The sequence below is a fragment of the Trichosurus vulpecula genome, chromosome 2, assembly GCF_011100635.1.
Source record: "Trichosurus vulpecula isolate mTriVul1 chromosome 2, mTriVul1.pri, whole genome shotgun sequence".
NCBI classification, from domain to species: Eukaryota; Metazoa; Chordata; class Mammalia; order Diprotodontia; family Phalangeridae; genus Trichosurus; species Trichosurus vulpecula.
Window position 1 is genome coordinate 176,107,572 of NC_050574.1, and position 144,179 is coordinate 176,251,750.

General features: G+C 44.4%; 2 protein-coding genes across 2 annotated transcripts; both read right to left on the reverse strand.

The window, feature by feature from the left end:
- Nucleotides 1–18,358: 18,358 nt before the first annotated feature.
- Nucleotides 18,359–25,091, reverse strand: SPATA19 (spermatogenesis associated 19). The gene is made up of 6 exons (XM_036742658.1): nt 25,014–25,091; nt 24,822–24,878; nt 24,363–24,452; nt 23,918–24,009; nt 18,867–18,944; nt 18,359–18,419 (listed from the first exon to the last, which is right to left on the reverse strand). The coding sequence occupies exons 1-6, from the start codon at nt 25,089–25,091 to the stop codon at nt 18,359–18,361; spliced, it is 456 nt and encodes a 151-aa protein (XP_036598553.1).
- Nucleotides 25,092–46,305: 21,214 nt separating this feature from the next.
- Nucleotides 46,306–116,521, reverse strand: IGSF9B (immunoglobulin superfamily member 9B). The gene is made up of 20 exons (XM_036746058.1): nt 116,451–116,521; nt 102,262–102,459; nt 98,402–98,548; nt 90,846–90,997; nt 88,215–88,332; nt 86,262–86,403; nt 85,669–85,814; nt 80,644–80,786; nt 80,167–80,307; nt 79,939–80,055; nt 79,441–79,591; nt 78,245–78,356; nt 74,580–74,755; nt 73,083–73,309; nt 72,183–72,267; nt 68,312–68,473; nt 67,463–67,508; nt 64,682–66,331; nt 54,485–54,606; nt 46,306–46,514 (listed from the first exon to the last, which is right to left on the reverse strand). The coding sequence occupies exons 1-20, from the start codon at nt 116,512–116,514 to the stop codon at nt 46,306–46,308; spliced, it is 4,308 nt and encodes a 1,435-aa protein (XP_036601953.1). The 5' UTR covers nt 116,515–116,521.
- Nucleotides 116,522–144,179: the final 27,658 nt, after the last annotated feature.

The window sequence follows — 144,179 nt, forward strand, 5'->3', positions numbered from 1 at the left end:
TTCGATTTCAGAAGGCACTCGGTCTTTTCTATTCCCTTCTCCATTCTAGAAATGAAGGAAGGAAACAAGGATCTGCAGTTATGCCTTCCACATGATGGGGGGTAGGGGCACAGCACCCCTACGATCCAGAAAATGCTTGTAAAATTTTTGGCCCTCACTTCATATCACAGAAGAAGTCTGAATTATTATGGTATTAAAAGATAAAATATATTGATACTATATGATACTATACACCTGAGTTTCTAAACTTTTTCTGTATTGTCTGCTGGCCTGCATGTGTCATCTGGGGCTTCCACAAAACTCCCAAAAAATTCCCATTTAATTTCTCATGCCAACCTGTGATATATCAGAACCACAATGGGGAAAGTTGCAATGTGAAATGGATAACTGTATTAAGTGCTTATTATATTCTAGAATCTGTACTTAAGAAAAAAGTGAATCACACGTAGATTTGACCTGTCTGCCCCCGACTGCTTTCTCACATCTAGGACTAGAAAGTGAATAAACATACCCTACTGCAACAATCAAGCTCACTTTTAGCCTACAGGCAATATAATGACCATCAGGTCTTGTGGTCCCGTTTTATGTCATCTTATGGAGTTTATATCAGATAGAAAGTTATTAATACTATTTCAATAGCTCAGAGCTACCAGTTAAGAAAATTTCTACCTTTCAGACAAAAATTTGGATCTCTGCCTTAATTTAAATTTTGAGTATTTCCAGCCAACCCCTGGCTTCATTATATTTGGGGCAAAATCAGGATACAAGAAAATGCTTAGGAAAAGAAGCAAAAAGAATGCTTGTTATTGGATAGGCATAGAGAGGGGAAGTTGTGGAAAGGGTAGTCCTTTGGAAACTCCCTTTTCGTCCCCCAAAGATATGAATACAACCTAATACTTTAGTGAGAGTCCTATATTCCAAGGTGCCTGCAGCAGCCCAATGGCCCCCCTCACATTTCTACCTTGTCTGCCACGGATCAGTTCTTTTTTCAGTTTCTCCTTACACCTGTTGCCATTCTTTTGTAGCTCAGCTGTTAAGTCCCAGGTGAGACTTAGGAACTTGATCTCCTTACTTCTTCCTCACAGTCTTCCTGCTTGTACCTCTTTAAAACTCACAAATGGGTCTCAAGCCCTCCTTCTGGCTTAAAGATAGGTATAGTCCAGCTAGGTCACAGGCTTGTCCCTCTGAACTATAAATCCCGGGGTGCCAATCAGTTTTCAAACCCCCTGTAATACATTCATATCACACTGTGTATTACATCTATCTGGGTTAGTGCTTCATCTCCCTACGAGACTGTAAGCTCTCTTAAAGCAGGGATTTTGTCTTATCCAAGCTTTGTATCCATCCCCACTCTTCTAGCACTTAGCACAGAGCTCTACATATAGTAAAATCTTTGTTTAATGAATGTTTGCTGTTGTGATTGATTCAGTTCAGGTCAGACTAGATAACCTCCAAGATCCTTCAGAGATTCTGCATATTTTAACTAAAGCAAATTCTCCCTATTTCCTCTAAGTGAGAAATATATCAACAGGCTATTTTATATACTTTTTTTTTCAAATCCTTATTATCTAACCCACAAGGGAAATGAGAAAGGAAGGGGAGTATTACCGCCAAGCTTCTTGCTATACAAGTATATTCTTTAAACCAAAGTGACTAATGTGTCAAGGGTCATAAAAAGGTAAGTTCTTGAGTTCTCTAGCTCTGAGACACTGGACCACAGATTCTTCTCCAGCTGCTTCCAAACCCTTCATAACAGGAAACACACAAATCAAAATGTAATTTCTTCACAAAGCTAATCCAGGGCTCAAGCTTGAAAACCGGAACACCTGGATCCCTGGATCTACCTCTGACTTGCCTGATTCTTAACTGTTCCTCTTTCTCATTTTCTGTTTTATTCTCTGGTTGCTAAAAGAATGATACTCATTGCTGGTAGTCACCCTTCCACAAGAGGGAGGAGTGCTAGAAAAAAGAATGCTAAGAATAGTTGCTTATATGCCTGGCAGGGCACAGAGGGATGGCCCCCTTCTGGGGTAGGAGGGAATTCATTTTCTCTAAAAGCTTCCTCCTCACAAAGACCTCAGTCACCTCCTCAGCACATTTCTCCCTAGTAACCACAGGAAAGAGCCCCAGCTCTCCCAAGCAGTACAATCCAGCTCTTACTCTGTAAGCACATGCCTTTGCAGGGGCACTGGTTGAGAGTTGACTAAAGATGCTAATGGGAGAAAGCTAGTGGCTTGTTTACAATGCACATGGTGAAAAATATCTGAGAAATCAACAAACAGCTTGGGGTTGACTAAGGGGGTGTTTGTGGAAGGGGTGGAGAGTCAAGTCCTGGCAACACCAGGTCAAGAGCACCATCTGTTGGTTCGAGGAAGATATATCAGTCTTCTGTTGATGCAGTACCCCTGGCTCTCTCTACATCCCAGGGAAGTCATAGGAATAGATAAGAAGCCAGGGGCCATAGGATGCTATGGGAGGGCCCTCTTCACCTGCAATTTTGGATTCCCCTAGAAAGAAATTTAGAGGGAATATTCTGCTGTTCACTTGGAAGTGTAAGGGAGTTCTCAGAGAAGATAGCATCGCCCTTAGCTCCAGGGAGAACCACCTCAAAATCGTTCCATATTGATGGAACTCTATCTTTGTTTTTAAACTTCTGGAGGTTCCAGAAATTCTCTAGAACATCCAAAACTTGAAATTCTAACCTCTTCTGTGAAGCTTTCTTTGTCTAACCAGACAAGAAGCAATGAATCTCACTTTAATTAAGCTGGAGACTCCAGCAACATATGAATTTGTTCATTGACCCATAAATGCCTTTCATTTTGATTTATATACAATACAAATATGTATGTGTTTATGTAATGCATCTTACTCATTTGCCTGTATTTCCTATGCATACTGTAGTAATTAGGGTCTCTGGCATTAAGGTATTCATCAGAATTGACTGTTTGCTGATGTGAATTCATAGAGGTTCAAAATCAGAGAATCACAAAATCTGAGAGTTAAAAGGCTTCACATAATATCTCTTCTAAATCATCTCGGTTAAGTGGTCATTTGGACTTTTTCTAGAAGAGCTATACTGAGGGGATTGGGGTCCCCACTACCTCCTGGGGAAGCCCATTCAACTTTTGGATACCTCTAATTTGGATCATAATTTAGACCTGAAAAGAAAGAAATAAGCATTTAATAAGCACCTACAATATCCCAGAGAGCCACATTAAGCACTTCACAAACATTATCTCATTTGATCCTTATAAGAACCCTGCAAAGTAAATGCTATTATTATCCCCATTTTACAGTTGGGGAAATTGAGGCAGACTTGCCCAGGGTCATATAGCTAGTAAATGTCCAGGCTAAATTTGAATTCAAGTGTCAAGGTTAAATTTGAACTCAAGGCCCAGCAGTCCATTCACTGTGCCACCTGGCTGGCTCTACCCGAAAAGGATTTGGGAGGTCATCTGATAAGATCAGAAATCTGAGCTGAAAGGGACCTCAGAGGCTATCTTAACCAACCCCCTCACTTTACAACTCAGGAGCTAAAACCAAGAGAGGTAACTGATTTGCCCCAAATTGCACAGGTAGAAGGTAGCAGAGTTGGGATTTACATCTTCTGACTTTAGATTCAGAATTCTTTCCACCAGACCACTATACCTTGCCTCTCTATTGGGAAGTATTTCTCCATATGATGCTTAAATCTGCTTCTTCTAGCTCCTACCCTACAAGTAGAATAAATCTAATCCTGCTTCTGCATAATCCTTCAAATACCTGAAAGCTGCTATCATAATCCAACCTGTCGTCTCTTCTCCAGGCTAAACATCTTCTATTCCTTCAACTGATCTTTTCTATGGCTTGATTTTAATATCATTGAAAATCCTGGCTCCCCTCCAATTTATCAATGTCTTCCCAAAATGTGTTTTCCAGAAATGAGCACAAAAATTGCCAGATATGGCTTTGCGAGGGCAGAAACAATAGGATTACAATTTTCCTTGTTTTGGGAAACAAACTTCGCAACGCAGCCTAATATTATATTGGGCTTTGGGGGGTGGGGTTTGTCTGCTGGGTCAATTCGTTTTGAGACTGTGGTCCACTAAAAACCTCAAGATCTTTTGCAGACAAACTGCCATAGATATGCCTCTTCCTTCTCAGAGTTGTAAAGTTGATTTTTTTTTTCAGCCCAAGTGTAGGACTTTGCATTTATTCCTTCGAAATTTTACCTTATTAGATTTTAATCCAACCTTCTACCCCGTTGAGATCTTTTTGAATCCTGACTGTTAGTAACCCTTCCTATCTTTGTGGCATCTGAAAATTGGACAGCATACTACAGCCAAAGCTTGGATCAATTTGATGTGTACCTGATGCCTTCTTCACTAGAATTTAAACTCATTGAGAACAGGGATTGTTTCGTTTTCATATTTGTCACCCCCATTGCCTAGCACAGTGCCTGAAACATAGTTTACACTTAATAAATACTTGTTGCTTGATGACTGACCTCTCTTCCAGGCTATCAGCTTATCAGTGACTGTTCTTGGGTACAGTAATTCAATAGCCCCAAGTTCACCTGTCTAGTCCAGATCTTCCCATCTTACCCACTTTATCTTGGGGTTCACAGACTAGATTTTTTTTCTTAAGGACCATGCCTTAAGCTCAAATCGCTCTGGATCTCATTGATTGGCCAACAATAGGTCCCAAGCCAAACCCCACTTGGGCATTGTTTGGGCCCTGATTGGTTCAGAGCTAATGTAAATAGCAGCTGTTTCTGTTTTGGCTAGAAACCCTGAGGGTCTTCCCCTCCCAGATTGCTTTTTTTTTTAAGTAGGTAAAAGAGGCCATTCTCTACCTCATTTCTCACCCGGCCTTAATCACTGAATGGGTACAATGTTGCCCCAGTCAAAGGCCAAGGTCTCCCACTGCATCCTGGGCCATCTCCAGTCTTCCTGATCTACATCTTGCCACTGGACCCAGATAGCCCCAGAGGAGAAAGTGAGTCTGGTGACTTTGCACAATCCTCCCTCACTTAAATCCAATTCACTTGCAAGTCATGACATCACCTCCCTAATGTCGTGGTCCTCTTCTAAAAAGAAGAACAAACAATAACAGCAATGACAAAGAGAACAGGACTAAGTCAAACCAAGTTAATTATAAGATCATAGATTTGTGACTGGAAACAACCTTAAAGGTCATCTAATCTCTTCATTTTTATAGATGAGGAAACAAAGATTGACAGAAATAGTTATTTTTCCAAGTTCATGCAGGTAAAAGAAAAGCAGAGATTCAAACTCAGGTCTTGTGACCTCAGTTTTAACACTCTTCACTACCTAACTCGGTCTCCCATGCTGAGGAGAATGGCTCCAAAGTCTAGGAAATCCATCACCCCCAGAAAATTCTTTATAGCCTAACCTAAAACCTCCGATGATCATTTATACTCACTTGCTTTTCTTTGAGTATTAGGGGAAACTGAGAACAACTGGCAACTTTCCTCTGTATAATCACCTCTTATAGACTTGAAAATAGTTGTTTTAGTCTCCCTTCAATCTTCTCTTTTCCACAATGAACAACCTAAATCCTTTTGTCCCATGGGTCCCTAGAGGTCTTAAAATAATTCTCCATTCTGTTGCTCTGTGCCATGTTCTCCCCTCTAAAAAAAAATGGAGGCAGTTGGGGTTAAATGATTTTCCTGGGGTCACATAGCCATCAAGTGTCAGAAGCTGGATTTGAATTTAGGTCCTCCTGACTCCAGGGTGCTCTATTTTGCCACCCAGCTACATCTTCCCACTTAAAATTAAATACTTTAATTGCTCTCCATCCTTGGGCAAGACCTGACAGACTTTAAAAGTGTTTTTCCTCCAGAGGAAGGAGGCTTGTAGCAAAAATTTTCTTTTTCTTTTTTTTTCAGATAAAGAAACCAAAGGCTGAGAAACTATGGTTCCATTAATTCTCTTGTTTTATATGTGTCTTCACTTGGATACTTCCTCAAGTCCTTTTTGCAAGCAGGCAAAATATTCAGTCAATTCAACAAACATTTATTAATAACTCACTGTGTTCCAGGCACTGCTTTAAGTGATAGAGATACAAGGAAAGGCGAAAACACTAACTCAGTCCTCAAGGAGCTCATATTCTAATGGGGAGGAGACAATACAAAAGTAACTATGTACATACAAGCTACATATACAGTGTAAATGAAAGGTAACCTCAGAGGGGAAGGTGCCGGGGGTGGAGGGAAAGGCTTTCTGCAGAAGGTAAGATGTAAGCAGAGTCTTGAGGAAAGCCAGGAGGTAGCGGTAAGGTTGAGGAGCAGAGCATTCTAGACATGGGGGGTAGATGGTAAAAAACCACTGAATAGGAAGGTGGAGTGTGGTATTTGAGAAAGAGCAAGTAGACCAGTGAAACTGGATCAAAGATTGTACGGAAGAGAGAAAAAAGACTGGAAAAGTAAGAAGGGGCCGGGCTGTAAAGGGTTTTAAAAGCCAAACAGAGGAATTCATACAGGGTCTCCCAAAAGTCTCAGTGCAGTTTTAAGCTTCAATAGCTTATAGCCCTTGACTTTGACAGTTTATAACTGTACTAAGACTTTGGGGACACATCGTATTTGATTCTGGGGATAACATTGTCACTGGAGCTTATTGAGTAGGGAAGTAACATAGTCCTGTGCTTTAGGAAAGTCACTTTGACAACTGAGTGGAGGATGGATTGGAATAGGGAAAAACTTGAGGCAGGGAAACTAATTATAAGGCTCTTGCAATAATCAAGGTATGTGGTAATAGAGGCCTCATGAGCATGATGGCTGTGTGAATGGAGAGAAGGGGATGTTGTGAAGGTAGTGTAGGGGGAAAGTAGGAACCACAATTATTTTTCAACATCTTGATAGACTAACAATGTTGAAATCCCTCAATCACCTGTTGACCTAATACTAGCAAGTCCTCAGTCCCCAAGCAAGGACATGGTAAAGCAGATGGTCTAATCTGCTATTAAACCACTTGCTATCCTTGGATAAAAGATTCTACAGTTTTGTGGGAAAGGATAGCTTTCACAATTGTAAAAGTATCTGCCCTTGAACAGTGAATATTTTCTTATTTTAATAGTAAGTCCTGCCAAATAAATTTACATTCCAAATACTCTTTCCTCCCTTGAATGATCCCCCTCTTTTTCCACTCCTCCTCACCTATGAAATGCCTTTCTTTTCTATCCTAAGTTGCCACAGAATGATACTGATTGTGTACTCTAAGCAGGCCTGAAAGATTACAAAAAAGCAAATCTGTACCCCCAGGAACCTGAATTTGGTATCAATGAAAACAGACTCCTTAGCTTGCTAATAAATCTCTTTACTTTCTATTTGACCTCCTGTCTTTGACTCAGAGTCATCAGATGCCCATGCTGATGGATATGCCTTTTCCAAGAGAATTCCTAAACAATTTGATGTCAGAGGTGGGATAACTGAGTGTTGCAACAATTCGGCTAGTAGCTGTTGTAGGGGTGAAAAACCAACACAAGCCCAACAACAAGAACACTGCAAGCCCAGGTTCTTTTAATCTGCTTTACTAAGGAAAGCAATGTTAAGGGGTTAAAAATCTTACTTTACTCCAACATACAAATATCATTCACTTAGTTCAGGGGAAAAACCAGCACCCTGAACTTCAGAGCAAACACAAGCAAATTACGAACATCAACAGACAGTTCTTGTATGATTCAAATCTCGATTCATAGTTACCAGAGTTTAACAAAGTCCGAACATCCGGGTTTACAAGCTGGAGGGCTCTTAACTACAGCTGCCCAGAGTCTCCACATCAACACACCGCCAAGAGTGAGAGCCCCAAGCAAATAGCTCTGTCCTCTCTTTTTATGCACTCTTTAGCCATCATCAAACATCATCTGAGCGACCAGAACTTAAGCTCTTACTATTGGCTCCGGTCTTAGCAACTCCCCTTAGGACCCTGGGGGCTTCACACCTACATTGGCTTAGCACCTAGTAGCTAGGAGTTTTGGGCCTACTTGGGAGGGAAGTTATAATCAGACCTCCCTTCATTAGCCCCACCTGGAGCCTCACCTTAGTTACCAATGGACTCCACCCCTTCCAGGTCCATGTCCTAACAAAAATCTAAATTAAATGGCCATGGATCCTGGAACAAATAGAAGCATTGTACATTGTGACCCAATCAAGCAGGAAACTAAAACATATCATTCACAACAAAGCAAAACATATCATTCAATGCCATTCCCAAATACTTGTTTACAATTCAAATGTCCACCCCTAGCTCAAAGCAGGTTAATCTCTTTAGCTAATACAGAGTGTCCAAATGAAGTACTTCTTGAGGGTGGGTCTTTCTCCCCGCACTGCCTTGCAAGTTTCTTCCCAATACTCAGGCAAGGGTGTGCTTTAATTAGCAATGTCCCAATGAGAACAAAAAATGTCCAAATAAGGTTCTCTTGGGGATGTCTCCTTCTCCCCACACTTCAGTTGCAGACTTCCTCTTGGCACCCAAAGTCCCAACTCAAAGAAGTCCAAACAAAGTTCTGTTGGGGGTCTGTCCTCTCCATGCTGTTCCAATTGCTGCTTCCAAGTCCTGAGGGGTGGCTGGGCAATAAAACCAACAGGGTGGGGTCCCTGGGGGTCCAAGGCACTTCCCCCACCTCAACATAAACAAATCCACCCCTCCCTCCTGAGTCCCAAACAGGCCCAGAGGGAGGCCGAAAAATGGCACACTTATCTCCTTGCTGCAAAGTTTCCATCTTGCCCTAGGGCTGAATTCCAAGCCCCTGGGTTCCTGGTCATCTAGCTCTAGCTGGTCTCTCTTGGCTTCTGCCAGAATCCAGATCTCCATGTAAGCAGTTCTCCATCTTTGCACTCACCTCACCAATGTCGTTTGGAAGGCAGCTCACCACTCTCACCTTTCCAAAGTTCTCATGCAGGCAGTCTTCTGCTCTGTCTAGGTCAATATGTCAGCAGCCATCACCTGCTTCTTCTATCTCCTCAACAGCCACTCCTGCCAAATCTACATGAAGGCCATTCTCTAATTTTTCTCTCAAGTGGGTACAAAGGCAGTTCTCTGCTCCTGTTCCAAAACTCCTCATACAATATAGTCTCAAAACATTCACCCTTTCAGCACAGTCCTCCAGAGCCAGGCTTATCAGCTCAAGCCCTTGCTCTGGCCATCCAACCCTCCCCCATGCCTGAGCTTTTTCTCCCACAGCCTTTGCTCTGGTCTGTCTCTTCCAGAGTTCTAGTACCTTGGGGAGAGAGTCTAAAAGCCTCTGATGTCACAAACATGTCACTCAAACCCATGTAAACTTTCCCTTGAGGCAAGGAGGTCATCAAGGATTCCTAATTTAATCAAGGAAACAAAGGCCAAATTCTTCAAGGGCACTTGATTGAATAAGTGCTAAGAGCCCATCTTGATTCCCAATACATTAAGACTCCCTCTGAGCTAGTAATCAGAGACCAAAATCAACTGAAGCACAAGATACAAATTTTACCTACATTAATAGCCTCCCATAGTGTTCTCTGTCCTACTCCAATTCACTGGGAGATGAGACAATAATTTTTTAATGTCCTATTTTGAACATGTTGAGTTGGAGATGCCAATTAAACATCCACTTAGAAATCTCTAAGAGGCAGAGAGAGGGTGATGCTTGACTGAATCTCAGGAGGGGGATTAGGGCTGGATATATGTAGATATAAGAATCATCTGCATAGAGATGATAATTGGACCCATGGGAATTAATATCACCAAGACAGTATAGAGGAGAGAAGAGGAGAGCCCAGAACAGCTTACTTTTTGGTGACACCCTTTGGAAGAAACCCTCTTTTAGTGAGCATGACCAGAATGAGACTGAGGAGAGGTGACTTGCCCAGTATTATCTAACTAATCAGTGTTAGAAGTGGGATCTGAACTTAGGTCTTCTTGACTTCACACTTAGCACTCTATCCACTATGCCATGTTACCTCTACCTCTTAAGCCATAATCAACTTCAGTTTTTGTAGTGTTATTCAGTGCTTTCCAAATCCAGTTTCTCCCAATTCTCTTCTTTAAAAAAAGCATTCATAATAGGTAGGCTTGAGGCTTCTGTATTATCTCCAAGACTCTTTTTTATTACAGGACATATTTTTCCCTATGCTCCTCTACACCTACATTTATACTGAAGTCAATAAGTATTAAAGATGTTTACTTGATATGGAAGATCTTATTAGGCTCTTCACAAAATTTCTCTACCTCTTCCTCCTCTACAACAAATTTTGGCATAAGCTACAATTTTCTTCATGGTACTCTTTATACAGATGCTCATCATAAGAACTACAGTATGAAATAATCAAGTCCCATGAAATAATATTCCTCATTGGCTTTAGACGTGCATTAAAACCAATTCCTTTTATTTGCCTCTTCAAGGAGAGCTGATAGGGACTAATAGGGTTAATGGGGAGCTAAGTCATCTTTCCATTTAGCTGAAATTTCCTTCTGTCTTCTGATTTCATTTATGATGAGAATTTTAAGATGGATATCACTTGATTTCTCCCATAGTATGTCTATCCATTGGTGTCTAGACAAGAAACTCACATTTAGAGTACCAACAATTAAGTTAAGGAGTACAGATGATCCAATTCTTAGCACTCTGCATTCTATTCTGCTATTCTATCACCTTCACTACAGAAACCATACTCTTCTTCCATTAATTCCATTCATTCATAAATAAAAAAATAAGTGAAAATAATAAGTCATAAATAAGAAGTATTTATTTGGTGCTTATTATGTGTCAAACACTGAGCTAAGTGAAGGGGAAAGAAATATAAAACCTCTGCTGTCAGGGAGCTGACACTCTAAATGAGAGAAACAATAAAATACAAAAGAAAGTTCAGCTTTAAGGTAGATAAAAAGGCTCAGAAGTCTTCAGGATGCTGTTGGGGAAAGGGGAAGAACATACGGCAAGGGATCCTTAGGTTGCACCAGTATGTTATGTGATAGCATCAGGGGCAAGACACAGAAGAAGTGCAAATAGTAAGACCTGAGGGACCTTATGAATCAGGATCAAAGCAGATGGGAAGACCTGGTGGTCCTACATTTCACTAGAAGAACAGAGTTGGTAAATCTCCTCTCATCCAAGCCATAAGAGCAATGAAGCAGCCCAGATGGATTCTGAGATGGCCAGGTCTGAGGGAGGGATCAAGGTGGACAAGACAAAGAGGGAAAGGCATCCCCAGTGTTGGTAGGTCTTCCTGTCCATCCCAGATGGGTTCTGGCATAGCCTTCAACAATCCAGGTTCTTCTATTGGTTGCACAATGGCTAAACAAATTTACATGAATGTAATGGAATATCATTGGGCTTTAAAAAACGGTGAATACAGAGAAGCATGGGAAGACTTTGTGACCTAACGCAAAGTGAAATAGGCAAAAATACAAAAGCAACAGATACAATGACTACCTCACTGCAAATGGAAAAAACAACAAAACAATTAAAACTGAACAATTCAAAGGTATAATGAGCAAAGTTGGTCCCTCAAAAAAGACTAGGTGGAGGACTATACTTGTGGAACATTGCATATGTCAAACTGTTTGCATTATTGGTTAGTTTTGCTGAACTGCTTTTCCCTCTTTTTTTTAATAAATTGTTGTAAGGGATAGCTCGCTGAGAGGAGGAGGATACACTGGGGAATGTAGATGATATAAGAACAAAAGATAGTGATACAATTTACTTTAAAAGCCTACTTCACTTTGCCTTAGGTCACCTAAAACTTCCCATGCTTCTCTGTATTCACATTTCTTAAAGCACAGTGATATTAATTCATGTAAATTTGTTTAGCCACTGTGCAATCAATAGAAGACCCTGGGTTGTTGAAAGCTATGCCAGAACCCATCTGGGATGGACAGGAAGACCTACCAACACTAGGGATGCCCTTCTCTCTTTGTCTTGCCCACCTTGATCCCTCCCTCAGACCTGGCCATCTCAGAATCCATCTGGGTTGCTTCCTTGCTCTTATGGCTTGGATGAGATGAGATTTACCAACTCTGTTTCTTCTGGTGAATTGTAGGACCACCAGGCCACAACAAGGCATTAGGGTAGGACTTGGGAGGGGGGGTCATAAATGATTATAAATAATTAAAACCAAAGGTTCCACCTAGTTCATCAGCAAATTGGTGATATAGGAGGATGGTAACAAAACCCAGGATTTCTATTCCTCTCCTCGAGGAAAGAATAGACAGATGATATTTTGCCCACTACTTTGCATATCATTTGTACAATGGATACCTCAAACATATTTAAACACACTCCTTACCCTCCTTTCCCTTTCTAATGCACCCCTACCAAACCTCGAAAATCTACCTGCAGGACAGCAGCTTCTAAATGCGTCCATTAAGTCCCTGAGCAGGTCATTATCGAGCTCCCCGCCCTCTCCTGTCACAGACTTCGAGACAAAGCTTTACAAAATATCTAATCCCTTCTCTCCCCACCCCAATCGCACAATAAACAGGCAAAGGAAAAAACAAATTGTGTGTGTGAAAAGGTGGGGGTGGCAGAAGCTTTGGGAAGCGATAGAAAAACCTCTAATGAATTCAAAGCCGCTTTCCACCACATTACCCCCATCCGCTCCGATCTGTCTGGCTTGGAGCAAAGTTTCCCAAACTTGTAAAGAACAACTGCTGCTTTCTCTCCCCTTTGTTTTCCCCCTCTCAGGATGGAAAATGAATTTCGAGCATCGCTCTGGAGCCTGCCAAGTAATTGGAAAACATGTTGAACAATTTGTTTGGTTGGTTGGTGGAGGCTGGATTTCTTTCTTTCTTTTTTTTCTTCCTCCCGTTTTCTGTGAAATATCAATTCCACTTTGCCCGCTTTCTGGCTGCTGGTTAATCAACTCCACGCGGAGCCCTTGGTCTTACACTCAGGTTCCTCTTACATTTCACTGAATAGAGGGGGAAGGGAATGGAGAGAGCTTGCTCAGGGATTTTCTTAAAGGCGTCATCTCTATTTTTCTTCACTGTATTTCAGTCCTGTGGCTATCTGTTCTGGGGGACCCTCTCTCCTACTGCCCCCTCCACTTTCTCAGAGTTCACCACAGAATACAAAGCGCAGCTGAAGCCCTTGGATAACTCAGAGTCCCTCAATCTCTTAAGATCCTGGGATTTAAAGCTAAGGGGGACTGAAAATCATTTATTCCAATCATCTCATTTTACAGGTGACACTGGAGCCCAAGGGCACACAGCTAATGGGGCTGGAATTAGAACTTAGATACTACGATTCCAAATCCCTGTGTTCTTTTTAGCCTTGTTTGATTTCCAAAATAATTTATTATTTCACACCCCAAAAGACCCCCTTTCACTATCCCTTTTGTCTGCCATTTGAGTTCTTCTTTCTTTAAACATTTTATTCTGTCTAGAGTATCTTATTTGATCTACCCTGAAGTCCCCTTCTCCTTTTCCTCTATTCTGTCCTTCCCGTGCCCTTCCCTGCCCCGTAACCCTGCCATTCCCAGACTGAGCCTGCATGCCCACAGTACCCAGAACGCTAGCTCTTCACGGCCCCTTCCTGCTCCCTCTTTTCTGGGAGTCAATTCCCTTCCTTCCTCCGCGAGCACTGCCACGGAGAGTTAGCAAAGGGAACTGGAACAGAAAGGAGAGCTGTTCGTTACATATTAAATAAAATATACTGTATTTCAGAGCTGTTGGAGTGATGATTTAAACATGAAGTCAAAGTCAGTAATGGTGTTGTCAGAGCTGTAATGTTAACACCGATCAATAATTCACCGACATGTTGCAACTGTGCCTCAGGCGGCAGAGTCAGCCTCCGGCAGCCATCCGAGGCTTCCCTCTCAAAGGCTTACCTAGATGCGGGCACTGGTGACTGCATTTCGAAACCTAAAGCTAGTCCTTTTCCCTAGTTCCAGAGAGTGAACGATTTCCCATCCCCTGTCCCTGGTCCTGAAGTTTGGCATTTTCAGAGACCTCTCTACAGACTCGTGATTTGGTGCTGGCAGAAGCTCTGACCTTCAGCCTGTCCTCCAGAGTTCTCCGTGAGCCCTCAGACCTGCAGGACAGCTCTCTCTAGCACCACCTACTGCTCTGGGCTCTGCCTTCCACCTGAGTCCCAAACTATCGTTCAGGACCCACCCTCCAACTCCCCCAAGCTGACTAGTTCCATCTGCCACTACTTTCCTACCCACCCCCCTCACTCCATCCCAGTATTGGACACAACTTTGGAATCCTATATTCTACTCCAATTATTCATACCTTCTAATCCTAGCCAAACAACCCACCATCAAACTCCACCCCATCTTGAGCCAGGATCTTTCTGAGATCACTCTCAAAGAAATACCAATCACCCCCCACCTCCCCTCAAATGTCACCTCCTCCATGAAGCCTTCACTTTCTGTAATGAACTTAGTCCCTCTGAGATCATAGAGCAATTTATTTTGCACCTAAATTGCTATTTAGTACACATGTAGTTTTATGTGTTAAGGGCATTTACATACTGAAGATGTCTAGGTAGTACTATAGAATGCCAGTCTTGGAGTAAGAAAGACCTGAATTCAAATCCTACTTCAGAGACTTTTATTAGTGGTGTGACCTTAGATAAGTCACCTAATCTTTCTCAGATACAGTTTCTTCATCTGTAAAATGAGCATAATAGGATTATGATGAAAATCAAATAAAATAGTCTAGAGCCTTACAAACCTTAAAACCTGGTGTAAATACTATTATTATTTTAGTTATCTGTGTATATGTCTTAATCCTTTATTACCATGTAAGGACTGGGACCTTGCTTTATATGAAAGGTGTACCACCACCCCCATTTCTACTACAATGTGTTATAGTATATAGTAGTTAATAAATGTTGGATTTATTTGGATCTATCAAATCAGGTAACTGCAGAGGTGAGACCTCAAAGCTGACCTAGGTTCAACCCTTACTCAACGTAAGAGTCCCCTCTACAAATAGTCATTCAGTCTTTGCCCCATCAATAATATTAGGGGTGTTGGTTATTATTGTTGCTACTTTTAGTGGACCTGTGATTTCATCAGTGTGGGGAGTCCTGGTGAGGGACTTCATCTACCAGTACAAATGATGCACTTCCTCTGCAACTTCCAGCTGTAGAAAATGGCCAGGGGCACTAAGAGGTTAAATGAAGTCCATGTCATATAGCAAGCATGTACCAGAGGCAGGTCTCGAATCCTGTTCTTCCTGACTCCAAGGCCATCTATCTATTCATTATGTCACAGTGCATCTCGTTATCGTTATTCTCAATGTTTCTAGTATGCCTAGATATTCAGTTTTCTTCAGCCTACCAAACAGCCTAGTTCTCATCATTCAAGTGTCTTTCATGTTCTTCACTTCCCCCATAAGGCTTCTCTGGATTGATTGGTTGGCCAGAGAAATAACTTGACAATTTTCCCTTTGTTCCCTCCAATCTCTACTGGAATTACAGTAGCTGCTCTGGCTACCCTCTCCTTCCCCATATCAATACATCTGCCCTTAACCAGCAAATGATTTAAATATCCATCTCTTGTATTTCCTTAATGTGTTTGTTCTTTCTGTATGCCCTCTGCTTTCATTTATATCAGTGAATTTTCTATCACAAGCTCCCAGAGGACTGGCTAGATGATTCTCTTTCTACAATACCCTACAAGATGCCACCTGCATTTAGGAACTTAATGTTAAGAATGAATATATATATATATATATATATATATATATAGACATAGATATACGATATTTGGCACACAAAAGCAGATTACCACACTACCACCATTTCAGTGATGTCCCTGAATGGTCCCCAAACCACGTTTTTCTTTCTCTCCCTCCCTCTCCTCTTCCTCCTCTTTCTTCTTCTTGTCTCTCTTTTTCCTCTCCTTTTGGATCTATGACCCACAAAGCCTTTATTAGTTCTTTCAGCTCCATTTAGCTACACAAATGGCTCGGTCACAGCTGACTAGTCCCAAATTTGCCAGTGATTTTCTTTTAATTCACCATGGCTCAGTCCCCTGTGTAATACAGGTAGAGGCAGCATATTTGTTCCCAAACTCTCCTCCTGGGGTTAATCATGCACAGAACAAAACTCCATTTGAGCCACTTAATGATTTCATTTCCACCCAAGGTTTGAAGTCGCTGTGGCCATATTATTGTCTCTTCCTACAATACTAGATGGCTGCATGTATTCACAAACATTCACTTGTATACAGACATGCCTTCCATCACAATAAATTCCAAAAGCAACAATCAATAGGGATCATTTAGTTGCTCAATCACAGGCCTCAAAGGCCTCTTTTCCAAATATCAGGAACAGGAAATGCTATGAATACCTCACTTCTTCCCAAAAGCCTTTCCTGAGTAACCCCAAGTAAATAGCATTTGTATACCACTTTAGAGTATTTAAAGTGCTTCACAAATTTTGTTCAGAAACCTCACAATCACTGAGAGGTAAGCACTATCATTTAGCCCATTTTATAGAAAAGAAAACTGAAGCAGAGATTAAATGACTTGCCTAGGTGCACACAACTAGTCTGAGACCAGATTTGGGCCCAGGTCTTTTTACTTCCAAGTCCAATGTCCTATCCACTGTGCTGCCTAGCTTCCTATAAATCCTGGCTTCTTCTTTCTCTTGGCCTCTCTCAGCATATACTGAGTCATTTTGTATTGTATTTTAATAGTCATTTGTTTCTATATTTCTTTGTACGTGTTCTCAATTGAGTACCTGTAAATGTGTGTGAGCTCTGGAGGACTAGACTTCAAAGTTCCTCAAAAATAGAAACCATGCCTTAGATGATCTCTTATGGCTCCCTCAATAATGCCTAGCACTGCACAGAGCTCTCTCCAAATCTGATCACCACTCCCTGTAGCATACTTGACTGACCCCCTCTCCCATTTTGACATAATCACTTCTTCTGTGGAGAAACACTACCATCTGGTGGCAACTAACAAGACAGCCTATGAAACCATTTAGCTTATCCAAGGGGGTCACAAACTTTCCTTCTTCCCTTAGATGGAGATTCTTTGAGCTGAAACAATGACAAAGATGTTTCTCTCTCCAGGCATCCTCCAAATCAAAGGGGATTGAAGGGTATTAGAAGCACAACCACAGGCACATAGGGAGGTGGTTCTTAAATAGCATGTCTCTTTATTTAGTAGTTTAGTGGGAAGATGCAGACATCACCACTGTCACAGTTATGGATTCCTCGGATGGATTTTCTTTCCCCAGGACATGCTGCACCGGTCAAATATCAAGGTCAGAGGGAGCAGGAGGACCTCAAGTGCAGGTTGTTCTATGAACCTGAAAGGACATCAACCTAGAGGCCAGAAGCAGAGAAGTAGACAGAATAGTGAGCACAGATTGAAGGAATGACCAACTCATGGGGATGGGCAGATCTCTTTACTCTTCACCCTATTGTCTCCCAAACCCCACACCGCAGTCTTGAGAGATAGTTGTAAGGGAAGTCTAGTTATATATTTGTACATGTATTATCTTCTCTATGGGAACATAAGTTCCTAGAGGGTCCAAACTATCTAATTATTCTTTATATTCTCTCCAATGGCTGGCACAGTGCTTGCACACTAAAGAGAATCACAGAAACCAAGAGCCCTAGAGTTGGAAGGTACACAAATACCATCTTATCCAATGCATGAATTCTCTCTATGAAATTAATTCTATTCCTTGACATATAGTAAAAGAGCCAGTCATACAGATACTGTTTGAAGAAATCCAGTGAGTACCATAGTAAATGCCTCAAAAATATTTATTAAATAAATGCTCTATAATAATTTTAATTTTGAGCTTATATTTTGTAAGATCCTTTAGTTTTTTCAAAGTACTGCCACACAGCTGTCCTAAACTATTTCATGTACAACTTTGTGTGAAGTTATGGGGGAGATTGAAACCAAAGCCATGAGAACTAGTTATCCCAGGTTACACACCTGGTTAGCAGCAGAGCTAAGATTAGAACCCAGGTCTCCTGACTCCTAGTCCAGGAAGCAAAGCTTCTTGATCTTGATTTTCAGTAAGTTTTTTCCCCTTAAAAGCAGGGCCTCATGATCCTTCTGACCTTTGGGCTTTTAAGCAGGTGGTGTTAGAAAAGTCTTTCTACTGTATTACAACTATAGAATCAAAGACACTTACATGAATCTTGCTTTAGAGTTCTTCCTGGAACCAGAGAAATTAATGACAAGATAAATGGAGTAGCTATGTCCTCCCTGCTCACAAGACCCATTTCTCCAGGCAAACCAAGGGCAGAGCTAGTCTAGCCCCTAGGAATGTACCACACATGCTTCTTTATTACCCACTTCTGTCCCTACTGGCTCTATCCCCCGCCCCTTTTCTCTACCCTCTCCTACCTCTTTCCATCACCCTCCAAATTGACCTGCTTTATTATTTGTCTCACCTGCTGATCCTAGCAGTCTGAGAATGAGGCTCCAACACTGGGGGCAGATTCAACCATAACTTGAGACAGGCTGAATGAGAGAGAGATGCTTTGAAATGACAACAGTCACCTGGGGCACCATGGGGCAGGAGACTCTAAGGGAATCACAATGGCCAGGTACTTGGTTTGGGTCTTCCTAGTGATCTGACTGAATGCGTACTACTACTTATACAGTACGAAGATGGGCCCAGGACATGGGTTTAAATGGGAGAATTCATGGAGTGGGAAAGGAAAATGGAGGTCAATTGTGCTGTTTTCACAGAATGTGGAGTTCACCAGGCAGCAGCCTAAGAGACTTGTATAAATCTCTTGTTTTTGACTAATTGGGCAGTGACTAAAGAGACCCAAGTCTTTTAGGCAAGAACCCCAACAGCAGAATGGATTACTTTACTCTAAAGCTTAGCATTTTGGGTTACAGTCTGAACATTCCTATCCCCAAACCAGGAAACCAGAAAAGCATTCTTGAAAGGAGTCTCACCTTCTTCTCACCTGCTCTATCCTCTCTCGCATGGCCTCATCTCTCACTTCGCTTGGGACTTGGAAGATACGTGTGTGACTGTAAAATGTCATTCAAAATTTTGGTTTTCAAGTTTTCTCCATTGCACCACTCAAGGGGAAACTGATAGAACGGGATTATAAAAATCTGTTCGCTTGGTCCCCTAAAGGTGATACCTACCTCATCGACCCCCTCTCAGAAGAATTTGGTTTTTTAAATGGACAAAATAACACATGATTACAAAGGAAACCAACTATATTGAAATAGTTACTGAAACATTCTTAATAAGTTCAAGAACCTCAGATTAAGAATCCTTGAACTATACAAATCTCAAAGCTCTTGACCAGCCAGCTTCCCTGAGAAGCCCAATATGTGCAGCTTATCAGCTTGTCAAATGACTTAGGAAAGATTGAGCAAGTTGTTCGATCACATTCTCCCATTCTCTATTATGACATAGAAACCAGAGGTCTTGTATTTCCCCAGGTTTCATAGTAGACAATTGATACAGCAAAGAGAAACTCAAGAGTCCAGGTCAAAATAAATGTTCCCCCCCAAATCAAAATAAATGTCTATATTCCTTATAATTCAAATAAAGCCTTAGAAAACCCAGGGTTGTGGAATCTGTTGAATCTAAATTTCTTGTGGCAATGGTTAGGAACAGTGACAGAGAAAATCCAGCATCACAGGTAATGCACAGCTCATTGAGATGTTATTTTCTTATAGTATCACTAGTTATTTTTTGAAGCAACAGAAGTCAATTGGTCCTATTATAATGTGCTTATTTTCCCAAGTCTCTCTCATAACCCTGCCAAGCTAATGTCTTTCCACTGGTCTACAGCAGGCTATCTACCTAACACAATCCAGGGGTGGGGATCCTGTGGCCTTGAGACCACATGTGTCCCTATAGGTCCTCAAGTGTGGCCCTTTGACTGAATCTAAACTTCACAGAAGATTAGATTCACTCAAAGGGCAGTATTTGAGGACATAGAGGGCCACATGTGGCCTCAAGGTCACAGGTTCCCCGCCCCCCCCCCCCCCGCATATGCTTTCTGCCTAACTTTGCTCAAATTGTTCCTCCAACATGGGAGGAAACCCACACTTTCTCTTCTCTGCATATCTGACTCCAGTTCATCCTTCAAGACCCAGCTTTTTCTTCACAAGCTTCTGCCATGAAACTTTCCTTAACCACCCACAAGCAAAGTTACATCTCTCTTTTGAATTAATAGTACAAATTATCTCATTTTTTCACTTATCCTAGAATGTTCTTTTGATATCTTATTATTTAATTTTTCATATGTATGACATATATTACAAGCTCCTTGAGGAAAGGGTCTTTGTCTTTTTATACATCTTTGTATTCCATATGGTATCTAGCATAGCACAGTATAAATTAATAGGTATTCAACGAATATTTTGCCAGATGAATATTAAAGTAAGTTAGTATACCCTAAATGAGTAAAAACAGTCTGATTTTTTAAAAAATTGCCATGGATAAGGAGAGATTGCCTATGGATAATTTATAGTTTATAAATATATAATTTATTTGTGTGCTTATATATTATATAATATATAGCTATATATCATGTAATATACATATTTATTACATATATTTATAATTTATAGGATCTCTGATTTAGAGCTAGGAAAAACTAAAGATCATCTACTTCCATCTCATTTCACAGATGAAGAAAGTTGAAGCTCAGAGAAGTTAAACAACTTGCCCAAGTTCTCACACATGGTCACCATCAAATGTGAAATTTGAATTTGGGTCTTCTGAATCCAAAACCGATGTACCATTCTGTAACAATCATGATTCAAACTAAGAAATGCAAAATCTTATCCTCCCTGTCTCTAATAATACCTAAAAGAAAGGTATCCATGCACAAGAAAGCTAGCCTCTCCCAGAGATGTAGTAAGCAGCCGTTTAGAGCTATAATTTAGAGATCTTGGAAAGCCTTTGACACTTCAGGAATTTGATGACTCAAAAAGCTTTGAAATGGATGCTCCCTCAATTGCTATAGCTCATGACCCCACCAACACCTTTGAATTTGGTACCACTCTTGTTCTTCCATAGATACTTCAAAGAAGATCCCCCTGAAGTGTTAGAATCTTCCTTCTAAGTCTTTATGTATCAGAAGTACCAATGTATGAACCTGGCTATTAATCTGCACTCCTACCACATAATCAACTCATTTCCTTTTGCAATCATACCCTGCTAGTCTAGTACCCCAATGCCACTTGCCCTAAATCCTAATAGGACTTCTTAGACATAGGTCATCGTTTGGAATATGCTTGAGTCTGCTTATGCCTACCATCTTTCTGTCCATTGCCCCCTGACAAACCTAAAACTCTGATTTGGGGGAGATTGTGGTGTTCTAAGATGTGGACATACAATATTACCAGGATGACATTTGGGTGAAAAAGTGGTTTGTTTTGTTTGGGGTTTTTTTTGCACTTGGGGGCCAATTTAGCTTTATTAAGCACTGCCCATTTTCCCAAATGCAGTCTAACCAGCTCTCTAGACCATTGCTCATCTGCAATGTTTGTCTTAAAGGTACCACTTTACCAGCTAAAGGGACTGGCCTTACAACTGAATGTCATAGTCTGGCCAGGGGTAGGTAATCTGTGGTCTTGAGGCCACATGTGGCCTACTACATCCTTGGGTGTGGCCTTTTGACTGATTCCAAGTTTTACGGAAAAAAAATCCTTTTATTAAAGGGATTTGTTCTCTGAAGTTTAGATTCAGTCAAAGGGTTGCACTTGAAGACCTAGTGGGCCACATATGGCCTCGAGGCCACAGGTTCCCCACCCCTGGTAGACAATAGCCATTTTTAATCCTTTTGATTTTTCTTGGATTGTTAAACTCATTTTGAAGAACCATGTTATCTCAATAAAAAGGCTCTTTAACGTTCTAGGGTTTGACATATTTCATACAATGCTATTTACCAACAGGAATATCACCATTGAAAGAGAATTTCTCTTCCATTTGGACCCTGTACGGGATGTTCTCCATGATAGTGGTGACCACCTTTGTTTAATATACATAATATAATATATCCTTATTTTATTTCTTGCTATGTCTTGATAATTAAAGTGTCAGTAAACAGGATTCCTTACCGGAGGAAATTCTTTAAAATAGTATTTTATCTACTGAGCAAAATTTTTTTTACAGTCAACAAGCAATAAAACATGACATTGTGCTCTCTGCAACATTAGGTTAAGCTTATGATTATGTAGAAAATCCATTTATGTATGGTATGCACACAAATTATGTCTACTTGGTCTTTTCCATCTATTCTTCCTGACTTCTTCAATGACATTTATCATACTCTCTTCCAAAAAGGTTACCTTCAAAATACACATAGATAATTCCCACAAAAAAAATTTTTAACAAATGAGAAAGTAGGTACATAGATCACTTGTAACTGAGGTCTTTTCTATCACTTTTTTAGATAGTAACATCATTCATTGTTTCCATTCTTTGCTAGACGTGTAACTAGGACTTTTTGTGAATGGGCCAGCACCACAAACTCTGCTCCAGTCCTTATGGAATGGGGTGGAAGGAATTGCAGCCACCGTACTATGTATGTTGTAGTTAGGGGAGTAAAGAGACCACCCTATGGGATATGCCCCATTCCAAGGGCAGAGAATATGGAATACCATATTGCCACATCTCATCCAACCCTAAGAGAAAAAGCTGTTTTGGAGCTTCCTATTTTAACTAATTACAATTGATATTGAAGTGGCATTAAGGTACTAGACAAGTAAGGTATGATTGGAAAAGGAATGTGGTAGGAGTGCAGAAGCCAGGTTCATACATTGGTACTTCTGATACATAAAGACCTAGAAGGAAGATTCTAGCACTTCAGGGAGATCTTCTTTGAAGGATCTATGGAAGAGTGGCACCAGATTCAAAGGTGGTAATGGGGGGGGGGTCATGAGCTATAGCAATTGAGGGAGCATCTCTTTCAAAGCTTTGATTCATCATATTCTTGAAGTCTCAAAGGTGTTCCAAGACTTCTAAATTACAGCTTTAGATGACTGCTTACTACATCTCTGGCTGAGGCCAGCTCTCTTGTGCATGGATACCTTTCTTTTAGGTATTATTAGAGACAGGGATGATGAGATTTTGCATTTCTTAGTTTGAATCATGATGGTTACAGAATAGTACAGTGGAAAAAGCATGGGTTTTAGAGTCAGAAGGCCTAAATTCAACTTTCACATTTGATGCTGACCATCTGTGAGGTCTTGGGCAAGTTGTTTAATTTCTCTGGTCATAGACTTTCTTTATCTGTAAAATGAGACAGAAGTAGATGTAGTTTTTTCCTCACTCTAAATCAGAGATCCTATAAATTATATAAACTATAAATATATATTTTATAAGCATGTAACAAACACATACATATATTACATAATGTATGCTTATATCTTATATAATATATAAGTATGTATATATAAATTATATATTTAGAGAGGCCTAAGAGCATAGCCTTGAGAGACACTGGCCTGTAGGCCAGAGAAATGGATGGGAATGTTTGGGGGAGGTATGGAGATTCAGTTTGAGGGTTGACAGACTTCAAGACAATATTGCAAAGGCATGGGGAAAGTAGAATGGAGAATTCTAGCCTCAGGCACTAAGAAACCTCTTTTCATCTCTGTTGCAGATGAGGGCTTTGACTTTTGCATTTTAAGAGCTTATTTTCCTTTAGCTTTTAAAGTCCAATGACTTCTGAACAATTCAGGTGCAAAAATAAGAAAAATTTGAAATTGCTTTGAAAGCATAAAAGGTGGGAGGAGGGACTTTTTCCCCATAAATCACTTGAAAGCTTAGAAAAACATAACCCCTAGAGATGGAACAAAGGTAGAAAAAATTCCAATCCAAAGGACACTTTTCTGGAAAGCAGAGAAGAAAGAGAAGGTACCTGGGAGTGAGTATAGAGTTCAGAGGGAAATATCTTTGCTGTGACCAAATGCTACCCCCTCTGCCATTACTATGGGGTTTTGTCTCCTAAAAGCAAGTGGGCATGTTTTACCTCCATCTTATGAACTGGATCCTTGTTCTTTCTTCAAGGACCTCTTGGCTCCGGTTTACTGATAAGTCGGATTTTGAGGTATGATGTTTCACCTAGAAAACCCAAATGAGAACCTCCCTGATTTCTTTTCAGAGCATGGAACAAAGTCAAGCCAATCTCCTCTCCTCATTTCCCTACAAACAGAGGCCCCATTCAGCCTCCCAAGGTCTCTGTGGATGTGCTCTAGAGAAACTACCTGTCAGTGATCCCCACCCTCTCCCTTACCAATCAGTCTTAATGAAGTCCTTGGTAAGTTTGTTCCCTGAGAATATGTGACTTAGCCACATACAACCTCATACCCTCTCTTCAGCCACCCACAGGGAAGGGAGAGGTATGATTAGTGTTTAATTCTAGCCTCTTTTCTTGGTCTGATCTTTTGCCACCCTCCAACTCTTGCCCCTGTTACCACATCTCTTGTCACGTGTACTTCTTGGCCATGAGTTGGAGGACAGTTTGACATCTTTTGTTTGATACCTTCGGAAGCCTCTTCTTCAGTCTGAAATATAAGCAGATCCTCTCTGAGGCTTCAAGAGGATCATCAGATCCCCAGACATATCTCTTTAAGGAAAGAAACAGTTCCTTAAGACATTAGTGAACTGAAAGAGGGTATAGCCAAACTCACCCCAATGTGCTTGAGAATCTTAGCTAAAGCTCTTCCATCCCTAGGAGTTTCCTAAGAAATTTGTTGGTTGGATCTCAGCTCTAGCCTTCTTAATGAGCAGAGCTCATTTGCAATTACATGTTGAAGTTGAGTCTCTTGGTGGCTCACACAGAGAAGCATAGATCCCTGACCCCACTGTAAACCCCTCCCTAGGTGCTTTCTACCTTTTTTAAATGGGGATACCCATTCAGAGAGTTTCCTAACCTTTTTCAGCCAGTGTTGCATCACTGATACTGCCTCGCTTTCCACAACTTCAATGTCCTAGAAGAGATTGGGCAAAGTTAGGTTCCACTCAACCCCCAACTGCCTATGCTCATCTTCTTTTGCCTATTTTAAAAGGCACATTCAATATCACCTACTCTCTGGGGAAATTTCACCACGAACAATCTCACTTACCGAACTGGTTTTTGGTGGGAAGCAGAATCCCACTTTTTGCCGGGCTATTATGTACACAATCCATGTTGTAATAATCATCCTTTGGCTCAGGCCAAGCCTCCTCCTTAGCTCCCTCCTTCCATAGGAGCAACCTTGGAATTCCCATAGGATAAAGGGGGCAGGGATATTGTGGCAAAACTCCAGTCTGATTGGCTAGCCACTGATGATGTGACAATGGCCACCCTTGTTCTCCTGGGTAAAAGGGAGAGGAGTGATATGCCAGGGCAAGGGATCTTACTGGCACCCTGAAGTTTTCTTGTTATTGTTTAACTTAGAGTAGGTTTCAGATAAGAATTTGGAGGAGGCTGTCAATAAGATATAACCATGTGGAATTAGGGGAGACATCATACAGGGGTGCCCAAATCTTGTTATCACAAAAAGTTTAAAAAAATGAAAGAATCAACCAATCTCCTGGGAAGAGTGCGATTTTATAAACTAAGTGATACATGAATGGAGGAGCCAATCAGGTCAAAGCTGATCTCAAGGGCCCTACTCATATCTGTACCTCTGCTTAGGGGACAAGTACAACTGATTATTCCCAAGAGATATCTTGGAACATGGAGACAAAAATATAAAATAAAGAGAATGTGGAACAATTCCTCTGAAATTATTCTGAAGTTCCTTAGGATACCTACAAAAAGGAGCATTCTGGTCTTTCTGTTTCTCTGTAATGTCCGCTTGGTGGTAAAGCAGTAAAGAGAAGGCTAAAGTGGGAATGGCTTCCAAAAAATAGTTTCTAAGGGCTCTGGACACACAATTGCTCCCTCTCTGAGCCATACTTAGAAAAGTGTAAAATGTATAGTTATCTTATAACTACCTCATTGACCTTAGAGCAGTTAGTTCCACCCATGTCTTTTGCCATCATAGGATTTGATGTTTCAAAGGACTTTAGGGTCACCTATTCTATACACCCTCATTTTGCAGATGAAGACACTGAAACCCAGAGAGGGTAATGGATTTTAAGCAAGGTCACACATGTAATAAACAGTGGAGCCCACATCTGAACTCAGGTGTGTTCATTCCTGTCCCAACACTTCGACCTCAACCATAAAAGCACAGAATAAGGGCATAATCCTGCCTGACTTGGCCCTTCTCACAGCTTGGCCTCTTGCCCATTAGAGTTAAGTAGATTTTTATTTCTTTTCATCCCCAGTGGTTCCATTTACTATTGACCATGTAAGTCATTCAGGTTTCTAGTCTGTGAAAATGAACTACTCAGTATAAGAAAATCAGGCTTCTTTTGATTTAAAGCCATCAATAAAACTTTACTCGATCACAATTTATTTTAAGATTCAACATCTGTTGACTGAAAACAGTTGCCAGGCACACTTTCTGGTGAGTGAGTTAAATTGACTGGTTTGACATTCAGGTGCCCCAGTCAGTTTTATATTTAAAATTCAGTAAGTACTTTTAGAATGGGATTCCTCCTTACACATGAGGAACAAGAATGAAAGAAATGATGTTCCATCAGCCATGATGTTTTCTTCTGTAGATCCAGAGCTCCTTCACTTTGAGAATCACTCCATATGTCTGTACTCTCCCATTAGTGCTTGCAACGCAAGCAGCTCAAAATAGGATGTACCAAGTTTCTCCTCTGCCTCCCTTCCCTACCAATCCCAACTGCTTCCAGGTCCTGGGACAGTGGCCAGTGCTTATTTTCATGGCTGATCTCATAAGACTGTTATCTATGTTTTTAGACTGTTTATCCTAAAATGAACATGGGGGAGAGGGTGTGGGAGAAGGCAATGTAACAAGAGGAGTTTCTTTGAGTTACTCTTAGTTAGACAGTTGCATAATGCCAGCTTTCATTACTCACCCACCATAAATTAAAATGCTGAACTCTGACTTGAGCCCTGAAATCCAGAATTCTAGCAAAGTAATGCACAGTGTGTAAATTAGACAGATAACCCAGTATCCTTTCAGGCTACATCTTTACACTAATCTAATAGCTCCAATTTGACTTGTCGGCAAATATCGCCATGCTGGGTGCAAGAGGCTCTAACCACATCATCCCTGAGAGTTCCTTGAGGACTGAAACTGTTAGTTTTTGTCTTCATATCCTCAATGCCCACTTCAGGGACTAGCGCATAGCAGGTGCTAAAGAAATGCCTGTTTAACCCAAATTGAATAGGAATTTTTTTCAAAGGCTTCAAACCCTCAAATCAGGGCGCATAGTTCAACTGGAACACAGAATGGGTGCTTAAATGGACAGAGGGTAAAAGAACAAGATTGCCTTTATGCATATATGAAATAGGCAACCACCTGCCTGTGATTTCAGAAGCAGGGGAAGGGCCCAGTTGTCCAAAAAATATATTAAAGGCACACACTTGCTTATATATTGCAAGAGGACAGTCTTTGTAAGAAACGAAGTGATCACTTGATACCTCATCTATAAAACAAGGTAGTAGGACTAGATAATTAATCTTTAAGGTCCTTTTCAGCTCTAATATTCCATGATTTACATTGCCTGTGGGAGAAGGAATGCTGGGATTCATTTGCTCCAAACAGAAGCAGTTCTTAAAGTGCGGTCCATAAACCATTGAGGCCCCCCCAAGACCCTTTCAGGGGGTCCATGAGGACAAAACCATTTTCATAACAGCACTAAAATGTTATTTGCCTATTAAAACAATCCTTTTTCCAACTATATATCTGTGTGAGGCCAGATTCTCTGCATGTACTTCAACCAAAACAACATATCACAACAGATTGAAAGCAAAAGCGGATATAAGAACCCAGCTGTCTTCTATTAAGCCAGATATTAAAGAGATTTACAAAAATATACAAAACAATGCCATTCTCATTATTTTTTGTTTTCAAAAATATAGTTATTTCTCATCCAAAATTATGTCCATATGTAATGGGTTTATTATTATTTTAATTTGAATTCATAAACATTTTTAAATTTTTATCCATTTTAATTTCTAATATGATAAATATTAATAAATATAATCCACATAAACAAAAGCTCTTTGGAATCCTCAATAATTTTTTAGATTGTAACAGGTCCCTTAGATCAAAACATTTGAGAACCACTGTTCTAAAGTGTGAGGAACTAATCTCAGATTGCTTTCTAAGAGTAGGTGTGATTGAAGAGAGCTCATGAAGCTGAAGGAGGACCCAGAGGTCCTGTAGCATACAAATCATAAGCCAGAGAAAGAACTGCTAAATAGAAGTATGTGTAGAATAATTTTACATATACACACCTATTTGTGTGTAGTGGTAGTCATCTCCAGGGAGGAAGAGGGAGAAGGAAAAAATGAAGAAATTTACATGATAACATTATCATATATTTTAAAGGAATAGCAAGTTGTACATAACAGATTTGCAGTTTCATGTGCAACCACTTTTTTATTATACTATATTATAGAAATGTCTGTTTTATTCCATAAATTAAAAATAAAATAAATAAATGTTAAAAAAGAGGCAGTTACGTTATGATTGCAGGGTGTAGCCATGAAACACTAGAATTGGTGTCAGAAGTCCTAGGTTCACCGCTCAATTGTTAGATGATATTGGCAAGTAACAACTTCCCTGCACCTCAGTTTGTCCATCTCTAAAATGGAGATAATAAAATCTTCTCATGCCCACTTCATAGATGTTATTGTGAAGATCAAGTAAGATAACAAATGTGAAAACAAATATTTATTGGGGAAATGTACGCAAATATAAGTTCAGGATCAGCACTAAATTCAGCAGAGAGGAGTTCCTCCATGCCTCAAAATATTTCTTCAACCAATCCTGTCCAATCACTCTCTTAAACTACCTTGCTATCTTCCCTACCTGGCTGCCCTGCTTCTCCTCGACCAGGCCAGCATTCTCCAACCCTACTTCAAGAACCCATAAAGTTCAAGTCCCTGGATTAGTTGATCCACTCAATTTTGGAACTCCCACCCTGGGGCTAAGTGATTCAGTGAGTGCAAGCTTCGCTGGTCCACTATATCTAGCTGCAACAGGCCAGACCATGCTTCATATTCAATCTGGCTGTCCACTCCTGTCATTCTGCAATCTGCCCTGTAGGTACAACACCTACCCATTTCTGTTTTCCACCTCTTCCTCTGGGCAATTTAATCAAATGAGTACTAACCATTGCTTCTAAAGGTTGTTTTCCTTCATTTTTCAAAGAAGACCAATAACATCATAAGGTGATGTCTTGACTCCTTCATGAATTGGATTTAAGTGAGGCAGAGTTGCACAAAGTCGTGAAAAGTCACTCCCTTTTCCAGTCATCTAAGCCCAGTGGCAAAACAAAAGTCAGGGTGACTGGCAATGGCCCACGATGCAGTGGATGACTTTGGCATCTTTGATGTCTCACCAAGCTCTAAGAGCTCTATAGGGCCTGCTTCAGCCACCTTCATGGCCATTGGAGCAAATTATTCTCATCTGCACATTCTGCCAGGGAAAATCTTCCTACGCTTGGGGTAGACACCCCCCTCCCCGAACTCACCACTAGGTTTGAGGCCTGTCAGTTATCCCCATCCTGGGTTAGCCCATCTGCTGACATGGTTTATAGTTTACTGGGGTGTGGCCACTTCACAAGCTACAGCTTCTTGGAGACACAGGTGAGAGTTGAGTGAGTCAGGCAGACACCAAGGTGGATGAGCAGCCCTGAAAAGGGCTCAGCAAGCCTTCACACCAGAGGTGCTAATCCTCCTTGAACGCTCATACAACCCTTTGTAAAGAGTGCATACCAACAAACTATGGATCAACTCAGCAACCCAGTGATTTTCCCAGACCAAAACCTTCTTCCCTGGCTACCATTCCTATATGTACATTGTTTCTCCCCACAAAATGTAAGGTCCTTGAGGGCGGGGACTGTCTTGCTTTTTGCATTTGTGTCCACAGAGCTTAGCACAATGCCTACCATGTAGTAATTTTTTTTTGGAGGGGGCAAGGCAGGGCAATTGGGGTTAAGTGATTTGCCCAAGGTCACAGAGCTAGTGTGTCAAATGTCTGAGGTCAGATTTGAACTCAGGTCCTCCTGACTCCAGGGCCGGTGTTCTACTCACTGTGCTACCTAGCTGTCCCCCACATAGTAATTATTTAAATGCTTTTTCTTGCCTTCATTTATTCAACATTGCCTGAAATACTTCATTTCATTTTGCTGTGGTACCGAACCAATCCCCCTTTTAAAAGACAACACTGGGGGAAGAGTAGGGTTTTTGCCAGCTTAGTTTATGTTAATGAGTTTAATTAGATGCAAAGGAAACTTTTTTTTAATGAAGGATACAAACTAACAGGAAAAAATCCAGAGCTACAGAACCAAAGAGCAACACTATTTTTTTTGAGGAAAATATTTTTTAAATGAAGAATTTTCTTTAATACTCAAGGGAACTGTGGATACCCTGTCCACCACCAATAGTGATTATAACCTTTCTATAACCTAGTAAATGATCTTCAAGACTGCTGTGGCTGCAAAAGGAATAAAAACCTGATGCCAGCTGCCAGCCAAGGGTGAGCATCTCTGAGCTTAGCTAAACTAGTCCTCTAACAAAAGAAATGCAGTCCATTCCCAGGCTGAGGCCATAGCTGAAGTCTTTCTAGCAAAGGCCCAGCCTTTGCTGCCCCTAGACAACCCCCAGATAACAAAGAACACAAAATTCTATCTTATGTATATGACAAATAAAAAAAATTTACTTTCATTCTACAGTTTGGCCAATGAAGGGAACACCCTGTACAGTGATAGGTACTTGATTTAAAAAAATTAAGGGAAAGAAAGAAAGAAGGTAAAGAATAGGAAAATGAAGGGAGAGGGAGCAAGTTCCAGGTACATTGAGTGGCATGACATAACATTCCTATCATGTTCCTTCTTCTGCTATCTGTAGTGGCAATTTAAATTTGAAGCTCTTTCCCACCCATTAATAGGCCATGTGACCTGCTTATGTCACAGTAAGCCTTACATGGTGGGAGGAGCTTCCTGACAGGAAAAGGAGGTTATATCATAGGAAATGCAGAGAGAGAAAGAGAGAGCAGTTATGGCCGCTAATGGCCGCCCTCTTGATTGTTAGAACTCAACAGGCTGAGTTAGCCGTACTGTGAGTTTGTGTTTGGGGAAGACCCCAGCAGAGGATCAAAGAGGTTTTGGGATGGCGAGGCTCCAGGTCACTGTATTGTGTGTACTGCTGTGATGGACTGGATAAGTGACTTGTGGGATGTGGTTCTCTGGTGTCTGAATAAATGGTTTACTGCTTCTACCTTCTACATGGAGAGTCTCATATACCTTGTGATACAGAACCACACAGGCTTTTTGACAATTCTCATGTACACTGTTATTATCGCCTTGCTGTTTCACTATCCTAGTTAAATACTTGTGAAGGTGCATTTTGTTTTTATAATTCTAGGTATAAATGGGGATATGAATCCTTGGGGCTTGCCTTACAGAACAAATGAAATTAGCTGAGTATAGAGAATGGGAGTTTTGATTTGGGGTGAGGGGTGAGTGGAAAGAGCAAGAGATAAGCAAATGTGAAACACAGTATGGTGCTCAGTAGTGGGAGTCTTGAGCCAGCCAACAGGGAGCATGAAAGAATCCAGTGCCCTGGGCACAGTGGACAAGGATGGGAAAAGTTCCTTTTCCTGAATTGGTCATGGGGCTCCAGGCAGGATGTACAAAGGACAGTGAAGGGTACACCTGTCAAATCAAGCCATATCACGTAAATGAAACTTGTCAATCAGTTGAGTGTTGTACTCATATCTCTTTCATATCTGCATAGGGGATAGAAGATCCAAAGAAAAACTTCTATTTTCCAATTTTGCCAAGAGCTGATCCTAAGATGTCACTAAGATTATCATCTAACTGCATTTGGGAGCTCATCTGCAGAGCAACCTGAGGCAGGGATGTAATGAAATACATTAACTTACCTTCACCTCCTATATGAAAAGTAGTCCTGATCCATACCAATCATGTGTTCTTATCATTTTTAAAAATAAAAAGTCTCCAAAGAAAGTGGATTGATATGGGGGTGGTGGGGGGCAGAGCAGGGACAGGCACTGCAGAGGTTAGTGGGTTAGATCATCTGTCAAGCCCAGGAATGAGGAAAGGGAAGCAGAGAAACTTTAGGTTAATTAAAACAGTGGTGTCAAACTCAAATAGAAATGGGGGTCTCTAGCTTAGTGGATAGAGTGCTGGGACTAGAGTCTGAAGACCTGAGTTCAAATTCGACCTCAGACACTAACTAGCTGTGTGACCCTAGGCAAGTCACTTAACCTCTGCTTGTTATAATCCACTGAAGAAGGAAATAGCAAACAAGTATCTTTGTCAAGAAAACCCCATCGGCAATATGGTCACAAAGAGTCAGAAATGACACCATAACAAATATGTTCATAAGGATCCTGTGGGCCACATAATGACTTAGTTTTGAAATGTGTAATTATCTGTGTTTTATTGTATTTTTATTTATTTTGTTAAACATTCCCCAATTACATTTTATTGGGTTTTTTTTGTTTTGTTTTGGAGGCAACTGGAGATAAATGACTTGCCTAGGGTCACGCAGCTAGTGTCTGAGCCTGAATTTGAACTCAGGTCCTCTTGACTCCAAGATCAGTGCTCTATTCACTGCGCCACCCACACTTCCTCCCTATTACATTGTAATCTGATTTGGGTGCACTTGGATGTGTTTCACACCTGGTCTGGTCTAGAGGACTGGAATCAGAAGAAGAAATTAAATGAGCTCAGAAAATCCCTTCTAGCCGCTAACAGAAATAAAGAACAGAAGCTTATTTTTTTTAGCAAATGTTTATTTATATCAAAATACAAAACATTTCTAAAGCAGAGTAATGTTACATGAGGAGCAATTCAATGCTAAACTTTTTTTTTAATCAGTTCCACAGACTACTAGCTCACCCACGGCAACACGAAAGTTGCGACTCTCCCAGAATTCCTTCACTGGGCACACCTACCACTGTTTGATTTGCTTTATGTGTCTGCATTTTTTTGTCTTTTTTTTTAATCCAGTCTATGAACATGCAGTGTTACTGGTGATGAGTTGTTTAGTACTCAGCAAGCCTGAAAATATCAGCAAGTGGAGCCTGGGATGTGTGGCCTGAGTTAAGGCAGGGCTTCGACTTCTCTCTCCCAACTTTATTTAGGGAATTCACTTGTTGGTTTTTAAATGGCAACAGTCTAAGGCCGAAGGAGTTATTGTCCTTGGCAGCCAGAGCCGGCTTTATTGCTTAGGGCCACGGAGCCAGGCGTGGCTTAGGAGCTGCCTCTAGTAATTGCCAATTAGGCTAGCTCTTCCTTAGCCCAAAGGGGCTCCACCTGGAGTGGAATTGACCCAGAGGCTAGAAAGGACAGTTGAGAACAACTATGTTTTCTCCTTCCCTAGAAATTTTTAAGAATGGGATGGGAGCTGCAGGGGTCTGGAATTGGGGGGAAGAAATGGTCAGAATGAGCCCTGAAGTTCACTCATTTCCAGGCCTGGAATTTTATGATTTGGTGATTGGGAGTGCCTTTGTTTGGAGTTTCTAGGGATAACCAGACTGGCTGTTCCCAGCCCATCTCTGTTCCCATACAGAGGGGAAGGTCAGGGGAATTACGAGGACTACACTTTCATCTTCTCCCCACTCCAACCCCCATAACTGAGGCCACTCCTTTAGGCCCACAGTAAGTCAACTAGCACCCATGGGGTAATGTGCGAGCACACACACACACACACACACACACACCCCTTTCACATTGAACCCCAGGAGCAGAACACTCCTCTCTCATTACCACCTGCTCCCTTATCCAGGAATGGCTCCCCTTGGCTGGCCCCACAGGTTCCCAAGTCCTGATCCCAGGCTGGGCACAGCTGGCATTCCCAGGCTTTTGAGAAGGGGTAACAGGAGAGCAAGGATCTCGATAGAGACAGGTTATACAGAGCGCGGAATAAGTTCATATAAGGCTTTGGTACAGCACCGAGTTCGTGTTCTGGTAGTTTGTATTTCTAAGTTTGTTTTACAGAAGAAAAAAAAAGCTTACTGAAAAAATAGTGGTTTCTTTTTTTTTTTTTCAATTTACTTTTGAGTTACATACCTGAAGTTCAAAAGTTAACCCTCTAGTTGCCATTCAGACTCACATTTTATGGTGTTCTGCTGTGTGCGGCTGTGCAATTTGTTGGTTTGTATCTTTAAATTTTAATCAACGTGCACCAGTCAGCAACCAATACCATGAAGTCAGCCACCTGTTGCAACTAATTTGACCCCCACCCCCCACCCCAAAAAAGAGAAACAACAAAAGCCCTTCCCCTTTCCCTCCCTCCCTCCCTCCTTCCCACTCCCTTACTTCCCACCCTATTCCCAGAAAAAGAAAAAAAGACAAAATACGACAAGTTAAGGAGCCAGCAGAACGAGGGTGATTCGATCCGGCTGGCCTCTTCGGAAACAGCACCATAAAGCACCCTAGCGCAGTACGTTGTAATACTAGACATTCAAGAAATGGAAACGAGGTTTAAATGGTCTTCACAAGAGAGCCATCTGGCATCAATGGATGGTGACCCCCTAAAATAATTCAAAGAAGAAGAAAAGGAAGAGCTAGAAATGAGAGAGGCAGAGACAGAGAGACCCCAAGATGAAAAAGAATATCACCCAGACTCTCCAAACTCGTTGGAAGAGGACTGGAATGGATGTGAATGGCTGCTGGGCCCGAGGTACAGAAGGTTCTAAGGGGTCTTAGGAGAAGGTGGCATTTAGGTGACCCTACTGCTTCTTCCTCTCTGACTTTGTATGTCTACAGACTGTAGGATGGGGGGGGGTGACAGGGAGATGGACATTTTTATTAAAAATGACCAAAGGGTATGGGGTAAAAGGATTATATGCTGGACAACAGAACTTTTCCCTATGGAAGAAAAGGAGTCAGCTAGGAACAAGGGTGATGTAGAACAGTGACCTTCCAAACTAGTGCCTGTAGTAGAGAAAGGGCATTTAGGACAAGAGTGTTGTTGATACAACCTCCTCGCCACCCTTTGTCCGTGGCTTCCTATGCAGAAATCAGAAGAATCAGTCCCACAGAGGTTTTCAGATTGGCCTCCCATGTTGAAAAGACTTTAATGACTGGAAATACTCTACCCTATTCCAAACCAGACACACCCAACTCCAGTAGAATTGACAGTTCCAAGAATGAAGGCCATGTCCATGGAGCAACCTCTCTGTCAGGCCCTGGGCAAGGGAGACAAGCAGGGGATGATGGAAGAGATGCCCCCCACACCCTGGCTTTGGACTATTTGGCATCTAGAGTGTTAATGATTTATAAGCAGAAAGTGTGCTTTTACAAACAGCTTTCCACAGCCTTCCCCCAACTCCTTTTCTTATTTTTTCCTAAGAGAATAACTTTGCTGAAAAGCTGCCCCGAAGAGCAATGGAGAACCCCTTCTGCTCCCAACCAAAAGGAAAACCAAAGCAAGGCAGGAGAGGGGGTACAGAAACCCACAGCTGTTCCTCTTCAGCCAGGTCCTGAGGATCCTAGACAGCAAAGACAAGTATATGATGGAGAAAACTACCCATCCTAGAAAAGCAAAGCACCAAAAAACCCTTACACTGAATAAGGGTGGGGAAATGCGGCCCTACAGAAAATGTGGCAAATCGTTTCTGAAACAGGACTGCTCAGCAAGAACAAGCCCAACCCTCTGAGTCCCTTTGTCTAGAAAGCTGGGAGACAGGAATCCTTGGGGTAGGCACCCTTCTTAATTACCCACTTTAGTCACTTTAAGTGTGAATGAGATATGGTTGGAAGGACAGAGAAATGGGATAGCTGTGCTGGGTTTCCTTTCTTTCTCTTTCTGCTACCATCTCTCACAGAGATGGCCCAAGGCCAGAGCCCTGGATGGCAGGAGCAGAGGATGATAGGGGTGAGGCTAATTACCCCTCTGAGATCTGGTTGTCTAAGACAGGGAGGGAATATCTTCCCTTGAATCATTTGTCTCTTGATTCCTCTCAAAGCTTCAAAAATGAGTTGTTGAGGATTGAGAGGAGGGGCACTGAATTAGGAATTCCTCTATCTCTGTCCACATGTGGCTTGGCTGGGATCATGATCTTCCCTAGCCCTTACAGGGGGAGATTCATCTTGTGAGCCTCCTGGTATCCTAATGATTGGATGTCTTAGGAATGGAATGGGGCCTAGGAAATGGAAAATTGCTCTCCCCAGGAGTGCAAGCAATGATGGTGAGTAGTAGAAGGAGGAAAACCATAAAATGTGGTCTGGCACTGGGAGCCCCACATTTGTTTGGGGATTTCTACATGGTGGGCTAGGTCACCTAGTCCTAAAAGCCCTGATCACCTATGAAGTGACCTGGTTCCTTTCAAAATCTTTTCCCTGGGAGCTTTCTCTGGTAATCCATGCCTGTCCTCATTTGACTGCATGGGAAAGCCAAAAACGGGCTCCAAAATTCAATGTAAGGGTCTCTCTGAGCAACCAATCTAACAAAACCCAGGAAGAGGTGCTCCAGGAATTCAAGGATTTGAAAGGCAAATTCAGTCTCTACACATACCTGTTCTTTAAAAAATTTCCAGCAAAGTTTGCAAAAAGCCCTTTCAAGGAACTGAGACATTCTGGCTCCCCTTCTTCTCAAAAAGCCCAACATAGGAATTCCTTTAGAGCACTCCATTTTGATCTGGGAATTAATATTGCCTTTTCTAGGTGATGAACAGTACCTGTTCTGTACCATCGGACTTAGTGCCAGCAATATATCAAACTGATCTCCTGGAAAGCTAAAAAAAGAAAAAGAAGACACACCACCCGAGAGATAGGTGCTGAGGTTATAAGGTATAAGATCCCTGCAGTGGAGGTCTTAAGTCCCCAGGGAAACTCCTATTCACCCAACAAAAGGTTTTCTACAAAACTGCAGGAGGAGCCTATTTTATACCATATTCTCTACATCTAACACACAATTCAGTACTCTGGCTTCTACAAAAGCCCATACACCGGGCACCCACCCAATTCCCCCATCCCAGTCACAGCCAGAGAGCTTGCTCCCCAATTCCCACCCCCCATCCCCTTCCCCCACTTCACTTAATGCCCCCAGGGCTGTGCCATTCCATTTCAAACTGCATTTTATTTTGCCACTAAAGAATAATTACAATTGGAAAAATATTATATATATATATATAATTTTATATTTATATTCATACTAGACACCAGATTCCACTGGTTCTAAGAACCTGAAGCATTGCAAAGCCAGGGTCTCTTTTCTCCTAGCACTGCTGATAGTACCACCTGAATCCATGCCCCATGGCCTCTCAGCCTCTCAGCCTCTCATTGGTTATTTAAGCAGAGATGCCATAATAGAAGACAGGTATTATTGTGGGTCACCTACTAGCTTTCTGGCTTTTGCCAGTCTTATCATCTCTAACACTCTCATGGTTGAGCTGGATACCTTCAAGATGACTAGAGGCCTGGCCAGAGTATTGTAAGGAATCACTCACAGAGCATCCCCTCCTGGCGGCTCTTTCCCATGGTGCCTTCCCCTAGTGTCATCCTTATGTGATGAACCAGGGTCACAATTCCCCCACACGTCAAAAGAAACCATATGGGAACTGAAATCAGACCTTTGGCTTCCCCTTTCTCTCATTTCTCTCCACCCTCTTTGCAAGCATCCGAGAGGTTTTTTCCTTTTGTTCAGTTTTCCTTTTGTGTATTTCTGACAGACCCGAGCAACTGGGAAAAGAAAGGGAGGGGGGATAGGAAGGAAGGGGCAAGGAAAAGGAGAGAGGTGGCATTAGGAAGTGAGCAAGGATTCCAGACTACCTGGGCTAGGTGGTTGTGTTTGAAGCATCTCAAAGCACAGGTACAAAAATAAAGCGAACTATGACTTCATATATATGTATATAGATAGATATAGAGATAAGATAAATAGTCTTTATATAGGTTTCATATATATATTATATTTATATGTATATAATATATATATGAATGCAGAGGTGGAGGACTCTGAATGCAGCTCAAAAAAAACTTTTCTCCCACTCCTCTTGTCCTGCTCTAATCTATGCCCTCCCACACTCTACCCCTCCCAAATGTAGCACTTGCCGGCAGCCTACTAGTTACTGCTGTCGCATCTTCTCATTGTGCCCTATCCCACCCACCCCGCCCTTACATAAGTTCCCCTCTCTCTTTAAAATAGAACGAATTATATATTTATATAATTTTATGTACAATCTTCATAAAAATACATTGAAGATGGAAGATTTCCTCTATAATCCTCCTGCCAAAACAAAAATTGTCTGGCTGGGAGTCAACAGGAGGGAGGGTATCTTATGCCTGACATTTCTCAGGAAAAATGGGAATGGGGAACTGGGAGCTTGGCTCCCCTTAGGGGCAGATTCAAAATCTTGCCTCCCATATCTCCATGTTTATGTTTCTCTCTCTCTCTCTCTCTCCTCTCTCTCTCTCTCTCTCTCTCTCCTCTCTCTCTATCTCACTCACACACACACACACACACACACACACACACACACACGCGCTGACTCTTCCTGAAACTGGGAAAGAAGCACATAAAGTAGACCTCAGCCAGAGATCCAGGACATCATTCTGTATCTAAAACCCCAAAGAGAAAAGGCAGCCCCTGAATGTCTACAGAGGTGGATGAAGGTTGCGTAGCCCCTGGGAAAGGGGGAGAGATTTTTTACACCGGAACCATCTCACCTCCCCACACTCAAACAGTACCTGGCTACCTAATGACAGACCTCCCCAAGTGGCTTGCATGGAGTAGGATCAATAACTATTTGTTGATTAGCAGTTCACTCACCCGGGATTGCCAGGTGGCCATAGAGAGGTTTATTTCCAGTGGAAATGAGCTCTCCCAAGTACCCTAAGACAAAAGGAAGTGAAGCCCCCAAGCCATCATCCCAGATATGAAAGTGCAGGGAAGCATTTGCCCCTTCCACTTACTTATGTAAAAACATCACCAGAAAGCATGCTTGCAACATCTCTAAGGCTGAATAATTCAAATCCCCCCTAACCCCAAACCAACCCACCTCCCCTCCCTGATTCCCCTTCCCCACCCCCATACCACCTAAGCCATGCACGAGTTCAGAACCCCTGGAGCCAAGAAGAAATAGTGGGTGGGGAAGAAGAGAGAAGGCTAGGGTGGGGGGGGTGAAGAGGTTGCCTCTTTTCTGAACCAAATCCAGGACAACCAAGAATACTAGGGGGAAGGGGAAGAGGCGTGTGCCTCAAAGACCAGGAAGCTCAACAAGTCCCACTAATAACTACTAGGGAGCATGAGGTAGACAGAAGTTGAAGAGCCAAGGAGATGGGAACTGAGCCCACACCACCCCTTCACTTCATTTCCTCTTCCTTTCCCAGCCAGATGATCCAAAGCAGGGAACTACTCCCCCCTAATGCTATTCAGAACCCTGGCTTACTGTGGGACCATACTAGAAGGCAATGCCAAACATTAAACAAAGTGGATTTCAACTCACTTCCTATTAATGGTCTGCACAGTGTTCTGTAATGCCTATGGCCCTGACTTTGCTGGCTGTGAAGCATGATAAACTGCTAATGCCATTTTTCAATATGTAGCAATTTCTCTTCCCCCTAAAGAAAGTCTTCTCATAAAACCCCTGGGAAATTAAAGGGGTACTTTTCAGTTTATACTGAAAACTACCTCCATCAGCTCCAAATGGGGTTCACTGCCATAATCTCACTCCTCCGTAATCCATCACCCATGTCATCTGAAGAGGTTACCTACATTTACTAAGATCCCTTCACAAGAATCGAAGTTGCGGTTCAGTAGCAAGGGGGTGGTTTAGCCAAGGAAAGGAATGGCCATATAGATCTGAGACAACGAGGAAGAGAGAACGTAAAAGTTGGACCTAGACTTCAGCTTTATTTCTAGATTTCTTCCTAAGCAGAAAAGCTCATAATTCTACCTCAAGACTGAGGAGGAGGCAGAATTGAGGGACATGAGGGGAAAAGAGGATCTGTCACTAGGCTGGAGTCTCAGGCTTAAGGCCACTTTCAGTCGACCCTGCCTTGCTACACGAAGGCAATGACTATCAGTGACTGTCCAGAAAGTGGAAGGTGAGGGCAGAAGCTCCAGGCTCAAGGTCAAGGAGGGGTTTCTTGGCCTAAAGCAAGATATCTGCTCCTTAAGATGAGAGAATACTGTTTATGGGATAGGAGAACCAAGCCCCAGCCCCCTTCCCCAGACTCCCCTGCCACCTCACAAATACCATGGGATGTTCCTTGGCCAACAGGACAATAAGAAAAGACTGGTTGGACATTTCTCCTTATGAAAAATGATCACAGGAAACTTATCCCACCAGTGAATAGCTGGTCATGGAAAGGGGAAAGGACAGTCTTTCAGACCAAAGCCTAAGTAGCCCCAGCGGAAATATGGATAAAGCGAGTCTGCACTCCAAAGGGAAATCTCCAAGGAGAAGCTTAATCTCATTGCAATCCAATTGAATTGGAGCTTAATCTCATAGCAATAGGTCTCAAAATAGGTAAGTAAAACCTTGCCCCAAATCCAAGCTGTCCCTCAATTTTCCTTCAACCACAATCTCATCCTTCAATCAAGTTTATTGGTTCCAAGAACCAGTTCTTATATCTTCCAGAATGATTACTCCTAACACTTTTGCATTTCCCCAGATGGTCAAAGTTCTGGGACACTAAACCCTAGTTCCTTTAAGGAGGACTGGCAGGGCATCTGAAAATGTTTGAAGTAGAATGACAGTCCCTTGTCCTCTCCATCCTCTATGCCGTCCTCTGATCCCAGCCTCTTTTCCATATCTCAAGATGTCCTCTGCCCCACGCTCCATAGCTTTCAATGTTCCAATGTATTCTTTGCAACTGAATTTTATTACCTCCCTCTGTCCCAGCTCCTAATGCCACTTAGGTTCGCCCCATCTAGGATAGGCCATTAGATACATTCTGGACCCCCTTTCCAAGGGTAAGTGGCCCTATTACCAACATGACTCCAGTTCTCAATCCAATACCATTTCCCACTTTCTACAGAAACTGAGCTGGGCCTAGGAATGCTGATGGATGGAACCCCTTACCTCCAGATGGAACTATGAGAAGCTGTCTTAAAAGGGACCTTTCTAGCTCCTTCCAACTCCCTAACCATTTCCCTTCCTGTTTCTTAGTTTCTAACTAGCTCTCCCTGGGACTCCCCCAAAGCTCCTTTACATGCAAATAGATCAAGCCATGACAAATTGCTAGCTTTTCTTCTCTTATATTTCTCTACAGATTTATTGAACAACTTATGTACAGTTCCTCTCCCACCCCTACCCATGCCACCCCACCCCAAAAAAGCTCTTCCTAAAAAGACCAGAAGGAATTTGCCCCCAACCAGGAGAACAAACCTCAGCCCCAGGTTTGAATCCTGGGAGATGTCAAGAAGCATAAATTGCTGCCTCCTGCATTCATTCCCTCCTTTGAACACATGTACCAGTACCAAAAACTCTGGAAACTCCCCAACCTAGTTCCCCTAAAAGGGAAGAGAGTTAAGTGACAGCACATAAACTAACTCCATGTCAAAGGATACCAAATTGAAAATGTCAACATTGGATGAAGGAGAGGGAAACACCCAAAACCATCCACCAGCCTTCCCATAATAAAGCTGTCCTATCTTCCCAGACCATAACTGTGGAACTATCCTCTCCTCAATGGAAGAGGGGCACTAATCCAGTTGACTTACTGGAATCAAGGCACTCCTCAGTTAAGGAAATGGTGTCTCAGTACTCAGAGTCCTACCTTTGAGGTCAATGTTCTAGCACCCATGTGGGGCGTACAGCCATGTTCCCTGGCCACAGGACCCCAAGGCCTTATGACCACAAAACCAACCTCATCTGGTAATCAGAAAATGAGGAGCAAGGCTGGGATGCCATTGGTTTTTGCCACTTCTCCTCAAATGCTATTTCCTATCCCTGAACATAAGAGGGTTCAGATCTACTCTCCTGTGCTTCCTGCTTTAGGATCCTTTGAGATCCATTTTATATTTTCCCTAGCTTTGATCTCCTTCAACAATAAAGTTGAGACAGTGGAAGTTAGGAGTATTCTAAAGAAAAAGAAAAGAGAAAGAGCAATGTTTGGAACTCAAGAAGGACTCCCCCCAAGGCGGTTTCTACCCTGCAAGGCTACAGGACAGTAGCCAAAGGTTCTGTATTCTCAGGTGGAATAGGATTGTGGATAAAGTAGAGTAGAATTCTGGATATACTGCTACTTTAATTGTTCAGGGACAAAGAAAAAGACATAAAAGAAGGTTTGGAGATAGACATGCTCATACATGGATACACACACACACACACACACACACACACACACACACACACACTCCAACTAAAAATGTCAACAAATTCTCCACTCACAACACATCACAACAGGCAAAAGCATCCTTGCCTGGCTACCCTAGTTCAGACCCTCAAAGGAAGACCCAAAGTTGCCTGCTCTCGAGGAAACTCTCCAAAGAGGGGAAAATATGCCCACTCTACAAAACTCTCTTCCCCTGGGGAAGGTGGCACAGGTTGGCCCTGTGTTTTTGACCCAGTCATGAAGATACTAAAGCACAGAAGAAACCTAACAGCTTGAACACAAAACAACATCCAACCCTGTCTGGCCTGATATGCCAAGGATAGAGGCATTTCCCAGCAGAAAGAAGAGATGAGATCAGCACCTGTGTCAGGATCGAGGGGCATAACTTGCTGGCCAGGCTTTCCTCAAAATAACATGATGAACAAATTTGTATGTGTATGTGTAAGTGTACATGCGTGTGTGTTTATGCACACATAACGCCCTGCCAAAAAAAAAGCCCATAAGCTCATATTAGAGGTCCAACATCATGAAGCATTCATTTCCTCTACCCCAAATCATACCTAAGAATACCAAAACCTTCTAAATCAAGCATTTTTCAGCTTTTAGAAAAAAATCAGGCTCCAAGATCACCTCAAGAGATCCCAAAGGAAACTAGTACTCAGCAGCTTGTCAAGTGACTGCTCACCTTCCCTCTCCCAATGATTCCCAGGCTCCACTTGACTCAGCCAGACAAAGGAGTCAAACAGAGCCTTAAGGACTCTTCAGCCCCAAGCCAGGCCTGCAGACAAGCAAGATGATGCCACACAGCAGCAGAAAATCACAGACTCCCAAAGAAGTGCCCAGGCCCAGCCCAGTGAGTCTAACTACATCCTCCAGATGCTCCCCAGGATCCTCTTCAGCCCTACAGCCCAAAGGTACCTATAGCCTCTTAGCTACAAACACCCTGGCCACTGCCTCTTCTGCAGGAGCTAGCAACAAGGCATACTAGAAATAAAGAAAATGCTGGAGTTCACACGCTTCCCAATCAGAAAGAGACCCTTTGCTAGCATGGTGCAAGAAATATGCTTCTGATATACTAGGAGCACAATAGGGTTTTGGCAGAACCACTACCAGTGCTGCAGGAGGTTTCCCTGCAGCAGACATCTTAGCAGTGTATCTAAGGATGGTGTACTCCTTGCCAACCATGAGAGAAAGAGAGAGAGAGAGAGAGAGAGAGAGAGAGAGAGAGAGAGAGAGAGAGAGAAAACATCTTCCAGAGATATTCAGCGGACTCCCAGGATCTGGAGTTCACAGGACAGACTGGGCTGAACTCCAGGGAGTACAAAACAGTTCATCCCTCAGGTTTCTCAACTTTCCCCATTCACCTAAGTTCCCTATCATTTACTCACCCTTTCCCATAGTACCTCTCCTTTGGGCCCAGTTTTTATCCCTTCCTTTCCCTGGATGGCTTTGTTGTTCAGAATCTAATTGTCTTTTCTGAAGTTTCAAAAAAAAAAGGGGCCAGGAAGTTTTGATCTCATTGATACTGGTTTTTCTGAGGCCAACGGACCAAGTTTGTGGAAGGGTAATCTAGGCTTCCTACTCCTAGAAAAGCAAGGGAGCGCAGGCAGAATGCAAGCAGGGGCTTCACCCAACCTTAACTAAGACATGATGCTATGCCTGCTCCTTAATGCATCAGTGACACTCATGTCCTGAGACCGCCCAGTACGGACACAAAAATGAAGGACACAGCATGGCACAGTGGCAGAGGTGCAACTGCCTCAAGACAGAAGACACAGGATCACCCGGTTTTCTCTCCTCTGTTTTCCCTAGGACCTCACTGCCAAAGACCAACTACCCTGACGGCCAGGGGTAGAGAGGATTTGGATGAAGCAAGATGGAAGTGTCATCCAGAATCCCAGTTGCCAAACAAAAATACAAGTGTCTCAGACAGTGGAGACCAGAAATAGCCATAGTGGGAGAGCCCTACGTTCTCCCCATACCTTTCATTCCAGGCTCATCTTGGTTAGAAATGAATTGTAGTGGCTTGAATTGCTTCAGCTGAACCCCACCCAAAGGCAAGGTTGTTCCCTGGCTCACTCGGCTGGGAAGCAGAAGCACCAGGGGCCTGTCACAATTGTGGGGGAGACAAATTCCCCTCCAATTTAAAAGCCCCAGGGCAGATGGAACTGCCCAGCTCTGGGAAGACCAGTCCAGATGGACAATATCATGCTCTAGGGCCCAGCTATTGGCAACTGTCATCTAACCAGGTAGAGTGAGACCTGGTAATTTTACTGCTCCAGAACTTGGCATCCAAGTAGGAGTCAGAGGAGAAGCTGGGAACCTAAAATGCACCAAGACAACAGCACCAAGAAGATGCCTGGTGGTCTTCCTGTGAAGGCAGGGTAACAATCTCCTTCTCTGCCAAAAGGAGAGAGAAATAATCCCACCACCACCCACCTTCACCACCATCAGGGCATCCTGTCTTGCTCTTGGCTAGCAGCTTACCATTTTGGAAGTGATACACTGTAAGCAACCCCAAGATGACTTCACGAAAACTGCCAGAAACTAACAGTCTGGACAGACAATATTTTGGCAAAAGGTAGATCAGGGAACATGTTCCTCCCTAGGGCTAGGATGGCCAGGGTCCAGTTCCAGCACAAAAGAACTAAGGGGGGTGGGGAGTCAGGTGACTCACCCCACCCCACTGAAAACCAAGAAACCTCAAGCCTTCAGGGTGTTATTCCATCAGAGCCGGAGGCTGGGGAGGAAGTTTTACCACAAGGCAGAGGAAGATCATCGGGTGCGCACTTGGAAGTGCTGCACGAGTGGAGATCAGTCAGTCTGGGGTTTTTTATCTCCCACAGAAGGGGAGAAAGAATCCTACCAGCTGGTCTGAAGTAGCACTTGGGAGGGTGCTGCCATGCTGGAAACAGGATATAAATAGAGCTGAGGCAACCTGGCACTCAGCACAGTAGACAGGCTGTTGAGCAAGGGACCCCTTCAGCCACAGGGCTCAGAGCCCTGGAATGACCAAGGAGGGAGTGAAGAATGAGATGGAGTTTGTACCCAGAGGCCTTCCTGCCTGAGCCTCAGGAGCCTTGGCTGGACTGCAGATGGAAGAAAGATGCCAGCCAGGCCCCTTGCCATAACAAATTTCCTTTACCTAGGGGCTAGGAAAAGTAGTAAGGGAGGAGGTGGGAATGATGGTTGGCAAGCACAGCAATGGTCCATACTTCCTCTTCATGAGAGAAAGTAACAAAGACGAATGGTCAATTCTGCCAGGAACATGTGGATTTCATTGAAAGGAGGAATAATCCTGAGACAGACACTGGGGCATCCCATTAACTCCAATGCTCATCCACAGATACCCAGTTGTCTGCTGTCTTTCCCCCTTCTTCTCCCTTCATACACCACAGAAAGACATGTAGTACTTAAATCTGCATGACCCACCAATCCGAACATATAAATATATACATACAGAAACACACACATTATATAGATATGTATCTGTATCTATACATATGTAAGCTTGGGGGGGGGGGAATGGGAAACCCATCCATCTTCCAGGATTTAAAAAACTGAAAAAGAAGAAGAGAGAAATAGACATTTGGCTTCCTCATCTTCCTTAACCGTCCCAAAGGTAGCTGGAGGAGGTGAGAAAAATCTATCTAGGGAGCTCTTTCCCTGCTCTCAAATTACTTCCCAGCACCCCCCACTCACAGCTTATACCTCCCTCCCTCTGCCCTGTAAGTGAGGCCAACTGGCCGAGGGATTGAGCATTTCACCCAAAGACTATTCCAGAAGGAGAAGAGGAAGGAAATGGTCCAGATTGGAGTAAAGATTTGCACAATTCCCACAACAAAAATTCAAGGCAAGCCATTTACTGATGGAAGAAGCAAATTTACCCCCATGCCATGTCAGTCAAACCCACTCTATCCACCCCCCACCCCCCATATATATTTCTTATAGATCGCTTTCTCCCCTCTGCTCCCCATCCCCCTAACCAATTTTCTTGCCCTTAGAACCTTTACAGTTGGCGCTAAGCTACAGCAAGGTGGCATGGCCTGAGTCATCATGGTCCACACTGTTGAGAATGGCTGTCTGGTCCTCAGCAAGCTGGCGATGACACAGGTCTGAGAGGCGGGCAAAGGGATCAGGACGAGAGTGTCTCTTCTTCTTTCGGAGGCAGACAGCTTCATCGGGCCACAGTACCTGAGAGTTAGGAAGTTGCTGAACCTGGGAAGCAGAACCGTCTGGGGAGAAGAGGAAAACAAAACACAAAAGCATGGTTGGTAGGGAGGTAGGAGGTAGTATCACATACTTACCCTAGACCTCTGGCATGGGAACAAAAAGGTCAAATGAGAGTTTGAGAAAGCCAGATATTGCTGTAACACAGAGTTTTTCATCCCTGACTCAAACAACCAGTAATCCTACCCCACTAATACAAGCAAGATTATACAAAAATATAGGGAACATTTTTCCCAGTTTACAGTCCCTGTGAATCCAGGTGACAAGAATATTTGAAACAATCAATTCTATACCCAGAAGGAGTATAAGCATCTTGAATCAGAAATTTCAAAGAAGCCAATTCTGGTATGACTCATATTAGCCTGAGGAACTAAGCATTTGATTTGACACATGAAATACTGATTTTTCACCCTGAATTGATGAATCATAAGCACCACACGTGGTAGAACCTAGGTTATTTAGGCAAACTCCCTGAATCTTTTCACCATGTTGCTCTATGAATCATAGAAGTATAGAATCTTAGAATTAGAAAGAATCTCAAAGATTATCTAGTGCACTTGTGACCCAGGAACCATTAATGCCTGCTGCAAAATCCCTAACAATGGTTGCTCAACCTACTAGACCATAAACTACAGGAAGGCAAGCACCAACTCTTGTCTAAACATTGTATCTAACTTAGCACCTGGCACAATGCTCTTCACTATCCGTTAAATTGTACTGAGTCCTGCTTCCATGTTAACAGCACCAGAGGCAGGGAACTCATAGCCCTATAAATCAGCTGATTTCATTTCTGGACAGCTTTAAATTGTTAGAAAGTTCTTCTTTGTTTTGAAGCCAAAATCTACATCCCTGTAACATAACCTTTGGTTCCAGGTCTACCCTCTGAGACCAAATAGATTAAGTCTTTTAAAAAAAATTAATAGTGTTTCATTTTTCCAATTACACATAAAGACAATTTTCAACATTCATTTTTTGAAAGATTTTGAGTTCCAAATTTTTCTCCTTCCCTCCCCTTCTCCCCTCCCCAAGACAGCAAGCAATCTGATATAGATTATACATGTGCAATCATGTAAAACATATTTCCAAATTAGTCATGCTATAAAAGAAGAAAGAGAACAAAAGGGGAAAAACATGAAAAAACAATAAAGGTGAAAATGGTGTGCTTCACTCTGTATTTCAGACTCCATCAATTCTTTCTCTGGATGTAGATAATATTTTCCACCATGAGTCTTATGGAATTGTCTTGGATCGTTATATTGCTGAAAAGAGCTGAGTCAATCATAGTTGATCATCACACAATGTTACTGAGTTCGAGGGTTTTTTTAAGTGTTTTATTTTCCCCCAGTTACATGTAAAAACAATCTTTAACATTAGTTTTTAAAACTTTGAGTACCAAATTCTCTACCTTCCTCCCTCCCTGTGCCCCCCTCCCCCACTGAGAAGGCAAGAAATTTGATATAGGTTATACATGTGTAGTCACACAATGTTACTGTTACTGTGTACAATGCTCACTTCACTTAGCATCAGTTCATATAAGTCTTCCCAGGTTTTTCTGAAATCCACCAAGCAGACTAAATCTAATAACTTGTCTATGACAACTCTTCAAATATCTGAATAATGAAATCATGTGTCCTCCCTCAAAAAAAGCTCTTCTTCTCCAAGCTAACTCTTCCCATTTCCTGGGATATCTATGGGATTTTAGAGAAGTAACTTCCCTTTCCTGAGCCTCATCTGTAGAATGGGTGTGACTACACTGCAGGAAACCTATGTGAAAGAGAATTAGTCACAGACTTTTCAAGACAGGTGATTCCCCTGAAGATTGCTTGGTTTATCACCCTCACACCAAAGAGTACTTTGCCTAAGCTATCCCAGAGGTCTATGTGCATGATTCTTTCAAGTTCTAATGCAGGGATTCTTAACTTTTTGTGTCATGACCCTTTGGGCAGTCTAGTAAAAAGACTATAGACACCTCAGGAAAAAATGTTTTTAGATGAATAAAATAAAATACAGGAGACTTTAGGGGAAACAAATCATACTGAAATTCAATTCAGTATGCCTACTATGTGCCAGGCACTGTGCTAAGTGCTGAGGATACTAAAAGAGGCAAAAAGACAGTTCCTGCCCTTAAGAAGTTTACAGTCTAATAGGGGAAACAACATGCAAGCAAATATATACAAAACAAACTACGTACAGGATAAATAGGAAATTTTAAAAGAAGGAAAGCTCTTGAATTAAGAGGGGTTAGGGAAGGCTTCCTATAGAAGGTGAGTTTTTAGTTAAGACCTAAAGGATGGCAGCAGAGAGGTACACAGTCATAAAAATATACTTTAAAAAAAAGCTCATGGACTCCAGGTTAAGAATCCCTGGTCTAAATAAACAGATATTGACCCACAATCTTCCTTAGTAACTCATCCTCATTTATCAAAAGTCATTGGAAAAACTAAAATGACTGGTAAATGTCGAAGGAGCATTTTTAGAGTCCCGAGAGGTATCTAGACCTGTTGGTCTAAGGCTACACTTCTGATTACTTTTGACCTCTGTCTGGCACTCTCCCAACCTTACTGGGTAAACATGGACCACAATCCAACAAAGATATTAACGGCTAGGCTAAGGAGAAGATACCATGGAACAAAGATGAGCAACCCCCCTGAAGCAGGGAAAGAGAAGTTGAATCTATCTCATAATATCCCCCCAAGGATGAAAAAGACTTGTACTAATTCCCATATTAACACTGGAAGTATAGAAATGCTAGGAAAGGAAAGTACAGGGTAACTATATTGTCAAAACAGGGCCAGTTAGTCAACAAGCATTTATAAAGCACTCTGCTAAGTGCTGGGGATACAAAGAGGAAAAAAAGACAGCCCCTATCTCAAGGAGCTCACAATCTAGTGGGGAAAACAAATAACTACATACAAACAAGCTACATACAGGATAAGCAGGAAATAATTAACAGAGAGAAGGCACTGGAATTTATAGGGATTGGGGAAGTCTTCCAGTAGAAGGTGAGATTTTGGCTGAGATTTGCAGGAAATCAGGAGGCAGAGATGAGGAGAGAGTATTCCAAGCATGGGGGACAACCAGAGAAAATGCCCAAAGCCTAGATCGAGGAGAAACCTGGAGAATTCAGATCTGAGGGAATCTAACAGCAGAATTCACAGTGACATAATATCCAGGAAAGGGTTTAAAGACAGACAGACCAGACAGAGGAAAACAGAATCACAGAATTTGAGCATTGAAAGAGACCTCATGGAGTTGTGAACCGATCTAACCATTCTGAAGAGCAATTTATAGCCTAAAAGGCTATAAAATCATGGCCACCCTTTGACCCAGCAATACCACTACTAGGTCTATATCTGAAAAAGAGTGAAAAAAGGAAAAGGAAAAGGACCTATATGTACAAAAATATTTACAGCAGATCTTTTTGTGGTGGCAAAGAATTGGAAATTGAGGGGATACCTATCAACTGGGGAATGGCTGAACCAGTTGTAATATATGATTGTGACAAAATACTTTGTGCTATGAAAATGATGAGCAAGATGCTTTCAGAAAAACCTAGAAAGTCTTATATGAACTGATGCAAAGTGAAGTGAGCAGAACCAGGAGAGTGGTGTATACAGTGATAGCAACGTTGCGCAATGATCAACTGCTGTTCTCACCAACACAATGGCCCAAGACAATTCTGAAGGACTTATGATGAAAAATGCTATCCACCTCCAGAGAAAGAACTGATGGAGTCTGAATTCAGATCAAAGCATACTTTTTTTAAAAAAAACTTTATTTTTCTTGGGTTCGGATTGTTTTAGGGAGTTTTTTGTCTGTGTTTTCTTTTACAACATGATTAATATGGAAATGTGTCTTACATGACTGTACATGTATAACCTATTTCAAATTGTTTACCTTCTCAAGGAGGAAAGAAAAGGGAGAGAGAGAATTCGGAACTCAAAATCTTAAAAACCAAATTTTAAAAATTGTTTTTACTTGTAATTAGTAAAAATAAAATATTTATTTTTTTTAATTTATTTATTTAACATATTTGGTTTTCAGCATTGATTTTCACAACAGTTTGAATTACAAATTTTCTCCCCATTTCCATCCTTCCCCCCACTCCAAGATGGCATATATTCTGGTTGCCCTGTTCCCCAGTCAGCCCTCCCCTCTATCGCCCCCCTACCCTCTCATCCCCTCTTCCCTTCCTTTCTTGTAGGGCAAGATAAATTTCTACGCCCCATTGCCTGTGTATCTTATTTTTTAGTTGCATGCAAAAACTTTTTTTTTTGTTTTTGAACATCTGTTTTTAAAACTTTGAGTTCCAAATTCTCTCCCCTCTTCCCTTCCCACCCACCCTCCCCAAGAAGTCGAGCAATTCAACCTAGGCCACACATGTATCATTATGTATAACCCTTCCCCAATACTCATGCTGTGAAAGGCTAACTACATTTTGCTCCCTCCCAACCCATCCCGCTTTATTGAATTTTCTCCCTTGACCCTGTCCCCCTTCCAAAGTGTTTGTTTTGATTACCTCCACCCCCATCTGCCCTCCCCTCCATCATCCCCCCCTTTTATTTTTTTTTATCTTCCTCCCTTTTCTTTCCTGTGGGGTAAGACACCCAACTGAGTATGTATGGTATTCCCTCCTCAGGCCAAATCCGATGAGAGCAAGGTTCATTCATTCCCCCCTCACCTGCCCTCTCCCCTCCTCCCACAGAACTGCTTCCTCTTGCCACCTTTATGCGAGATAATCCACCCCATTCTATCTCTCCCTATCTCCCTCTCTCATCCCTTAATTTCATTTTATTTCTTTTAGATATCTTCCCTTCATCTTCAACTCACCCTGTGTCTGCTCTCTCTCTTTTACATATATATATATATATATATATATATATACACACACACACATATATAAAAACACACACATATATATACATACATACACATACATACATATACACATAGATATATACATACATACACATTCACTTATATATATACATAAACATATATATATATATGCATATTCCCTTCAACTACCCTAATACTGAGGTCTCATGAATCATACACATCATCTTTCCATGTAGGAATGTAAACAAAACAGTTCAACTTTAGTAAGTCCCTTGCAATTTCCGTTTCTTGATTACCTTTTCATGCTTCTCTTGATTCTTGTGTTGGAAAGTCAAATTTTCTATTCAGTTCTGGTCTTTTCACTGAGAAAGCTTGAAAGTCCTCTATTTTATTGAAAATCCATATTTTGCCTTGGAACATGATACTCAGTTTTGCTGGGTAGGTGATTCTAGGTTTTAATCCTAGCTCCATTGACCTCCGGAATATCGCATTCCAAGCCCTTCGATCTCTTAATGTAGAAGCTGCCAGATCTTGGGTTATTCTGATTGGGTTTCCACAATACTCAAATTGTTTCTTTCTGGCTGCTTGCAGTATTTTCTCCTTGATCTGGGAGCTGTGGAATTTGGCGACAATATTCCTAGGAAATTTCTTTTTGGGATCTATTTAAGGAGGCGATCGATGGATTCTTTCAATTTCTATTTTGCCCTGTGGCTCTAGAATATCAGGGCAGTTCTCCTTGATAATTTCTTGAAAGATGGTATCTAGGCTCTTTTTTTGATCATGGCTTTCAGGTAGTCCAATAATTTTTAAATGATCTCTCCTGGATCTATTTTCCAGGTCAGTGGTTTTTCCAAGGAGATATTTCACATTGTCTTCCATTTTTTCATTCCTTTGGTTCTGTTTTATAATATCCTGATTTCTCATCAAGTCACTAGCTTCCACTTGCTCCAATCTAATTTTTAAAGTAGTATTTTCTTCAGTGGTCTTTTGGACCTCCTTTTCCATTTGGCTAATTCTGCCTTTCAAGGCATTCTTCTCCTCATTGGCTTTTTGGAGCTCTTTTGCCATTTGAGTTAGTCTGTTTTTTAAGGTGTTGTTTTCTTCAGTGTATTTTTCAGTATTTTTTTGGGTCTCCTTTAGCAAGTCATTGACTTGTTTTTCATGGTTTTCTCGCATCCTTCTCATTTCTCTTCCCAATTTTTCCTCTACTTCTCTAACTTGCTTTTCCAAATCCTTTTTGAGTTCTTCTATGGCCTGGGGCCAGTTCATGTTTTTCTTGGAGGCTTTTGTTGTAGGATCTATGACTTTGTTGTCTTCTTTAGGCTGTATGTTTTGGTCTTTTTTGTCACCAAAGAAAGAATCCAAAGTCTGAGACTGAATCTGGGTGTGCTTTCACTGCCTGGCCATATTCCCAACCAACTAACTTGACCCTTGAGTTTTTCAGTGGGGTATGACTGCTTGTAGACTAACGAGTTCTATGTTCCACGTTTGGGGGGGAGGTGCCAGCTCTGCCACACCAGCACTGCTCCTTCCCCAACCCCCAACCCGGACTGGGCTTAGATCTTCGGCAGGCTGTGCACTCCTGCTCTGATCCGCCACTTAATTCCTCCCACCAGGTGGTCCTGGAGCCGGAAGTAACAACAGCTGTAGCTGGCCCACCTCCGCTGCCCCCGGGGCTGGAAGCCGAACCTCGAACTCTTTCCACTCCCGCAGCTTTTCCCACTAACCTTCTCCGCAGTCTTTGGTGTTTGTGGGTCGAGGGGTCTGGTACCTGCCGCAGCTCACATATTCAGGGCGCTAGGGGCCCCATCCACCCGACTCCAAGTTTGGTTGTTCCTTGCCGCTCAGGCTGGGCTCTGCTCCACTCCGTTCCCAGCTCCCAGCTCCCAGCTCCCAGCTTCCAGCTCCGTGTGGAATAGACCTCACCCAGAGACCATCCAGGCTGTCCTGGGCTGGAGCCCTGCTTCCCTCTGCTGTTCTGTGGGTTCTGCCGTTCTAGAATTGGTTCAGAGCCATTTTTTATAGGTTTTTGGAGGGACTCCTTACGGAGCTCACTCTAGTCCCTGCTTACCCGCTGCCATCTTGGCTCCGCCTCCCAAAATAAAATATTTATTAAAAAGAAAGGAAGAAAGAGAGAGGAAGGAAGGAAGGAAGGGAGGAAGGAAGGAAGGAAGGAAGGAAGGAAGGAAGGAAGGAAGGAAGGAGGGAAGAAAAAAGAGACCTCAGTCACCATCTATCTAGTCTATTCTTAGGTGGTACAGTGGATAGAGGGGCAGCTAGGTGGCACAGTGGATAGAGTGCCAGCCCTGGAGTCAGGAGAACCTGAGTTCTAATCCAGCCTCAGATACTTAATAGCTGTGTGACCCTGGGCAAATCACTTAGCCCTGTTTGCCTCAGTTTTCTCATCTCTAAAATAAGCTGGAGAAATAGATGGTAAACCACTCAGTATCTCTGCCAAGAAAACCCCACATGGGGTCACAAAGAGTCAGACACAACTAATCAACAATAGCAAAAGAAATGGTAGAACATTGGACTTGGATTTAGGAAGACCTAAGTTAAAATCCTATCAGACACTTACTAGCTGTGTCACTCTGGACAAATCACTTCATGTCTGCTTGCCTCAGTTTCCTTCCCTGTAAAATGTGGATGATAATAGTATCTATTTCACAGAATTGATATGATAAAATGAAATAATCGAGTAAAAGTGTTTTGTAAACTTGGAAGCACTATATAAATGCTAGTTATCATCATTATCACTACTATTAGTATTAATGCCTAAAAGAAATCTTCACTAACACACCTGACAAGTGGTCATCTAGCCTTTGTTTGAAGACCCCCAAGGAGAAGGAAACCTCCACCTCTAAGCCAGCCCTTTCCATCTTAGACAGCTCTAATTGTTAGGGAGTTTTTCCTGATGTCTTAGCCTAAATGTGCTTTTTTTTTTTTACAACTTCTACCCACTACTCCTGGTGCTGCTCACTGGAGCCAAATAGAATAAGTCTCATTCCACACTTCCACACGACAGCCTTTCAAAAATGTGAACACAGGTCCCTTGACCCCCTTAACTTTTTCTTTTCCAGGCTAAATATCCACAAAGCCTGCAACTGAAAGAACAGGACTCTTTCCCACAACTCACCGGATCGCTTTTTGGATTTCGAGGAGCCCTTGGTTGATTTTTTGGGCTTCTTTATCCGTTGGTATTTCAGAGCTTCAAGCCTCTCAGGTGCAGCAGAATTCCCGGGTGCAGATGGATGTGTTCTGGAAGGGAGGAAAGACAGATAAATGCTGGTCAGCATGACTGACTTTTCCCTCAGGATGTGAGCCTCTCAAGAGTGAAGTTGATTGGCTGTCCCATCTGGAAGCAGAGAGCAGTTCTGTGGAGGCTGGTTTCTCCTTGCTACTTCCTGGACTTCAGTCTTTCCACTAAAAAGACCTCCCCACCACCACGTCCATCTGCACCTCCTCCCTCCCTTCCTGTGCACAAGGAAAATAGAAAATTCTTCAACAGGCACCAGCTATTCCTGAACCCCAACTCCTGCAAGTTCCTGTAGAGGGAAACCGATCTGTGGGAGAATCGAAAGGTCCTGAAAAGTAGAAACCTTGACTTTAGCACAATGAGCGCCCCTTCAGCACTGCCCATAAGCCGTGAGGAATGAAGGGTCAGAGAGGGAAGCAATTCCGCTGTCTGAAGTTCCTGGAATACCTGGCAGGAAAGTCATCTAAGAGAAAAGGCAAGTGGCGCAGTGAGGTGGATGGCAGGTATCCCCAGCCCAGATGACTGGCATGCAGCACTGTGCTCCTCCTTCCCCCAGCCTCCAAAGAAGGGCAGCCCCAAGGCTAAGGGGGAGACGTCACATCCAAAAGAAGCCACAGGCTTCCAAGACCCTGTCCCACAAGGCTTCTTCATATCCATCTGACTGCGGGACAGAGGCAAGCAGCCAGAGGCAGAAACCATCTATCAGATGCCAACATTTCTCTGTAAGGGAATCCCCTTAATCCTTTGCCAGCCATAACTAAATGTCCGTATTAAAGGAGGGAAAAGGTGGGAGTGGAGTATATGAACCAGAGGTCTCTGGAAGTCCTGTTCATGACTCAGGAAGCTGGGTGAGGGAAAGGGATCAATAGTAACCACAAACAACAAAAACTAACATACATAGGGCTAGCAATACAACAACAAACTACAATAACTCACACATATAAGGGCTAAAAATACAACAATAACTCACATAGGTAGGGCCAACAATACAACAACGAACTACAGTAGTTCACACATATAAGGGTTAACAATACAACAATAACTCACATAGGTAGGGTCTAACAATACAATAACATACAGCAGACAACTCACTTAGTATAGCACTTGACAGATTGCAAAGCTCTATTCCTCACCACAACCCTCCAGGGTAGGAAGTTACCATATTATTAACCCCATCTAACAGAAGACGAGCTGAGGCTCTGAGTGACTAGCCCAAGGTCATATAGCTAATAACCGACTGAAACAGAATTTAAACCCATGTCTCCTGACTCCAAGACCAGCATTCTCTCCACTAAATGATTATGGTGTTTTAATTAGTGTTCCCAATTCATTCAGCCCACTGCCATTAAGCTCTGCTGTGTGAAATCACCTCTCTTCCTGGAAACCTAGGTAAGCCCCTGGTGTCTCCTATCAATGCCAATACCCAATGAACACCCAATTAATAATGGTTACAGATAGGTCAGGGAATATGGTGGGAGTGAAGAAGAGCCTTTTTCTGTCCTCTCTCCTTCACATCCATGGGCCCAGGCTTAATCTAATTAGAATCTACGTAACTTAAGGTGATATAGTGGCCAAAGGGAGTGGAGATGAAGGTCTGCTAAAGCATGTTTAGTCTACCCAGAGGTCGGAAAAAAGAAACTATTGCTAATGGGAGAAAATAAACCAAGGGATTGAAGACAAAAAGGTCCACAAGTGGGGAAGGCAATTTTCTACTGATAGTGATGGGCTAGGGAAAAACTCAAATTCTCAGAGAAGTATGGAAATGGGATAGTCCTTAGAGGTCTTCTGGTCCAGCAATGCTATCCAATGACAGTCATCCCTGAGAGCCGTAGAGTGTGGCACGTGTTATAATTCTGTGCGCCTACTATATCTCTCCACAATAATTTTTCAAGAGGTAAAATCTGGTTAAAACAAATGTCAAAAGCATTCTAAAAAGGAAAAGGAAGACATGAAATCATAATAGGAAGCTAGAAAAGTTGTATTAAATTGGGGAGGAACAATTCTAGCTGCTTTGCTTAAAGGGAAGGTGTGGAGTTCCTTTAAGAACTTATTGAATTCAATTCAGTAAGCATTTATGAATTACCTGAGATGTACAAGGCCTTGGTGAGGGGGTAAGGATATAATGACCATAACAAAACTGTCCCTCTGCCCTATGTAAGAACTAATGGAGCCACTTTCTTGGGATCATAGATTTGCAGCTAGAAGGGAACTTTAGGGCTCCCTCATTTTACAGGCCTAGAGAAGTTAAGTGACCCGCCTGAGGTTCCAGAGCAGGGACTTGCACCCTGACCATCTCATGTCAAATCCACCCTTCTTTCCCCTACACCACATAGCATTTTCCTTGAGAGCTACTTTCCTGTGTCATGGCACAGCCACCTGGTCACCAAGAAGAGAACAGATGCACAGTGGGCAGAGAATCACAGAGCTAGAGGGTACTTTGGACAGCACCTTGCTTCATTTTTATAGATAAGAAAACTGAGGTCCAGATCACGGAAATATAGTAGCTGGCCCAACACGGCCCTGTAAGTTTTTGACAAAGCTAGGCCTAGAAATCAGATTTCCTATTGCTGGTTCAAGCCTCTTTATGCTCCATCACAGTCAGGATCCTGCTATACCACACCCTGAGGTCAGCTCTGATACCAATATCTAAGCATGTAGCATAAGCACACATGTGCCCAATAAGCCCAGACATTCTATTAGAAGGAGGCAATTTTGTTTTGAGTATAGGCTTTCACCCCAAATATTCAACATTACAATACACATAACCCCTCTCCCCTTTGACAAAGCTTCAGCTAGGAGGAAGAGGGAGGAGTTTGTGATCTCCCATAATAATGACCTGAAAGCTTTCAATTCCTGACACATCTCAGAGACAAACATTTTAAGGAATTTTGGTTGAGCAATATCCTTCTCTGAGGCCAAAACTATCCAAGAGATGAGACCTCAACCAGTGAGTCCAGTCAAAATGGATTTCAAATCTGGTCTCTCCAAAGAGAAGCATGTCTTATTTCTGACTTCAGGTAGCCTGAGGTCTCCATGATATCTGGGAAACTTCAAGCAGCTAGGTGTCACAGCGGATAAAGCACTGGATCTGGAGTCAAGAAGATCTGAGTTCAAATCTGCCCTCAGACACTTACCAGCTGTGTGACCCTGGGCAAATCACATAACCACTGTCTACTTCAGGTTTCTCATCTGTAAAATGGAGATAATACTAGCACTTATCTCCCGAGGTTGTTGTGAGGACCAAATGAGATAATATGTACAAAGTGTTTGGCACAGTGCCTGGAACATAATAGGTGCATGTAAATGTTTATTATTATTATTATTATTATTATTATTATTATTATTAGCTATTATCTCCACAGCTTTGACAATTCACTCTGCTACAATTCCAGCTCTTTCTTAGTTTTGGTGATCACCTTAAGTTCCCACACAGCTGTAACTGAAAAGGGAATCGGGACATTTTAGAAGAGGTGCAGGGGTTGGAGATAAACTGGAACCTAAAGGTGGACTAAACATCCATCCCCAACCCCACATTAGCACCCCCTCTGAGGGAGAAAGATTAGAAAGCTCTTCCCTTCCCACGTGTAATGTAGTGACCCAGCCCTGAAAGCAGTCTTCAGATTAAAAGATTACACAGTCTGATTGGGCGAATGACAATAAGCAGGATAATTCTGGGCATAGTATTCTCCACATCTAAATGAGAATGAGTCATAATGTCATAATGGAAACTAATAAAGAGGTCCACCCACAATCACTATAGATTTTCCCAAATGGGAAAAACTAAAAGATCAACCATCAGTTCTTCAGTTCAACAAACATTCACCATTTTTCAGATTAAATTGGATCCCTCTTCAGACTATTTCTCCATCAAATTCAAATGCTGATTCTGCTAAGAGGAAAGAGGTCACAAACTTCACTAGAGCGCAATATGAACTGAGTACCTTCATATTGTGTTTGACTCATGACCTAAGTCACAGAAAACACATCTGTTACAACAGCAAGCGTCAGAGGGGGCCGAGGAGATGGAAAATTGGCTGATGTTCTATCTCCAGACAAACTTTTCTGAGTGACAGTAGTACACTGAGGAGTAAGCCCATTCCCACTTGGGAGACAGCCAAACATGAACCATTCCAGAATGCCTACTGTCTACATTTCCTCTCTTGATCCTGGGCTCAAATACCAAAATAGAGCAGGATAAGATTCTTGGGCCCATAAATATAGTCTCATTGCAAGAGAAAAAGCAAATATGGAGAATTTAGAGGGGGGAAGAGATAAAATAGCTACCCACAATAATGACCAATTGTACAGAAATTTGTCCTGACCAAATTCAGTTGCCCTGCGGAGGCATCCACCTAAAGCACTGGGCTGACTTTTAGAAATCAGTAAGCAAAGTACAGCTTTTCCTTGAGACTCCTTCCTCGCTGCCCAGCTCAGTCCTGTCTAAGAATCTAGAGAAATTTAGAGAAATTGAATTGAAAATTACAGTCAAGAAGAATCTATTCATTTTCTACTCCATCCCTAGTATTGTGTTCAGCAGTGGGTCTCCAAAGAAGAAAAAAACACAATCTTTTCTCCCAAAGAGCTTGCAGACTCACAAATGAAGAAGCTTTCAATTCCTGACACATCTCAGAGACAAACATTTTAAGGAACTTTGGTTGAGCAATATCCTTCTCTAAGGCCAAAACTATCCAAGAGATGAGACCTCAACCAGTGAGTCCAGTCAAAATGGATTTCAAATCTGGTCTCTCCAAAGAGAAGCATGTCTTATTTCAGACTTCAGGTAGCCTGAGGTCTCCATGATGTCTGGGAAACTTCAAGCAGCTCTTCTCTTTATAGAGGAAAGGTAGGCCAGACATACAGAAGAAGGTTCCTAAATCTTGAATTTTTCTTGATCTTCCAAGAAATCTAGTCCACATGGACTTCTAACCCACCAAGACTATGGAGCTTTTGGAAATTAGAACACAAGCAATAGAGTGAAGGCCCCAGAGCTTCATTTACCACCTCTACCTCATTCTTCCTACAGCTCCAAAGAAGTTAATATTTTCAGCTGCCCTCTCTCCAAACTCTCCTGAAGAGAGGTAACTGAGGTAAGCTTTAAAAGTTAGGGAAGCAAAGCTGCATTCTACTTAGGTCAATGAGAACTCTTTCAAAGACTCAAAGCCAATTCAACATGGCACAAACTATCTTTTGGGTCGCCCCCGCCCCAGCACCAAGATAACAAGGAGAAACTGTAGAGCACCAATAATATGATACTGACTCTTCTTCATGACTCCCAAACAACTCAGATGCTAACCTAGCAGCCTGGCTTTGCAGATAGGGAAACTACAGCTAAAAAAATGTAACTGTTCGAAATAAAGGCCAGAAAAGGAAGCCACATATTCAGGTGCATAGTCTCTTGCATAACCACAAAGTGGTAGCCATCTGATGAGTGTGTGTGTCTGTGTGTGTGTGTGTGTGTGTGTGTGTGTGTGTGTGTGAGAGAGAGAGAGAGAGAGAGAGAGAGAGAGAGGGAGAGAGAGAGAGAGAGGACCAAAGATAGGAGTTCCTGATCCCAAAGTCAAGGACTTAGATTCAGAAAAACAGGACTTCTTGATCCCCAAATCAAAGACTCAGCCACAGATTCAGAGGAACAGCTGATGGCTTTGTGGCTTCTTTCCAAATGAGAGGTCAAACTGGAGTGAGCCTGAGGGGTAGGGTAACATTAACACCTGGCCCTATACCCAGCCCTGGGAACCAGGATAGAGATGGCCAGGATACTATAATATGAAAAGTTCAGCCACTACAGGTCTTTCATGTGGCTTACTGAACAATGTAAGGGGATTCTGGTTGGTAAAAAAAAAAAAAGCTCACATGCATGCTTCTGTCCCCACTGCTAGTACATGACAACACCATGGTCATGATTAACTGATATAGGGATTAGGGGAAGGGAGGCTGGGGAGATGGGGAGAGGGTACCACTGGTAACAGAGAGTGAGCTGAGAAAACAGCATGGACTTCTACAAGCCTGTAAAAATGACTGATCCACACTATACAACTCCCAACTCCCCATTTGAAGATAAGAGTTGAAAAGAGAGAGAGAGAAAGAAAGGAGAGTAAAATGGAAAGGAGCAAGATACAGAAAACAACCAAATGGCTGGGGAGGAGGAAGAAAGAGGGAGAGAGAAAATGAATGTAGACAAGAGGTGTCACAGCTTCTTTTAAGCAAGACCAAGTGGAAACAAATGCACAGCATGAAGACGGCTTTAAAGAGGAACCTAGAGACTAACAAATGGCCCAAGCAGCGACCACAACCCAGAAGAGTCTCAACAAGTAGGAAAGTAAGTTTGGCTCCTGCCACGCCCCAGAATCATGAAGTATCTAGCTTGGGAAGGTGGCAAAGAGGCTGTCCTAGGTTGGCGTTGTCTCCTAGGTGAAGAGAGGTCGGTGGGGGAACAGAGAGAAAAAGGAGAATGCTCACAAATCCCATTTCTAAGTTTGCCACTACAATGAGATGGCATCTCAGCTGTCTCAGATCAGCATCGTCTGAGGAGGGCATGGTAGGAATTAATGGGGAAAGTCAAGAAATGGGGCTGTAGAGGGGCAGTCAAGTTTCTTGTATCATCTGGAATAATAGCAGAGCTGAACCACCCTTGGGAAACTAATGAGAGCTGAGCTGGTCCCTAGAGGCTCCCACATCCCAAGAGATGCTCTGGAGCAAGAAAACTAAGGGGTCACAAGGGAAAGAGGGGAGGAGGGGGGTGACAGTTCAATCACTCACTCAAAAGCTCTGGTACACAAGGCTGGCAGAAGGCCCCTGGGGCAGGTGAGCTCGTAAAGCACTCCACTAGTTCTTCAGTATCCTCCCCTAGTGTTAATGACTACAGTATAACACCCAGTTGGCCCCACACACAATTTCAGCACCCTTGGTCACTGACAATTTTATAGCCCCAGATCATAAAGAAATGGCAAGGCTTTCTACTTTATGAGAGATGACTCTTATTACTGAAAGGGATTTATCAGCCCTCAGTCCTCTCTGATTAGAGATAATCACTCACCCTTACTAACTCTGGGCAGAGGGGAAATCCGGCTTCTTACATCCGAACCAATAGGCCCAGCAGTCTGATCACAGGGGATGCTCTCTAACTCCTGCCTAAGGATGGAAAGAAGGGAATCCATGACCAGAAGAGGTTTCTTCTGTGGCTGGTAGAGAGGGGAGCTCTCTGGCATCTCCAGATCCCTTCAAGTGACCTAAGCCCTGAGGCCCCTGTTTGGAGGAGTAAGCCCAGGTTAGGAGCAGAAGATAGAGAGCTCCTGCTAATCACCAGAAAGAAGAAAGCCCAAAATCGGGCAGCCCCACAGCCTGCTCCCCCAAAAAATTTCTCTCCAGTTGGGTAGGCCCTTAAGGCCCTAACTTATGAAGCACCCAAAAGGACCCCTCCCCAGAGCTCTCTGCAGAGGGGTTTGAAGTGAGTAGCAATCCTGCCCTGTGGCTATGGGCACCTGCAAACATACCTGCCCAATAAGGGGAATGGCACATATACATGACTGAGAGTAGGCTGGTAGAGGAAAGGAACACAAAAAAATGAAGTGGGAACATTGCCCTGCCGTCAGCCAGGTGTGCCTACAAGTATCCCTGCCAGGGCCTATCACTAATGCCAAAGAGCTGAGAGAGCTCCAGGTCCAGAGAGCCCAAGTTCAAGGGGATGGTACCAATGACATTTCAGCAAGGAGCCTGAAAGGGGAGGGCTTCAGGGGCACAGCCCAGTTTTCTAGTAGCCATACCTAATGTTTCTTTGGAAACTTGGACAAAGGATTAACCAAGGGACCTGTGTGGCCCGGGAGTTTTCCAAGGATGGAGAGATGCAAAGCAGATCCCATGCGGTCCTAAATGGTGCATCCAGGCTCCCAAGGGACCACTTTTACATCCTGCGGGCAGGTCGTGAGGTGTTGTGGGGAACGTATACCTAGAAACATGGAATCTCTCCTGGAGGCTTTGGAAAGGGGTTGCTGTGTAGAAGGCGGGAAGGTCAAAAGCAACACTGAGGTAGCCCTAGAGTTCCTTCCACCTGGCAGGCTTGTTGAGGCAGTTCTGAGTGGAGAGCTCAGAAGCCAAGGGCAGGTGGGGTAGGGGGGTAGGGAGGAGGGAGGCAGAAGGAGTCAAAGTTACCTCCCCAAAGACGGGGGTAACCAGAGGGGATCTGGTTAGGCATTTCCCCTCTAATTCCCCTTTAAAGGAAGCGATGGCCCTGGCAAAGCCCCATCAGTCAGTCTGTCCATCCTCCCGCTCGCTCCCCCCAGCCCCCGCCCCGGCCCCAGCCGGGTGGCCGCGGAGCTCCCTTACCTATTGAGCTGAGGAGAGGCTTGTCTCGACAACACTGCCCAGATAGCTGAGATCAATCAGAAACAAAGCAGTTATCAACACCAGCAGCGCAGCGGGGGACCACCCCACATGCCCAGAGGGAAGGGGAAGAGGAGCACGGGGAGCCGAGAACCAATAAGGCGGGCCAAAGATGGGAGTGGGGACAGGAGAGGAAGGGAGAGAGACAGAGAACCAAACGGGGAGAGATGGAACGAAGCAGATGAACAGGCTTGCACAAAGCACAGACGACAGCTGCGACGCACAGCATCTCCTGCGACCGGGAGACAGGCGGGTTGGGGGTTGCGCATCTCTAGATAACAGGGGTTCCAAAGCCACAGAAGTGCATGTGGTCAGCCCAGTTACAGGCTCTCCCCCACCTCTCCCTGAACCCCCAACACTCCCTTCTCCTCCCACAGCAGCAGCCAGGCATGGTGCTGAGGGTGGGAGGTAAGGCTTGAGACTTCCGGTACCAGAGGGTGGGAGTGAAACATGGGTCCCTATATGTAGGGAGGTAGGAGAGAGCTGGCCTCCCCTCCTCAACCACCTCTCTGTCTTTCCTACGATCATCCCAGCCTCCTCTGGGCTGGGCAGGGCAGGGCAGGGCACAATCCGGATCCCCTCCAACGGGCGATTACTTCAAGAAAAGAAACCAAAGGACGGAACCAGAGAGAGAAAGAGAGAGAGAAAGAGGGTGGGGAGGGAGAGAGGGAGGAGAGGGATTAAGAAAGACACTGCAGAGACTCAGCAGGCTGCTCTGGACAAGTCAGACCAGCCCAAATAAGATGGAAAGAGAGGAAGAGAGAGACAGAGAAAGGGGAAAGACTAAGAGTGGGGGAGAGGAAGGAAAAAGGAAGAAAAGGAGAAGAAAGGAGGGCCAGGGAAGGAAAGGCAAGAGAGGAAGAAGATGGACACAGACAGTTGTCTTGGGGTGACTCTGGTACCTGGAATACCAGCCGCTAGAGTATAGGGTGTGCTCTTTCTGCCGGGCCGATCGCGGGAGCTTGTTTGTCTGTCTGTCTTTCTGCAGCTTCCTGCGAGGCGCGCGGGTGGGGGGGGGGGTGTGTGGCTCCTGGCATGCCGTTGACAGGGCCTGAGTGTTTCCTCCCAGCCCCCAAGCCTGATGGCCGCAGCATCCCTTTCGGAGAGGCCGTAGGGACAGGGACTGGAGACTGGTGCGCGCTAGGGCTGCTAAGGGGCAGGAGGTTGGGGACAGGAGGCCCCTGCCCTGGTGATCCAGGAAAGTCACGCTCCGGGGTCCTGCTTCGCAAGGGAGGAAGGGCCAGGAAGAAAAGGAATGTGGAGACACTCTCTGGGCTTCCCCTGGACCCACCACCCGCCCCCAATGCCAGGACCCGTGACGTGGATTCACAGGAAGGGGAAAAACCCTTGACTCCAAGAGAAAGTGACTGAGCACCCACACACACACAGAGGTCTCACTCTAATGAACCAGTACTAATTCCACCCCTTCCTCTACCCCAACTACTCCCACCATCACTCCCAGTGACCTTAAATGCCTCCTATAGCTCTGGTGGGATAGGTGGATAAAGGAGATCTCTCTTGCCACTGGCCAGTGGCCACACCCTGACCTCTGCCAATCAGAACTCGTCTCCCAAAGGGATGCTGCAGCATGTCCAAACGAGCCCTGTCATTTGGGTTGATGAGAGGGGTGGAGGGGCAAGGAATGGGGGGAAGGAAGTAGACCAGGTGAGGAGGGGAAGGGGGCAGCCACAGCATACTCACCCTGAAGTGGATAAGGTTGTTGGTGGGGGCTCTGGTCTGAGCAGCTCCTCCCCCATCCTCCTGGGGGAGGCTGTCTGTCCGAACACATCCAGGTTGTCCGCAGGCCCAGCAGGGCCCTGAGGCGGGGAGGGATAGCCGGTGGCCAGGGTGGTGAAGCCCATGGCCGGCCGATAACTGGGGCTATCACCCCGACTGCTCTGGGAAGGGGAACCAGTGGATGGCGTGGACTTGCGGGAGAAGCTGACTGCGGCGGGTGGCTGTAGGGTTATCTCCGACATCTCTGCCTGCTGCAAGAGGCTAGGGCGGGGCCTTGCCCGGGCCGCGAGCTCAGGCGAACCGGTTCGGGAGCTTAGGGGGCTTTGGGTCAGAGGCGAGAGCCGCGAGGGCTGTAGCACCACTTGATGTAAACTGGGCTCGGCTCGCCTGCCCTGCCGAGGGCTGGGCCTGGGCCGAGGCTGGGGCTCATACCACCGGGTGTCCAGGCTGAATGTGCTTGGGCCGCCATGACCCGCGGGCTCGGCCGGCTCGGGGTAAGGCAACACCGGTATGCCCATACCTTGGCTGGTATGTCTGAGCTGCCCTTGGCTCACCAGAGGTTGCATAGGTTTGTCCTGCCACTTGGTGGCGGTGGGCACTGCGACTGGACCTCTGCCAGGTGACTTGCCTGCCCAACTCTTTGGTGCCTCCAAAGACAGGATACCCGGGTAGGCTGCGGGCACCTGGAGGGAGGTGGGGGGCAGTCCCCGGGGGAGGCAGGCCTTTGGCTGCATGCTCTCTGCCACATCGCAGGGGTGCAGCTGGTGGGGAAACATCATAGCTGGGGACTCCAGCCCACCGAAAGGAAACTCGGGTCGGCCCCAGGGCTCTGGGGAGCGGCCTCCCGTGGGTGTCTGAGTCAAGGGCAGAGTGCTATTGGAGTTATTCTCGCCGTTCTCCTCAGGGATAGTGGGGTGACCAAAAGGCCCCTCAGTGTGCAGGGGTGGGGATGACATGACGGAGCTCAGGGGGCTGCCCACTTCAGGCATGTAGAAGGGTGGGGGCTCCACTTCCCCAGGGCTGCTGCTGCTGAGGTAACCGTAGTACTGGCCATGGTGGAAGGGCCGGGGGCCTGGGGGCCGGGCTTGGCCTGTGGCCTGGAGCCGACCTTCCAGACCACTGGGACCCTCCAGCCCCCGGGGCTGGAACCGGGGACTATATGCTGGTGGCGGCAGGTAGGACTCTTGGCTGGATGACAGAGGGGTCAGCTGAGACTTGAGGGCAGCCACGGAGGTGGGCACTAGTGGGTCGTCATTTTCCTCATCCGATTGACGGAACTCGGGGTACATGTCGGTCTCCTCTGCAAAGGGAAAGCCTTCAATGCGTCGGCTCTTGAGCGAGGGCTCCATCTCAGAGGGATCCATCACAAACCGTCCATCAGGGCCCCGGCTGATGAGCTCAATAGGGGTGGTGGCCTCAGCCTCAGCCTCAGCTTTGGCTACACTGTACTTTTTGCTGCTGATGGCCCGCTTGGTCTTCTTGTATAAGGACAACTCCTTCTCCCGACTGGGGCTCAGCATCCTCTTAGCTGCTGGCTGGCCCTGGTCATCAGAGGATTCTGATGGGGCTCTTAGTGTCCGGATACTCTCAGGACTCACTTTTCCAGAGGATAAACTGGGCAAAAAGGCGAAGGAGACAGTGAGGGGGAGAGAAGGTAGAATAGGGTATCCTTAGCCCATGGGTCAACATTTTATCCTTCCAGGCTAATCTAGGCCCACCCAATACAACAGCACCTAAGACAAGGGTACTGAAAGAGAAAAGAGGAGGCACCATGATCATCTCTACTTTCTGCATTAGTATTAGATTCTTTTTAATTTTTTTTTAAGTTCAGACCTATTATTCATCCATATGAGGAGTTCCCAGTAAAGAAACCCTCTACCAGTTTGGATCACGACTTTGCAATGATCTTAGAGAGTTACCTGGGACACTGGGAAGGTAAGTCAGCTGCTCAGGATCACACAGCCAGTATGTGTCACAGGCAAAACTTGAACCCAGGTCTTTCTAATCCATAGCTCTCTATCCACCATACCAGGCTGACTCTTATTTTTTTAGATAATAACTGCAAATGTCCAATTATTGGCTAGTTTCTGCCCCAGGACTTGGCATATGCTTCTGGTCTATCCCCTTTCCCTCCAGATATATATATAGATATATATAGAGAGAGATATAGATATATATATGTATGTATATATATATATATTTTATATATACGTGTGTGTACACACACACACACACACACACACACACACACACACACACACAGAGTCAACTGGTACAAAGCAGTAAATCTGTTAGGTAGATGAGGTAAAGTTACATTGATGCATGCATTCCCATGGCCAAAGAGAAATGGTTTTTAGATTATCTGCTAATTTGGATTATCTACACCACTGCTCCCTTCCATTAGTGTAGATTAGTTAGTGTTAACTATAGCCATTCATTCATTCATTCATTCCTTCAACAAGCATTTACACTAAATGCCTACTATGTGCCATGTGCTGGATAACTGGAAACTATAACAAGAACGATGCTGATCAGTTAAGAGCCAACAGCTCAGGAACTGAGTTGGGGGCAATGAAGCCAGATGAGCCCCTGTGTTTAAATACTGGGGGAAAGATATCCAAAAGGGCTCCCAAATTCCAATATGGTTCTTTCTATGCACTAAGAGCAAGGGCAAGGGGGAACACACTGCTTTCTCACTGGTCCCCTCCACCCCAAACCCTTTTCAGACGTCACGGAGATACTCACGGAGACTCCAGGCTCTTCCTGCAATGCGTGATGGAGAGTGGAGGATCTGGAAGGAAATGGAGAGAACTTACTGAAGTCTGAGAGGCATAATAGATGGAAGCCGTAAGCCACAGCTCCACTTGCTGTTGGCAAAGGGACACAGACCTCAAGAAGGGAGAGCCATAGCACAAGGAGACAGCTCTTTGCCATCATTGGCGCCTCTCCTGTGGCTTCCAGATACCAGTCCCCACCTGACAGATGCCAGAAAATTGAAGTAGGCCTCTTTCCCAGGTTACCTGACTCCACCTCCACAAGAGGACTTCACTCCATGGCCTATGGCTCTACCTCCACCACCAGCTCTTTCCCCACTGGCCCTTCCTATCTTCCCTTGCTTCCTTATTCCCAACATTTCAAATTACCTGAGACTTTACTATCAAGCCTTCCCACCTTAGTAGACTCTCTTCTTTCCAAAGGGCTATCCCAAGGCTACTTAAGTCACCATACCCTGCCCTGCTCACCAGACACATTTCCATATGGAGGCAAAGAGGGGCCACATCTACCCAAGCCAAGTGCTGAGGTGTCCTTGTTGAATATCCTTTCTATGTTATAGTTAAGCAGACTTCATTAGCACTTAGTACAGTGCGTGGTACATAGAAGGCACTTAATAACTGTTTATTGATCCATTGTTGAATTACTTACAAGTGCCTCATTTTGTGCCGATCCCATATCTAAACCACAGCTGTACTGTCCCGAGTCAGGCCTGCCCATTACAGAGACCATACTGAAAGGTCAACTTCCCAGGAGATATAGTGAAGGGGAGTCCCTGGAACCAGGCCCAATGCGGGCCTGAGAGGCCAACACACCACTCACCTTTTTTGCGTTTGAGCTTGCGCTTACGCTGTTTGTTGACAAAGCAGGCAGCCAACGTGCTGAAAAGGATGGCTGCTGCCAGGAAGCAGATTGTTGCCACAATGCCAGCCAACACTGGGCGGGCCAGTCCATCGTCCGTCAGGTCAGGCTGTGGGAAGATGTCTGCCGGGGGCAAAAGAAACACATGAGGCTCAAACCTTCTACACCTTCTCCTAGCCAGCGTTAGTTAATCTTCCCTACCTTTATGGGAAACAACAGCAGGACTAAATGTTAAGATTTGTCTGACTCTGTTTCCCACCACATAAGCTAGACTCCAACCAAATTGGACCATTTCCTTGTTGTCAACCAAACAAAGCCCATTTTGCTCTCATCGTTTTCTGTATCAGAAATGCTCTCCACACCTCCATTTATTGACATCCCATCCATCCTTCAAGGCCCAGGTCAAATGACACTTGCTGCGTGAAGCATTTCCTGAAAGTGATTTCTTATTCATCTGATCTGAAAGCATTTAACAGAATCTGAGTTGGAAGAAAAACCTCAGCTATTATCTGGTTTGGTCTCTGTACAGGCTTTTTTTTCCTTTACAACTTCCTTAAGAAGTACTCATCCACTTCCAAGGATGGGGGGGGGGGGGCGCGGGGTCTCACCATCTCCTACCCCTTCCACTTTTGAACAGTTCCACCCACTAGGAAGTCTTTCCCTTTATGGAGCAATCATCTGCCTCTCTGCCTTATCTGCCCATTATTCCTAGTTCAGTCTTTTGAGAATCTAGGTCTTCTGGGACAGAACTTTTAACCCCTCTCATTTATTTATTCTAACAAGCTGTGATAACTTGAATTAATTATACTGATTTACTTGTTTTATCAGTTATACTAGACTGTATGCTCCTTGAGAACAGTAGCCTTATCTTAAAAGGCAACTTCCTCAAGATCTCTGAGAATCTGTGGTCCACACCAAGAAGGCTGAAGCTAGGAGGGGTGTGGGTTTTGTTTGTTTGCTCATTTTTAGGGGATTCTGGACTTTGGAGCAGGGAGGTATCCTGGGGACAAGAGGAAATACATGGATTCATGAAGAAAAAAATCACAAAAGAAAAAAACATGGTCGAGGGCTATGAAATGAACAGATCAGTCTGTCTCATAGAAGTTAGGATAGTTAGTTTGTAATCTCAGATTTCAAAACATCCTTTTTCTAATCATTGGGAAAATTTTTCAGCCATGATGGACTTGGTACTTACTCAGAGAGCCATACAAATCACTCTGGCTTCATAGGCCCAGATACTGTAAGAAATCATGCAAAACAAGGGCACTGGATGTGAGGAATTTTCATTTTAAGGTCTTTTCCAGCTCTAACATTCTATGATTTTTTGAGTGTGAAAGAATTTTAAGAAAGGGGAAAAAGAGAACTTAGCCATGATGGTGCTGTTTTAGACCGAGACCACTACTTGTTATGAGTTATATTTTTGCTATTACCACGAAATGGCGGCACAGTATAGTATAGTATATATTGTACTGGGAGGCTGTGTGATACAGGAAGGCTGGATCTGAACCCAGGTTTGCCTGGGTTCAAATTCCAGTTTTGCCATGTAGTCACCTGTGTGACCTTAAACAAACCACTTGACTCTAAATGAGAGGGTTGTCTGTAACATGATAAGATGGGATCCAGCTCTAAATCTGATATGGATTTAATTTTGGCTTCTATCACTAATAGTGTAACTTTGGGAAAGTTGTTTAACATGTCTGGGTCTCAGTTTCCTCATCTCTAAAATTAGGTTAGACTAGCTGGCCTCAAAGTTTCCTTCCAACTCTGAATCTATGCTGTGCTTAATCATCTCTATATCTCCCCAACTCCTCGTATGGCACATTGGCATATAGGAGGCATTGAATGCACACTGTAGGAGTTTGATAAGTTTAGTGAATGAACAAATGATTCCTGTCTTCTCTTCTTTATTCTGTGTGAATGAATGTGTGGGTTCCCAGAGAATCAGAATGAACAGCTTAGAGTTTACCAATGGCTGCAGGTGAATGTTGAGTCATTTTTCAGTCATGTCCAACTCTTCATGACTCCATTTGGGGTTTTCTTGGCAGAGATACTAGAGTGGTTTGTCATTTCTTTCTCCAGCTCCTTTTACAGATGAGGAAACTGAGGCAAAGAGGGTTAAGTGACTTGACCAGGGTCACACAGCTAGTAAGGGTCTGAGGCCAGATTTGAACTCCAGAAGAGGAGTCCTCCTGACTCTAGGCCCAGCACTCAAGCCACTGCACCAGCTAGCTGCCCCTGTCTCTGGGGGATAAGAGATACAAATGCTCCTATGCTTCTATCTTTGGGAGTAAAGTCACTACAGTAATGCAAGTGATTGTCAGATTATCTTACTCAAATTAACTTATAACAGTATAGGAATTGGGACTGGACCTGAGATTTCATTGACATAGGGGACTCCCAGGTGAGGAAACTCCCTCTACCAATGCAGGTTGGCACCTTCTCTGCAATTCATAGTCTTAAAAAGTTGTCTAAATCACTGGGAGGTGAAATGAGATGGCCATGTTCAAACAACCAGCATGTGTCAGGCACAGGACTTGAACCCAAGTCTTCCTGCCTTCAAGGCTGTCTCTCTATCTGCCACATCATGCCTTTCCTTACAATAGTATAAAGCACAACTATTATGTAACATATCCCAATTGCATGACAAGTATACTAATGAACTCTAGAAATCAGAGGCGGGGGATAGAATTTTAATCTTCTAGACAAAACTTCTTGGCCTTACAATAAAATATTAAAAATAAGTACATTGGTTGGTTAGGTAGTGGTCAAGCATTGTGTGGAGCAGCAGAAGGGCCAATGCCCTACGAGCCACATCTAAGCTTGCTCAGTACAAAGCAGTTCTGAGACCAACCATAAGACTTCAAGTCATCTATTTCGGCCTTGGCGGCATGCCTACTCCCCACTGCCCCATCTCCCTAGGCCTCCTCTCCCTGGGGCTGAGCCAAGGAGGAGGTATGCTGTGTGCTGACAGCTAAGGCTGGAGCCTTAATTAGACAATTGTAATAGATGAGACAGAGGGGTTGTACTCCATCCGAGACCATGCAGAAGTGTTTGCATTGCCTGGGTTCCCTCCCCTATCTAGCCCTAGGGGCAGCTGTAAGGATGGCACTACAGTCCAAGGGACTGATGTTCAGTTTGGCTACCTTGAAGTTCTTCTTTCTCCATTTTAGGATGCTAATCTGGCCTAAGGGAGGGAAAGGGTGAGGAGGAAGTAATGATAGTGTTTCAGGATCCATGGCTACATAGAGAGGTACAAAAGCAGGCCAGAGGCAAACAATAGACATAAATAAAATCCTGAAGAATTGGGATTATTTAGGTTAAAGAAAGCTAGGGTGATGAAAGAGGAAGAGAACAATGACTACAACCACTTCCTTGCAAAACAAGCATAATTACCTTTTAAAAGGAGGCATATAATATATGGCATTCAATAAATATTTGTTGAGTTGTTGAAAAAAAATTTTTCCCCATCATTAGAGACTTAAAAGGGAAAAGAGACTTATATTGAGGCAAGCAAGACTTAATTTAAACACCAATTAACATTATTAGATTCTGTAATGAGGGGAGTGGTTGAAACTCTTTCTGTGGGTGTCATGAAGAATAGGTCAGATGCCCATCTGTTTAGGTTGTGTGAAGGTGCAATCCAGGATGGAAACTAAATGGATTTGAATGGCCTCAGGAGGAGTAATAACTTTTGTTGTTTCATTTCGGGCTCTTCCTCACTCTCCCACCCAGCCTCTCTCACTGTTTTGGGTGCTCGTGACCCCTAAATTTGCTCTGGTGCCGAGGTTCCTGTGTGTGTGTGCTGGAGAAGGACGGTTGCTTCTCAACCTACCTGTACTGGAGACGCCGGCAATGTTGCTGGGCTCACTGATCAAATCCTGCATGACAGCCAGAACTCGGAACTCGTACCAAGTGTCCTAGAGCGCCCCCCCCAAAGGACAATACCTTGTCAGCTGGTTGGCCACCACTAACCCTGCCTCTGACCCCTCATAGAACAAGGGTGTTGGGATTAACAGAGGTGGAGAGAAGAGACAGGGAGAAAGAGAAAGGGGGGAACTGTATCCAAACAGCAAAGCCTTACTTTTCCCAGCTAGAGAGAAGTGAAGCTTTAAAGGGAGCAAGCCAGAAGGTTTGATTCAAGATCTCTCCCCTGGTTACATGAGCATGATTCCAAAGGCAAATTCAATAAACTAAAGATGGTACAAAGTGCCTCCCCCAACTGCCTTTGCTTATCCCAGGTCAGGCTCACAGCAAGGAGGTGGATTCCATGGTTAGGAATATGTACCAGATTGGGAATACAGATTCCCCAGATTCATATGTCTCAGCCTCTCTAGCAGACTTTAAACCAGGGGTGGGTAACCTGCAGCCTAGAGGCCACACATGGTCCTCTAGGTCCTCAAATGTGGCCCTTTGACATTCAAGGGCCGTACAGATTCCCCACCCCTGCACTAAACTAACTTCCTTCAAGGCAATCTCCTCCCAGGTCCCTCCCTGGACCAGATGAAAGTTGACTGCCTGAACTTCAGTTCCCACCTCTTTAGTTCAAGATTTAGGGAACTGACCCAGAGAAAGTAAAGTAACTATGTAATCCTAAAACAACAGCTTCCAAGTTGGGTCAAACAAAGCTACCAATGGATCTGAGAAAGGACATGTCATCTCCACCAGAATATGGATGAAAAGGAGGTACAGGTTATGTTAGCATCCCCACTGCCAGGCCTTGAATCAACCTCACCTGTGACAAGTCCTTGGCAAAAAATTCTCCATCTGTCCCTGGGATGGCATCATCTAGGATCTCCCAGCGCTCTCCAATGCGGAACTCCATGATGTAGTGGTCAATGGGAAAGCTGTGGTTGGCGGGTGGGAGCCAGGATAGGAGGACACCTTGCTGGGTCCGATTGGCTGTGAGGCACCTTGGTGGGGTAACCAGCACCAGGGGTTCTGGAGTTGTGATGGGGAATGCTAGAGTGGAATGCAGAGAAAGGCAAAGAAAATGGTCATAGAAAATACAGAGAGGTTAGCACTCTCACCCCCATTCCTCTTGGTATCTTCCAACAATGTTTATATCCCAGAGGGGTCATAGCACCAAAGTAAACTCCAGGACTCCGAATATCCCTGAATATTAAAGTTCCATGAATCAGTTTTAGGGAAACAGGGGAACTTCACTGCAAATATTTCCCTTATATAAAGGAAGAATCTTGTCAGGCCCACAGCTGTGTCTTAAGGGTTCTGACACTTAAAGTATCCCACTTTCAGATTGTTCTAGATGATCCAATTGAAAAAATACTTTACCAGGAGGAAAATGTAACCAGCATTTGTGAGAAGAAATAAAGAGAGAGCTAGTCCTAATAAAAATGCTTTGCTTGTTTTTTGTTTTCTCCCAGAGATCCAAGAACAGCTCCTAACATTCTCTTGTGGGACTCATGGGTTCAGACCCCTCTTGGTACAGATGGAGAAAAGGATACCCAGAGAGAAGAGCTCTAGGCAAGTAAAGGATAGGCAAGCCTCCTGTCCCCTGAGCTTCTGTCCCCCCACTGGCAGGATAATGAAGTACTCTGGAGGTGAGGACATCTCTTGGAGTGATCTGAACAACCTGCCCCACTGCAAGTAGAAGAGAATAGAATCATTCTCAGCTCCTTCTTGGCTTCAGGGGAGAGAGAGAGAGAGAGAGAGAGAGAGAGAGAGAGAGAGAGAGAGAGAGAGAGAGAGAGCGTGAGGGCGGGAGAGTGGGCGGGCGGGAGAGGGAGAGGGAGAGAGAGCAACCCTCCAATTGCAAAGTATGGAGGAGGGCAGCAATTGGCTCTGCCTAGAAAGGGGTCATCCTTCCTGCTCATATTTTTCGGAGTGACCCAAAAGAGACTACTGGGCCACAGTCACTCAACAAATAGTCCCTAGAACCAAAAAGCATGGTAAGAGGAGTAGCATCATATTGGGAAAGGAGGAAGGAAAAAATGATAGATTTCTCTTCTCACCTCTGAAGGTAATCTTGATCAAAGATCAAAGATCAAGATCACTAAAGGTGATCTTGGACCTGTGACCCAAGAAGAAGGAAACAAGCCCCCTTTTCTTCCCATCTAATATGAGGTTCTTCCAAAACACACTAGACCTTTTGGTCATACATTGGTTATATGTGCCAAAGGCCACTCATACAATGCAAAACCTTAAAGATAGTATAAAGACTGTGTAGCTCGGGCTTTTTTGTCACCAACCCCAGTCTCCAGAAGCTGCTCACCTAAAGTGTTCACAGTGACCACCTCACTGAATGAGCTAGTGCCCAACTTGTTTTGTGCCAGGACACTGAACTGGTATGCTGTCTCAGGTTCCAAAGTGTCCACCAGTAGCCAGCTTGGTCCAGGCGGTACCGGCAGTGACAGCCAGTCATGAGGCCCAAATTGGGCCCGCTTCATCCTGTTCAAAGAGAAGGAAAGGAAGGAAATACAGGGAGGAGATAAAGGAAAAGGCTGATTACACTGGACCAGGCAACTCCCTGGAGAGTTCTCAAGCAAGTGGCAGTCAGTGGGCCTGCATTACCTAAGCACAAAAAGAGATAATGACCAGGGTGGAATGATTCAGCCAGCAAAAGCTGGGCCAGTCCCCATGATATCTGACCACAAGGCAGCTTCCAGAGGTGCGGGCCATTGATGCTCTATCTTCCAATGGAAAATATTTCAAAGAGCAATTTAGTCCACAGATCACTGGTCAAAGGCCCAGATCGTGGGAGTGGGGTATACAATTCCACCCTGGTGACAACCTCACAAAAAAGATGGTGTCCCATCATGAGTGTGGCTAAGAGTAAACAACAACCATTTTCTCAGGCTCTGCCTTTAGGGGAAGTAGGGTAGGCTCCATGGAACAAGGAAAGCATCTAGGTGGAAGAAAGAACAAGAGTGAGGAGAAGTTACTGAACCATGGTAAAGCTCAGAAGGGGAACCAGGGGTCCTAGTTCCTTGCCCTTTTGCAATCAGGCCAATCTCCCTCACAGGAAAAGAAGGAAAACCTCGGCTTAGAATCACTCAAGGACTACAGCAATTCTTAACATGGACTCCACAGTCTATAGATTTAAAAGAGTGCATGGACTTGGGTAAGATATCCCAAAAAAGACATCTTTATATCAGTATTGTTGGTTTCCTTTCTAATCGATGTGTTTAATTTTTGTCATATTAAGAACTTCATTCAGAGATGGGGTTCATAGTCTTCACCAGATGGTCAAAGGGGTCCATGACACAGAATAAGTTAAGAACCCCTGAGTTAGTGTTTCCAATCAAGGCTCCCAAGTAAGGATTACCATGCAACACCCCATGCCACCCCCAGCTATGGCAGAGATGTTTGTGGGCTCTTCCACAGTGGGGACTATAGGGGCATAAGGCATTGATTCTTAGGAAAGCCACGTATTCCATGCAAAGTGCTGAAGCTGAGGAGGGGATGGGGTAGGAATTGGAGGATTGGCTTTCCCTCCTGTTCCTCGGAATTTCCTGCCATTCTACCTAGCTTACTTCAAAGTCTAAAGGTGCAGTATGATGATATTACCACAAGGAGGCAACATTGTCCCACTCAACTTAAAGCTGAGTTTTATCTGCAAATTAGGCTATAGAAGGCAGACTACATCAGAGTGCCCCTGTGGACCCAAGGGACCACTACCAATTCCTTGAGCATTCAAGAATTCTTCCTGGCTGGGTGGGCAAGGGCATTTAAAAAGAAGACAGGAAGAAAGATGTATGAAGTGTTCAAACAAGGGCAAACAAGGAATTGGGGGGAGGGGGGAAGATGACATAAGGGTCGGGGGATGAAGAAGGAGGGGTGGAAGGGAGAAAGGAGAGGAGCACTCTACCTCTGACTCACCCAGAACACCAAAGCCAGTTTAACTGGCAGAAAGTACATGGAGCAGAGCTACAAGCAGCAAGGGGACTCCTCCTGTCCAAGGCATTCCCAGAGTCTCCTCCCATCACCCTGTACCTTCATTACTAGGTACAGAAGCCAGGCCAACTAACAGCTTCTTCCTTAGACCCACAACCTCAATAGTTCTGTGACCTTGCAGATGTCACCAAGCAGTTCCCAGAAGATTCAGCCTTTGTTACCTCTTTCCCTCTAAGAATATTCACCAAAGGATGGTTTACCCCCTCACTATAAGCCACTACCTCCAGGGTTATTGTAAGGATCAATTGAGTAAACATGCAAAGTGCTTTGCAAACTCTAAAGCACTGTATAAATAGCATTATTTCAGGGGACCACAGTGACAACACAAGTAAGTCCTGGCCTCAACTTTTGACCTACCTCCAATTACTGTAATTCCTTTTAGCTTCTCCAGCAGGCTTTGGAAGGGGGCAAGGAAGCAAAGAGCCCCAAAATGGCCCTGTCCTTCCAAGCTGATCATATTCTAAATAATACTTAAGGAGGCAGTGGATAAACTATGGCCAAGGGGATGCATGGAACAGAGAAACAGGATTTGGTTTACTAACAGACCCTATCCTCACCCCCTGCCTTCCCTGAGACCTCTAGGGCCCTCTTGGGCAGCCAGAGTTATTAGTTAGTAAGTGAGGGTCAGCAGGAAAGAGGCCTCCACTGGGCTTACCAGATGTCAATATGTATCCTCCATTGTATTACAACTGGTTTCATAAGCTCCTAGAGGTTGGAAGAGGGGAATGCTATTCTGTTAACTATTCTCCCCACTGCCACAGCTTAAAACCAAAGCACAGATGGGAACCATGATAAAGCATGAAAGGGGCTGGTATCCCAAACCTTGAACCCAAGTGGAGCAATACACAAATCAGAAGGAAAAAAAGGAATAGTGCCCATAACCAGCATCAGGAGTAAGCAGGTCCTTAATACATTGGTGAAAGAGATGGCTCGCTTGGTAGAAGCAGAGGAATTGGAGAGCCAGGCAACCTTGCAAATGAATAGAAAAAGAGTCTGGGGAATTTCCATCAAGTCATATTAGCAGTTGTCTCTTTCTCCTTCTACTGGCAAGCATCAAAGGACCTTTCTTTGCCCTACACGGACTCCCCTCCACAAGTTTCTGGCTATATCTAAGCCAGGCATGGAAAAGAAGCCATTGACAGTTTTCACTAAGGTGAGACAAGTCCAAGCAAAAGAAAGCGGAGAGGCTTTGCCCTTCCTGTTCAAGGACACCATTCATGAAGGTTGCTGTGGCTCTTCACGCAGGATGGGTGGAAAGGGGAGTACAGCGCAAAGGAGATACTCAACAAGGGAGAAAAAGGTCCATTGCTAGTGATGTTTTGCCCTCCTTTCCTTCCTGCTCCCAGCCCATTCCTGTCTCTAGGATCCCTACCCATCCATCTACCCACCCACCACAACTAGGTTATCCACATCCCTGGATCTGGATAAGTTCAGCAAAGGGACAAAAAGCAAAGGTGTAAAATAACCAAGGACCCAGAAAAAAAACATAATGAGCCTAAATCTGAGGCCAGGAAGGTGACAGTCACCTCTCCTAGAACTACTCAGGAAGGGGCAGAGTAGGAATCAGGCTCTAGGTCTTGGGCTGGTCATCTCCCCAAAGTCCTAAGCATCTTTGGTGGTGCTGTGTCCTACCCACCCACCCCCAGTCAATGGGACAGAGAAGCCAAGGAAAGAGCCAAGAAGGGAGAAGAGGTAGTAAGATGAGCCAGGGAGTTGGCAGCAAAGACAATCTTCTGGGCAATTCATGCTAAAGCCTAAATGGATTCCCACAAAGAGCAGAGCTTAAGAGATGCTCTTAGTATCTGTCTCAGCCCCCAGGATTATCCCAATTGCTTGCCCCAACCTCTTCCCCATCTTGGGGGCTATCAGTCCAAAGATCCCCTCCCTTTGTTTTGCTATTTACTATCCACCCCAGGGTAATGGTTGAAGTCAGGAGGGAAAAGCAGAGCAAAGCATGCGGGGGTGACTCACAGAGGGCCGTACCAAACTGAGAATGTCTGATCGTAGCCGCCATCATAGCCTGGCTCCCAGGACACGTTGGCAGTCGTCATGGAGACAAGGACCCGGACGCTGCTAGGGGCATGAGGGCTGGTGCCTGAGGGCAGAATGCAAAAGAAAAACCACAGCTGAAATGACTTGAAATATATTGAGCTGGCCTTCAAGATAGGGAAGCTCCCCACAAAACCCAAAAGAGGTTGAAGAGTACAGTAGCTGAGTGCAGTACATCTTCCTGCCTCATAACCTTACTGGTTAGCCTAAGAAAATATGGATGGCTAGGAAAACCAAGTGATCCCAAGAGTAAAGTACCATCCACTGCCTGCAGGAGGTGCTATGGAGACTAGAGATGGGATGTCACAAGATGGAGCGGAACCAAACCCTTAGCTCTCAGATGAACTCCCTGTGATCTAGGCCAGAGAGAATAAAGAAAACCTCCCCTTAAAACAGGGCTGTAGCTAAAGCCAGAGGGCTACCTCATTTCACAGCTGCCAGTGACCTGTAAAGAAAATGTCACTCCTCTGGGAGGGGTTGTCCAGCCTCCAATGGGGGCTGTCACAATATAAGCCACCAACTCCTCTAAACCAGCAAAGGGTCCAAGCAACACTGATATAAGGATCCGAGATCCTGCAGACACGAACACTCAAGGGGAAAAGTGGCTGCCTCCTGCCCTCTGCTCCTTTCGCCGATTCCTCCATCCCCACAACCTCCATTATGCCTTCCTCTCTTTGCCAACCTGCCTCTTAGACCATAGCTGAAGACTCTTTTCCTCCAGTGCCTTTTTAGACTAATATCAATTATTACAATCACTTCAATTTCCCTTCTCAATGCTTAAGTACCCAGCCCTGAAAAACTGTATACATGTCTATATAGGTCTGTTTTCTGTGCCTTGTGTCCATTTCCTGGGCTTATACAGTGGCTCCCCCAGTGAACTGCGAACTCCAATCTCTCCTTCTTCAGCAGAGTGCAACAGAATGCCCAGGGAGCCCTCTGCACAAGGTATGGCCCTGGCCTAGATCACAGGGCCCTCAGAGGGCAAAGATCACATCTGCTCTGTAGAGCAAATAAGGAATGGAGAAGGTAAACGTTATCACTTCTCTTGGGCTGCTCTCCAGGCTGTCTTCCACTTTCTCCCCTATCCCTGCCCCACCCTACTGCCCCACTGCCAAGTCTCCCAAGCATACCAATGACTGTGAGGTGTGTACTGGCAGTGATGCTGGTGACCACATTGGTAGCAATGCACTCCCACTCTCCATGGTCCTCCTTGCTCAGGGCACGGAACTGAAGACTCCCGCTGGGCAGGGCATTGTGCTTGCTTCTGCTGGGTTTCCCTACCTTGGGCAAACAAGGGGGCAAGGAGAAGGGCAAAGGGAGGAGGAAAAATAGGGAAGGTGGAAAGAAGCCACCAGCATCTCAGGAGCCCGTGAAGGGACACAGTGGCTAGAGAGGCACAAGACCTAAAGACCCACTCTACATACCTCCCCTGCTCCCTACAAGAGTACCCAAGACCCAAGACATGCCAGGACCCCTGCCTCTTGCCTCCTGCCCATCCCAACTAAGGAGCTATGCAATTAAGAGTTGCCAGTTTCATAGATTATAAGCCAGGATACTGAGCCTCCCTGTAAGACCAAGTCAATCTCCCCCAAATCTAATTCCCCATATACCCTGGACACTGGAAGTACCTTTCTCCAAGTGATGACGGGGAAGGGGTCTCCTGCTGCAGCGCAGGGGATGAGCAACTCCCTGCCAGCCTCCTGCCTATATTCCCAGCCTGGTAGCACCGTAAAGTAGGGGGGATCCTTAGAAGAAAAGTACATATCTACATGAGCTCATGTTCACCCAGAGAAGCCTACTTCTACAGCCAAACACAGAGACGCACTCTACGTATAGTTCTCTGCCTGGTGCCTCACCTTCAGGACGAGCCGTGCGGGAGCAGACTGGCCCATTGTCCCCAAGGTGTTGTAAGGCACACAGGTATAAGTGCCGAGAGCCTCCTCCGTTGCCTCTTCAATGCGGATAGAGCCATCCTCCATCAGGGTCCAACCGAGGTTCTGTCAGAGCATGAACAAGAGGATCCATGAAGAGCTGGGCCAAGGATCATTCAACCCCCTAAGTCTTTGCCCAGGCTGTCATCCGTGGCCCAAGGGCAGAAGAACAGAGTCAAACTAAGTATCAAAAGCCTGTTTCCAGACTACTATCCTAGGGTCTATAAGGGGATAAAAGAGAACAGAAGACAATCCATTCCCTAGAAGAGACCAGGACTTCCTGCTTGTCCCCATCCATAGAAAAGCAGAGGCCTTGGGCTATTTTCTAATGGGAAGACAGAGACCCAAGCCAAGCATGATATGGAAGTTTATGGATCCCTTCCCATGGAGGCTTCCTGTTACCTTCTCAATCTGCAGGGGACGGCCATCTTTATTCCATTTGACCAGGGTGGCAGGTGGCTCAGCATCTACAGGGCAGCGGATGTAACCATGTATTCCCACAGGCACATATATAACTGGTGGCATATTGAGGACACGGGCTGGGTCTGCATAGGGGCAGGGAGGAGAGGGAAAGAGAAAGGGGAAGGAAACAATAAAGATAGAAACCCAAATAATTGAAAATCATGATAGAATTCTCGTTTCTTCTTCCCTTCCTACCTCCACTGCAGCCAGGGTCCCCCAGAGATAATCTGGACCAGAAAGAAGCACTGGTCTCCCAAGAGGACTCTCCCCTTGCTTGCAGAGTCCTGCAGCTCATCATAACCTGGCTATACCCTTCTCCATCTTTGACCATAAATGTCTTCCAAGTTCATATCTTCCTCCCACCCCAAGCAAAAAGAGTGACACCCAGATGGAAACCCTATGCTAGCTACAAAGTGTTAGTACACAAGAACTTATCTATGTTGTCTCCTCTTCTTCCTTTCCCCAGCTCCCTAACAGCTTTGTGACTCAATCTACCCATTCCACAGCAGGTGCCCACATGGAATAAGCTTTTGTGGCTCTTCTATCAAAAGAAACACAAGAGAGACCGCATGAGATCACTGACCGAGCTTCAGCGACATCCTTGGGGATAGGGATTTAATCCTGACATTCACTGTGACACAGGGTGAGTCACTGCCCTCTTCATGTGCCCCAAAAGAAAAACTGGTAAGAACAAGCCTTCAGTCCTGGGTAGGCAGTGAAGATCAATGAGCTGCCATCTTCAATGTGCTCTGAGCCCTTCAGACAAGCAACATTATATAAATACCAGGCCAAGTTACAGATTTAGAGGTAGATTCCTACTTTTATATGATAGGTGTTTTTTTCTCCCTTCAAGATTTTCAAAAGGACTTATGAATGGGAAAGTACTCTGAACACTGCCATTTAGCAGAAATAAAGATCCTTGTCTCGCCCACCCATAAATCTCAATTCCCTAGACTTTCTTTGAAGCCCGGAAGAGGAAAAAAGTACAAGCAAAGAGTGGGGCCAGTGGAGAGATGGGAGGAGGAACTTAGCTCTGAGTTGAGCGATGCCTGGAGGTTGGAGGATGGGGACTTTAAATGTGATTTTTCAGAGAAATCATAGAAACTCAGGGTTGGAAGAGATCATCGGTCCAACCTGGCCCTGTACAGGAATCCCCTTAACAGCAAGTGGTCATAGTTGGCTTAGTCACTTGGAGGGAGCCCAGGTGACATACTCTGCTCCAAGAATCAGTCAGCTGTGATTGGAAGCAATTTCTCCTGAATGAAGAACTCCCCCCATTCACTCATTTCCTATTGAATTGGGGTAGGTAGGACTAGGGAAGAAGAAGACCTCTGGGGGCTAGGCTGCACCAACTTCCCAGAGTGTTTCAATTCTTTTCCTTTAGAATCTTCTAAGAATCTCTACTATTCTGGGGAATGACAGGACGCTGGAGTCTATGTACTCCTGTTCTAGGTTTCTAGTTCTTCATATACAACCAGATGACAAAGCAGACAGAGTACTAGTCCTAGAGTCAGGAAGACCTGAATTCAAATCCAGCCTCAGACTCATGACTCTGGGTAAATCACTTAACTGATATCTGCCTCAGTTTTCTCCTCTGAAAAAATAGAAATAATGACAGCACATACCTCCCGGGGTTGTTGTGAAAATAAAATAAGATAATATTTGTGAAGTACTTAGTGAGCCTCAAAACACTCCCAAAATGCTCGCTATCATTATTGTTATTATCTACCTTTACCACCCCAACCACACTGTAAGCACTGTGAATCATCCTGTCTCCTACTTCCTTTGTATCTTCCAAGGGACCTCTATGCTGGGCATATAGTAACCACTTTATAGAAATGATTCGTTGGCTTGACTTGGCCTACCATAGGGTTTCAACGGAAGACCCCCAATGACCTCCACCACTTAGTTTCCCTTGAGCTTCTCTCTCAGACAGTTAAAGTCTGGGAATCTTTCCTAACAGGCCTATAGTAATCTAGAGTCACTGCTGTTACACAAGTTTTCTTATCTCCCTCCACATAACCATCCCAGGACTGAAGACAGTTCGAATGTCAAGTTGGGGGTTCCATCAGGCAGAGTTGGGAGTCCCACTGAAGACAATGGAAATGGTACCAACAGAATGCTAAACACCCCGGGGAGCAGAGATTTCCTCACTGCCTGTTCTCCCTATCTCCAGATCGCATTCCTGGCACCACGGTTTCATATCCTCCTCACCACCACCACCAGTCCTATCTGGTTTTCCAAGGTGTGAGCAATTCCCCAAGACAGTCAGCAAGAAACAGATTTTGCCACCAGCAACAACAATAACACAGAGCTTTTGTCGCCTGCTTTGTGATGGGAACTTGCACAAGTCAAAAGGAAGGAATTAATCCTCACTAGTCATTATTCTCTCCCCTTTTCACAGTCCCAGCTTGCCAGAGAGGGGAGAAGGTAATGACAACAACAGGCTGCTGAAGCATTGCCGATTAGCATGCTGAATTATCATCCACCTCACAGGACTCACGCAGGCAGAGAATCTCGGAATGGGAAGAGTCCTCAAAAGCCATTGGAGCCAGAAGTTTTTCGATAGCATCTCCAACAAGTGGGCCACCCAACCTTCACTTGAATGAGGTTTAACTACTTCCCAAAGCAGTCCATTCCACTCCTGGATAACTCTAATTGTTAGGAAGTCTTTCTGTGCGTAGGGGACCTAGATGCTTTTAGTTCTACCCTCTGAAGCCATGTAGTATTCTTCTTCTTCCATATGAGAGCTTTTCAAGTACTTGAAGGTAGCTATTGTACTCAGCTTTCTCCCCCAGACTTCCTAATTTCTCTCCAAGAAGCTGCAGCATGAGCAGCAGCCACACCCACACAAAACCATCTTGGCAGATGGCTAAACCAGGTTGAGGGTAACTGATGGGACTCAAACCCATCAGTGAGTCAGGAAGCTATCTACCCCAAACATGTAAAGACTCCTCTCCTTCCCCTCATAAGGAGATGAAAACAATTTGTTCCAACGGCATGGCCAAAGCAGAGACTGGTCATCCACCGCACCCCAGGCCATCACCAGTCATCCTGACTGTTGTCTTGCCACTGGACTTTGATGACTCAGGCAAAGAGAGTGAGGCTGATGACTTTGTGCAGCCCTGCCTCTCTTAAATCTGATTCATGCAGCAGCGAAGACAACAGCCCTGTGATGTAATTGGTCCTCTTTGAAAGCAAAAGACAAACAACAACTCCTCTCAGCTAAATATGGTCCCATTTCTTTTACCCATTCTCATGTGGCACGATCTTGAGGCCATTCTCCATCATGATGACCCTTTCCTGTGGGCCTTCTAGCTTATCAATGCCCTTCCTAACATGTGGTCAGTCAGTCAACAAACATTTATTAAGCACTTACTACAAGCCAAGCACTGTGCTAAGTGCTAGGGATACAAAGAAAGGCAAAAGCAGGCCCTGCCCTCAGGAAGCTAACATTCTAATAGGAGAGACAGCAAATGTGATGCCAGGAATTGAAGGCAATAGTCCAAATGGGATCTGACCAGGGCAGAGTACGGCAAGACTATAGAGCTAACTGGCTGGGAAGTCAAGGAGACCTGGGTTCAAATCCTGCTTGACCTTGGGAAAGTCACTTAACCTCATTAGACCTCAGTCTCCTCATTTGTTAAATGGGGGAGTTGATATGGATTGCATCTGAGGACATTTCTAGTTCTCTATGACCTAGCTTCCTCATTAAGGACTCTAGGCCTTTCTTTATCACACTGTCGACTCACTGAACTTTCAATCCACTAAAAATCTGGTATCTTTTTCAGACAAACCAACATTTAGACATACCTTCCAATTTTGCACTCGTGGAAAAGGTTTTATGAACCCAAGTTTAATACATTCTATTTAATCCAATTAAATTTCTATTGATTGGATTTGGCCCAAAGTTCTGACCTGTCAAGATCTTTCTAGATACCGATTATCATACAACTTGTTGGCTGTGACTCCCAGCTTTGTCTCATCTGTAGAGTTTTGGAGCATGCCTTCTATATCTAAATCATTAATTAAAAAAATACTGAACAGTACCACTAGACTATTCTGGCCAGGAGAGGGGGAGCAGCTCATGGCCTAGATACAAACAGCCTAGGAGGAAAAACAAACAGAGAGGAGCTGAGGTAGATTCATCTTTCGGAAGATTTTTCGCCCTTCACTACTCTACTTTCTGGCTTAAGGAAATCTTAGTTGACAGTCATGGGTAAAACAAAGAACATAGTTGGCAAAAGGGAATAAAGAGATGTCCTAAGTTCTGATCCTACATTTCCTCAGAGACCTGAGGCCAAGCCTTCTGAAAGAAGCATCAAAGTGGCAACATGTTCAAGGTGGAGAGGTGCCAGTTGGCACACAATTCCAGGGCAGTTGTCTTGATGCCAGCAAGGCCTAGGTTGTGGGCTAGAGCAGAGTGGGGCCTTGTTTCTCCTTAAGTCCTTCTCAGGTTTGGCCATTGTCCAGCCAGGTTCCTGGGGAAGCTCACCCAGCACTAGGAAGAGACTCATCTCAATATAAAGTGATAAGTAGAATATCCAGGATAGTCCTAATTGGTTCTGGAATCCAGAAGACCCAGGTTCTAATCCTGCATGACCTTGGGGAGGTCCATCTATGAGGATCCCTCTCACTTGGGTGAAGGACCCCAGTGTAGAGAGAAATCAGGGACAGTCTACCTCTCCTTGAGTTCTGATTCCTCAGTTCTCAAACTGCCTTATCATTCCCACATAAGATGCCAGTTTGATCCCCGCTAACTCAGCAAGCCACTCTCACCTCTCAAGTGAACACTCAGTTTTCTCATTTGTAAGATGAGAGGTTGGACTCTAAAGCTAGAATCCTATGATCCTTCTGACCTCAGGTCCGGCTATCACCAAAACATCCATAAAGTCCCTGGGCAGAAAGAAGCCCAATTATTCTCCTCACCCCAGTCGCAGCTCCCCTTCTTCCCATTCTACTCACACTGCACTGTCAGATAGGCAGAGGCTGAGGGGGAACGGCCCAGACTGTTGCTAGGGACACAGGTATACTTTCCCGCATCCTCTGGCTTCACCCGGAAGATGATCAACGTTCCATCAATTAGGATTCGTACTCTGAGCTTTAGGTCACTGTGGGACACGTAGGGAAGCAAAGAAAGATGGGAATTGTGTTAGAGCATAGAGTTTGTGGGGCCTCCGTGTGACCCAGAAGAGTTATGGTGACTCTGTCCTAGCAGGCATGAACAAGAAACCTAGGACCCTCTCATAGCATGGGATAAAGGGCATCTTAAGATAGGTGTGCTTTCAAGTGTAGTAGGCTTCTCTGCCCACCCCCCAGGATAAGACACCGGACATCCCCGCCTCTTGTTCCCATACATGGGGTTGGCATTGACTGCCTCTCTATATCAAAGAGTCTCACTGAGTTAAAGAGTGAAGAACAACCAAAGCCCCCAGGACAGTGCCAGGCAGACCCTACATGGGGACCCTGGTGATAGGGATAATCCTAGTATAAGCACATAGTGTGGGCAGTACAGAGGACAGGCAGGAGCAGGGGCAATGCCAGTCAGGTACACTCACTTCTGGAAGTAGACGTTTTCATCCTGCCAGTACCAGGTGTAGGTTAGGTTGCCGGGATACGCCTCAGCCCGGCAGGTAAGCAATGCATCCTGGGATATGTTGACAGTGATGTTCTCTGGAGGGGAAACGATGAAGGGAGGTCCTATGGGAGTGGAAGAAACAAACAGTTACTTCACCTTCAGGGAGAGGTGGAAGGCCAGAGGCCGCAGAGGAAGCCCAGCTCCTTAGGAAGGGCTATCCTGAGTGCTAGGAGAGAGTGATGACCCTCACCGGAGGGATGGAATCCCAGATTTAGATGGTTGCCACGGAGATGCTGGCAGACATTTCTGTATGGTCAGGCTCTCGCTCCCTCACCAGGTCTTAGAAAAAGCAAGGGATCCAGGAAGCATCCTGGAGACTACCCCCATTACCCCAACCCCAATGACTCAGTCCCAAATCGACTTTTTTTTTTACCAGCAGGCAACCTCCATTGCACCAGTCTGCCCACACTTAATAAATGTCTGTTGACTTGACTTGACAATCAGTGCCCCAACCATCTGCATCTCAGTCCCCTTCTGGACAGTCCCTCCTCCCCAGTTCAGCCCTTGGAGTCAGAGGAGAGGGCTGGGAAAGAGAAAAATCACTCTTTAAATCTGAAGCAAGGAATAAGCTTGCTTCTGGAAGACTAAGAAGCTTTTGCTTCTCTTCAACCAGCTGTTCGGGGCAGGGGGAGGGGAGGGTGTAAAATTAAAAAGAAGGGGGTGGGGAGAAAAATCAGAGAGAAGGAAGACCATCAAACTCCAGCAGAGCCGAGTCCCTGCCTGACCTTCCTCTTTTCAGTAAGCACAAAGACCTCAGTCGGTTAGCCGACTTCCTTCTCCCCAGAGAAGGGGACACGTTCATCAGAGATGCAAAGGGACCTCCAACCCTTCTCTGCAGATCAATATTGTATCTCCCAAGAGATCCATTCTAAAACATGAAGCAGGAAGAGAAGCAGCCTCAGTAGTTCCTTTGACCCAGTCCCAGGCCTACTATGCCATCACAGCCATGGTGGTAGACAGGGGTGTTTAGTGATGAGGCCTGTCCTGACCCACCCCACCCTCCCATACACACACACACACACACACACACACACACACACACACACACACACACTCTTCCAGCTTCTTGGGAAATCAATCAACAAGCATTTTTAAGTGTCTACTGTGCGCCAGGCGCCCTAGTGGGGTGCCCTCAGTTCCCATTCAGGAAGGAACAGCAAATTCTAGCCCTGACTCTGCAGACTCTGGCTGGGCCAAACGCCCTTAATGTTATTTAAATGTCTGGGGTTTGGATCAAATTCCTATCTTTATTTATTGATGTCATCACTAATGGATGGCCTGAAGGAGGTCTCCTCTCCTGGGGAGGGAGGAGGCATGGCAAGGAATGCTGCTATCCACAGACTAAGATAGAGATCCAGCAAACACTTTGCTTCTATGCATGAGGCACAGTCGAGAGAGCAGGAAGTCAGGAAGATTTGAGTTCAAATCCCACCTCAAACACTTTTGAGCTGTGTTACCTCGGGCAAGTCATTTAACATCTATTTGCATCGGTTTCCTCATCTGTAAAATGGGGATAATAATAGAACCTACCTCCCGGGGTTGTTACGATGATCCAATGAGATAATAAATGTAAAGGCCCTAGCACAGTGCCTGGCACATAGTAAGCACTATGTAATATATGTTAGTTATTCTTATTACTGCTGCTGTGTCTATATGATACCTACAGCGGTCTGAGTTTGACCCACTGCCCTATATGTTACTGTGAAAGTTCTGACCAGGGGTCCAGGTGTTCTGTCCCCTGCCCAGCTCATCCTGGGTCATATACCTACCGCCACCACTCCACTGTGACCTTTCTACTTGTGTTCTAGCTTGTATTTACCCTGGAGGTGACCGGTGACCAAGAAGAAGATAAGCCTGGGAAAATCTCTCTTACCTTGGACCAGCAGGTGGGTGGTGTGGACAGCCTCTCCTTGGATGCTATATGCTCGACAGGTGTAAGCACCTCTGTCATCCCGACTGACAGATGTCACTGTCAGGCTCCCATCACTCACCTGAAGCAGGGAAAGGGGAAAGGGACAAAGAATAGACAGAGTTCAGAATCTGGAGAGACAGTAGCATCAGCTGGCCACAGTTAGGGTGGTCCCTGGGTGACATGTGGGGCAGCTAGGTGGTACAGTGAATAGAGCACTGGGCCTAGAGTCAGGAAGACTCATCTTTCTGAGTTTAAATCCAGCCTCAGACGCTTCCTAACTGTGTGACCCTGGACAAGTCACTTAACCCTGTTTGCCTCAGTTTCCTCATCTGTAAAATGAGCTGGAGAAGGAAAAGGTAAACCACTCCAGTATCTTTGCCAAGAAAACCCCAAATGGGGTCACAAAGAGTCGAACATGACTAAAATGACTAAACAATAACAAAGGGTGGCGTCACAGGCAATGTGACATAATGTAAAGTGTTCTAGTCTTAGGGTCAGGGGAGCCAGATCCATATCTACTCCCCAATACTTACCAGCTCTGTGACCTTGAGCAAATTATTTAACCTTCCTGAGCCTCAGTATCCCCATCTTTAAACAGGGATAATATTTGCAATTAGTTCACAGAGTTGCTGTAAGAAAAGGGAATAGAGATATAAGCTAGCCCTGTTATTTCATTAGAATAGGGATCTCTGGGGTGAGGAAATTCCCTCTAACAATGCAGACCATCCCCTTTTCTGCAACAGAGAGTTAACGTAAAACATTCTGAGGTCAAGGACTTGACCAAAGCCACACAGCCAGACGTGTCTGATATAGAACTTGAGCTCAGGTCTTCCCAACTTTGAGGGCAGCTCCCAACCCACCATGCTACACTGCCCCTATAATTCTTATAGAAGTGTTAAAGCATTATCTGGAAACATGAGTTATTGAGGTAGGCAAGAGTAGCAAGTTTCCTTATTTCTCCTTATTCTCAAGAGCTGCCCTCCCCTCTCTCCATTGAAAATCTTTATTCCTCCTCTGCCTTTACAACCCAGCTTAAAATTCCCCTCCCCTAGGAACCTTCTCTGACTGATATTCTCTTTAGCCTGCAAAGCCCCCAGTACCTACACCTAAGCTGGGCAGAATAAGAGACTGTCTCTGAGAGCCAAATACATAGGCAGCTAAGTGGTACAGTGGATAGAGCACTGGCCCTGGAGTCAGGAGCATCTGAGCTCAAATCTGGCTTCAGACATGTGCTAGCTGTGTGGCCCTGGGCAAGTCACTTAACCCCCAACTGCCTCCCAAAAAAAGATAGGAAAACAAAGAGCAGGTAGGCTGACTTCAAAGACCCCATTTGGATCTCTGATAAAATGAGATAAGGAAAGTATTCATAGTGGGAAAACCCCATTAGGACAGGATTCATATCTTTTCCTCAGGACACGTGCAGGAGATCTTTAATGACTCCTAGATAGGCCAGTCATATTAAGGATGTAAACCTGTTGTTGATTCTTCTTCCCAGGGAACTGTGGGTCAGAAGGGGGAGAGAAAGGGATGTATGGGTCTGAGAGAAAGAAGAGAGCCTGATAGGAGGCCTGCCTGATGGAAAGAAGATGGCTACTGCACCTCCTGGGGTCCCATGGCCCACAGAGGATTCAGGACATAGAAAGTTAGCATATAAAGATTAGAAAGGTTTTACTAGTTAGGCAACCTGAAGGTACGCTGAGAATTTTGGAGATAGATAGATAGATAGATAGATAGATAGATAGATAGATAGATGGACAGATGGATGGATAGACAGACGGGCAGATGGACGGACGGACGGATGGAAAGATGGACAGACGGATGGACAGACAGATGGACGGATGGGCAGATGGAAGGATGGATGGATGGATAGATAGACAGACAGACAGATAGACAGATAGACAGATGGATGGATGGATAGACAGACAGACAGACAGACAGACAGACAGACAGATAGATAGATAGATAGCTGGATAGATAGACAGGCAGACAGATGGACAGATGGACAGACAGACAGATATAGAGAGAACCATGTACAGTGATATATGGATATTATGGCACACATATTTATTTTTATAATAAATGAATTATAAATTTATGAACTTATATATAAATTTATATAATAAATGAAGAGAAGTCTTTATTCCTCTTTTATGAATATGAAATTTGGAGAAAGAGGTCCTGGGTTCAAATCTCAGTTCTTTTGCTTATTGTCTGTTCAACCTTAAGCAATTCATTTCACTTTTACGTGCCTTAGTTTTCCTCTCTGTAAAATAAGGGAGATGGACAAGATGATCTCTAAGGTCCCTTCCAGCTCTAAATCCTAAAATCCTTTGATAAGTCAAAATCCTAACTAAACTCAGTTGTAACTGGGGCTTAGGACTGAGATGGAGGGGTGAATTCCAAAGTTTAAGGATAGTGTCTGAGAAGTCTGAGGTGCAAGGACATGCTTTGAGCTCAGAACTAGGCTGATAGAGTCCTTGACTGCCTGCCAGGTTACACACCCAGACACAGAGTGAGTCCAATGACTGTCAGTTCATTGCAGTAGAGGAGCCGGGGTCTTGTGTCACTGTCAGCCCAGAACTGACCACTTACCTGGAATTTCCCACCAGCCCCAAGGAGGGTCCCTTCCTTGAGCCAAGTGACAATGGGTTTTGGGTTCCCAAAGGCTGTGCAGGTCAAGGTGATGCTGCCACCCTCTTTAGCCTCGATGTATTGCGGGGGTGTCTCCGTAAAGGTAGGGGGTGCTGAAAGGGAGAAGGAAGGAATGAGGGGCCAAATGAGTTACACTTGCAAAGTCCTCCAACCCCACGCCATGAGAGGAATTTAGTGCAGATCACGATTCCTGTCCACCATTATATGTAGAATCATAGATCTAAAGCCGGAAGGTCCTTAGTAGCCACCCAGGCTAACTCCTTATTTTATAGATGAGTCCTAAGGATATTCGGATGTTGCACATAAGCAAAAGCTTTCTCCCCTGTGATAATGAATAGCTAATATTCGTGTAGCACTCTAAGATGTCAAAGGGTTATATATAGAGAGAGATATATAGATATATAGATATAGATATAGATATATAAATATAGATATAGATATAGATATATATTATCTCACCTGGCCTTCACCAAAATGCAGTAAGGGCAGCTAGATGGTGCAGTGGACAGATATGGGGCCTGAAGTCAGGAAGACTCATCATCCTGAGTTCAATTCTGGCCTCGGCTACTTAGTAACTGTGTGACCCTGAGCAAGTCACTTAATCCTGTTTGCCTCAGTTTCCTCATCTGTAGAATGGCTGGAGAAGGAAATGGCAAACCACTCCAGTATCTTTGCCAAGAAAATCCTAAATTGGGTTATGGAGAGTCAAACACAACTGAAATGACTGAACAACAACAAAAACCCCCCATTTTAGAGATAAGGAAGCTGAGGCTGAGAAAAGGTAAGTGATATGTCCAAGACCATAAAGCAGAGGCAGGATTCAAACTCAGCTACCTCTCTAAGACTGAATCTCCCAATACGTACATCGTCATAACTAGGGATATTCTGGCAAATGTTTAACAACCAGCTCTCTGGGGAAGGAAAATGTATGCATGCTACACTTTTAAATTGGATCTGTGTCATTAACATTTTCTCCATCGCCTTCTTGAGGCAGCCAGGTGGTGCAGAAGAAAGAGTGCTGGACCTAGAGTCAGAGAGAGCTGAGTTCAAATCTAGCCTCAGATATTTACTAGCTGGGTGACCTTGGGTAAGTCAGTTTCCTCCACTATAAAATGAGGATAGTAATAGCCTCTCCTTCCCAGGGTTCTTGTGAAGATCAAATGAGACAATATTTATAAAGCACTTCCATGCATTTAATGTATGTACTTGCATACACTAAATGCTTATTCCCTCTCCCTTCCCTTGTCTAAACAAACATCAGAACAATAGATCAAGCCCTGATTTATTTGCCAGTGGCTAAGGCAGAAGTGATCATACTGAAAATTTAATGATCAGCTCTCCTAAGCTGGCCTAAGCTGGCTCCAGCCGTCCCTCTCACGCATACCCACCCCCTAGGTCGGTGATGCCCTCAGACTTCCAACCTGGGAGGCTCTGAAACAGATCTCCATCTCCTTAAAGCACAGGTGCGGAGCTCCATTCCAACCACAGTATTCAAAAGACAACAGCTATCTCTTTCCCTCTCTAGTGGCCACTACAGAGGGAGAGACTCCACTCTCTAAGGTGACACTTTGCCCCTTACAAATTCTGATCTCTCCAGATCCTGCTCTCTTTGTCTCCTCCTCCTCCCTTACTTTTCAGTTTTGATGAAAACTCCATCCTGTTTGGATAATCTGGGTTCTGAGAGACTCAGTCTCATTCGCCCGAGCTGCTTGAAACAGTAATCCAGTCAATCTCAAACCATTAGGCTATCTGGCCAGCCCTTTCCTGAGGAGATCTGCACAGCCCTCACCCCTGACAAGCAGCCTCAAGGGAATGGTTCTTGGACCTTTTTCTCAGACTTGTGGACTTGCCAACAGGATCAAGCTGGCCCCACAGGTAGCCAACCATGTGGCACCAGTTTGAGGCAAGCTCACAAAAGTCAAAACCACAGTGCCTAACTGATTCCTGGGGGATCCCCTGGGCCCAGAGACCTCTACTAGGCATCCTCTGAGCTGTTCCCTGGACACCTCTGATAACATTCTTTCCTCCCTGGGCTTCCATAGGTAGAGAGGATGTTCTCATGTACATTTAATCAAACAACTAGCATTTATTAGACACCCTGCTTTGTGCTAAGTCCTGGGGACTCAAAGTTGAAAATAAAACAGATTCTGATCTCAAGGAGTTTAGTAGAGAGAGGGACTACACCTGTGATTTCACTGGCATAAGGAACCGCTGAAGCAGGAAACTCCCTCTTCCAACAAACACTGGTTGGCTCTTTCTCTGCCACACAAAGTCTTAGAGTCGCCTAAGGCAGTGGGAGGCTAAGTGACTTGCATGCAGCCAGGATGTGTCAGAGGTAGATGATGAGCTCACATCTTCCCAGCTCTAAGGCCCACCCCTCTATTCACTAGGCCACACTGCTTCTTGAGGACTTGAAATTCAATCTATGCCCACAAACATGTAAGCAAAGTCAAAGGCCATAGTTTCCAGTTCTTCTTTAGCTCCCAAAGCACCTCATACAGTGCTGGGTACACAGCAAGCACTTAATTAGTGCTTTCCTTCAACCTGCATAGCCAATAAGCTGCCAGGCTCTGCCACTCTGATGCTACACCTATAGTATGTCCCTGATTTTTCACCTTTTCCCTAGTTACATCACTGTCACCGAGTTTAGACCCTGATCACCTCTTTTCTGGACTATTGCAATAGCTTCCTATTTGGACCCTGCCTTTAGAGTCTAGGTTCTCCCATCTCTGGTCCATTCTCCACACAGTGGCCAAATAGATATTCTAAAGCACAACGTAACCATGTTACCATGTTACTCCCCTACTTGAATGGTTCCCTTTCACCTCCAGGTGATCTGCTTGGCACTGAAAACCCTTCACAGCCTCTCTGTCTTCACAGACTGATTTCACACTCCTCTCCATCCTGTGCCCTTTGCTATCATTGCTATTACCTCTCCATGAATTCCATCTCCCACCTCCACTACTTGGCACAGGCCTCCCTCCATGTCTACAGTATCTCCCACCTACCCTTTCCTTCTGTCTCTTAGAATCCCAGGATCCTTCCAAAACTCAGCTCAGGGGCCACCTCCTACATGAGGCCTTTCCTGATTACCACTCCTCTCCCCCCGACACACACACACACACATACAAGTTGTTAGTGGTCTCCATATATACACACACACATCAGTTGTCAATAGTCTCCATACACACACATACACAATTTTTTTTTACTTTGTATATATCTTGCATCTACTCATCTTTGTACATGCTACACACCCCTAGCAGGACATAATGTCCTTAAGGAAAAGTCTTCTTTCATTTTTGCCTTTGTATTTCCAGGGCCTGCCACAATGCCTTGCATACAGTAAATGCTTAATAAATGCCAGTTGAAATAAGCTGAATTGGGCCACATTTTTACCTAAGAAAACAATCCTTGCTTAATCTTTAAGAATATATATAGTAGTGATAAAAAAACGTCATCTCCTATTTTAGAAGTGGGACCCATGCCTTCCAACTCCCAGGTCCCCAAGTGAGCCTCAGCATTTCTGCCCTTTGAAATACAACTATAGCATCTATTACTTCTGGTGGCAGGCTCAAAAAAAAGATAATAAATTAAATTATGTCCTGAAGTGACAAATTAATTACTAATTACACAATTACTTTATTATTTAGGTGCTAATCAGAAAAGTACTTTAAGCAATTTCCAGTTTTCGGGAAAATAATGGTTTGACTCTCGATTATTTACTGAATTAGGTGCTCCTTTGCCAGATGCACTTCCTGGCTTAATTCTTTTTCTACAAGTGCCCTATAATTAATAGTGCAGGTTAGTAATAGGTTGGCCTCTCTTGGAAGTAATTCACAGGCCTAAAACAAGGCTGAGGCTTTTCAGGTATTTTATGAGCGATAAAGAAATAATTGGGTTTGTTTCCGACCAGCTGGTCTTCAAAGAAAACACCAAAGGAGAACGAATTTTGTAGTTGTAATTTTTCACTGGCCTTTCATTTTAGAAAAATTATTTCCATCAAAGAATACCTTTTGTCAAACAAGCTAGCTCTTTCGATTAGAATACTGGGGTTTGGAAATTTCTCCTCAAATCATGGGAAGGAGTAGAAGAGTCCTCAGGGGCTGAGGCGGTCATATCCTGTTTTCAGGTAGGACAGTAGTTTATCATTTCACCTTGAGAGACACTTATTCTGTCCCTGTAGGTAGTGTGTAGGCTTTCTTCGAGCACTAATGGTATCTTACTACTCTATGTCCCCTGTAGTACTGAGCACGTGGCCATGAATATGATTAATATTTGTTCATCAATTGGCTCCAAGAGACCTAAGAGGAAAGGAATTAATACTTCCTCTGTTTCTTCCAATTAGAAAGTCCTTCCTTGAGTCTAACCTAACACCCATTTCTACTTTTATAATTTCTTTCTATTTTTTTTCCTCATCTTACCTTATTTAGGGAAAGGGAACAAGGGTCAACAAATTTAAAGTTAAGGAAGCATGGTCAAGGCTCAACAAGCAGAGACTCATCACTAAACCATAAATTAGAGTGGAATGAACCTTGAGATCATCAGATTCTTCTACACCAGGGGTGGGGAACCTGTAGCCTCCAGGCCACATGTGGCCTTTGGTCCTTGGGTGCAGCCTTTTGACTGAGTCCAAGTTTTACTGAACAAATACTTTTATTAAAGGGATTTGTTCTGTGAAGTTTGGATTCAGTCAAAGGGCCACACTTGAGGATCTGGAGGGTCACATGTGACCTCGAGGCCGCAGGTTCCCCACCCTTGTTCTAGACCAATGGTCCTCAAATTTATTTGCTCATGACACAATATTCTTTGCCATGAGAGACTATAGCATACTGAATACTGAAGCTGGCAACACCAGAGAAGAGCAGGGAGATTCAACCAAGCATAGTTTCCTTTCAATAAGAGCATACATTTTTGTTGTTCTTTGAGTGTTGAAAGCATGTTTTGAGGTTGGTATGTATGAGCAATAAACAAGTTTTGTTTATTCTCTAAATGCTACATTTACCATACTGTGTAAGTACAACTTACATTAAAATTATTTATACGTTTTCTTTCATCTACAATAACATAACATTTCAATTTTATAGCCCACCTACTAAAACTCTCAGGCCACCAAAATATAACAGAGAACCTTACAGAACTCCTGATCTAGACCCACCCTCTCATTTTACAAATGAAAAAACTGAGTCCCAGAAAGAGCAAGTGACTTGTCCAAAGTCACACAAGTAGCAAATAAAACGTAAGTTCCAGCGGAATATAAGCACTTCAAGGACAAGGGCTGTTTCATTTTTGTCTTTGTATTTCCTATGCCTTGCATGAAAAAGATAATTAATAAATGTTTATTTGTGGGACTGAAGTCACAGAATGGGGATTTCAATCAATCAGCATTTATTAAGCACCTACTATGTGTCAGACATTATATTAAGAGCTGGATTTGAACTCAGATGTTCTGATTTTGAGTACAGTGAATTTCCACTATAACACACTACCTTATAACACAGTACCTGTGGTCTACTTTAATAGAAGGTAATTTCCTGGAAGACAGGGGCCGTTTCAGTTTTGTCTTTGCATTGTCAACACCTAATAATGTACCTGGCACATAGTAGGTGCTTAATAAATATATAATATTTAATATAATATATGCATATGGTTAATATAACATGACATTATATAATAATATATGCTTGTTTGCTTGATTGATTGCAAAGCACTGTACTGGGCACTGTTGAAGGGAGGATACCAAAAAAACCATCAAAAACCCAGTCCCTGCCTTTGAGGAGTTTATAATGTAACTGGGAAGAGACGTTGCACACAGCAGATGAAATGGCTTTAGTACTCTTGGCATTGGCATACATTATATGATTCTTTTAGTAGCAGATTTACCTTCCTAATTATGTTTTGCTTGAGCTAATATTAAAATGAATTTTCATTCCCTGAACACACAGCAGCTGGTAGCAGGGGGAGATGACTCAAGAGCATGCCGAGTGCCAGGGGAAGCCTGGCTGAGATTTAAAATTTGCCGCGAATCAGGCACATGTGAATAACTGAGAACCTCATGCAATTAGTGCTAGAGGCTGGCATCAAGATGCCTGGATCTAGGTGTCATCTCTGACTGCAGGATTAATTCCCTAGAGTTTGGTTCACTAAACTAGAGACCTAGGTTCACCCCTGCTTCAACCTGGCATAGAGATGACATGCCCCTGGAAAGAACAACCTGCAAGATGCCCAGAGTCATCATTCTTCCCAGGATACTCCTGACCTAAACTACAAATCACATCACAGCCCCAGGAGCTCCTCCCACCTACAGTCAGCTCCCAGATTTCCAAGGATCAGAATAGTACACACAGGACCTGTTTCCACAGTTCAAGGGTAAAACATCCTCTTTCTAGTTCAACCAAGGCAACTCCTCTCAAGAGAAGATTCTCATTATCTCTGTCTGTCTCTCTCCCCCTTCCTTTTTCTCTCTTTCCCTCTCTCCCTCCTCCCTCCCTCCCACTCTCTCTCTCTGTCTCTCTCTATCTCTCTCTGTCTGTCTCTCTCTCTCTGTCTGTCTCTCTCTATCTCTCTTTGTCTGTCTCTCTCTCTCTCTCTCTCTCTCTCTCTGTCTCTGTCTCTCTCTCTCTCTCTGTCTCTCTCTCTCTCTCTCTCTGTCTCTCTCTCTCTCTCTCTCTGTCTCTCTCTCTCTCTCTCTCTCTCTCTCACACACACACACACACACACACACACACACACACAGAGTCTCCGGGTACTTGGCAGCTTGACATCCACAAACCTATCTCATGACTTACCCTGGGAAAAACAGAGAAATAACTGAAGTTTCTCTCCTATACCCCTAGTTATCCCTTTCTGCACTTCTCTGTCTTGGTGGTGCCCTCAGGTCTCCCATTCCCCAGATGTCTAGTGTCCTCATTAAACTAAAAGGGAAACTTACTCATCATTAAACCCACTCAAGAGTAAAGTACAAGTGACTGCTGACAATTTAAAAGTTTTATCCCTCCTGAAAACCTTTTTACTTTGACATGGGATCAAAACCTTGGACTCCAAGAATAAAGTTATAAGAATTTCAGGCATCAGAGAACAGAAGGCAATTCCTGGAAGCCCTAATGTCTCACCACATAGGTGGTTGCTCACTTCATCTACACAGAAGAATAGCCTTAGCATCTCATTTCTGTAACAACCAGACACCCCGAGAGGCCTCACCCCAGCTCCAGAACCCCACACCCTTGGCTCCTATCATGAATCACAATGACATTGGGGAGAGTCACAGTGAGACCAAGTGGGTCTAGACTAGACTGGCATTAAGACCTCCCTAAAAGGAATCAGATCTCCAAGGATCAGAATAGTACACACAGGAAGGCCCAAAATAAAGAAGGTACAAGAGAGGGAGGAAAAACAAGGATCCACCTGCAGTATTTGAAGCAAAATCAGTGAAAACAGTATCCCTGAACTGATTAGTGGGGGGATGGGGGATGGGAGAAGGGACACCAGCTACTTACCATTGATGGTGAGATGCACCCAGCTGCCATTGTGGAAGGTGTCGTATTGTTGGTCCAGCATGAGCACTTTGCACTCGTACCAGCCCTGGTCTTCTGAGCGTACCTGCTCCAGCTTAAGGGATGCCTTATCGTGAAGACTGGCCCGGCCTGAAGGGAGTATAAAGGAAGGGATGGTCTGTCAGACATCATCAGGAAAAAGCAGTCATATCATGGGCCCAGCTTGTAATTTCCCACCCCCACCCCCCACCTGCTAAGATACAGGAAGGAGAGAATGGGAAACCCATCTCTCATATCATGCCAAGAAATGGGAAACCCTATGCCAAGGCCCCCAACACAGACACCACCAACAGCAGATGGTGGCGGGTGGAGAAAGAAGTGAAAAAAAAAACTCCAGGCATCCCGCCCCCACCCTAGACCCATGCTGGCCTAGCCCCAGACTTCAGAGGGGAAGTCATCATTCAGAATGCTTGGCAGAGAAAGGGACCTTGGTTCCCTAGACTACATCTCCACTTTTTCCCAGAGTTCCAAGGGGCAAGAAAAGGCTTGACAGATGTAGAATAGAGATTTAGAAGAAGGATGAAAGAAAAGACAGAAAGAAACAAACAGGAAGGATTGAGGGGGTTCCAGCCCAGCAATCTATGATGGAATTTGGAACTGCAATCTATGACAGGATTTAGAACTTTTGATCATTTATTGTCAGGAAACTGAAGCCTGAGGAGTTTAGATGGTTTTCCCAAGAAAATCATCACAGAGGTAGTAGTCAGAATTCAAATTCAGATCTTTTGATTCCAATGCTTTCTCCACTATAGCATACTGCCTTTCTTCTCTGCTGGCCCATCTGAGTCCAGAGCAAACCCTTCTCTTTGCTGTGTCCCTATAACCTACAAACAGCATTCCATTTCTACCTGAGTTGCATAGTAGAGAGAAGAAGAAATTGTCACTGGTCGGGATGCTAAAGTCCCATTCCTAGCTCTGCCACAAAAGCAAGGGTGCTTGGTGATGAAAGTGTCTGTGTATATGAGTCCATAGGCACTGCTACTGAACTCAGAACAAAGAGGAAAGAGGGGAGCTAAACAGAGACCCCATTGGGAGATCCAGTTTTCCCTCAGAAGCTTTTCTCTCTCTGATACCCTGGACTCCTTTTCCTGATAGTAGGGTTATAATAGCTAGACAGGAGCAGTCTAGCTGTCTCATCTTGCCCTGTGCCATTAAAATGACATAGCAGCCCAAAGCTTCCTAGTCTCCATTTCTGCCACCACCAAAGCCATCCCTCAACTCTGGCTATCCCACAGCTTATCCTGATTCCTTCCTCTGGGCTCTTGGCCACACCCCTGCCTCCCTGCCAGCTGATACTGTCACCTGGAATAGGGGCTGCTGCTCTACAGAGGTCCTAAAGAACAAAAGAGACAAAAGTCAGGGAGAACTAACTAGAAAGAGCAGAATACTTGGGGAAAGGCTTTGGAATTTAGGATTTAGAAGTCAAAAATCCAGAAGCCTGTAGCCAGGCAAAGTCTTCTCGTATTTTACTAGCCTCCTTTCCTCCAAACCCCGCAAAATGCACGAGCATACATACACGCACACACACAAATAGCCCTGGCAGGCGGGTGGCTGGCTGGCAGTGAGTCACAGACAGGGAGGCCACTGCTGGCGGGAATAATTGCAGAGCATGATGAAAACGGGGCCAGGAGGAGTGGAAGATGTATCAGGAGGGGCTTCAAGAAGAAGCCCAGGCCTCTGCCAGCAGCTCTGATGCCACAAGGTAGTACAGACAGAGGGGGTTGTTTTCTTTGTCCTTCCTTCTTGAAGAGGACCATGACATCAGGAAGGTGATGCCATGGCTTGCAATTAAATTAGATTAAGTGAGGCAGGGCTGTGCAAAGTCACCAGTCTCACTCTCTCTTCCAGAGCCATCTGGGTCCAGCGGCAAGATTTAGGTCAGGACAACTAGAGATGACCCCAGGTACAGTGGGAGACCTTGGCCTTTTTAAGCTTTCCCAAGTCTCAGTTTGACTGAGGCAATGCCCATTCAGTGACTGAGGCTAGGTAAGAAATGAGGCAAAAAATGGCCTCTTTTACCTAGTCAATCTGAGAGAGGAAGAACCTCGAGGTTTCTGGACAAACCATTTCTAATTTACACTCACTCTGACCTGTCAGAGCCCAAACAATGGGCAAATGAGGCTTGGGCTGGGACCAACTGTTGGCCAATCACTAAGAGCCAGAATGATTTGGGTTTCAGGCATGGTCTTTAAAAAAGAAATCTAGCCCGTTAACCCCAAGTTATCTTGCGGGGTTTCAGCTATCAAAATTTATATTCCTTTGGGCAGAGCACCCGCAAGTAGGAGGACAGTAGACAAATGCTAGACTCACTGGCACGTGCACACACACACACACACACACACACACACACACACACACACTCCAAAATGGAACAAGGCTCCACCTTCTGAACCCAGGGGAAGGGAGTGGGTGAGGCTAGACAAGACGAATTCTACAGCTGCTATTGCTGCTGTAAAACCACCTGGAATCGAGGCGGAGGAGGAGCTCCATCAAAAGGGTCCTTTCTGACTCAACTTCCTCCCTAGATAGAAACCAACTCCTACTCCACTGCCCTGCCTCAGCTCTGTCCCCCTGTGTCACATCTGCCTTTTGCTATCAGTCTCCCCTCTTTCTCTCTCTCTCCCTTCCCACCTCCAGTCCTTCTTGCTTCTCCATCTCTCCATCCAACATCCAAAGGCTGTTCTTGGCAGAAGAACAATGTCATATCCCCAGCATCTGTAGCTCACCCCCTCCTGCCTCCATTCCCACTCATCCCCTCCTATTCAATTAAAACCAACCAGAGCCAAAAGGGAGGAAGAAGACAGACACAAAAATATAGTGAAACAAAAAGCAGGACAGGAATAAATAGAAACCAATAGGGAAAGAAAAAGACAGGACAAGAAGGAACTTCAGACAAACATTGGATTATAAGCTCCTTGAGGGCAGGAATTGTGTTTTGCCTCTTTGTGTATCCTCGGTGTTTAGAAGGCACAGTGTCTCGAAGAACATAGTAAGCACTTAATAAATGCTTATTGACTGAAAGCTGAGAGCTGAGGAGGCCAGGGAGCTGTCAGACTCAGAGGCTTTTGAGAGAAGGGAAAACTAATGGAATGATGAATGGAACTTGGGGCTCAAAGGAAGATGTCGTTTTGTGAGGCCCTGGTCCTGCTGGAAAACACTTCCTCCTCCCCACCATCACCATCACTAACATGCATATGCCACCTTTCAATTCATTAAGTGCCTCTCTCACAATGGCAGTCTGGTGAATGGAGATTGAGTTGCGGATAGTAGTCTATCCTTTCTTGGAAGACAGGATATTCCTGAGGAGTGGGAGTTAACCCTTTGGGGGTGGAAGATTGTTCCTGGGGTGAGTGGCCCTGGATGAGGGTATGTTAGGGAGATGAGAGGATCTACACTGAGGTAGGAAGCACAAGAGTTTTTATATCCATCTGGGAAACTGAGGCCAAGTGACTTCAATGAATCAATAAACCAATGATTTGCCAGGCACTTTGCTAAACACCAGGGATACAAAAAGAGGCAAAAGAGTCCCTGCCCTCAAAGAGTGCACAATCTAATGGGGGAGATGACAAACAACCATGTACAAACAAGCTATATATTGGATAACTAGAAATAATTAATGGAGGAAAAGTGACAGAATAAAGAGGGGTTGGAAAAGGCTTCCTGTGGAAGATGCAATTTTATCTGGGACTCAAAGGAAGGTCACGCAGCAAGTTGATGGTAGCTTTGGGATTTGAACCAAGGCACCCTAGTACTTTCCATGGACAAGGGTAATACCCTCACCACCATCACCACTACAGCCTTACCTGCATACTCAGGGTCCACGTGAGGGGGATAGTAGCCAAACTTGATGAATATGGGGATAGGAACCCCAAACTTGAACCATTCGACCACGTAGGGGGGAGGTTGTCCCGTCACAGGGTGGATCACATCGCATCTCAGAATAACGCCCTCGCCAGCCCTCGCAGTCACAAACTCAGGCTCCTCCCGAAGGCCGTGGGCACCTAGTAGCCACAAGATGGTTTAAACAGGTAATGAGGGTAGGGAAGAACTCTCCACCCCCAGAGAAAGGCTGCTGTCTCTTCACTTGTCTGTATTATCTGTCCCTCATGCTCAGAACGCTCTGCCCCCTCAGTCCCATCTCTGGATTCCCTTGGTTTCTTTCATGACCTAGCTCAAATCCCAACTTCTCCAAGTCTTTTCATGTCCCCCAGAAGCTAATGCCTTCCCCTCTCAGATTACCTTGATCTACTCTGAGTCTATTTTATATGTACTTAGTTATTTACATGTTGTTTTCCTCATTAGAATGTAAACTCCTGGAGGACTGGGGCTATTTTTGCTTTTCTTTGCATCCCCAGTGCCTACTTAGCACAGTGCTTGGCACATGGTCAGTATTTAATTAATGCTGACTGACTGACAGATCCTCTAGGCTACCTAACATACCCTCATCTGAGGCCACTCACCTCAGCAACAATCTTCCACCCTCAAAGGGTTAACTCCCACTCCTCAGTAATATCCTATCTTCCAAGAAAGGATAGACAACTGTCCTCAACTTGATCTCCATTCACCAGACTAATATTCCTTCCCCAGAAGACTAGAACACTGGAATACCTATTCCAAGACAGAAAACCACCTTTTCCAAAGGATTTCCACTCCAGGAGATGAGCTCCCATCCCCCAGATCCATTAATCCTGATGTCTGCGTCTTCCCCTTGCCTATGGAAACCCTAAAACATCCCAGACTTGGGGGGAAGGGGGAGCTAAAGAGACAGTAGCTCACTAAAAGCCAGAATTTCCCTGTCTGTATAAAGTGAATTGGGGTTATAAGCACCTCTCTGCCCTGTCTGTCCTACTCTCCTTCACAACACACACACACACACACACACACACACACACACACACACACAAAAGGACTCCCGCCCCCTCACTGTGGAGCCCCCTTGCCAGCTGTAGCTAGCTATTATACACACATTTCCATCTAAGGCTCCACAATCAGAGTTTAGAACCAAAACTGCAGACACAACCACCCTCCCACCCTCATCTGGGCACTGACAGATGCTAGCACCCAAAAAAAAGGGACTCTGGGAAGGACTAGGGGAATCCCTGACAAAGCAGAGGCGGTTTAGGGCACCACTGGTGAAATAAGCTAATTGGCCAGTCTATCTCCTGCCCACCCCCACTCTCTCCATTCCCCTCTGGCTGCCGCAGAATGGGGAGGGCTGGTTGGTGGGAGGGAGCTCATTCTCATCTGATCATCCGATTTCTAATCCAGAGGTTCTTAACCTTTTTGTGTCATGGACCCCTTTGGAAGTCTGGTGAAATCCATGGAACCCTCTCAGATGTTTTTAGATGTATAAAATATACAAAGGAAACTAATTACATTTAATTTTTTTTTCATTTCCAATCCAAGTTCATAGACTTTTAGAAATCTAAGAATCCCTTCCCTAATCTATCCTTGACCATTGATGATTTACTGGACTCCACCACTGGGATGGCAGAGAAATGGAAAGGGAAGAGAGACCTGTGGGGCTAACCTCACTATACCTTGTTGTTCCACTGATAGAAATAATTATTTCAGTGCTGAAGGGAAATTAAGCAATCATCTGGATTTTTAGACTCCCAACTATGGCTGACTATGGAAGGGGGCAGCCCTTATTCAAATTGCTGGGAGACAAAATACTCTTACATACCCCCCTCACCAAGATGGAAAAAGCAAAAGAATTCAATTAACCCATGCACTACCAAACTGCCACAGATTCCTGCTACTCCACAATACTCTCCCAAATCCCTTGAGCAAGGCTAAAATCTTTTAACACCTCCATCCCCACTGCCCCCTGAAAAAATCTGTCTACTCTTGTTCTAAACTTCCTTCTAGCAAGGTCACAAGGTCACCTTGCTCAGTAGAGGTCCTTATAGGAGAGGGAAAATGTAGGAGTCCCTCCCCAAATGCTATTAGCTCCCCATCACTGGTCCAAATGGCCCACATCTCCACAAGCTTCAACCTTACCATGCCAACATTGCCAACATTGCCAACATTGCCTTAGTACCCCAAGATTATCACCCACCCATCCCCCAACTCTTATGGGGAAACAGGGGGAAGAAATATGGGGCTTTTCCCTGTGCTGAGCTAGCAGTCCCAAAATATTTGTTGCTTGACCCTTTGATATGTGAGTGCTGTCTCCCTCTGCTCCCCCCTCCCAGCACACTCCCACTGCAGTTGTGGGGCCTGGTGCTGGGGAGGGAGCCCAGGAGGAGAGCAGCATCCTGACTCTCTGCAACTTGCTGAAGGAGGAGGAGGCAAACCCTTCTAGAAGCTGATTGGCTGCAGGTGACATCACTGTTTTCTAGAGAAGGAGCTAAGATCACTGGATATTTTTGGAGCAGAGCAGAGCGCTGCACTCACCTGCTAGTGGCCCCAGCAGGTTCTCCAGCCCCCTCCCCCAATCCCAATCCATGTTGCACCTCTAGCCCCTCTGTGAAAGAATGGAAAGGTGTAGAGCTGCAGCAACTCCCTCCTCCCCAGTCAGAGAATTTAGGCAAGGGCTAGGCATTTCAGGGAGGATAGAGAATCTCCTTCTTCCCTCTCTCAACCCCCTGATTCCCAAGGTGAGGAATTGGGGGAAGGGAGCCCAATAAAGGGAGAGCAAGCATCTCAAGGGACACTGAGGCATGGGTATTTGTAGAACCTCAGCAAGGATGTATGCATGCACACAGAGATGTTTGTGTCTATCTCTGGAGTATGGATCTGCAAGGAAAACACGATGAGAAAGCAGAGTAAGGACAGAGAGCCACTCCAAAGCAGGGGGCTGGGTGCATTGCAATTTGCCCAGAAAGGAGGGTATGCCTTGGGTGGATGGAGCCTCTTGCTGTACGGTGAAACAAAGAAAAGACCCCAGAAAATAATTTAACAACGATGGGGTGATGGTTAGCCTTCTCTGCTGAAGTCTTTTTTGTGAAGCCCCACTCAGGAATGTAGGACTTGGGTAGGAAACATTCAGGAGACAGATTGGGGAAAGGGCTGTATTGGCTTGGGGACCCACTCCTGGTTTGGCTGTTCTCACAGCTCTGGCTGCTCATTTGCACCTCTCTTTGCCTGATTTTCACTGCATTACCAATGAAGCTGTTGGTTTCACACCTTCTCTGGCTGGAGAAAGCTTCTGGGCTTCCAGCTGCCTCCTAGCCAGCCCCCAGAAAGCAGAGAACCACTCCCTGACCTCTTTCTTTACCATCCTCCTTATTCTAGCAACTGACACCGGGCATTGCTGGCATATAGGAAGAGAGCTACATAGCCACCAGGCTGGCATTGCTCCCACTTCTGACCCACTCACAACCCAGAGCTCACCTACCAAATGGAAAATTAGGAGGGGGAGCCCTGAGAATGGAGCCAGAGAACCTCTCATGGCTCAGCTTTTGGCTTTTAACACCTTAGATACCAGGAAAGGAAAAAGCCAGGTTGGGTCCAGATTGTTATCACTCAAACTTCCCTTTCCAGCACCCTCTTTTCTTTGTCTTCTAGAAAGAACAATCCAACTAGCAATATTAAATTCTACTGGATATGATACTTTGTATCCAAAGCTTATGGCACTGATGGTATTTGGGTTGAGCCCCAAATGTTTCTCTCCACTCCATATGGTTTGGGGAGAGGCACCACCACACTTCCTGGTCCATTTTTCCTTTCCCCAGATGCCGCCCATGACGTGAGTTCTCATGACACTGGTGTTCCCACTTGATAGAATTACAGAGTCAAAACTGAGAGGAACTTTAATGACCATCCTAGCCTCAGGGTGGTTACTTGGCTTACCCAAGGTCACACAGCTAGTTAGTGATAGAGTCCAGACTCCAACTCATGATTTCTGATTACAGGTCACTTACTGCTTTTTCCATACAAGTTGCTCCCTCTTAGAAGGGATTAGGACATATGTGTGTTGGGGGAGGGGGGAAGAGGAGGAAAGAGTATATGATCAAAGCTAATGAACAAAACAGAGATGAAATTGCCTAGAAATTAGGTAGGGGATTCAGAGCCCCTGTCCCAGCGGGGAACTGCCTTCACACTCTTGTATCCCAAAATATTTATCTATCTTTTTTTTCCTTTATAGCACCAAATACGTACACACACACACACACACACACACACACACACACACACACACGAACACACACATACACACCAACAGAGGAAACAGTCTTCTCTCTCTCTTTCTCACAGCTCCCACTGTCTTGGAGCCTATCCTTCTCCTCCTTCGGAACCTAGTCTAAAAAAAATTTATTTTCAGCAAATTTCAACCTCAAACACATCCCTCTGTTTCCCTATAACTCTTCCTGCTCCCTAAACGGTTGAGGGACAGCTCCAGATTTAGATTCCCAGCCTCCATTTCCCTTCCTCGGCTCAGCTAAACACAATGAAAGAGGTAAGACTTGTGGGCACTTACCCACACATTCTCTAGATTGTCTAGGAAGCCTAGAAAGAGGATATAAAAACAAGAAAGTCATGGAGGAATGGGCCATGAAAGAAAGAATTTAGAGGTATGGAGACAGAGACCCAGTAAAAGCATACAGCACAAAAAGAGACCACATCTCCCCTGACCCTTATCATAGTATTTATAGTATGCACTTAATAAATGTTTGATGAGTGAATAAATGAATGAATGAATGAATGAATCCATTAAGAGACTCAGAGAGACAGTGACAATGCAAAAGAAAGAGAAGTCAGTAACGGAAACATAGAAACCAAAACCCATAGGGGATCACACACAACTGCCCAAGTCAGGAATGGAAAAGAAAGATTTTGACTCAATTCAACAAACATTTATTAAGGGCTTGCTGTATACAAGATACTGTGCTAGGCTATAGAAATACAATTTAGGAAAAAATGATCCTTACCCTCAAGGAACTTACAGTCTAATGGGGAAAGGTGGGACTACATTGGTAGACCAGATTACTGAGGACTCCTGAAGCCAAAGCTAATTAGAAAAGAGGATGATTCTTGGATGGCTCTGATAAGGAAATGGGAAATAGCCAGTAAAGTAGAGGAAAGATCTCTTGTGTGTAAGAAAAAATCTGTCCACTGTCCCCTCCATCACAGGAACATAGCAAAAGAGGTCAGGAAATTTGGTGGGCCCTCACATACCTCCCTACTGAATAACTAACTCATAAGTTTAGGGGTTGGGGGGGAGTGAAGAACGCTGCAAATTATATTTACTTCTTTCTTTTTTTGAGAGGGAGGGAACAATAGTGGCTTTGGACAATTTGCTTAGTGAGCCAGCACCATAGGATTTACACAGACAGTTTTAGAATGGTTATACTACCCTTCTGAGATCTGGCTGACCTTTTGGGTGGCCCATGAGGTACAAATCTCAAACTCTCAAGGCCAGGTGGTAATCAGCAGGCAGCTAGGCCAAAGGCTGTAGTTGGCATCCCCTGGTCAACACGAAATAATCACACACCCACCAGAGGCTGGCACAGCCTCCACCTCCAACCTGGAGCTTCCCTGCCAAGTACAGAATCAGAGGTTGGGAGGATCCCAGAGAATGAGGCCACAGACTTGCCAGTCCCCTAGTCCTCCAGCTTTGGCCTTTAATGCCACAGATATTGGGGAAGATAGATGGGGAAAGACAACCAGGACAGATGGGGGCCTTTTATTGTTACTCAAACTTTTTTCCCTATAATCTCATGATGTTGAACCCTAGACTAGCCAACCAAAGGCAAAATCATTTATTACAGAATAGGGAGTAGAAGAGAGAAGGGGTCCACACAACCTCATATACCCCAGGGGTAGTGAGATGGGAAGTGGATCTGGAGTCACAAAATAAAAACTCTACAGCTGGAAGTAACCTTGGAAGTCATCAGGTCTAACCACATCATTTTAAGGATAAGAAAACTAAGACCTAGAGGCTTAAGTAATTTGCCCAAGGTCATAAAGGCAACAGGGCTGGAATACAAATCCCTGATCTGTCACTTCTCACTTCTGCAACCCTTGGGCAAGCACTAGGCTTGTTTCCAAATCTATCAAATGAGGGGATTGGACCAAATGACCACTAAGGTCCATTCTGACTCTAAAGCTATGACAATATGATCCTTCCTTAGATAGGTCTACATCATAGGACACTATTTCCCAATCTCACTGGCAAGACCTCTCTAGTTCATGACCTAATCCAGCAAGGGGAGTAGAGAATGGGACTCCCATTGAGGAGAGTGAAATGTGCTCATTGGCCTTCACTCTGTGCTTTTCAAGCAGAAGAGGGAGCAATGGTGGCCTAGATCCTTAGGCACTCTGCCTTATTACCTGGCATCTGAGAAGGTAGTCTGGTTTACTTTGAGAAAGATGTTGCACTGGCATGGGCTAGACATTCACCAGCAGTGGTCCTCATCAGCACCCTCCATTACCCATTTGCTAAGCACTCAAGTCTCATAATACAAGGGACAAGCTGCCACCACTACCACGTCCACCTTTCGGTCCTAAATAGAACTCCTTCTGACTCTGCCACCCTTTGTTGCCACAATTTAGTCAGCATCATGATACCTACCACTAGGGAGACACTTCAAGAACCTATGGGGAGAAAGTCAACCAAAGGTCTGGAGAGGAATAGCACCCTCACCAAAGTTAATATGACCCTAAAAGGGGCCATAGAAGGAAGGGAGAAGAACCCATGTCCCAATTTAATGAGATAGGTGTGCTGCCCACACTTGTACTTCCACAAAACAGGTGGGATGGATGGCACCTTAATCTTTTGTTTCTCTCCAAGCTGAACCTCCCCCTTATCCCTCCAACATCAAAGGCAAGTGGTCTCTCCTTCTCCAAAAGACCTTCAGGAAAAATCTTGCTGTAAGGCACCCCTCCTGGCCTTATCCTCCGAGCTCCTTCACCCTGCTGGTTCTTACCCTGACCTACAGCACCTCCAACATCTCAGACTGGGGCTATGTCACCCAAACCCCACCAGGTCTCCCCAGGTAGAGGGAAACTTTCCGGCCAGCAGAGCAGCAGGGGATTCAGGAGGCTGAGAGTCAGAAAGCTCCCTTCCTCTGCCAATGGGTGTACCTCTTCCCTCAGCCACCTCCCGATTCCCCACTGCAGCCCATGAGGCAGGGATATATTAGCAACTTTAATTTGCTCTCTACTAGATTATATCTCCAGGAGCCCTTTCCCCGCAGACCCGCTGACAGGAAGGAAGTCAGTAATTCAATCTCGGATCTTCGTTAATGGCTTCTCAGCAGAAAAGCAAAACCACGCTTGCCCACACCCAAGAATTCCTCTCTTCCCCAAAGTGCACTCAGGTTCAGGAACCCCCACACAGACATCCAAAAGCATAGGTACAATGATCCTTAGGCCCTGGCTTAAGACAAAAGGGACAGGGGTGCCTTCTGGGACCTGGAAAAGTACTATAGTCATGCCCCTCTTCTTGTCAATGCTCAGGTTGGTAGAAGGGAGGCAAACCTTATGGATGGCATATTCCTATGGAAGTTCGAAATACAAATACAGTATTTACTCACCTATAAAACTCTGGCTCTTTCTCTACTTTGAAGCTAGAAAATGAGGACAGTCACTCACCTTGTGCAGCATATCAAGGGGAGGCTGAGGTACAACTTGTATGCAACATGGTCTCATGTATATATAATATTTCTCATCCCAGGAGAGACCAATGAAGGAGTTTGGGGGAGGGGGGAAAGAAGAGAGAAGACTATCTCAGAGTGGATTTTTCCCCATGACCCACTCCTCTCAAGGCTGACAAGAGTCTCCCTCCCATCACTATCCCTCACAGGATTCTTTCCCTGAGTTCCTCACAGAGGCCCCTGGCCCCCACCCTATCCACCAGTCTCCTGCTTGTTCATGCGAAAAAGCAAAAGAGCAGAAGATTCAGAAAGAAAAAATAGGTCAGTTGCCTCTAGCAGGCAGGGTCTGTGCCCATGGGCAGTGCCCTGGAGGAGACCAGGGCATGAGTAGTTTCCTCCCTTCCCTCCATCCCCTGCCATCATCCCAACCAAAGACCTACCTCCTCCCCCTGGGTTCCATTGGAGAAGGAAAAAGATTTTTCCAAAGTGTCCCTATGAGCTTCTTCCCTGGCTGCCCGCCACCCCACCCCCTGACCACCCTTACTGCCTTTCCACAAACTGGACACCCTAGATACTTTCAGTCAAGCCACTAGCCACACTACCTACCAGTCCCATCCCTCAGAGTATGCCCACTCCCAAACTGTCTAAAACTATGCCTGTTCCCTCTACAAAGGGTAGGCCAAGTGCCAAAAGAGTGCATTTATTGGGGCTCTAAAATCAGTCCTTAGATCATCCTCTCCAACTGAAGCTAACCATATTTTTCCCCTCTCCCCTCACCCTATTTCTCTGCCTACCACCATCCCTATCTAACCCCTCCTTCTCTTCTTCCTCTTCCTCCTCCTCCACACACACACACACACACACACACACACACACACACACACACAATTGGGGATTCTCACCAATTAGAGCTCTCTTCACTAATCAGATCCAGTAGCCCTAATGAGCTGCCCAGACTACACTCAGAAGCACATGGAGAATAAGCCTTATTCTACCATCACCCAGGCCTTGTGCAGACACTGTGGTGGCCATGGATTTGGGGGGAGGGGAGTTGGAGGGCCAGAGAGGGGGAAGAATGATGATAATATCTCTTGGAGCAGGGTAGGGATATGGGAGAGCCTGAGGCCAGTGGGAAGGGGGAGAGGAAGATGGAAGAGAAAGAAGGGAACAACATGATGAATTTCAAGGCACAGCTTCCCATTCCCATGCATCTCACCAAGCAATGGAGAATAGCTATGATTAGGAAAAGGGAATGCAGATGTAGACAACATAGAGAGAAAGGAGTCATGAAGCGGGCAAGCACAGGGAAAAAAGAAGCAAGCTCTCAGCATGATGGCACTGGGAACACTCATATAGGGAGAAGGTGGGCATTGGGAGGGAAGAGGAAGGGATGGCTCGAGGAGGCAAGCAGGAATAAGCATGGAAGCCAGGGGAAAAATAAGCCTAAGCAGAGCAGGAAGGAATAGGAAAAGTACTGAAAGAGAAGGAATGGGGAGGTATGGAAACTCAAGAGGATGCTGAGTCTCAGAATCACCCTACCTGGGCAGCTACAGCACCTCGGGTAACTGGATCCAGTGTTGCTATCTCAGAGTTGTAAACATGAAACCATCTAGGTCCTAGGACCCAGTAATTCCCCAGACTAGCCATGTGTCACACAACATGCTGGCAGCTGAAAGCTGATGCCTCCCAGTGCCCCCTGGGCAACCCTTTTCAAATCTTCCCTCTCCCCAACATCTTTCCGGGCACAAGCTAGTGGACAGACCCACCTTCCTGCAGCACATATCCACCTTGGTCATTTCCCAAACCAAGTCCTGCACAAAAGTATTCTCCCCCCAGGGATCCTGCAGCCTTGCAGACCCTTCTAACCACCCCAAAGAAGAGGCAGAGAGACAAAGAAATATCCTTCTTCACTCTGCAAGAAGGGAAACTATCTGCTATAGATCAGTAGGAGTATACTTGAGTGAAAGCAAGGAGATGGGAAGAATGAGGGCCTGGAAGACATGGAGAGCTAGGGAACTGCAGTGATCATAACCAAAGAACCTAGGCAGGGGCAAGGGAGGAGGGGTGAGGAGGGAAAGTATGAAGGCTTCCAGTTCCACCAGCCAGGAAAGAGAATACCTGCCTATTGACCTACATTTCTTTAAGCTACCCTTCAATAACCACAGACTGCTTTAGACTCATAGAATCTAGGTTGTAGAAGGCTACTTCACTGCAGAACAGCTGACCGAGACCCTCAGTACATTGACCTTCACAATCCCCTGTTCAAGGAGGTGAGATAAGAGGTCTGTCTGAAGCCCTGGCCTGACCCTCTGGCCACTAATAGTGCCCATAATAACTAGGACACCAGCTCACACCTTCATCCAGCCCTTGGTGCCTCACTTTGTTCCTGGACACCATTTCTTTCAGTGGCAGCTATCAGTCATTCAGTTAATAAAGAGTTATGAAGCACCTACTATGTGTCAGGCAAAAGACAGTCCCTGCCCCCAAAGGAGCTCACAATCTAATGCATCCACCCTGAGTAAGAGTCATAGGTCATGGTTTCTGGGTAAGTGTAGTTGTTTATATGAAAGGCTGCCTCTTCCTCTGGTTACCATTTCTGAAATGTTTTGCATGACTTCACATGTACAATGGGTATCATAACATTTGCCTACTCAATGGGTGGGGAAGGGTCTAGAGGAGGGAGAATTCACAACTCAAAATTTTTAAAAATGAATGCTAAAAAATAAAGCATTTATGATTTCCCTCAGTTATGTGGAAGAAAGACTAAAATAATTCTTCACAAATCAAGGGGACAACTAGGGCCAATAGGTAGAAATTTCGGAGAAACACATATAGGCAGAAAACAAGTAAGAATCATCCTGAAACCTTTAAGCTATCTAAGAATACTTCATGAGTTAGTGAGCTCCTTTTTGCTGCTGCTATACCAGGGGCTGGATGAACTGAGATATTGTAGTGAAGATTCATAATTTGGGTAGGCATTTGGACTTAAGGACCTCCAAGGTGCCAATTCTGATATTCTGATTTCCAACAACCATGACACACGTCCTTGATAGTGCTTAACACAGTGCCTGGCACATAGTAAGAGCTTAATAAATGCTTATTGACTGACATTGACTGGATCCAGCCTCTTCAAAGCAAATTGGCCATTTCCCCAGGATTGCAGGCCTCTAAGCAGATTTTTCCAAGGCTACAGGGACAAGAGGCTGCATAGCACAATGGAAAAAGCATGAATTTGGAGTCAAGAAACTTGGTTCAATTAACCTGTGTGATCACAATCAAGTCACTGAACCTTTCTTGGTCTTAGCTTCATCATCTATAAAATGGAGAAGTTGCTCTTTGAGGTTCCTTCCAGCTCTAAAGCCTACTGGGGTTACCTCTCCAACTCCCACATGCAAAATTCTTAAGGTAAAGTTCCATCCACATGTAAACTTTCCCCTTTGTAAATTCCAAGTTGCTTTTTGGGTGAGACCAAACTTTGCCTCCCTTAAGACTATGCCCTCCTCTACTTTTCTGCTGAAGTTTAATAACTAGAGCATCCCTGGTATTAGTCATCTTAATCCCACATCTGATCTTGATCCCTGATGTCAGCTTGCAGAGAATTCTGGAAAAGTCATGTCTGCCTTTGGGGAGTCACGGAATAGAGAGCATTCTGTAAGTACATTCACACATAAGAGATACACTCAGACCCAGACATACACATAGAGACACACTTATAGACACACAGACATACTCCCACACATGGACTCACTCTCATACACTGGCAGATCTCTCCCAGCCCCATCCAACCCTCTCCCCTCCCTCTAAGGAGCTATGAGACAATGAACAGTTCTCCTCATCTGCTTTCTGCCAGGAGGGCAAGAGAAGTGGCAGCCCTGTATGTCCTTCACACGACCCTTTCCAAGCTCTGACAGGGCTCTGGCTCTTCAGCCCCTTCAATGGAATTTAAGCAACTCTAATGCCCAAGCTCGTTCCCCATGGATACCTGGGAAGCAGAGTCCCAAAAGAAGTTCCCCAGCCTATCATAATCTAAGAGGTTCTTAGCACTTTTCCAACACTTGACAGTGACACCAAAATTGCTCCAAATTTTTTGATTAATATACACTGAATTCCAAAGTACGTCGTCTATGGAAGAAGGTAGTAAATGAAGGCAAATGCAAGTAAGGGCTCCAGGAACCCAGAGACACCTCATGCTATAAAAGTGCCCTCAGAGGTCAACAAAACTAGCCCCCTTCTTCCAGGCAAGTTGATACATTAAGCCATTTAAAACAGATGGGCATTTCTTCATACCTTAAAGAAAAAAATGAATAACTTTCTTGGGGAAGCCCAGCCCTGTGACAAACAATTCCTCACTATTTGGAAGTTCTTAATGTCTAACCATTCTCTCTCTTGCTGTAGTGAAAAATCCACTTTCCCCTATTCAATGCTTAAATCAATTGGTAGAACAGCAGTTTTTCCCTTCATAAAACCTCTCCCCGGCACCCTACCTCCAAGGTCTGAATATTTCTTAGTCCTCTCTCAGTCTCTCTTTCCTAGGGTGAATTGGGTTAATTCTGTTATTTCTTTTGCCCTCTCACTAACTGTCCCAAAGCAGTAAACTAGACTAAATTTGATAAGGGTAATTGAAAGTGGGCAAGGAAATGGGAGAAAAACTGGCAGGGAAGATGCCAGGAAGCCTAGGATGTTCAAACACACACCCTACTCAGACCTAACGTCTTCCCTCTCTGCAGTCTTTCACCTCGTGACTCAGTTTCCTCACTTAAAAAGAGTTGTGAGACCCTTCCGTAGCAATGTACTATTCAATTCCTTCCTACATTCTTTCCCCTATCATCCTCCAGAGCCCCTCCTTCTCCAAAAAAGGCCGGCGGGGGGGTGGGGCGGCCAGGGCTGGGGGGCGGCACTTCATTTCAGGTCCCAACACCGCCCCAGTTTTGTGCGTTTTCTGCAAAGGGCGCCTCCTGCTGGTCTGTTCTGCCCTTGCACCTCAGGGATGGGGGAGGGGGCGGGGGAATGCCTGCCCTGCCCACCCCTTCCCCCACTCAGTTAGAGGGGCGTCTCTCTTTAGGGCTGACATCCATCCACGAATACCCAGCCCCGCCCGATCGTTCCCTTCTGGCAGCGGTCTTCGCCAGCCTTTATGCACTTGCCCCGCAGCCAGATCGTCGGCTGGACGCAGGGGACCATGAGCTCAGTGCCCTGGCACCCACCCGCCTTCCTCTTCTCTGACTTCCTTACAAGGACTCCTTACAAGTCAGGGGTGCCACACCGAGCCGAGCAGATAGATCCCTTTCCCCAGTCTTCCGTCTCCCAAGCCAACGCTAGCACACGCACGCACCAGTCCCTCTTTTACTGGGCTTCCCTCTTTGGTGCTTCCCTCCCCCCTGTTTGGGGAAAAACAAATAGAAAGGGGGGATCCCGCTGAGGTTCCGATCTGAGGACCCGCAGGGAATTCCCCCTTTCCGCTTTGCTTTGGACCTGGGGGAAGTCTGCCTCCTCTGCTCAGTACTTCCCTGGGAAGTTTGTGCACGGCTTGGGGAGAGGTGTGGGCAAGGATGGCAAACACCCCACGGCCATCGGGGAGGCTATCGAGGGCACTCAGGGCACAGGATGGAAGCCGGATCATTCTGGAGTACTGATGAAAAGCGCCCAAGCCCCTCTGCTCGATGTCCACCTTGCCAAAACAGCAAGGTGATCTGACCTTAAGCTGCCAACTGCGGGGAGGGGGCCGTCTGCTGCCCGCGGGGCTGCAGTGTGTGTGTGTGTGTGTGTGTGTGTGTGTGTGTGTGTGTGCGTGTGTAGCCTTCTCGGGTCCTTATTCCCCAATCGGATAGCAAGCCAAGTGCGCCGCTCCGATGAGGGGTCTGGATGCGACGAGATTCATTATGGGGGATGCAGGGGACACCCCCACTAAATAACCTGCGAACTGACTGCCTAGCTAGCCACAGTTGAGAACAAGCCCTCTCGAAGCCTTGGGTTGTCGCTTCGCTGGGGAGAAGCACTCCGTCTTATCAACAAATTTTCGCCAAAGGAAAAGTCTACAGAACTGGAGATGGGGGAGTTGTGGGGAGAGGAGGGGGATAACCACCGGTCTATAGGGAGCATTCTCTTTCGGATGCCGGGTCAGCCCCAGGGGCCCCAAGCACGTTCTCCCCCTGCTGCCTCCAGCTCCTCCAGATGCCGGGGTGGATGGGATGGATGGGCAAGTTTTCTTCCCTTCCCCGGTAGGTAGTTCGTCTGAGTGCGAGTCACCAGATTCGGGGGACTCTCTTCAGCGGCAAGTCACGGATGCCGGGCGAGCAGCGAGATCTCTCCCTCAGCCTCGGGAAGCAGGGAGTGGGGGGAGCCCGGGGAAAGGGAAGCCCGGCGAGCTGGGGGGATTGAGGGGGAAGGGAGGGGACGGAGAGGTGGTGACAGGAATGGGGGCAGAGCAGACACGCTGTACTTCAACTCACCTTGAGCTCCAAGACCTCTGGTGCTGATCACACTTGCTATCAAAGTGGCCACATACCAAATCATAGTACTACCGCCCGCCAGCAAAGAGCGTCATCATATCTCAAAAGTGCTCCTCTTTCCGCAGACTTATCATGCCCCAGCCCCAAAGCGGTATCAAGGAGCCCCCAAAGATGCCCTCTCTCATGTCCTGCTCCTTTCTTCTTGCTGCCTCTCCTCCACTCTCTCCATCCCTCCTTTCCTGTCACAGCCCCTCTCTACCGTTAACCAGGCAGCGGCAGCAGCACCTGCACTACAAGCAAAGGCAGAGCTGAGCCAATGCTATGGTGAAGCCTAGCGTGGGCCCCAAGCCGCTAGGGCCGCCCCTATCTCCTGCCCATTGGTTATCTCCCGGGGGAGTGGAGGGTGATTGGCTCAGAATGCTGCCCGTCCCCGTGCGAAGGAGGCGAGCCCCGTTTCAAGGTGCGTTGAAGTGTGGAGAGCACAGAGCCGCAGAATCATGCGCATTGCCAGGGAGAAGGCGTTTTAGCGTCTCTGCTCTGCTCCCTGTTCACACTGCATGGCAAGTTTCTGGAGGGAGAGATGGGAGCCCTTCGGGGCTGCTACTGGGACCCCTCTCCCCTGGTCTCACCTGTCCTGGATGACTGTGAAACGGGAGAGGCCCACACCCATACACCAAAAGAGCCAGACATGTTGTCGTCAATTCTGCGGACAGCAGCTCCCGGGAGGAGGGAGGATGCTGATTCAGTAATGGGGAGACCCAGAAACAGGCAGCCTAGGGATGAGGGGGAATTTCCTTCCCTGGATATCTTTCCAAACGGGAGAGAGTCGATCCCCACCTAGCTTTTTCCAGTCCCACCTTCTCGTTCCCCAGGAGCCTGGAATAGGTAGGCTTTATCCAGTCCAAAGGCAGGGGAATTGACAAAATGACCTCTGTGATCCCTAGGATTCAGGCTGACTCGCTCAAGAGTGGGAATGTCACAGACCCCTGACTTCTAACACATACACACCACCCCTCACCCCTAGACCATGTTCACCAAACAGTACTCCTAAGTCTTAACTTTGAGCAACAAAAAAGTTTTCCTCCTAAATGGAGTTGCCTTTTCATGTACATGACTCCTAGGCTACTCCATCCACCTCACCCTGGCCCCACACTGTCAGCATGAGAATGAGAGGGGAAAGAGAGCAAAGAAAGGGCTCCTTTGGCATTGGAAGCTTGATGGGGAGCCCTGGAACAATCCGCCAGCTGGAGGAAAGGAAGAAACCACCTCACCAAGCAAAGCACTTTTAGACTGAAGGGTCTTCAACACTCCTCAACTACACCCACCAAAGGTATTTGCAGAAGGACTAAATGAGTGTCATGGAAACATCAACTGCAAGAAGTCACCCCATGCTGGCATTTTGAGACTGCAGTGAAGATGTGTTCCTTCTTTTAAGGAGCAGCAGCAGCAGCAGGGAGAGGCTCACAACTAACCAGAATGGGATTCTGGGGTAGAGGGGAGAACAGTGGTGCAGAGAGAGAGAAAAGATGGGGGGCCTCCCCTGCCAAGCAACTCCTGAGAGAGACAGAGACACGTAGAGAGAAGGGGGATGCATTTTTACCCAGCGTGGGCTTGGAAACCCAGAGGAATAGCTTCCCCCAAGCCCCTGGTTCTAGCTGAACCAGTCAAAGTGATGGGTTAGATGATTTGGACTTTGAGGACAGTGGGATATAACTCATCTCCAACCAGAGAAAGTCCAAATTTGAGAGGTGTGATATAAACACAAAAAAATCAGAATGGGGGGGGTCCTCCCTTCCCACCAGCTTAGAGGGGAAATCTCGAATTGAGCCATTGCTTTAATTTCTCTCCCCTTCAGCCATAATTCATGTCCACAATAGGAGATGCAGTGAGTTGCACCAGAACCCTAAGCCCTTGGGCTAATCATTACTGCATCCAGACCTCAAAGACTCAGAAATTCCTGGCTATGCAAACTCTCCCTTCCCAAACCCTATCCACTTCCCACCCCCAGGGTTTGGAGGCTATAAATCCTTTAATGAGTCCCTTGATGCAGTCAGGATCCCTCTTTTCCAATAGTTCTTAGGGATGTGATGGTAATTTGTAGAGGAATGCAGGGTCACCCACACACTGCCCTCAGCTCCTTACCCCCCTTCCTTATTTTAACCAGAAAACAGTGAGACTGAGAGGGTATCTAGGCAGCAGAAAAACAGCAATGGTAATGCAGGGACAAAGTGGCTTTCATCATCCGTCTTGGTTGGGTTTGCTTAGCCATCCACTTTGTCCTACTCAGATGGTAGTTGTCACTAAGAAATGAAGTTGTTGGGGTGGAGGAGAAGACTCTGAGGGAAGAAGCTTTGGGTTGAGAAGGTGTTAGGGATAGAAAGGACTATATTAGGGGAGAGAGGACAACTATCTCTTGGATGAGAGTATTAGAAAAGGAAAAAGACAGGAAGTAAAGAGAACAAAAATGGAAATGGGTAAAGAGAGGAAAGGAGGAACAGGGGATAAAGCATAAGTTAAAAAAAGAAAGAATGATGTCTTTCTTGTGAGTTCATCCTCTTCTCTCTACCCCCCCAGGCATAGAACCTAGCCTCAGAAAGATCTGGGTTTGAATCCTACCACAAATACGCTAACCCTGGACAATTCATTTAATTTCTCTGCACCTCAGTTTCCTCCTAGATACAACAAGGGCATTGGATTGGATGACTTCTTAATGTCTCTTCCAGGCCAGAACCATGCAGCAAGCAAGACACATACAAACCACTGCAGGAAAAGTAAACATAATTGGTAGCAAAGAAAATTATTTTATGTTTTCCTACTTAAGAACATATGCAAAGCAATGACTCTGTTCTTCACTGGACAATGGGTTGACTGTACATGGGACATCAGGACTTCTGGTTCCACATATAGAGCCAGGGAGATGAGTTGCTCCCTTGTGTACTAAGTCAGCGAAACTAATAAGCTCACTGATTCATCCCAAGAACACTAAACACCTCAGACCTGGGAGAACCTTATTAATGTCATAGAGGTATTCAACTGTGGTAACACAATACTCCAGATTGGTCTAAACAAATACCATCATTTTGGAACACTAGCTACCTCCCTTCAATGGAGGCTGAGACACGGGCCTTTAGGATCTCTGAAACAGGGAGAAAAAGTAAGTGACAGGAGCCCAAGGGATAGATGTGAATGTCATTATTCCCCCACTCTGACCCACTGAGCAAGGAAGATACAAGAGCTCACTCTCTTCTCTGAATTTTTACCCCAAGTTATGAGAGTCTGGAGGGAGGAGGTATCTTTTGTAGAAAGATGGGCTTGAGGCTCAGATAAGTGCTAGGGAAGAGGGATCCTGAGCAGAAGGGGAAGCTCCTCTTAAAACAATTTAACAAAAATGAATGTCAGAATGGCATTGTGTGTGTGCATGTGCACATATGTATATTGATTACATGCATACTTTAGCACACATATATTTCGAATGAAACTTTTGTAACACTGTGAGTTTTCCCTTTATAGGTCTTTCTCAAAGGTAACACCATTCGTGACATCTGAAATCAGAAATATTTGTTTTTACCAAAGCCACTTCCCAGAGAATTTGTCAAGGATTCCCCCAGTGCCAGTCCCATCCAAAACAGGAACTTAACTAGAAAAGGAAATGGAAGAAAATGGATGATACATTTAGGAAGGAAATACTGGGAACCTATGCATGTATAACCACCATTACCACCACTCTACCCTACCCCAGCACTGGACCTGGAGTCAAGAAGACTTGGGTCTGCATTTGGCCTCAAACACTTGTTGTCTATATGACACTGAATCCCTTTGGGTCTCAGTTTCCTCACATGTAAAATAAAGGGGTTGGACTAGATGACCTCTAAGATCTCTTCCAATCTTTTGGTCCTATGACCTTATGGTCCTATGAACCACCCTTATCTTCTCTGCTGTTATATATTCTTTAGAGGCTAGCTCAGAGCAGGTGTCTTTTTTAAGAATCTAGGGTTATTTTTGTTTTGTTTTAAATGTTCATTTTTTTCAAAGTGGGAGGGGCTTTGGAGATAGCTCCCTTACTCTAATCCATGCTCTATCCAGGGGGTTCATTGCCTGAGTGAAAACACCATCTAGTGATACCTCCACCACATACATAGAGAGTGAATCTCCCATCCAGGAAGGTCCCTTAAAGGGACTTCAAACTGTAGATTCTTCTAGCATCTCTGGCACAACTGTTTGAACCCTAAGCCATTCTCTCCCTAGGTAAAGGATTTACCATTGCTATTCAGGCCAGAAATGAGGTAAAGTGACAGCCTTATTCTCCCCTTGTTCAGTTGAACTTACTCTTGGTATTTGGGAATTTAAGAAGGTAGAAGACAGAACTCCAGGATACTGTCCCAGCTCTAGCCTTGGGGAGCCTGAAGGTAGTGGACCATTTATTCATTCAATAGCCATTTTTTTCCAGAACCTACTATGTACCAAATATTGGTAATTTCTGGAAGAAATTCCAAATATAGATAAGACATGCTTCTGCCTCTTAGAGCTTACAGTCAAGTCAATGGACAAGACACAAACACAAATAAGTAAAATACAAACATTCATGATTGTGTGAGAGGTGGAGAACAAATTGCTATGTGAGATCTGAGAAGGGGGAGATAAGGCCATTATAAATGGGGGATCAGGAAAGGCTACAAATAGAAGGGGACATTTGAGGAGGCTTTGAAAGGATGATTAGGAATTCAGTAGGGAGAGAACCAAGTCCCTTCCATCTGAGCCTCAGTTTCCCCATCTGCAGGAGGAGAGATGGTACTGAAAATCTAAATGATAGCAAATTCCCTAAGTTACCTAGTGTGAGCTATGGTCCCATTCAATATCTTGGTTTCCCCATCTCAAATGGAGAGAGTTGTGCTAGCCCTTCCCATGAGCAGAAATTATGTCATTACTACAAAATTCTTGGAGAGCCAAACTGTCTAGGTGTCGACTGGGATTAGGGTTCTGACAGTGGTGAATAAGAGGATTCAGGGCTTCCTAGCCCCTGTCCCAAGGTCCCTGGGGAGATAGAAACAAGCATCTCTGTCCCCGGGATTAATACAACCAGAGAAGTGGGGAAGGGGGAGGAAATAAGGAAACAACCTACTATGTGCCACGCATTGTACTAAGTGCTTTACAAATATTATCTCATTTGAGCCTCACAGCAACCTTATGAGGTAGATGCTGTTATTATCCCCATTTTACAGTTGAGGAAACAGAAATTAAGTGACTTTGCCCAGGATCACACAACTCATAAGTGTCTGAGGCTGGATTTGAATTCAGCCCTCCTGAGTCTAGGCCTAGGGTTCTATCTACTACACCACCAGCTACCTAGCAGGAATCAGGGAGGCATGAACCACAGTGAAAGTTCCAAACAACAGGTTGGGGGAGGGGTAGAGGGGGAAGAAAGAGACCTAGATACTGAAAGATGAGGAAAGTAGAAGTCAATTAATCAGCTAGTGTTATAAGATGGTAGGATCAGAGCTGGAAGAGACCTTAAGAAGGTATCAGGTTACAGATAGGGAAACTGAGGTCCATAAAGTTGAAATAACATGCCCAGGGTATTAAGTAGCTGAGCTGATTCAAACCTAGGTCTTTGGATTTCAAATCCTGCTTTCTTTCCACTGTATGCTTAATACACTAGGCATCTGAAGGAATAGAGAAGCATAAGGCATGTTCTCTGCCTTCAGGGAGTTTGCAGTCTTGTAAAGGAGACTAAAACATATAACACTGAACAATACAGGACATTTTATACCCAGATTATAAATTGCATGGTGGAGACCATAAGAGCCCTAGGAGCTCAGAGGGAAAGGCTCAGGATTCATGAATCCAAAAGGATTCATGGAGGGAGCAGGATTTAAGCTAGGCCTCAAAGGATGTGATAGATTTGGATAGGGTAGGTGATGGGGAGAAAGAAAAGCATTCTGGACAAAGGGAACAACTTTGGCAAAGTGCAAACGGGAACAGGAATGAATGCAACGTTTTCATAGGACAAGTAAAAGCACATCTATATGCCAGGTCAAGGGTTGGACTAAATGACCTCTAAGATCCATTCCAATTCTAAAATTCTGTGATATTAAGAGACAAATCTTTCTTTTAAAAGGAGCAGGGGGAGGGGCATATATGCTTGGAAGTAATGGAGGATAAAGTTGAATAGGACAAATGAGAACAGAAGGAACTGAGTGAGAGTAGAGGGATAAGGATGAATGTAGGGTTGGTTGCAGATGAGGCCCAGAAGGAGACAAGAAATATGGGGAGCTGTTCTTAAGAAGAACCTAAGAAGAAAACATCATTCTTGTCTCAGAGAGGCAGAATCACTGGAGTGTGGAGATACAGGGGAGAAATGAGAAGACAGGGGAAAGGGTGTAAGGAAGAGGCCAAACTTCAGGGCCCACAGCTGGAGAGGCTAGGGGTTGGTGGGGAGGGGACAGGCACCGGGGACTCAGCTGGAAGAGTTGAAATGGGGTCTATTTCTGGCATGTATCCAGTCTCTAGATCCCCTTGTCTCCAGGCCCCATCCAGGCCCAGTTCTTGGTCTCCACACAGAAGCGCCTTGTACAGGAAGAAACCAAGAGATGCCAAATGCATCTCTATCCCTCTCTTCCCCCACCCCCACTCCCCAGAGTCTTGGCATGAATACCATCTCACCAGGTGCAGGAAGTGGGAAGGGGAGGAGAGAGAACAGGGCAGAAGTTGGAGGTCATATGGAAATGTCAGTGCCCCCTTTGCCTTTCCTTTTCTTTCTCTCTTGGCTCTTTTGCTCAGTTACTCCTCCTAACCCATATTCTTCACCGCTTCCTTTTTTCCCTCACCCCCCCATTTTAGTTTTTTCCTTCCCTTTTCTCTTCCCTCCCCTTCTCCTTGATTCTTCTTCCTTTCCTCTGACTTTTTCACTTGATATTTCTCCTTCTGATAGTTTTTAGAGCAGTCAGGAGAACCTTGGAGACAAGCCTGAGTTTGATCTTGGAGATAGGATGGTACAACTCTAGGAGATTCCATAGCAGCATGTTTCCATGGTGTTTGGCCCTATAGCAAGGCTAGAGAACCTTCTACAATCTTAGAATCACAGATTATTCCAGAGACCCAGAGAAAAGAACACAGCCTGGCTTCCATATCCCGATGAAGATAAAGCAGCTATGTCTCTGGATTAGGAAACAAGGCTCGATGCTCATTCTCTAATCCCAAGAGAGCCTGAGCTCTGCTTATCCACTGAGTCTCATCTTCTCAGAAGGATTTGGGCAATATGAAGAAATAAAGACATTGAAAACTTGTCTACATGAGAGGCTGGGGAGGAGGGAAGAGGAAAGAGGGGCCAGGAAAGCTTAGATGTCTAGAAGATCCTAGTGCATGTCAGAAAGGGTTAGCAGTAAGGAAGGTAGGGGAATCATTCTGGATCCCTGATTTCAGATAGATTGAGAACCCAACCTCTTCCCATTCTCCCAATTCCCTTCCCACCCCCCAAGGAAACCCACGTATAAAGGCAAATATTTGTGGGATTGAAAGTGGGCAAACTTGCCTGGTCAAGAGTACTACTGCCAAACTGCCCACCACCACTTCCCAAAAGCCCCTTGAGGCCTCCAGCCCAGAGGGCAGGAATCAGTTCAGTCACTGAAAGAAGAGTCTCATGAGGGATTGGAGACAATGAGGCAATAGAAGGAAGAAGTGAGGGGAGGAGGAAGATGGGTTGGGGTGGGGGGAGGAAAGCTGCCACGGCTGCTGCTCTCCTGGCAATTTCCCAAGGTTATTTGAGGGGCACCAAGCAGACTCTGTGCCATTTAGAAAGGAGGGAGACTCATTTGAAAAGAGCATTTCTGTGGGGAGAAGGGCTCTTTCTCTCTTCCAGGCTTCAGCTCTTTTGTGGAGGTTCTTGAGGCATGAGCCCTGGAAAGGGGGGAGGTAGTGGGATAAAGATGGGGGCAGGAGAACAGAAAAGGAGGTTTGTCATTCATCACTTCATGGCAGAGACTTCATGGCAGAATACACAACCCATCCCTAACAAACAGGAAGCAGAGACAGAAGTCTGGCCCCTAGAGGCCCAAAGTGGCATGAGTTGGGGGAACCTCTGCAAATAACTTTCTGCTAGGAAACTTTTCACCTGGCTTCTGGGTATTGAGAGAGAGGGGAGGGGAGGAGGAGGGAAATCTAGGTTTCTGAGAGGAGTCAGGCATAAATATTAAATTGATAGTTCTTGAAAATGAACTGGGAGGGGGAAGGTCAGGGCTTTCCACTGCAGAGGAGAAATGATACTTTCTCACACCTCCCCCAACTCATCTCTATAGTGAAAGAAATGGCATGGTAGAAAACTCCAAAGCTTTCACCATATGGATATGTTTTTACATGTGCATCTGACAATATAACTGAGACCCCACCCACATCTCTACAAAGGTGCATATACACAGGGACACACACACATACACTTACCCAAAATATAAATGCATTTATACAGGGAACGCTAACCTACCCAGAGACACAGAGGACACACATGCACCCACAAATATACAGATAACACTCATATCCACATATTACATGCATGTCATAATGTATGCAGAATGCATAATCACAAAGACTGGACACATACTTTCATGAGGGTATGAATATACTATTTGTACTTGCACCACAAATAACACATACATATGCATGTATGCACACAACCCACAGGTATATGCATACACATACACATACACACATCTGTCTACCTGGCATGTTCCCAGAATACTCTCCACTTTCTTGAGTAAGTGATGCTTATTCGAAATCCTTCAGGAATTTCATCATGATCTTCCTCAACAACCTAGAACTCACTGTCCAGATTGTCCAGGGTTCCAATCCCAACTCCTGTTTCCCAAGTGGGGACCCTTAGGTCACTCTCCCCCACACACCCCATTCCTAACACTAAATGCCAGCAACCAGCAGGTGGCACCAGCAGGAGCCTATTAGCCAGGAGTTCTATTAATAAAGACGAATGAATAAATCTGGAGAGGAAAATCAACCATGCTTCCCCCCTGCCCCAACACACACACAGCTTACCCCTAATTGTTTAAGGGTATATGCCCTAGAAATGGATCTTCAAAAAGCTCTAAACCAATAGGAACATGACAAAGGTGGAAGAAATAAAGAGATGATGAGCAGTCGGAACAGCTTCAGTGGCACATGTCAGGGGTTTGCGCCTGTCTGTGTGCATATGTGTTTATGTGGGAAGATACAGTATATTCAGAGATAAGTACATATGTGCATATATTAGTGAGTACTAGTGTAGCAGTAAATACACAAGTGTCAAGTTTATGCAAATTGGGGAAAACGTGTGTGTGTGTGTGCTTGTCTGAGAGAGAGTGAAGATAGAGTAGAGGAAGAGCTATGACTCCTCACAACCACTGTAGCATCAGCCCTGCATAGCCCACAGTCATTAGCCTCCTCCCACACACACTCCAGGGACACACACACTCTTTCTTACACCACCCACACAGGCAGGTGCTCTGCCCGCCACATCCAGACCTGCACACCCACGCACTCTCACACATATATAAAAGCTCAGTGAAGAATCAGTGATACATATATATTCAACAAAGATACATACATTGGCACATGCACACACAAGTTTTGTACTTCTCTTGTAAATGCCCTCAAACTCCCAGGAGAGGGAGAAGAAAGCTAACTGGAGAGAGAACAGAGTCTGCTATCCAGTACAGTACCCCTGAATCTCATGGGGTCATAGAGAGATCTAGGACACAGTATCAGATAGTTTTCCTCCTAGTTTGGGGGTAATAGAAGCAGAACCAGAAGATTATTGACTAGCAAGAGATAGTTTGGTGGATCCCTAAGTTACTCCTACTCCCAAGAGTGTGAGTAGAGTAGCCTGGGAGCTCACAATTTCATTTAGTAGCGTAAGAACCATGGACAGCGCCTATATTCCAGACACTTAAGAGAAAATTGCAGGCCCCACACCCCAGCTTCTGGCTCTGTCCCAGAATGAGACAAAATCCTCAAAATGGGTGAACAGGTCCTAAGGTTGCCAGTCCACAATACAGTTTCCAAGGGTTTTGGCACTAGCTATTCCAGGAAAGAGCAGAAAGTTCAAGTTGTTATCACAAATCACTGAGCACATGCCTGACTATCCAAAGAGACCCTAGTCTTCCATGTCTGCCCTGTGTCTTAAGTGTTAGAGACCTAAGGGTGAGCAACTGGAGTCAAGAGCAGCAATTGGTTTGAGTGAAGAAGGCATCGGTGGGCTAGAAAAAATACTGGACTCAGATTCAGAAGAAACTCAAGTTTCTTCAACTGTAATGTGGGGATAGTAATACCTGCTTTGTGTACATTTCAGGATTGCTGTGAGCATTCAATTAGCAATGTGAAAATCATTATAGGAATTTTAAAGTGCTATAGAAATGTAAAGTATGTAGTATAGTTTGGCTCTTGCTATAGGCAATTCCATGAGGATGGAGAGTAAGGATTATTATAAAGGAAGGAACTGGGTGCCAACAAACACAGGAATCAAAATAGGGAAATAACATTGTCTGATTCTGGTATAGCATATGGCAGCTAGGTGGTACAGAAGCTAATGCAAAAATTGAAGTTAGCAAGATCTGAGTTTGGATTCTGACTCAACTGTACACTAACTGTGTGACCCTGGGGAAGTAACTTAACCTGCCTCAGTGTCCTACTCTGAAAAATAGAAATGATAGCACCATGTATCTCACAGCATTGTGAGGCTCAAAGGAGATAATGTATATAAAAGTGCTTTGCTACATATGCAATGATACAATGTATTTAAAGTGCTATAAAATGCTAGCTATTACTAGATGGAAAATTCGGAAGATGGGTTGTGAAGGATGGACATCAATGAGCTCTCTTACATTCTTGTCTATGTTCCTTCATTTTAATTCAAGCATTTATTAAGCATCAATAATATCCTAGTTTCTAGGGACAGGAAGAAAAAAAGAACATTATCTGTCCTCAGAGAACTTACATGCTGCTTTGGAGGAAATTAAGAAGCCAAAGATCACATGTTCTTGAAATGGGTAAAGAATCCTGTTGATTCTTCTTCTATCCCTTAGAAAGGATCCTATTGCATTCATGGCCCATATAGCTATGGGGGAGATGCAGGGTGGTATCACATTCAGAGCACTCCATATTTTCCCTAGAAATCAGGCTGACTTCTGCCTTCCAGTCGACATAATGATACCTCAGTGGTCCCACGGCATAGTCAGTCTCTTCTGACAATTAATAAAAACCCCTAGTATGGAAAGCAATGGCATAAATGCATTGGTTAAGAAGCCAGATCATAGTCATAAATATTCTAAGGCCATAGTGCCATAGATTTAGAGAGACTCAGGTTGAAGGAACTGGGGGGTACTTAGCCCAGGGAAGAAAAGAATAATGGGGGACATGATAACTGTCTTCAAGTATTTGGAGGATTGTCATCTGAAAAGGGATTATACTTGTTCTGCTTGGCCCCACAGGGCTGAATTGCAAAGAAGGAAATTTAGACTTTGTGTGAGGAAAAACTTCCTAACCATTAGAGTTGTCTGAAATGAGAATGCTGTGCTTTGGGAGGGAGTGGTTTGTCCCTCACCTGAAGTCTTTAGGCAAAGGCTGGATGAGAGCTTATCAAGCTCTGTCCCAGAGGGACAGGTTTTTCAGGTACAGGTTGAAAAAAATACCCTCTGAGGTCTCTATTAAGCAAGGAATTCTGTGATTCTAAGTTGGAAGAGATGATAGAGGTCATCTAATTCAGTCCCCTAATTTTTTATATAATAAAACTTGTCCCAGGTTATATGAATAGTAGATGACAAAGCTGGCATACGAACCCTGGTCCTCTGACTTCAAATCCAGTGCTCTATTAAATAGTCAATTAGCGAGAATCACAGAATTTCCCGCAATGAAATATGAAGAAGAATTCTTTAGAGGCATACAGATTGATAGGACTGACCTCTCTGAGACCTGTGCCTCCTCATCAAGTTTATGGGAACAATCACCAAATTTTAGGGAGGTAGTCAAGCAATATAAAATGTCCCCAAAATAAAGTCAAGCAATATAAAAGGTCTGGATTAGAACAAGTCTAGGAAGTAAAATATAATGACTAGGGCATGAATTTCAACTGCATGTGGCCCAAATAAGGAAATTCAGGTTAGGCTTCTGGGCACAAGGTCATAAGACCCTGACACTCCCACTAACCCTGGAACTGACTTATTCTGAAATGGCCTTGTGCCCTGCCTGACAACCTCCTAGAGCTGTTACCCTGACTCCAAGGGTAGGCTTTTCCCAGTCCAGTGGAAGGTAGCCATATCTCTTGAAAGGAATCCCTTCATTTTCAGGCTGCTTCCCCATACCTCTATTGGATGGAACTGAATGATCCCAAGGAGGAAGGGAGGAACTTCTTTTCCCTCATTGCATTACACCTCCAGCTTTCTATCAACTCCACTTATTTCTCTAAGGACCCCCAGCCATTTTATCTTCCCTACAGAGACAAATACACATAGCAAACTCATACACTTTCCTTCTCCCTCTGCCTTGATGAATTCATTAGCATAGGACTCACCCCACACTCCCCTTAAGCCAGCAAAATGAATCCAGCCGTTTAATAGAAATTTCAGCTCATCTGTCACTATTAGCAGTGCAGTGATGGCATCCAAGGACTTTCCTCCAAAACCTTACTTTGCCCCCTTTTCCATTGCCCCAGTCCCAAACACACACGTTGACTCTTTAAAGAAGAAGCCATTCTTCTGCCTAATCTTCTGATTAGTATCCTCAAGTCTCTTGCTCAGAGTTTTGAAGAAAATTTGTCCATGTTTGGGGAAAGAGGTAGTAAGAGAATTTCAGCTTAATAGGAACTGCCTGAGTCTATGTAATCACATACAAATGCACACACATGTGCACGCACGCATACACACACACACACACACACTCATACTCATTAATTCAGCCTACTCCCCTTTACTCTATCCCTTCTAACACGTTTCTTTCTCACCCCTCTCCATGCCCTTTACTTAATATTCCTTCAACCTTGCTTAACACTGCCCACCCCCCACATGGAGCTTCCTCCAAAGTGATTGCCTCCTTCTCTCTCCCAGCTACAGTCCCAGGGTTATTGTGGAGCCCAACTTGCAGGAGTAGCGTGACATGGGGGAGAGAATGTTAGACTAGGAGTCAGAAGATTTGCTTTCTAGTCCCAGCTTGCATCTAGCTCATCACATGAGCTCGTCATTTAACTCTCTAAGCCTTCATTTCCTCATCTATAAAATGAAGATACTGCACTATACTGAATTCACTGAGCTGTTCTGAGAATTAAATCAGAAAATAAATAAAAATCTGAACGTTCATTGAGAAGTTAAAAGCCCCGTGCAAATGATTGTATGGTATATTTTTATTACATTGTAAAATATAGTTAGTATGCATAGGCAAATGGGAGGTATGTGGGAGAGGCAAGTAGGTAGTGCAGTTCAAATTTGGCCTCAGACACAAGCTGTATGACCCTGGGCAAGTCATTTAACCCTGTTTGCCTCAGTTTCCTCATTTGTAAAATGATCTGGAGAAGGAAATGGCAAACCACTCCAATATCTTTGCTAAGAAAACTCCAAATGGGGTCAAGGAGAGTTGGACATGACTCAACAACAACAAGGGAAAGGACTACTGCGGGGTAGGATGAAGAGAAGATATATCAGAGTAATATACTCCCCCAGAAGTCAGTTGGAAAGGCAGCATAACACGTTGGAAGGGTGCTGGATTTGAAATGAGAGAATCTGGGTTCAGGTCCTGCCTCTGATATCTACCACCCGTGTGCCTTGGACAACTTCTCTGAGCCTCAGTTTTCTTTTCTATAAAAAGAAGGTGTTGTGTTAGATGACCCCTGAGGTCTCTTCCAGCTCTAAACTAGTGATCCTAAGAGCTGGATCCTAAGTCCTAGATCTACTGCTGTTGAAATAACATTGACTCTGGAATCAACCAGTCAATCTACACACATTTATTAAGTGTCTGCTATGTGCCAGGCACTGTGCTAAGCACTAGGGGGATAAAAAGAAAAGCAAAAACTAGTCCTTATTCTCAAGGCACTCACAGTCTAACAGAGGAGACAACATACAAACAACTATGTACAAACAAGATACATCCGGAATCAAATGGGAGTAATCTCAGAAAAAGGCACCCAGATTAAGGAGATCTGGGAAAGGCTTCTTGCAGAAGGAGGGACTTAAGGAAGTGAAGGAAGCCAACAGGAGGAGATGAAGTGGGAAAGTGTTCCAGGCATGGCAAACAGCCAATGAAAATGCTCAGAGCCAGGAGATGGAACAGTAAGGAGGCCAATATCACTGGATCATAGATTCACATGGATTGGAGTAAGATGTAAGAAGACTGGCAAGGTAGGAAGAGCCAAGTTATGAAGGGCTGTGGAAGCCAAACAGGAGATGTTATATTTGATCCTGGAGATAATAGTGATCCACCAGAGTTTACTGACTAGAGGGGTGATAGAGTCAGATCTGTTAATTTAGGAAGATCACTTTGGCAGATGAGTGGAGGATAGATTGGAGTAGTGAGACTTGAAGCTGCAAGATCAATTAGTAGGTTATTGCAATAGTCCAGGCAAAAGGTGCTGAGGGCTTGCACCAAGGTGGTGGAGTGTCAAAGGAGAGCCAAGGGCATATTTGAAAGATATTATGAAGGTGGAAACCATAGGACTTGATTAACTATTGGATTTGGGGGTCAAGGGGATGCTCAGAGAGAGAGTGAAAGAAGAGTCAAGTATGATATCTAAATTACAGACCTGGGTAACTGGGAGGATGGTGGCAATCTCAACAGTAATAGGGAAGTTAAGAAGAGGGGAAGGTTTGGAGAAAAGTAAATGAATTCAGTTTGGGAAATGGTGAGATTAAGATGTCTATGAGATGGGCAGCTAAGTAGCACAATGGATAGAGTCGCAAGCCTGGAGTCGGGAAGACTCATCTTCATCAGTTCAAACCCAATCTCAGACATTTACTAGCTGTGTGACTCTGGGCAAGTCACTTAACCCTGTTTACCTCAGTTTCATCATCTGTAAAATAAAATGAGCTGGAGAAGGAAATGGCAAACCACTTCAGTATCTTTGCCAAGAAAACCCAAATGGGGTCATGAAAAGTTGGACACGACTGAGCATGAGGCTTCCAGTTCCAGATGTCTAAAAGGGACTTGGAGATGAGAGACTGGAGGAAGGAAGAGGGTCTCCACTAGATCTGAGAGTCATTTGCGTAAAAGACCACTGAAACCATGGAAATTGATATGATCATCAAATGAAATAGGATGGAGAAAGAAGAGAAAAGAGCCCAGAAAAGAGCCCAGAAAAGAGCCTTGGGGATCCCCACTGTTAGTAGGTATAATATGGATAAAGATCCAGCAAAGGAGAAAGAGAAAGAGTGATCAGGTAGGTAAGAGAACCAGGAGAGAGCAGTTATGCAAGCTTATAAAGAACAGTGTCAAGGATAAGGTGACTGACAATGCCAAAGGAGGCTGAGAAGTAAAGAAGGATGAGGACTGAGGCGGGGAAATATTAGATTTGGCAACTAAGAGATCATTAGCAACTTTTGGAGACAGCAGTTTCAGTTGAATGATGAAGTCAAAAGCCAGACTGCAAAAGTTAAGAAAAGAGTAAGAGGACAGAAAGTGGAGGCACCTATTGTAGATTGCCTTACCAAGAAACTGAGTCACAAAAGGGAAGAGATATATAGAGCAATAGAAAGCAGGAATGGACAAATTAAGTGAGGTTTTGGGGGATTTTAGGATGGGGGAGACATAGATATGTTTGTAGATAATAGGAAAGTAGCCAGTCAGCAGAGAAGTTGATGTTAGTGAGTGAGTAAGGTTGATAAAGAGGTCAATCTGCTGAAGAAGATGGAATGGAATGGGATTACTTATGCATGTAGAAGGGCTTGCCTTAGCAAGGAAAAAGTCCACCTATTCAAATGAAACAGGGGTAGAAGAGGAGAGAGATGCAGAAGTCATCTGAATGATGTGAGATAAGGAAAAAGAAAGAAAGAAATCTCTGAGTATGACCTCATTTTTTTCAGTGAAGTGGGAGACAAGGTTCTCAGCTGAGAAGATAGGGAGATGGGAGCCATGAGATGAAAAGGTTTGGAAAAGCCATTTTGTTGAGTGGAATAGTAAATCAATTAAGGAAGAATAAAAGGATTGCCTTACTATGGTGAGGGTCCAGTTGAGATTATATAACAGAAATTGCAGAGGACCCTGTGAGCAGTTTTGTTATTTTCTCCAACTTTGTTCAGCAACATATGAGTAATAATGAAGGCAGTGGATGATGGGAGTCATCCTAGGCTGGGGTATATAAGGGCAAAATCTTCTATAGGATAAAGGATCAAGGGATTTGAGAGGAAAAGGCAGTGTAGAGTTGAACTGGTTGACTAAGGAATCAAAGTAGGGAAGGGAGGAGCACATAGCCAGTGTGAGGATGACGGTACAAGGGGAAACCGAGGAGTCAAGGGATTAGAGAGCACAGTGAGGAAGAAGAACAGTATTTGGAGTTGCAAAGCAGAGGAAGACAGAATGACTCTCAAAGGAATGATAAGCAGATAAAATAATTTCAGAGTTCGTGAACTCTGAAAGCGGAGCGTTTGTGAGAAATGTCAAGATCAAGGCTATAACCATTTCTAAGCGTAGCTGTGGTAGGTGTAGAGATATAGGTCATAGGAAATAAGCAGGTTAAGGAATTGAGAAGTTAGCATGTTTGAGGGAGAATCAGTATGTATGTTGATGTCCCCTAGAATAAGGGCAGGAGTTGTCGAGGAGAAAAACACTATGATCCAGGCACTGAATTCATTGAAGAAGGAAGAAGAGTGTTCCCACAGGGCCCTGTCCTGGGCCCTCTTCTCTTCTTCCTCTGTACTACTTTACCTGGTGATCTCATCAGCTCCCATGGATAATTCTCAAATCTACCTGTCCTACTCTAATATCTCTGCTGACTTCCAAGCTTGAATCTCCAATTGCCTTTCAGACATCTCAAACTGTATGTTCAGTAGACATGTCCAACTCAACATGTCCAAAACTGAACTCATTATCTTTTCCCCTAAACCCTCCCCCATCTTTACTTCCCTATTACTGCCAAGGGCACCACTATTCTCCTAGTCCCCCAAATTAGGTATCATCCTTGACTCTTCATTATCTCTCACCTGCCCCCCCCTCCATATTCAATCTTTTTCCGAGGCCTCTTGAATTCAGCTTTGCAACATCTTTCAAATACTGCCCCTTCTCTCCTCTGATTAACAGCCACCACCCTGCTACAAGCCCTCTTCACTTCAAACTTGGAACTATTGCAATAGTCTACTGATGGGGGTGGCTGCCACAAATCTCTCCCCACTCCAATATCAGTTGCCAAAGTGATTTTTTTAAAGCAAAGGTTTGACCATGTTATCTCCCTACTTAGTAGATGCCAGTAGCTCCCTATCATCTCCAAGATCAAATACAAAATACTCTGGCATTCAAAGCCCTTCATAACCTGCCTTTCCCACTCCTTTCCAGTCTTCATGCCCCTTACTCCCTGCCACATAATCTTTGAGCCAGTTACAACAGCCTCCTGGCCGTTCCACTAGGAAAACATTCCATCTCTCAGCTCTAGGCATTTTTTCTGGCTGTCCCTCATTCTTGGAAATCTCTCCCTCCTCATCTCTGCTTCCAGGTTCCTCTGGCTTCCTTCAAGCCCCAACTAAAATTCCTCTTCTACACAAAGTCTCAACCCCTCTTACTCTTTTAGTGACTTCCCTCTCTTATTTATTTCCATTATTTCCCATTTATCCTACATATGGCTTGTTTGTGCATATTTGTTTGCTTATTGTATTTTTCTGTGAGCCCCTTTAAAGTAGAAACTATCTTTTTCCTCTTTTTGTATCCTCAACATTTAGCACAGTGCCTGACATACAGCAGACACTTAATATATGTTTATTGACGGACTGACTGATGGATTTTTGGAGATCTGTAGACAACAACTACCAGAATCTTAATTGGGTGATACATACATATTGAGTACAACTCGAAAGAGGAGAGGTAATTGAGGGTACTCATGGAAGTGGAAATGATAATCAAAGAGTAATTCTCTCCCCCACCATGACCAGCGAGTCTGGGTGAATGAGTGAAAATACAACCAGTGAAAGGAAGAGTAGCCAGAGAGAGAAGGAGTCTTCAGGAGTGAGCCAGGTCTCAGTGAATACAAGAAGATGGAGGGAGCAAGAAAGAAAACGTTTCAAGATTAAAATCTAGTGTGTTAGCAATGGAACAGGCATTCCAGAGAGCAGAGTGTATGAGTTTGGTGGCTTGAGAGTGGGAGACTGGGGGGAGGGAGGATTGTTGGGTTGAGGGGGTTGGAAATAACAGTGCCATCTGGGAAGAGGGGATAACTTGGCACCCAGAATTACTTAAATGGTCTAGATATGATAGCTGATCAGTGATTTCAATCATGTCTGACTCTTCATGACCCCACTGAGGGTTTTCTTGGCAAAGATATTGGAGTGGTTTGCCATTTCCTTCTCCAGGTCATTTTACAGATGAGGAAGCTGAGGCAAATAAGATTAAGTGACTTGCCCAGAGTCATACAGTTAGTAAGTGTCTGAGGCAAGGTTTGAACCTTCTGACTCCAGACTGGGTGCTCTATTCACTGTACCACCTAGCTGCCCATGATGGGGTGGAAGTCTGTTGAACATTGGGAATGCACTCAGGTAGATTATCATCATCCACAAAGGTTATTCCTTGGTGAAAGTTGTCCCAGGGCACCAGCCCTGGGACCACGTGTGACTGGAAGGGGGCCAAGGGCACTGAGTGGAGGGTGCCTGGGCAGAGTAAAGATGGGTTCTGAGGAGCTGTAGGTGGCCACAGATGGTGCCTGCCTGGAGCACCAAGGCAGGGCCCAGGCAAGCCAAACCTTAAGATAAGGTGGCCATGGATGAAGTCTGCCTGGAGCAAGATGAAAGCACAAGACAGTCCCAGAGTCAGGGGGCCTAGGTTCAGAAGCTGCCTCTAATGCTTCCAACCTGTGTTACCAGGAGCAAATCACTTGTCTGGGCCTGTTTCCTCATCCTCATCCAAATGAGGGGGTTGGATTAGATGACCTCTAAATCCCTTTAAGTATTTAATCTATGAGCCTACAACATTTGCTCAGTGATGTGTAAGGTAACCTTGACCTCTTGCATTTTTCTATAGGACATTTAGTGCAGTACAGGAGCTGCAGCTAGGTGGTACAGTGAAAAGAACATCAGACCTGTCAGGAAGAAGACTTAGTTCCAATCTGGCCTTAGACATAGTAGGTGCTTAATAAATGCTTGTTCCTTTCTAGCTACTGAAGGCCTAAGTAACTGCCTGCCTGCCTTGAAGAAAGGTTTTTCAACCTGCCAAAGACCTGACTCCATCCTGTCCCCCCAGTGAAAATTCAACCCAGTAATACAGATCTGGGAACTAGCTTCTCCTACAATTTCCCACTTCTCTGGCCTGAGATGAACTTAATGTTGTCATATCTCTTCAAGAGTTTGTCCTGAGCAGAGGAGCGGAAGGAGAGAGCCCAGGGCAATGGTTAGAAAAGCATTTCTTGTGCCTCCTTGAATGAACTTCAGTTCCCTCTGACCCCACCCCCTCTATTGCCACTCCTATTTGCCCCACAGGTCCTGTCCTGCCATTTCCTAACAAGGGCAGGGCACCCAGCTCTAGGCATCGGCTCCTGTCCCTCTAATTACTCTCTCACACTCTGGCATAGGGCCCTCCAACCAAATTACAATTGATTCTTCACTCCTCCTGGATCAATGCCATCGACCTGGAATGAGGAAGACAGATCCAACCTCACCCTCTATGCAGAGTCCAGGACAAACATTTTCCCCTAGCCCCAGGAAATGCTCATACCCAAGATCCACTCACACATTCTCTCACATGAAAATGGGCACATCCTCTCACATACAAACTCACACGTGTATAAGCAGATTCATAGCAAATTTGCATGTACACAGGCACACACAACATATGTGCCCACAGAGTTCATATGCATTTGGAAATGCATGGTTTCACATAAACAATGTTACTTTCACACATCTTCGTACCTATCAATTCAAGCATTGTTAGACACCTATGGATGTGTCAGGCATTGTGCTAGAGATGCAAAGACAAAAGCATTAAGAGAGGGAAAAAAGTGCACATACAAATACAAATGCATGTGTGCTTATGTGTGTCTGCAGATGGGCACAGTTTACTGGTGATGGGGATGCAGCTTTGCAGATAATGGGGACAGCAGTGCATTGGCCATGTGGGAAGAGGAAGCCCTAACTCATTGTCTTTAGCTACTTTCTCACCTTGGCCTTTTAGATGCACACTCAGTAGCACGGGTTGCCTGTGACTCATGGATGTGATGAGTCTGACATCCTCATGACACGCATTATTAATCTGGTAGTTCTGATGCTACACATGTGGGATTCTGGATCCCACTCTTCTCTTCCATAGCCTGCCAGCTAATGCTTGGGGGTGGGAGAGAGGTGTGACAACATTCAAGCCACCCTCCACTTGCCCATCACCATTCCTTCTCAGAGGGGTGCTGCCTTTGCCTCAATGTCAGAGGGCCTAGGAGTGCAACTAGACCTGCAGTCCATTACCAGTTGAATAAAAGGTACAGAATCTAGACCAAGGCTTCCTACTCTGATAACAAGAGGTAGGAGTGCAGGAGAGAAGAGTGACAATATGGGATAACCTGAAATGAATCCAAGATGACAGACCACAAAGCAGAGATTTCAGAGTCTCAAATCATATTCAATCTTTTTCCTGCTGCCAAATGCAAACATTACCCTTCACAAAGGTCACAAGGAAAATGCTACAGGCTTCTCTGGAGTGTCCATAAATCATTTATTGTTATTAATAATCATTATTATACCTAGAATTTATATAAGTCTTTAAGTTTTGCAAAGTACTTTACAAATTCCTCTTTTGATCCTCAAAACAATTCTGTAAGGTAGGTGCTATTATTATCCCCATTTTACAGATGAAGAAACTGAGGTAGACATAGATTAAGTGACTTGCCCAGGGTTACAGAGCTAGTGAAGTGTCTGAGGCTGGATTTTAAACTCAGGAGTTACTGACTCCAGATTCAGGGAGCTATCCACTGTTACCTTCCTGCCAAAATGGTTTGAGTTCTCTAGCCAGAGTATAATCTGCTAAGTACAGGAATTACATATCAAAATTTTCAAATTTGATGAAGATTTATAAAATACCTACCAGGGTCAAAATATTGTTTAGGGTCCGAGGGACATCAAAGTTAAATATATATATATATATATATATATATATATATATATATATATATATATATATATATATATATATATATATATCTCGTATATATCATATATGTGTGTGTGTGTGTGTGTGTGTGTGTATGTATATCTATAGATAGATAGATAGAAAGATAGATATGGTCCCTGACTTCAATAAGGTTGATTCTACTGAAGATATATTCCATTTGCTTAGATAAATATAAGACAAGATAGGGAGTGTTGGGTACAAAGGAGAGAGAGTGACAAATGGCCCTAAAAGGAGAGAGAGCACTTAGCTAGGAAGAGGACAAAGTCAGGGATGAGGGAAGGTTTCCCAAAGAAATGATACTTAAGCTGAGCCTTGAAGGATAAGGATTCTGAAAGGCAAATATGATATAGCATAACAAATCTTTTCATTCTCAAGCTATCAACAGTTATTTCAATTGATCTTCATACAGTCTGATTTCTAGTCCCTTCCCATCATCATTGTCCTCCTCAACACCGTCAGCTGTCCATCCCCCTTCTACATATCTCTTCATATCTTCCAATACAGGACTTTTTATGTAAAAGATACTCAGTGGCTGACTAACTGCAGCAGTCTGACTCTGGAAGGGAACAAGAGTTGGGGATCAAAATGTGAAGGGCCCCAAAGCTCAAGCAAGGTCACAGAATCACAGCACTTTATAATGTTAGAGTTGGAAGTCACCTCAGAGGCCGTTTAGTCCAACTCATACACGACCAGAAAATCTCCTCTATACTAATACCCGACAAGTGGTAATCTAGCCCTCACTGTAAGACCTTTAGTAAAGGGGAACTCATTGTCTCCTTTGGAATTCCATTCTCTTGGAGGGAATCTCTAATTGTTGTAGAGAGGGCTGAGAGAGACCAAGTTGTGATGTATTGCTGTGGGAGAAAGTGGGACAAAAATCAATGCTTTTCAGAATTCTCTGACCAGCACAGACATTGCTATTTACATAGAAAAAATGGGTTCCTGTAGTAATGGTAAAAAACAGTTTCATTACTACAATGCCTCTCAATCCATTTTCCATTGAGAAAGAACAGTCCTTGTAAGATTTACTTCAGGGAAACGGTATGATAAGACCTAAGAGCTAAAAAGTTGTTTGTTTGTTCACAATAAGCTAGGTGACACTTGAATTGGGAGATTCAAGGGAGATAGTAGAAGGCAAAGAAGTTCAGTTCAGGTCAGAAGATAAGGACAGAGTAACAGTTAACAGAAAAGTTCACAGGGAAGACATATTCTCAGCCTAAGCATCTATACCTCTTGGTGCAGCCTGTCTAAAGAGAAGAGAACTTCATAATAATTGATTGAGAATCTTGGCTGAGACAATTAAAGGGAGCTTCAAAGCTATTGGCTGAGATTACTGACTGTGGAGAAGAGCTATAGTACTCTTCACTTGGGAGAAAATTACTCATCACAGCATCTTCTCTAGATGAAGGACTAAGATGCAGATGGGCCTGAAGATAGCAGCTCAGTTGAGGAGCATAGATGGCCAAGATTCAGAAGAGATCCAAAAGAGAAAGCTGCCAGCAGCCTCTCCTCTGCAGGAGAGAGGTTTATTAACCGCAACAACCCCAGTAGATGCTGGAGGTGGCTAAAAAAGCTGGTAAAAGAGCTATAAATCATGGCATTCATAGTAAACACTGTACCAGACATTAGAAAATACTGAAAATAGGCAGATTTGATGACCAGATAGAGTGAAAAGCAACACCAGTGGAGAACAATGTAAAGTTATCAGTGTAAGACATCAACAGCTTTGCAGTGTCAGAGATGTGATTCACTTCTCCATATATTTGCCCAGCTCACACATATTTGCTGAGTTGTGAATCCATTCACCTGTGGATGCCCGCATGTTTAATATGTATGAATGCCACACATCTACTTCTTATAAAACTCCACTCTTCCCAATGAATATATGTTTTATTTTCTTTAAGTTGCTTTAATTTACTTTTTATTGATGTTTTCTGTTTCTTACATCACCATAGTAGCCCATGTATTCCTCTTTTTCCCCTTCCCTAGAAGCCATCCCTTTTGAGAAGTAGTGGAAGGTAGGTTTTAGAAAGGGGGAATAAAGTCAGCAAACTGATCACTATATTGAGAAAGTCCAAAAACATATGCAATGCATAACACCAGTGGACCATCCCCCTCCCTGAAGGGGTATGTTGGGGGTGTCTTCTGATATCTCTTCATTTAAATCCCACTTGATCTTTTTAATTTTGTTGCATTTACTTTTGACTTTGGTGTGTTATTTTTCTTTCCTTTTGTATTGTTAATAGTTATCGTGTAAGGAACTCATTTTTTTTCTATGGCAGTTCATCTTCATTTGCAGATTCTAGTTAAATCTATACCAAAGCCAAATGGGCATTCTTCTGCCTCTCCATGATGTAACATTCTTACAAGACCTAGAGGGAAGTAAAGGAACTAAAACCCATCTCAGGCCACCTCTTTAAAAAATCATCTCAAATAGGCTAATTCAGACTGTGCTATTATGCTACAACTACATCTTTGCTACGGGGATAAGCAGGACAATGATGATGAAAAATAGGGTAGAAAAAAGAAGGAAGGAAAAGGGTATGAGGGGAGGACTGGAAGAACCCAAGAAAATGGAAGAAAAAGAGAGACAATGGAAAATTGGCAGCAGAAGGGAAAGAACAAGGCAGGATGAAAAGAGGGAGTCATTGAAAACATCAGAGAAGAAAGGAGGCAAGCAAAGATTGGAGATGTAGGGGAGAAGGACATAATTGGATAGAAAAGTCACTAGCTTATGAAATGAAAAAGGAAAGATGCTAGCTCCATATTGAGCATTCCCTAATGCATTAATAAAACTGACTAGAGGAAGGTGCTGAGGCAGGCAACAATAAGCAGGTTACTGTAGCTGCTGTCACATATATCCTGTATTAGAGCCACGTACCAACCTGTTTCTCTCCCATTCCTTCTCTCACTGGATGAAAGGGGTTTCATTCTAGCCTTTCTCAGCCTCTATCATATTTAGATCACTGGAGGTATTAGGAACCGTGATCCCCTTGGCCTTCTCTCCCCAAAGTCCTCCCCACCTGCCACTTTCATATTAGTTCCAACTTCCTTCAGCTGGCACAGTCACAGCTCAAAAAGCCAGAAGTCTCGAATTCTAATTCTAGCTGTGTCTTTCAGTACTGTGAATTATAATTTCTCTATTGACAAATCTTCTGGGAGTGTGGTGAGAAAATAACAAAATGGAATAAAACAGTTTTAAAGCACCTTATAATCACTAGGAACTTCTGATTTCCAGCCCTCGTCTAGAACTGAGATCCTCAAAATTCCTTTAAGGACAGAGATTTTTCTGGGTCTCTCAGTCTTCTCATGTAGTCATGTTCTTCCTGGTACCATTCCATCCCATAAGGGGATTCAGTGCAGTGATCCCCTTTAAGCTTTCTCTTATCCAGAGTAAATATTCTCAGTTATTTAACCAGTCCCCATATTTCATAATCTCAAGAGCCTTCCTCACCATACTGGTTGTCTTCTTCTAGGCACTATGGAGCATTGAATCCATGTCTTTCCTAAAATGAGATGCATAAGACTAAACCCAGTATTCCTGTCCAGGGGTCTGACCAGTGTCTCAGACTTACTAGAGTTCTTGTGAATCACATAATTATGCTATATTAATGGTTCCATGTGGCACATCTGACTGCTGAGTCAGTCCCAGGTGGGTGCATAGGATCAATGAGCAAGATTTGAGAAGGCATTTCCCAAAGTTGAAGATCCAACTGTTTTCCTTCCCTTGAAAGGAGCAGCTTTCATCTGGTTGACCACAGGCTAACTATTGAGAGGAACTATTGAATGAACTGATAGTTCTGGAATCAAACTTTACTCAGGACAAAAAACATTAAAAAAACTAGAACCAGGGGCAAAAAAAACAAAATCCCTAGCCTAAAATTTCCAGACTCAAACTTGGAAGAGTACAATCTATAGCAGATCCCCATATATGTTCACCAACATCCCCCCGCAACCCCAAAGTAAATTAAGCCAGTTCTTGAAGAAGCCCATTATGTGTTCTTTAATGTTATTTAGTGGAGTGATTTAATTTGTGTAAAAAGAAATATCAAATGCTTGCAAGTCTAGACAAACTGGAATAGAAAGAGAGATTGGCTAAGATGGTCTTACAGATCGAAACAAAAAACGCTTTAATATACACTTTTAATATACACACTTTTTGTAAATGTCAGCAAGGATGTGTAGGCATTATGCAATTCCCTATATTCTCGTGTTTCTCTCTCTCTCTCTCTCTCTCTCTCTCTCTCTCTCTCTCTCTCTCTCTCTCTCTCTCTCTCTCTCCCTCTCTCCCCCCACCCCACCCCCTCTCCTGCTTCTTTTTAGGGATGGAGAATTCTGTCTGTATGTGTATATTTCTAGTCTTTCTCTCTGTATTGAAAAAGAGCTCTGAAGTAGCTTTCCGCTTTCCTGGCCTTTTCTCAGAGAACTCCCATTTTTTCTGAGGTTTGAGAGACTCAGAAACTTTCTTGCTTTTTCTGCCGAACAAAGAAGTCCAACACATGCCACCAAAAACAGCCAGAAGATGTCACATGGGCTTTTCTTTTTCTTTCTTGTCTTCTGAAGGAACTATCACTACATGCTGCAACCTCCACCTCTCTCCAATACTAGCAGAGATACACAAGGGGAAGGCAGCACAGACTCAGAAGTCAGTCCCATGTGACTCTAGGCCCCTGCTTTCTCATCTGTAGAATGGTCCTCCATTAAAAATGAGGATTGAACTAAATGGCCTGAGGTCTCTTCTAGCTCTAGAACTACGATCTATCCTATTACATCTTCCCCCTCTCATGCACCTTGGCCCTGTTCTTCTCCCCTCTGTGTATACATCTTCTCTGCCTGATTATTGATTTACTATTAGAAGTTGTTAAAGTTAGGTTCCTAATAGAAAGTTGATTACTTGATTACCAGTTACATGACTGAGTCAATGTTTATTTTGATGAACAATGATTCCCATATTTCTATGCAGAAAATAGCATCTTGCTGTGAAAAAGCATGACATTATGATTGTGATAGGATGCTATTGTGTTATAAAAAATGACTGCATGAACTGACGCCGAATGAAGTGCACAGAACCAGGAGAACATTGTACTGAATAACAGCAATATTGTATGATGAAGAACTGTGAATGACTTAGCTATTTACAGCAATACAATGATCCAAGATAGTTCAGAAGGACTCATGATGAAGAATGCTATCCACCTCCAGAGAAAGAACTGACGGCATCTCAATGCATATTGAGGCATACCTTTTGTTTACCTTATTTTTTTCTTTTTTGTGTGGGGTGGGGTTTTTTTTTGGTCTTTGTTTTCTTTTGCAGCATGGCTAATATGGAAATGTTTTGCATGGCTGCACCTGTATAATCTATATCAAAGTGCTTGCTTCTCAAAGAGGGAGGAGAGAATTTGGAACTCAATTTTTTAAAATGTTAAAAAAATATATTTTTACATGTAATTGGAAAAAATAAAATATAAAAATTTTCCCCCAAAATGCATGAAATTTAGAGTCAGAGGACCTGTGTTTTGGCCCTGCAAGTCTACCATTTACAACCTGTAAAACCCGGGCAGATCATTTTATCCTCTCTAAGCCTTACTTTCCTCATTTGTAAAATGGGGGAGGTTGGATGAGAGGACCTCTAAGGTTTCTTCCAGTTCTAAATCTGTGATCCTATGAAGCTAACATTTCCCCAATATGATAATATGCATTTTCATTCTGTGTACTTAATAAATTTACTCTCATTTTCAAAGAAAGATTTATGAAAATATACATTCTAGACAATCTTCTGAAACACTGTTGCCCAAGCCAAAAGAAAGCAAGTTACTAGACTTCTGGAATATGTGTAAAAACAAAAGCGTATGCAGATAAGAGAAGCCTCACTGACAGGTCCCACTGCAGAGTAAATGGGAACTAACAGCTCCATTGTTCAGGACATTATGCTTTTCAATGCAGCCCGAGAATGCATTAGCTGTTTTGATTGCCGTATAGAAGTATTGATTCATATTAAACTTGCTGTCCATTAAAAACTCAAATCTTTTTTTCCAGACAAACTGCTATCTGCCATGCTTTCCTCAAGCTGTACTTTTGGAACTAAGCTGATTTTTTGAACCTAAATGAAGTACTTGATATTTATCACTATGAAATTTTCTCTTATTGGGTTTTACGTAGTTCTAGCCTACTGAGGTCTGTTTGAATCCTAACTGTCATCCAGTTCGTTAGCTATCCCTTACAGCTTATCCCTTTGTGTCATATAAGTGTACGGCAACTAACTCTGCCTTCTTTCATCCAAGTTACTGAAAACAATGTTTGATGATGCAGGATCAAGAGCAGATACTTGAGGAAATCTGCTAGAGGCCTCCTTCCAAGTTGGCATTGACCCATTAATGACTGCTCTTTGAGTCCAGTCACTTAATCAGTTCTGAATCCATGTAT

Coding starts and splice junctions, on each gene's coding strand:
- SPATA19 (XM_036742658.1), bottom strand. CDS start 25,091: ATGATTATTACAACATGGATTGTGTACATAATAGCCCGGCAAAAAGTG. Junction 24,010..24,362: donor TACACGTGACAAGAGATGTG/GTAACAGGGGCA, acceptor TGGGTTTTCTAG/GTGAAACATCATACCTCAAA. Junction 18,945..23,917: donor ATCCAGTTCATAAGATGGAG/GTAAAACATGCC, acceptor GACATTTTACAG/TCACACACGTATCTTCCAAG.
- IGSF9B (XM_036746058.1), bottom strand. CDS start 116,514: ATGATTTGGTATGTGGCCACTTTGATAGCAAGTGTGATCAGCACCAGA. Junction 73,310..74,579: donor GGTCACTGTGAACACTTTAG/GTGAGCAGCTTC, acceptor ATTCCACTCTAG/CATTCCCCATCACAACTCCA. Junction 68,474..72,182: donor TGCCGGCGTCTCCAGTACAG/GTAGGTTGAGAA, acceptor TGCCCCCGGCAG/ACATCTTCCCACAGCCTGAC.